The sequence below is a fragment of the Balaenoptera ricei genome, chromosome 5 (assembly GCF_028023285.1).
Source record: "Balaenoptera ricei isolate mBalRic1 chromosome 5, mBalRic1.hap2, whole genome shotgun sequence".
In the NCBI taxonomy this organism is placed as follows: Eukaryota; Metazoa; Chordata; class Mammalia; order Artiodactyla; family Balaenopteridae; genus Balaenoptera; species Balaenoptera ricei.
Genome location: NC_082643.1, coordinates 138847197 through 138974994, shown reverse-complemented (window position 1 = coordinate 138974994; position 127798 = coordinate 138847197). Strand labels below are relative to the sequence as shown.

The 127798-nt window shown below is 46.4% G+C and overlaps 1 protein-coding gene and 1 long non-coding RNA gene across 9 annotated transcripts; both read right to left on the bottom strand.

Annotated features, from left to right (window-relative positions):
• Positions 1 to 8105: 8105 nt before the first annotated feature.
• Positions 8106 to 17788, bottom strand: LOC132366683 (uncharacterized). Of its 2 annotated transcripts, none has more exons than XR_009503496.1 (2): positions 16771 to 17788; positions 8106 to 8264 (listed from the first exon to the last, which is right to left on the bottom strand). It is a non-coding gene; the product is annotated as an uncharacterized LOC132366683 (long non-coding RNA). The 2 variants fall into 2 exon arrangements; XR_009503495.1 differs by lacking the exon at positions 16771 to 17788 and adding an exon at positions 15413 to 15905.
• A 2721-nt stretch (positions 17789 to 20509) lies between these two features.
• KIAA0232 (KIAA0232 ortholog) lies at positions 20510 to 108651 on the bottom strand. 7 transcript variants are annotated; one of them, XM_059923635.1, is made up of 10 exons: positions 108514 to 108651; positions 74890 to 75388; positions 53631 to 53768; positions 42250 to 42316; positions 41019 to 41100; positions 35662 to 38944; positions 28730 to 28838; positions 24185 to 24282; positions 21985 to 22105; positions 20510 to 21763 (listed from the first exon to the last, which is right to left on the bottom strand). In XM_059923635.1, exons 2-10 carry the CDS (start codon positions 75118 to 75120, stop codon positions 21699 to 21701), a joined length of 4194 nt encoding a protein of 1397 aa, XP_059779618.1. In that variant the 5' UTR covers positions 75121 to 75388; positions 108514 to 108651; the 3' UTR covers positions 20510 to 21698. The 7 variants fall into 7 exon arrangements, with proteins under 7 accessions (XP_059779618.1, XP_059779619.1, XP_059779623.1 ...); XM_059923636.1 differs by lacking the exon at positions 108514 to 108651 and adding an exon at positions 107552 to 107858; XM_059923640.1 differs by lacking the exons at positions 74890 to 75388; positions 108514 to 108651 and adding an exon at positions 65925 to 65992.
• Between the last annotated feature and the right edge of the window lie 19147 nt (positions 108652 to 127798).

The window sequence follows — 127798 nt, the reverse complement described above, 5'->3', positions numbered from 1 at the left end:
CGAAGCGCCCCTGACTTGTTTCTCCTGCCTGGGTCATAGCTCTAATAACTCTTAGCACCTATTATGATAGCAGGAGAGATGAGAACTTTAAAAAGGAAATCTGTTAATAGAATACACTAACACCCTTCACAGTGCTTCTATTATGCTTAGGGCATAATGGAGGCTTTATAAATGCTTACATTTCTGGATGTTTTAAGGAAAACTAATACCAGGTCTCCTTCAAGCGCCCCCCACCCCACCCCCCCCCGCCACCCCCGCCCCAGTGTGCCCCCCTGAGCTTAGTTTAAGGAAGCAGGAAAGTACAGACTTGCTTCAGGCCTGACTTAATTAGCAGTTTAATACATCAGATTAATAAATCTGCCTTTACAGTGTTCTTTGCGACTCCCCAAATCCCTTCGAGCCCTCATTGTCAGTCTTAGGGTTTTAAAACCCCACAATGACAGGAACCATTGTTCTACATCCAGAACCGAGGAAGTTTGTGGTCCATGGGTTTGCATTTGGCGCCCTCTGTCTGCCTTTTCCTCACCCCTGCCCCAGCCCAGAGCTCCCCACTGGAGCCCATCTGTCACTTAACACCCTCAGTGTGATTTGACCTATTTCTTACCCCTTGTCATCAGCACCCAGGAGTGTTCTAGATAAATCCTCATTGCAACTTCAGCCTAACAAAATTAAAAAGACAGTGAACAAGACGAGCTGCGTGGCAGTGGGCACTCACAGCACCTCCCAGCCCCCGTCTCTGATACGGAGATGACAACTGTATCAGGGTGGTCAGCGCCGTGTCCCCCTCTGCTGGCTCACCACTGCCTGCCTAGGGGAAGCCATCCCGGCTCCCCTGTGCAGACCTAACCGCCAGGGTCCCAGCCTGATTCTCACCTGGTCGCTCCTTTGGGGGCTGTAAAGCTGCTGCTTGATGTAGAGAAGCACCAGGCCTGCAGCTGCCTCGCCTCAGTTCCAGGCACAGGACTGGTGGGTGGTGGCCTGGCCTGGATAAGCCCTGGAACCTTCCCTCCCTTCCCTTCCCCAACTTTCCCCACCTCAACAAGGCTCTGAGCATCTCCGCCTCCCGAACTGTGTGAGGATTAAATGTAAAACAACTGTCCGGGGATTTCCCTGGTGGTCCAGTGGTTAGGACTCCGCGCTTTCACTGCCGAGGGCCCGGGTTCAGTCCCTGGTCGGGGAACTAAGATCTCACAAGCCACACGGCAGGACCAAAAAAGAAAAGAAAAAACCCAGCTGTCTGGTTTTGTCAGTTTCTGGCATATCTGAGGGAGCTCTTCCTAGCAATATAATGTAGAGAAAGTGTGTTAGTCAACCCGCCAAGGTGAGGAGAGATGCTAAGATTCTCCAGGGATCCCTCGGAGGGACTTCTTCAAGCCTGACCTCTGAGCCTCCCCAAGCTCGCCAAGCAGGAGTGGGAAGCCCTTCCCAGGGTGACTGATTCCCACGGAAGCCAGGCCTGAGCCCACTCTGTGCCGGCGCCCTGGGCTCCGGGAACATCAGAGTGACTGACAGCCCACAGTTCCTGCACCCATGGAGCCCCTCGAGGGGCAGACAGACGTGGCACCTCGCAAATGCACTCACATCCCCTCACCAGGAAAATAGTAACTGACCAGGGGCAGACCCCAGAAGGGTCACCAGCAGGGTGTCAGAGCTGGCGGGACCCTTACGAGTCCTCAAGCCCACCCCTCTCATTATTCAGTGGGGAAAGTGAGGCCCAGAGACAGACATGGGGAGGGGCCCAAGGTCAGGTGGGGAAGGGGGTCGGTACAGGACCCTGGCCAGTAGCCTCTGCCCTGCCAAACCCCCTGTGCACCTCTTCTCGGGAGATGTGGGGATCTAGTCTCCCAAAGGCATATTTTGCCCCCGACTCTTCCCCAGCCCCAGGAATGTGAGCTCCTTAAATATTTATTGAATGCGTGAATAAACCTTTGTCATACCTGCACTTACGTGAGCCTTCCCAGGTGCCCCATGCTGTGCTGGCTGTTTCACCCCATTACCACACCTACTGGCACGTTGACTCCTGCTTTACAGGTGGGGAAACAGGCGCAGTGAGGTGAGGCCACGCAGCTTGGCTCTCACAGCTTGCCCCCCACTGTCCAAAAGCTCCTGCCCACTCGCCATCCTCCCTCCCACCCTCCTTGCCCCCAGCTTCTGTTCAGGGCCACCGGGGGCCCAGGATGTGAATGAAAGTACCAGCGGCAGTCACACTTCACTTGGGAGTCTCAGCAGGCCGTCCCCACCAGGCAGAGGCAGATTGCGCAACCATCATTTATTTCAAAAGAGCTTTCCTCTGGCCCAAGGGCTTTCAGAAATCCAGGAAAGCCTATCTTTTCTGTCTTCATTCCTTGGAATAAAAGAATTCACTGTGGAGATGGAAGTTCTCGTTTTTAGGACACAATGCCTGGAACTTGGGTTTGCCTTGTCGCTTCTGAAAATTGATCAAGATGAGGAAAAAAAACAAAGTCAAGAGTAGCCCAGGTAGCTGGAGGTAAGCCTTCCAGCAACCTCAGGCCCGGAGAAGATGGCCAGAGACACAGAGACGGAAAAGTGTCATAACAACCAGAGTCGTCACCACGAACCTCTGCAGTTTGCTGCAAAGAAGCAGCATCAGACCCTCACAACCAGACCATCAACTCGTATTTTACTCAGTTTTAACAAGGGCAGTTACCTGTTTCTTACCTGCAGAGGTTAAAATCAGTGAATTCAGGGAGGTGGAACTCCTAGAAGTATTATAGCACATTTATAAAAGGGGGAAGGCGTGGCTCCAGCAAAAGAGAAAATTATAACACTCTGAATCCTTTTCATCTAATAGTGCACTTGAAGGGAGCTGTCCTTATAAAAAAAAAAATACCCCCAAATTCAGGCAAAGACTGTTGTAAAAATATGCTCACTGAAGTGTTACTTACAACAGTGAAATGGATATGATGTGGACGTCCAACCATGGGGGAAGCTTAACTAACTGGAGAGACTTTTATGCAGCCATTTAAAAAAATCTTCAGGGCTTCCCTGGTGGCGCAGTGGTTAAGAATCCGCCTGCCAATGCAGGGAACACGGGTTCGAACCCTGGTCCGGGAAGATCCCACATGCCGCGGAGCAACGAAGGCCGTGCGCCACAACTACTGAGCCCGCGCTCTAGAGCCCGCGAGCCACAACTACTGACACCTAGGGCCGGTGCTCAACAACAAGAGAAGCCACCACAATGAGAAGCCCGCACAGCGCAAGGAAGAGTAGCCCCCGCTCGCCGCAACTAGAGGAAGCCCCCACGCAGCAACAAAGACCCAATGCAGCCAAAAATTAATTAATTAATTAATTAATTAAAATAAAATAAAAAAATCTTCAAGTAGTTTATTATAGCAAAGAGGAAATGCATAAGTTGTACGAGTGATGCTGAATTTTAAATAAAATATAATCATAGAATATGGAATGTCATCCACAGAAACAAACAGGAAGAAACACTCAGATGATATCAGAACACACATGATTACCTTCTGATTATGTATTTTGAAACTTTTAGATTTCCCCGCAATAAACGAATGCTCTATTTATAGTGGGTTTTTTTTTTGGCCACGCCACGTGGCTTGTGGAATCTTAGTTCCCTGACCAGGGATCGAACCCACCACGCCCCCTGCAGTGGAAGTGCAGAGTCCTAGCCGCTGGCCGCCAGGGAATTCCCTGTGTGCTCTATTTACAATGAGATGTGTTAAGATGCTGACTGATGGGTAACCGACAGGATTTAAGGAGCACAGTAACCTGAGGCCATCGGATGAGGGCTCTGCACCCTGGCCCTTCTCACCAAAGCAAGACAAGTCCTGTCACCATTTTGTCAGCGGGAACACTCGTGCTCCAGGGGGTTAGGTAATCAATGCACAGCCAAACACACTTGCTGTGATGGGAGTGCTGACCACAGAGCCCTGTGACTACGGTCTGTGTGTTCTACCGTCTGTAACAGCGTCTCTAGCTGCCCTAGCAGCCCCATGATGCTGTATTGTTGCCCCATTTTACTGGGGACACTTGAACCAGTGGGGTCTGGTGCCCAACTCAAAGGTCACTAATTCTCAGAGCATCCCAAGTAATTGCTTGGAGGAAGTAAGTTATAATGAAACCAACAGACCCTGCAAAGTATGGAATGCACAACCTGGCGATGGGGGGTGGGGGGGGGCGGGAGATGTGGTACAGGGGACCCCCTGTGGCTTGTGGCTCACTGATGCTTAAGAAGAGCCCAGGGCTGGAGGCCTTAAGGCTCTAGGTACTAAGAAACCACAGAAAGCACATGGGGGTGGGGCTCTGCGTTACAGCACACCACAGTGGAATTTTCCAAATAGCCTTGTTTTTTAAAAGCATCGCCCCGTTGCCTTCTGCTGCCGCCACCCTCAGAAAGCGAAACCCGATTTAGAAGCTGCAGGATCAGGTCTCACGTGGGAGCCACGTGAGATGGGTGCAGAGGGCAGAGGTGGCAGGGGATGCAGATGCTTCTCACGCCCGATCATCCGCCGTGGGAAACTCTCTCCCCCTTCCACGCGTGAGGCTCCTCGGAAGCACCTCGAACTCTCTCAAGTCCTCCCCTTTGCACCTGCTCTGCCCTCCGCCTGGACCTCCTGGGATTCCCTTCTCCTCTACTTCCTAGTCCCCTCTGGTGTGTGGCTCAGAATGGTACCCCAGGTGCTCTGACCCTCAGAACAGCATCCCCGACTCTAACCCAACTCCCACCCGAGGCCGTGCAAGGCTCCAGCAGCCCCTGGGCCACCTCCCAGATGCCTTATCGCCTTGTCTGGTCTCTGTGCAGTCCCCAGGTCCCCAGCGGGTAGCCAGGGCCCACACGGAGGAGGCGGTAAGAGCGTAGCCTGCCTGAGCCCTGCGCAGTGTGTATCTACCCTCTTCGTCCTCACAGTCGCCCATGTCGCCGAGAAGAACTGAGGCTCACGCGGGGGAACGTTCTGTGCCCAAGGCCCCATAGCTGCTAAGGACACAGGCAGGATTGGCAACCAGGCCGTCTGGCTCCAGGTAACATACAGTGTGGTGCTTGTTTGGTGGTGACAGACGGGACACCTGGGGTGAGGCCCTGCCTACGCCACACTCTCCCCACCCCTCCTTCCCCACTGCCCCTCCACAAGAGACCCCATTTTTTTCCAGCCCCTGAGAAGCAGTTGATGATAGGAGAGAACATGAGCTTTCAGGTCAGGCAGATCTGGGCTGGAATCCCAGCTCTGGTGTTTACTGTGTGACTTTGGGCAAGTTACTTAACCTCTCTGAACCTTGGTTTCCTCTTTCAGAGGAAGGGGTGGCCCACATACCTCAGGTGGGGGAGGGGTTTAATATGTGTTGTCTTTCTTCCTGGCGCATCTACCCACCCTGACCTAGTGACTTCAACCTCTCCCTTTGCTCCTCCATCCTAAGACAACCTAAGATATTGCCCGCCTTAGAGGAACCTTCTTGGACGCACCCCATGTTCCTCTTCTTGCCAAACCTCAGCCCCTATTTTCTCCTCACTCATCCACCCACCAACCAACAGCTCCTGAGACACACGTGCGCACACACACACACACACACAGAGTTGGGCTCAGCTCCCTCCTGGCTGCAGAAGTTGGCTTCCTAAATGTCCCAGCACCGAGTCCAGCCCCTGTCCTTCCTCCGTCCTGCACCTGGAGTGGAGGATGCTCCTGACCCTCACAAAAACCCCCCTGGCGGCTCCTTGCCGTTTCCCCTCCAGAGCGGCCTTGGGGAGGGAGCAGGCCTCAGCCTCCCCGCCCGGGGTCTCTGCCCTGAGGGGCCTCGCACAAGCCCCTCCTCCCCCCCACCACCAAGTGTCACCCATCAGGAGACCTCCCCTCCCGCAGCCAGTCCCCCCCCAACCCCCAGATACTGCAGGCACCCTCTCTGCACCAGGCTCCGATGCCCAGCTGATGCCCGGTGAGCGCCTGAACAAGGTCCACCTCTGCCCTTCAAGGTCACAGAAGTCTCCAGGAAAAGCCTTGAGATTCTGCCAGTCGCGCTGATTCTCTGAGCACTGGCTGCCCACTCCCTCCTACGGAGGGTGAGCTCATGGCTGGGAGACAGTTGGCTGCGAGGCTTTTGTTCTTGTTTGAATCTGGGCGGGGGGACTTCCCAAGGACAGGCCTGCAGAGGTGAAGGTGAGGGTGCGTGGGCCCGAGAGGAGCAGCGTAGCGGTAGCGGCCAGGGAGACACAGGAGACAGAGGGGGGCGGATCCACCTCCAAACTGCTGCCTCTTCACTTCCACCCACCCCCCTACAGCCACCAGCCCCGATCTCTCCAGGACCCCCTCCCAAATCCGGCCCCAGCCGAACCTTGCAGCCTCGCCGCCCCCTTCCCATCCAGACTGGCGTTTTCCAGACACGTCACAATCCTGGCTGCACAGAGCCCGCCTTTGCTTGTCCTGTTCCTTCTGCCTGGACCCCCTCCTGCCTTCTCCAACCATCACAACCCTGGTCCCCTTGGCCACGTGCCACCTCCAGCTCCCACACCCGGCAGAGCTGGCCACGCCCTCCTGAGAGGCCCGGCAGCCCCTTGCTCATCCCCGTGGCCCTCCGTACTGGACACGTGGCGCGTGAACCAGATTCTCCGAGGGGGTGGCAGCCGCAGGAGTAGGGGTCTCCCAACCCCACGCAGCCTGGCCTGGGGCGCGCTCCGTCGTCAACACCCGCCGATGGTCCCGTCCTCCTCCTGCCCTGCGGGGATGGGGCTGGGCTTGCGGGTGCGAGGAGCTGCCCCTAAGCTCTAAAATGGGCCAAGAGATGGGCCAAGAGCCACACGTGAAGTGCGCTGTCTGCAGCCGCAGGCGGAGCACGCTGGCCTCTGGTTTTCTCCCGGAGAGCCCTCTCGGGGCCCTCTTGACAGAGCCTCGGGTCCCGGTCAGTGGCCTCTAGAATTGTCTGTCCACCTGCCTCCCCGATAGGCTGTGAGCCTAACCCTGGCACACAGGAAGTGCTCAGGCCGGTTTAAGGATGGCTGTTCGAGGCATCAGGGTCCCCCCTCCAGGCATCCCCAGTCCCAGTGGGCCTAGCCCTCCAGGGAGACCCAGGCTTCACCCAACAAGCACAACCACTCCCTGGGTGGGACGTCCAGAAAAGATGGGCCTGGGGCTGCCCGGGGGCGCTGAGCAGAGCTGGGTTTGGGCTCCAGGGGCGAGAAAGAAAAAGCTGGTCACTTGGACTCCCTCAGGGTCCACCAGGCCCCGGGCGCCTTCCCTGGGGGCCTCCTCGCACCCAGGGCCAGTCCCCATTTTCCTCTCCCCAACTCCAGCTCCTCCCCTGGGCCCATGCAAGGCTCAGCTGCCTCCTGTCCCAGGAGGAGACAAACCTCTTCCGAGGCCTGCTCCCAGCTGCCGCTACCTCTTGCCAAACCTGCCCAGCTGAGCTTCCAGAAAGAGCGGTCCACACACTCGGATCCACACTGCCTCGCACCCTCTCGCTGCCCTTGACATGCAGGGCCGGGCCGCCCTGCTCTGCCCGCCTCTGCTCCCCCAGCACATGGTGGCGGCTGGAGACACCCGTCTGGCACTGGCTTGTCTTGACTTTGCCCCTCTCTGAGCCTCGGTTTCCTCATCTGTAAAATGCGGATGACCGTCGCCACCTCCCTGGGCTCTTGGGAGCCTGTGGGGAGGTGCATCCCTGGGGAGAGGCGGGGCTGGAGTGGCAGGTGGGGTTCTGCGTGTGGAAGGGGCAGGCGCAGCACCACCTAGAGGAGGTGAGCGGGGGTGTGCCAGGGAGCCCTGAGCCGGGCCCACATTCTGGGGGACACAGAGCCTCCCTCAGCGCCCCATCGAGGCTCCCAGCAGACATCTACATTGGAGACATAGGAGGGGCCCAAGAAGCCGCCCTGAGCCCCTCCAGAGGCCTATGCAGGGAGACCACGTGGGGTCAGGAAAGAGGCCCAGGCTAAGAGCCAGGAGACTGGGGTCAGCACCCCATCCCAGTGTAACGATGGGGTGGCGTCTTTAACATGCCTGAACTTCAGTCTCCTCATCTGTGAAATGGGCACATCAGGAGGTGTGCGGTTTACCCGAGGCACGGAGTGTGTGGCACAGACAGAGCTCTCATGTGTGTGTGGAGTGAGACAAGCTAGAATTTCACAAGGATGATCTTAGAAGTACAGGGATAAGCACTTGCATTTTTATGTGTTTCCATATTAGAGGAAGGGACTTCCCTGGCGGTCCAGTGGTTAAGACTCCGAGCTTCTGCTGCAGGGGGCGCGGGTTCGATCGTTCGATCCCTGGTTGTTGAGCTAAGATCCTGCATGCCATACAGTGCTGCCAGAAAAAAAAAAAAAAAAAGATATTAGAGGGAAAGGCTGGCCTTCCGTTTGCAGAAGATATAAAGCATCTTCACGGAGACCCTGAGTGGCCCTTGAAGGGGTGAGGGCCCAGGTAGTTTGGGTTCCTGCTCGTTAACTGGCTGGTGGTGTGATTTTTGCCCTAGGTACTTTTTACAGGTTAAAAAACAAGGCTCTTTTATCATTGCTAAAATATTTACCAAATTATCTCGTGCGTGCCAGGTCATGTGGTAAAAGCTTAGGACCAAGAAATGATTCAGGAACAATCTCTTCTCAGTTTATAGAGGAGACATGTGTAAAACGATATTTTATTTATTTCAAACTTTTACTTTAGCTCCGTGTGAGAGGAATACCCACCGTGGAAAATTTGGTGAATGCCGATGAGTCCCCAGAAGAAAATACACGGCGCCTGCCACCCTCCCTTCCAGAGAGAACCACTGGCAGGTGAGCCACTCAGACGTCCCCTTTGTCTTCTCTTCCTGTGGACTACCCTCTGTAACAGTCAGACAGCCCCGATGCGGTCCTTCTCTGCTGCTTACTCGGTGCAAGCCGCCTCTGTGAGCTGCACCTTCCTCATCTCTGAAACAGAGCTTAAAAAGCGTTCCCTCCCCCGTGGGACAGTGTGAAGTCGAGTGCGGCAGTGAACGTGGAGCGGTGTAGCCGGCGGGGCGGCAGGTGCTTGGAAGACAGCGGCTGCTGTGTGTCGATGAGCAGAGCGTCTGGAGGCTATTAATTTCTCTTTATCGCCAGCCGACGTCACAGCCCAACCTCTTGCTCTCCGGATGCAGAAACCGAGGCCCAGGGAGGAGAGGGTTACAGGAGCCAAGATGAGAACCCAGCCTTTTCCTCTCCTGCCTGGGACCCACCACGGCCGGGCACGGCCTTAGAACGTCTAATCCGACCCCTTCTGGGCTGTGGCCCCTGCAGTAAAAAGTGAAGTTTCTCGAAGGCGCCTGCTTCTCCACGAAGCCTGCCTGTTGGTCTGAGATAGCTGGCGAAGCATTGCTTTTGCATAAATGACAGTGGTTCTCGAGCCCCAATGGGGAGAGCCTAGGGAGGCGGGGCTGCTTCTCTGACGGAGGTTTTAGAACATCTTCCTGGTGTGAGACGATGCTTTGTGAACTTCCACGGAAAGCGCTGGGTGTAAAATCAAACCTATGGAATGATGTTGACTGTGAAACATGCCCATAGAAATTAGCCTGTGGTGGGGTTTTACCACATACACTTTATAATTTGTTAACTTTCAAAATCTCTACAGTCTTATTTTATCTTTTTCTTTCTTTTTATTTTATTTTTTTTAAGTTGCAGCATGCAGGGTCTTAGTTGCAGCACGTGGGATCTAGCTCTCTGACCAGGGATCGAACCCGGGCCCCCTGCATTGGGAGCGTGGAGTCTTAGCCACTGGACCACCAGGGAAGTCCCTTATTTTATCTTCATAATCAGAGTTTTTAAATCTTTACTAAAATAAGGTGGTGCAAGGGAGCGAGTGACAGGTCTGCAGGGAGGTTACACTACCCCCCACTGCCCCGGTTCACACATCCTCCGGGAGCGCCCATCCTGAGTGTGAGGGGCTCTTGGGGAGCAGAGGCAGGCACAGTCCCAGTATTCGTGAAGCCTGTGGTTTTAGGGGGGAGACGTGGATCAAATAGTCACACAAAGTAGAGATACGGAAACTGTGACACGTGTCACCAAAACATGTACTGGGCTTGGGGGAAGGGGGTTGGCCTGGTCCAGGAGGCTGAGACCTGAAGGCCGGTGGGAGTTAGTCGGGGAAGGTGGGGAAAGAGTGCCCAGCATAGGGACAGCATGTGCAAAGGTCCTGTGGTGGTGGCGGGAGCAACCGTGCGGAGGGTCCACCAGCACGGCGGGGGCTGAAGAGGGGGTAAATGTGAGCGGTGACGTCAGCTTTGCAGTTTGCAAAGATCGCACACTGTCTGCAGTGCCAAGGACGTCTGGGTACCTTGAAAGTACAGCTTCGAAAGGCCAGGAGGGGGGCTTCCCTGGCGGCACAGTGGTTGAGAATCTGCTTGCTAATGCAGGGGACACGGGTTGGAGCTCTGGTCTGGGAAGATCCCACATGCCGCAGAGCAACTAGGCCCGTGAGCCACAACTACTGAGCCTGCGCGTCTGGAGCCTGTGCTCCGCAACAAGAGAGGCCGCGATAGTGCAGAGGCCCGCGCACCGCGATGAAGAGTGGCCCCCGCTTGCCGCAACTAAAGCCCTGGCACAGAAACGAAGACTCAACATAGCCAAAAATAAAAATAAAAATAAAAATAAATAAATAAATAAAATATTTTAAAAAAAAAAAAGGCCAGGAGGAAGCCATCTATGAAGTTAAGCCACCCCTCCAGGGATGCAGGCAGGCAGAGGCAAATGAGAGTCCAGCGGCAAGAAGAGGTCTGCGCAGACCCGTGGAGCCCGCAAGCGCTGCTCTCCTGGCACCCAGGTGGCTGGGGGGCGGCCCAGGGTCTGAAAGGGTGGAAGGAAGGCACCCTCTTCTCCACCACATCTGCCGCCCAGCAAGGCTTGGGGCAGCCCAGGGAGGGGCTGGACACTGATTTTACACTCCATTCTCAAGCAGCAGGACTTCTGTTTAGAGTGCTGATGGGGAACCCTCCCCGGGCCAGACAGGGCGAGGCTGGGCGAGCTGTGCGTTTGCCTCTTGGGAGGCGGCGTGCCCTGCGTGCGGGGGCTGAGAACCAGCTGGACTCTTCAGAATTAGGCTCCACTGCTGACCGCTGCTCTCTCTGTCCACTTCTAACTTATTTGTTTTTTAATCTTGAGAGCCATTTTTATTGTGGAAAATTTCAAACATATATACAGTGAACCGTATAGTGATCCCCTATGTACCCGTCTCAACACTGGTTATATGCTGCTCTTCCTGTCCCCTCCCCATATTCTTGTTATGTTTAATTTTTCCTGGATTCACTTAGAGTGTATCTCAGATATATCAGAACCCATGAAAATACTTCAACTTGTTCCATGCACATCTTTAGTAGTAAGGTTTTTTTTTTTTTGAGGCATAATCACAATACCGTCAGATACCTATAAAATTAACAATAACTCCTCAATGTTTTATAATTCCCCAATTACCTCTAAAAATGTCTTCTAATAGTTTGTTCAAATCAGGTTCTGGGAAATTCCCTGGCGGTCCAGTGGTTAGAACTCTGCGCTTCCACTGCAGGGGGCACGGGTTCGATCCCTGGTCAGGGAACTAAGATTCCAAATCAGGTTCCAAAAGCAACACACTGCACTTGGTAGATGGGTCATTACGTCTCTTTTAGTCTGAAATAGTTCTCCCTTGGTTTGTTTTTCCTACGCGATATATTTGTTGATGACATTGCGTTGTCTCGTAGAACTTTCTGAATTATGGATTTAGAGGACTGTACGTTTGTGGTGGTGTTGAACAAGCCCCTCTAGCCCCAGTATTTCCTATAAACTCAGTTTCATCCCAAGCAGTGGTCCTCAATTTTGCCCCCAAGGAACATTTTGCAGTATCCTCGGAAGAGAGTCCCTTAGGAGGCACTGCGCTGGGGATGGGAGCGGGACCCGTAGAGCCGTCTGCATCTAGGGGTCACTCCCAGCATCCACGCATGTGTACTTCCTACATGTCCCATCAGGACTGGACAGCACATCCCACTCTTAGCAACATCGCCTTGGACTAGGGGGTCCCGGTGCTGTCAGCACATCACCTGATGATTCCGCAGCCATTCGTAATCATGGTCTAGATCAACCATTCGGGTTGCGGGATGGTGAGACCTATTTTTTTTTTAGTGTAATGCAATTATGACTTTAATACTTTCTCACATACCGTTTACAAAGGGCTTTCCCATCCAGGACCGAATAACCAAACTCACAGCTATGCTGGAGGCAGGTCCGATAATCTTCCTCTTTTTTTTAAATTAATTTTTATTGGAGTATAGTTAATGTACAGTGTTGTGTTAATTTCTGCTGTACAGCAAAGTGAATCAGTTATACCTATACATATATCCACTCTTGTTTAGATTCTTTTCCCATATAGGTCATTACAGAGTATTAACTAGAGTTCCCTGTGCTACACAGTAGGTTCTTTTTTTAAAAAATTAATTAATTTTTTTTTTTGTGGCTGCGTTGGGTCTTCGTTGCTGCGCACGGGCTTTCTCTAGTTGCAGCGAGCGGGGGCTACTCTTGGTTGCGGTGCGCAGGCTTCTCACTGCGGTGGCTTCTCTTGTTGCAGAGCACGGGCTCTAGGCACGTGGGCTTCAGTAGTTGTAGAATGTGGGCTCAGTAGTTGTGGCTCGCGGGTTCTAGAGCACAGGCTCAGTAGCTGTGGCGCACGGGCTTAGCTGCTCCGTGGCATGTGTGATCTTCCCGGACCAGGGCTCGAACCCATGTCCCCTGCACTGGCAGGCGGACTCTTAACCACTGCACCACCAGGGAAGCCCTATACAGTAGGTTCTTATTAGTTACCTATTTTATACATAGTAGTGTGTCTAAGTCAATCCCAGTCTCCCCACTTATCGATAATCTTCTGATAATTTTCTCCAGACAAGGAGGCTGAGATCAGAGAAGGGAAAGGGCACAAGACCCCACAGCTCAATAGGAGCAGCAGGCCAGGCCTGGGCAGGGCCGCCACCCAGAGCTCCGTTCACTGGAGTATGCTGAGCTCATGCAGCTGCAGGGAAGGCAGGAAAGGCCCTGTGATCTTCTTTTAAAAGCTACGAAAGTTCTGAAGGGTTCTCTGCTGTGCATCAGCTGTTTCTAGCATCCCTCTCCAACCTCAGAGCCCTCCGCTCACCCACAAATGGTGGCCCGGCTCACACCCCTTCAGGCCTCCTGCCGCCTCCAGGATGAGACCCAAACCCTCTCAAGCCCCTCCTACGTCTCTCTTCCCATCTTTTCCCACATCACCGTCCCCACCCCAGCCAAACCCAACTGGGACACCGAACTCGGATTCTGATACACTAACAGGAGACTTCTGCTACGGCTTGACCAGCTGATCTCAGTGGGCACTAAGGAGGGGGCTAACCCCTGTCCAGCACCCATGTGTGCAGGCACGTTATTGCTTTTAACACTGGGGAGTGGGTTTCACCTTTCCAGCTTTCACATGAGAAAACCGAGGCTAGGAGAGGGTGACCGGCTTGCCAAAGGGGGCCGGAGCTCACGAGGAGCCGGGCAGGCTGGCCTCAGCCCGGGCTTCTTCCAGGTGGCCGCAGGCAGCCACCTCCCCAGGGCTGGGAAAATGTGGGCCCCAGAAAGTGTGGCGGAGACCTCCACTCCACACGCCGTCGGAGCTCCCTGTGCCGGGCCTTGGTCTCCTGTGCTTTCCGTCATCTGCAGCGCACTGGAGAGCGGTCACTGCCAGGAAGGAAACCACGCTGTTCACGGCCAATCTGCAGAGTGACGGGGTGGAAATGGACCCCAGTATGTTTCTTCCAGATGAACCGCGTAACTCATTCCACAGGAAGGGCCGCATGCATGCCCTTGGAGTGTGTGAAATTGACGACTGCACCGCCTTCCTCCCTCTGCCCTGCCCAGGGACATCACATGGCCTTGCCAAGGCCACCCAGCTGTTCAGGGCAGAGCTGGGCCCTGCACGCTTCACCCTGCACCCCTAGCCTGCTGACTTCCGAGGCCCCTGAGTGGGGTGGGGCTAGGGGGCCTCCAGGCAGGGAAATCTGGGGGCAAGATAAGGAAGAGCCAGCCTTCTAAGGAAGGGGGCTGCCTGGGCTTGGGGGGCTTCACCGCTTTCCTTCAAACTGCTGAAAACTTCAGATGGCCAGAGCTCAGGCAGGCTGCAGAGACCCTCCGAAGTTTATCGAGGAGAGATGAAAGAGGAAATTGTGGTATCTTTATCACCAGACAGCTAGGGCTGAGGGAGGCTTACTGGCTTAGAAAAATAAAATTCATACCATTGTTATAAAGCAGAAACTAACACACCATTGTAAAGCAATTATACTCCAATAAAGATGTTAAAAAAAAAAAAATTCCTACCAGCATCAGGTTGAGGGCCTGGCACATTAGTAGGCTCTTAACATGTGTTTGTTGAATGAATGAATGTTTCCAAACCCTATTTTTGCAACCAAGGCCCAGAGACCTCCTTTTCTTCCTAATTAGTAGCTTAATGCCAACATGAAGACACGCTGGCCCCCAAAAGGCCCCAAACTGCTGTCCCTACTTCCACGTGACGGCTCAGTAAGGTCAAGGCGTAGACTCCAAGGTTCCACTGCTCGCCAACCTCGTCCAGGTAACAAAACACCCTCCCAGCGCGATGCCACCAAGCCTGGGAGAAGCGTTTCTGAGCGGGGGACCCGAGTTCAGCATGAGGACGTGACCCAGAGGCTCAGGTCTCCCCACTTCCTCCCAAGCTCAGGAAGGGGAGGCCCGGTGGGGGAGTGGGCCTGGGGAAGTGAGGAGCCCAGAAGGAGACCACCTGAGACCCTACCAACGCCTGCTGGCAGAGAGGCCAGGCTCACCCAGCACCCCCGGTAGGGCCTTACTGGGGGGAGGTGGGGCTGCCAGCGGGACTGAGTGCCAGGCAATTTTAGGCTCCCAAGGCTGGGGCATGGAGACAGGCCCAGGTGAGTGTGAGGGGTGGTGACCAGTGCAGGGCAGCGCCGCTGCTAAGAGCCAGGGCCGGCCACTGCGAGTGTGCCTCCTGAAGGGTCCCCAACCTCTCTGAGTAGTCCTGGGGTGTGCGAGCGATCGCTGCAGGCTGCAGTGGCGCCGGGGGCGCACGCGAGCCCAGAGGGGGAGCCGCTGAGGGGGCTGCGCCCTATCGCTGGCTCGCAGCTTCCGGTGTTTGGGAGGACGCCGTGGTCACACCTGACGTCTGTGACCGGCAGGAACTGGGCCCTGAGCAGGGCCACAGGAGGTGCCCCCGGGGCTGGGATGAGAAGAGCTGAGAGCCAGGCCCAGAGGGGCCAGGACGTGCTCGAGGCCCTCGGTGAGCCTGGGGCTTTTGGCACAGAGTCCAGGGCCCCTCTTCGGTAAAGGGAGGAAGCGCCCCGAAGCTGGCCTCCCGGCTGAGCCAGCCCAACACCCTGCGCTGTCGCCCTGGGGCTCGCGGCCTGCGGCCCCCAGGCCTCCGTGTGCCCTTGAGGGGACCCCAGCCCACGGTGCTGCAGTCAGCCCAGGCCTGCTTACCCCAGCTGGCGGTGCTCCTGGCCGGGCCCCCGGACTTCCCGAGCGAGGGGCTGGAGGGGCCGGGCACGTGGCAGGTCTGCTCTGGCCACGGTGGCGGGTCAGAGCAGGAGGTCCTGGCGCGGGCGGGCCTGGTCTCCTCCACCCGTCCCAGACCCGGGCGCGTCCCAGACCCGCGCACTGGCTCGGAGACAGAGAGAAGCGCATGCATGCGAGGGGAGGGGAGGGGAGGCAGCTACACCTGCCCGTCACCAGTCGGCGGAGAGAGGGACCAGCTCAGGGTCACATGGCTGGCCGAGGTCACCTCGCAGCTTCTCAGGTGGGCAACAAGAAGCGGGGAGGAAGGGGCCCTGCTCAGGTAGGCCGGCCTCTTCCTTCGAGAGGCCCAGTGGTCAGCGTGCCCTCCTCTGCCCCCTCCCCAGTCCCCCTCTGCGACCGAGGCTGGGGTTCAGGGGAGCCAGAGCCTGTTGGGATGGCAGGCCAGAGGGTGGGGCCTCCTCTGTCCCTCCCACACAGGCCTCCCCAGCTCTGGGTCCCGGGACTGTGACATGAAGTGGCCAGCCCAGTGTGAGCTGCAGCCGGCCACGTGCCTGTCCCCCAGGGAGACAAGTGTTGGCCGGGTCCCAGCTGGCGCTCTGCCGCAGGGTCAGGGCCCTCCTGCCACCCTGGCTCCGCTCCAAAGGGCACACTTGGTTCTGCTGCTGCCCCAGCCCCCGCCAGGGGGGACAGTATGATCTCGTGAGGGTGACAGGGTAGGACTGAGCAGGCCACCTGATGGCCACGTGACCGTGGTGAGCGCCCAGGGGCACAGGCCTCTGCAGGGCCTGACCCTGAGCCCAGGGCTTTGCTGCCACTGGCTGAAGGGAGGGGAGGGGAGGAAGCGAGGGGCAGCCTGCAGAAGCTGTGATCTTCCTGAGTCACAGGGCTGGGCACGGCAGCTTCCGGGAGGAGTCTTGACGCTCACTCTAGCCCGTGCGGCTGCGCTGTTTCATCTCCACAGCCAACCCTGATGAGAGGTCCTGTCGTGATCTCCACTGACAGCCGAGGACACCGGGGCGTGGACACTAGCCCAGGAGCGCACGGCCAGCGGGTGGCAGAGCCAGGACTCACCCCCCCCCCCCCGGCATCCTGACTCAGTCTGGACTCCTGGAGATGACGCCCTTACGATTACGTAGCTCACGAGGACTAGAAAGAGACGGCGGGGCAGAGGCAGCTGCTCAACATCTCCCCCCGCCCCCCCCCCCCAGCACACTTTTCATAGTGGCATTTTGGCCAGATGGAGGCTTTGGGATGGGCTCCACCGTTCACGAGGCGTGAGACCTAGGCGGGTGGTTAACTTCCCCCCGTGTATGCTTTCTCACCCGTAAAGTGGGGCAGTCGTACCTAGCCCACGGCGTTGAGAATGAACACCGAAGACCGTCTGCGAGAACGCCCGGCACGTGCTCAGCTGGTCCTGGTGACGCCGACCCCGCTCGCGTGCCAGGAGCTGCTGTCAGCTCACGGAGGGAACTGTCCCTGAGAAATGCTGTTAACTACCCGCCAGCGACGAAAGGCCAGCGGCGGGCTCCGAAGCAGAGGCTCGGGTGCTGGTCTCCGTGCTGGCAAGAGCCCAGCCTGGGAGGCCGTCCACCAGCTGCTCCCGAGAGAAGCCGGAGCGGGGCCCTCCTCCTCCTCCTCCTCCTCCTCGGCCGCTGTGCAGCCGCCAGCCTCCCAGGCCTGCTCACAGCCACTTCACCCACGGGCCCAGGGCCGCCGGGACGGCGTCTGCAGTGGCAGAAGGGGCAAGCCCGGCACCTTAGGGACACCTAAGCAGGGGCCTTCACGGCCCTTCGCTGTTCACTCGGCTGCGACGCCACAGTTCCTGGGGACAGTAACAGGCCAGGGCCCCGCCTCCAGCCGCTGTGCACAGGGCAGCCCCATTTCAGTCCAGCTCGACACCCCACCCTGCTTCTGCGGGTGAGGGCACTTGTGAAGCAGTTACGCTCGCAGGTCTTCAAAGAGCCACGACGACAGGTGGGGCCAACGGTCGGCGTGGCCACGAGGCGCACACCCGTGCAAGGAGCTGACGGACGGGAGAGGTCCTGGACGCGGCAGCGGAGGGCACACTCCTGTGACGTCTCCTGTCGCGCCCGCACACGGGGCCGCCCCGCCAGCCTCCGGTCCTGCCTCAGTGCCTCCGGCAGGGCGGCCGGCTGCCACCACACCGCCCAGCGGGGCGCCGCGGCCAGACCAAGGAAGACGGAGTTCGGCCAGTTCAGCCAGCGAGGATGCAGACGCATCCCGGGATGACGTCCACCCGCTGCTCAGCCACGAGCGAACGCTCGGGGGCTTGCTGGGCACGAGGCGCTGCTTTAAGTGCTCAGCCCTGGGGTTCCCTTTACAGATGTCACCTCCAGTCGGGTTGGGGAAGGATTTCACAGACGACGGTGTCGAGGCGGCCGCTCAGCTAGCTGGGAAAAGTGAAGCTGACTCCTTCAGCTTTGGTCTTTGTCTGCAAGATGCATGCTCCAGAGATTTGCTCTACCTAACGCGAGAGAATATTTTTTTACTCTTAAGATGGAGAAGGCATTTAAAAACGTGCCTACACATCCCAGAAACCAGAAAGAAAAAGATGGGGAGAACACAATTCGAATCCTCCTGTAGAAACCCACCTCTCCTCCGTGCTGACGAAAGGCAAGTACTCAGCTTACAGATGGTTGAGAAAAAGGATGTCTAAGCTTTCTGAGGTTGACCGCGGGTAACTGAAACCCTGGAAAGTAAAACCATGGTAAGGGTGGGCGGCGGCTGTACATGAATCTATACATGTGATAAAATGGCACAGAATTATACATACATATTTTATCAACACATATTTCCTGAGTTTGATATTGTACAGTAGTTATGGAAGATGTAGACATGGGGCAAACAGTGAAGGGTTCATGAGCCCTCTTTGTAGTATCTTTGAAATTTCCTGTGAATCCGTAATTATTTTGAAATAAACTATTTTTAAAAGTCAAAAAAAAAAGGATGTCTAAGCTCATGCACAGGTCTCAAGGACCTTGTGTCGGTGTGACGTGGGCAACACCACCGCACCGGCAGCAGGCATCCCACGGGCTGGAACTGCCCTTCCGCAGCCATCGTCCAAGGAGACCCATGTTTAAGGACGTCCACAGAAATGCTATTTAGAATACTGAACAAACACGAAAGGAACATTGTAAATGTTGATCCACGGACTTCCCTGGTGGCGCAGTGGTTAATAATCCACCTGCCAATTCAGGGGACACGGGTTCGATCCCCGGTCCGGGAAGATCCCACATGCCACGTAGCAACTAAGCCCGTGCGCCACAACTACCTGAGCCTGTGCCCTAGAGCCCACGAGCCACAACTACTGAAGCCCACGCGCTCTAGGGGCCGCGTGCCTCAACTACTGAAGCCCACATGCCTAGAGCCCGTGCTCCACAACAAGAGAAGCCACCGCAACAAGAAGCCCGCGCACTGCAACAAAGAGTAGCCCCCGCTCACCACAACTAGAGAAAAGCCCCCGCGCAGCAACGAAGACCCAGCGCAGCCAAAAAAAAAAGTTGATCCACAAGGAACCTGTTAAATTCATATAACAGAATCATACAGCTATAAAAATGACGCAGATCTATCATTACTGACATGAAAAGATGTCTGAGAAAAAAACCTATTTCTGAAGTTACAGAAGGGCAAATATATAGTACAACCCTTCAATGTAAACTTCTCTCTCTATATATCCATATATACACTCAGCTGTCTAGAATGGTGTTTTGCACAAATGTTAGAAAGCTACCCTCTCAGGGTGATGGAGGTACAGATGAATTTTCCTTTATACTTCTTTAATAATACATTGATTTCTTTCTTACAATGTACAGTGATCATGTTAATATACATACATGGAATTTTTTTTTTTTCAGAACAGAAAGATTAAGCTTTGTCTACCACCACAAGACAAAAATGGTGTGTTCTTTGCAAGGTTCAGGCAGTAGTTCCTAGGGGTGGGGATGGGGGGGGTGTGGACTCTTTTCTCAGCAGGCCCCACCCATTTTCTTCTCCAGCAAAGCAGACGCCGGCACTTTCTGCAACGCGTATAGGAAGAGCTAAATAACCTTCTTCTGGGATGATGTGACCTGGGCACACATAATTAAGAGGAGGCTGGGGTTCTTTATAAAAGAATCTTTGCTACGATAAATAAAGACAACCAACTTTTTTTTAGATCTTTTATTTGGTGTTAACTCCACAAGAAAACAAAAAACCAGTTACTCTGGTGTACGTGAAATCAGAACAATACAACCACGGGGAAAAAAATAGCCCAGGAATGGAAAACTGATACTTCAGTGCTATGGATATGCAATGCGCTTCATACCACAGTGCGTTTCAGCGTTTTGCCAACTTTTTAAAAAATGCTTTTTCTTTGTGATCATCCATTTACAAAACTGAAAACCATACTTTCAGCTCTGTCGCTGAAAGCCTCTGGGCTTCAGCCAGTTAGCTATGAAAACAAATAAATACATAATCTGTTAATCCCCTTGCCCGCTTATAATCCATTCCCATTCCCCCATGGAAGGTGCAATGTCTTCCCACTAGCGTGTAAGGAAGTCTACACCTTGACCACCTGGAGCCCTTTCGTGATAAAAAGCAGCTGTCCAAAATCAACTGAGCTAAAGGTTGTGTCTGAAATATATTTATTTGGTCTCGGCTACATAAGCAACGATCTCTAGGATGATCGTCACTGTAGTGATTTTAGGAATTTACAACTTCCAATTCTTTTTTGCCTTTGCTGTTAAATTATATTTCAGTGCAGATGCTAATCAATTTTTAGGAAGCTCTGGAAGAAAGAAAAATACATATAACCTTATAAAGTCTGTAAATAAATAACAGCAACATAAAACCTTACACGCGCACACACGCACACACACACAAACCCACTTTAAAGTGTCAAAGATGTGCTGTATAAAAACAAACCCTGACATGTGGTGAGACCAAACCCAACGGCCCATCAGGTTTCCCACAGTGAGGACAGACAGCGCCGGGGATGACTCCACAGCCCTGGATGGAGTTGTCTGTGTCATCAATTAAGAAAAAGGCAACAAAACCCAATGCTCGAAGCAAATCATGTATTTCTCAGCCAGTTCAGCTCCCAGCTAGTAAATTATGTGTTTACTGCCTGCCAAAATAGTGGTGAAGGTGTCTCACCCATATTAGACTTCCTGATGTTAGACATGCTAAATTGATGTCATACATTGTTTTTTTTTTAAAAAAAACAATGAGTTGGTTAAAAAAGAAAAACAATTTTAAACCTTTAGGTTTTGCAAATGTTGCTCCTTCTAACTTCAACCTGTTGCATGGCAGCGTGAAAGCTCAAGGAAGCGACCGTCACGAATGGACGGGACTGGATGAGAGGGACTGACCCCTGGGTTCCCAAGTGACACGGGAAAGCGGGTCCCATGAAGCAATCACACAGGTATGGGGGAAATCAGTACTCTACCCTCCGACCCGCCACACACAGAACTTGCCCAGAACATTCTCTCAAACACAAAATGAGATCTAAGCTATACTAAGTCACAGCCACAAGAGCAGCCAGCTGTAGCAGCCAAGGTCTCTTTGGGGAGCTGGGATGGCCTTTATTGCGTGCCAAACGTTTACAGTCTCAAGTTCTGGGGGCTTCGATTCAGTATCGGTCACCAGAAAAATCTCATCTGCAACTAAGGTCCTCATCGAGTACTGTAAGACTCACTGCAAATAACCCTGAGCGGTGCCTGGGGGAAATGTAACTGCAGCGTTAAGAGCAGGTCGGGGGTGCGCTCTCACCCCGCTTGGCCTCAAACGCTACCCCGTACCTCAAAGCCTTGGCTGCCTCAGGTGGCAAGAAAGTCACAAACCATGGTATTGTCCATGATACTCTAGGGGGAAAATCCTAAGAGAGAAAACACAGTATTTTGTAAGTCTCTAAAAGCACACCCTTGTGGTTCCTACTTTAAATGTACATGAGATTTTACTGAATGAAGACCGGGGATGAGTCACCCGTGCTGCCCTCTTGCCTTCAGAAAGGCACTGATCCACCGCAGGGTAAGTATTCATATCCCAGTTCTTAGAGGACAAAGCCTAAATGTTCCAAAGCTAAAGTCTCTGGATAGCGGAGGTGGTTGCTGACACTGCGACGCTAGTAAGGTGACAGTGATGTGACTGCAGCTGGGAGGAAGGCGCTGCAGTGAAGGTGCAACAGGCAGTGATGCTTCTAAGACGAGCACATGCACACCCATTCTTGGTAGGACAACACATCTAGTCTATTTCAAATAGCCAAGAATTTAACAGCTTGAAAAAAAAAAATCTTCAACAGGATAGCTGTCCTCAACTCTAAAATAAGCAAGAAGAGAAAGATAATTACTGATCTGAACCAGTTAATTGAAGAAGAAACCTTAGAAACCTAAGTTGTTGTTTTAGATGAACAGGCCTCACAAAAGGGTACTTTTCGCTCACATATCAATTTTTAAAAATAATTTGTACTACTCTGCAGGTTTAGAGATGAGTTCGAGAAAAGAGCTCCTCCTCCCTGGGCTCCACCCACGCGCCTCCACCTTCCGAGCCCGTGTCCTCCGAGGCGGAGCTGGCACTGGAGTACATCTTTCTGCGGAAGCCGTTTGATTTTGCTCCAGAATTTCTCTCTCCTGTGCACCTTGCTTCATAAACAGAAGACACCTAAGATGAAAGGAACAATTTTCAACAGGTCAAAAGCCAGATATTTTTTCAAAAGGGCTATGTGAGACACTCTATGTATGCAGAGATTCAGAAACAAATTGTTGATGTTTTCCAGTGGAGAGTTACAAAAATCTCAAGAGTTTTCCTGTTTGAAAGCAAAACAAACAAGCTTTCCTCCCTGATCTATACATGATCTCAAATCCTAATTCTCCATGTTCAGCCCCTTGGACAAAACGCTGCCGACGTCAGGGCTGGGTGGAAACGAGTCTTTGAGCGGGGGCTCCACCGGGAGGACGGCACGGCCTCGCCCTGCTGGGGCTCACGGTCCAGGGGAGAGGGCAGCAAGCAGCCCGACCCCACCAGCACAGCTTCCCGGCTTCCTGCTGCGCTGACCAGCTGGGGGTGCGGCCGACGGGGCTCTCCAGGTAGGAGCGGGGGTGGGGGGGTGGGGGGCGGTTCTTCTGAGGAGGGGCATCCTCGCCCGGAGGCCGAGAAGCCAGCTGCGCCACAGAAACAGCCGGAGCTGGCTTGGGACTTCGGGGCTGTGCTTCTGAATTGGGGGTCCATAGGTATATGGTACCTTTTGGGGATACTTCTGGCTGTGTGGGACTCTCCCCCACCCACAAGATGGTTAGCATCTCTGGCCCTCAGGACACCAAGTGCAAGTGGCAGTCCCTCCCCAGTCATAATACCTGGTGCTGCTTCCCAGCACAGTAATTAGCAACGTCACCCTCCCCGCAGCAGTGACCAGGAATTCTTCCCCCTCCCCAAAGTGACGAGCAACGCCTCCCTAGTCACCCACACTGAATAACAGTAAATAACAGTAAATCCCCCAAGTGAATCCCCACAGTGAATAACAGTAAATCCCCCAAGCACCCGCCCCCCCCCCCCCATTTCCAGATGGCAGTACTGTCCCTGCTTGAGAGCCCCGGAGGAAGGAGGACAGAAAGACCACCACACTCCTGAGGGGGGCGCAGAGGACGCGGGATCAGAGGCAGGCGAGGGCGAACACACACGGCCTGGCAGGGAGTGCGCGAGGGCGAGAGGCCATGGCGCTCGGCAGCGGGAGTCGGACTCAGGGCTGAGGGTCATGGCTCCGGTCTGCACTTAGGCTGTGGCTGTGCAGATACACGTTCTGAATCTTTACGGGCCTTTAGTTTTCTCTTCCGCAAAATAACAGCACCTACCTCCCGGGGCGGCTGTGAGACTAAACGAAGTAACCCTCGCGAGGCTGTCCTGCCTCACGGTGTGGGGAGAAGACTGGGGAGGGAAAGGTGGAAGCAGGAAGGCCAAGGCGAAGCCCACGGCAAAGCCCACGGCAGCGGTCCGCAGGGGGCGGTGATGCGGAGGAAGCGTGAACGATGGAGCCGGCTGAGAGGCGGGTGGTCAGGACGGGCACACAGACTGCGTGTGTAGGTGAGAGAAAGAGGAACGAAGAACGAGTTCTGGGCCTGGGGACTGACGCTGGGGGGTGGAACATCCACGGAGATGGAGAGACGCTGGGGGACGCCCCCAAACGTCTGCCTTGATGTGTTCGGTCTGACAGGTCCACGGACACCAAGACCACAGGGCGCTTTGGGAGCAATTTCTCACGAGACTTCAACTGACAATGACAATCACACTGAGAAGCCACAGAAGCTCCCTTCGACTCATTCACCTGCCTGCCTCCCCGGGCGAGGCACAGGCCCTGTCCCTGCCCCCGGGAGCTCACAGGCCGGTTGCGGGGCGGGCGAGCAGAAAGTGCAGTCGGCTGAGGGGCAGGAATGAGCACCGGAAGGGCTCCCTTGTGGTGACCACTTTGATGGGGAAAAGGGCGCCCACCCAAGGAGTTTAAGGGGAGTGACAGGGTCAGATCTGCATGGAGAAACTCCCTCTGGCGGCAGTGTGACGGACAGACTGTACGGAGAGAGGGAAGCCTTGGCAGTAAGTGGGAGGTGATGCAGACCAAAGGGCCACAGACGAGAAAGGCCACATCCACAGAGCTTGGTGACAGGGAAAGGCAGTCACAGGGCTCCCAGACTTTGGGGGTTGTGGTGGCCATTTGTAAGTTAATAATGAGGAGGAGGACAGTCCACTTACCCTATTAAAATCTAACAGACGCTCTTCATTACTGGGCATTTCTTTAACATCTGGATATTCTTCTATACCATTCTCTCCCTTGGCATTTGTATAACATTCTTAATCATTTTGAATGGAGAAGGGAAAAGAGGGAAAGGGGGGGAAATTTCATTAAGACACAGTTAAACGAAACATACATTCTTGTTTCATTTTTCAATGAAAAGTCAGATCAATTAGGTCTACAGCCCTTTGGAGATTTTAAGAAGTCACTAAAAGCAGACATGTTCAGCATCAGCCAGATAGGTGTGTACGAGGAAAATGTTAGGCCCATTTAAAAATTCTTCTAACAAATTGTTCATAGAGTTAAAAACAAAAACAAAAAACAAAAACACAGGCCAGCATAATCATACATTCTCGTTATCCCACCATGAGACATTCATTCAACAAATACGCACTCACACCTCTAAGTGACAGGCCCTGGGAGCACAGGATAAAAAGACCAGCCAGGTCCGAGCTCTCAAGCGCGTACGTGGTGTGGAGGGGGACAGATGATGCACCACGCGTATGTTCACAGAACAAGTGAGCAAAGGGATTTCGGACAAGAGGGGGCGCAACGGAGAAGACAAAGCAGGGCAACAGCCTCTGCTCTTCCTCAGCTCAGCAGCAAACTAAGCCACCTGTGGAACAGGGCGGAGGAAGGGGGCTAGCGTTCCGACTGGGTAAGCGGCTCTCGGAAGGGGACAGGACTGTGAGCTGGAATTGGAAGGAAGCAGGTAAATCACTTAGTCTGATGCTCCTCAACCCTGCCTTCGCATTCAAACCACCTGGGGAGCTGTAAGAAAAGTCTGGAAGCCCAGGCCTGCACCTGAGATTCTGACTGACTTGGTCTGGGTATGAGCACTTTCTGAGAAGCTCCCAGGTGAGTCTGAAGCACAGCCAGGGCTGATGCCCACCGGCCTTAACCTACACTGGCCCCCCAATCACCTTAACTCCATGGAAAGGGTGTCAGCATGCCAGCAGTTACCGCGAGGTGCTTGATGAGCTGGCACGCCACCCCACGCGTCACAGCAGCGGCAGGGCCAGCTCGATGACCATGGGCCCTCCTGCCATCATCGCGGGCGGGCAAGCCTGGGCCCTGCTTGGCCTCCCACAAAAGGCTGTACTCTCCGTGACCTTTAGTTCTGACAGCCTCAGGCCCTCAAACTTACTAGTGTAGGTTCATGAAAAAACCCAGGCTCTGGGATTAGACAGACGTCAGTTGATTCCTGATGATGCTACTTACTTCTGATGTAACTTGCAGCAAATTATTGAACCTCTTGGAGCCCCAGTTCTCTCATCTCTAAAACAGGATCACCATTTGCCCTCACAGATTTCTGTGCAAGTTCAGAGATCACCTGTGTGCAGCCTCAAGTTCGGGCTGGCACACTAACACCTTCCACAGCTGCTACTAACGAAAGCCCTGGGCTTGGGGCCGGCCCGCCGCAGGACAGCTGGGGAGGACGCCCTGCTCTCCCATGAGGCAGGGGACCCCTCACCCTCACCCTCACCCATTCTGGGCCGTCATCTTTTTCTCAGCTCGCCTACCAAGCTCTCATCATCCCCGCGCCCCACCGCGTTTGGTCACCACTCGTACGAGGTGGGGAAGGTAACCATTTCCTTGGCTCGGATGTGCCCACAGATGGAGCGGATCCCCCCCCACTATTACCTATACTGTTTCCCTGCAGGGCTCTCGCTTTAAGACTCAAATAACACAAACACTTGTCTAAGTGAGCTTTCCAAATGTTTTGAATCCAGTGTATGACCTCTGGAGACGGACGCGTGGGACAGACGCGTGGGACAGACTGTGGCACACAGTCTGCAAGGTCCTTGTGGTCGGACTCCCTGCTGCCCGCCTGACCTGCCCCTCCCCCACCAGCCCCACGTGCCAGGCACACAGGGGCCACAGCGCGTGCACTCCTGCTCCTGCCTGGACCTTGCCCCAGCCGTCAGGCGCTTGTGTCCTGATTCCCTCAGGTCCTGCTCAGAGGTGAGCTGATGAGGAGGGCAGGGACGACGGCTCTGCGTCCCCAGCCCCTAGAACAGTGCCTGGCATGAGGCAAGCGTGCACGAAATATGTGCGGAGTGGGTGTGTGTGTGGGCACACAGCAGGGCGGGGGCTGGGCCTTCGTGCCGACGGGCCCCTCGCTGCCCCTGCTCCGGGGCCACACTGCCTCCTCCTCCTTTGGGGCCTCCATCTCCTGACTCACAGGAAAAAGGGACAATCCTCCTTGCCCTCCTTCCCAGGGAGGCTGGAGCTCCCAGGTCAGACTCAGAGCTGCACAGGCTTCTCAGTAATCATCAGCGACGTCAGAGGCTTCAGGAGCGGGGACGAGCGTCGGCAGTCACGGCTGCTGAGTGGGTGAGAAGGCCGCCTGCTTCCCGGCTAAGCTTCTCCTGAGACTATGCCCCCACCCCACAGGCTGAAAGCACCACACTTCATGACGGCAACCGTGCAAGGATTCAACTCACGGTCGTGAGTTCAAGGTCATTCAAAAACCTGGTCACCACACTTATCCACTGAGAGTTTCCCTGCACGCCACTCCACAATTTATAAAAAGCTGAATGGACTGATGCCCACATACAGCACCTACAAGGCACTGTACAGATAACCACGGACCTGGAGCTGAGAGCTGAAGCGCATTCCTCACTAACAACAGAAAACCGGACGGAGGCTGCGGAGACAGCCCGCGACACAGTGACGGAGCACCACCTCAGTGTGCTCGGAAGTCACCCCACGCCGTCCCCCACCCCGGCCCTGCCTGCTCTGCCACCGCGTCCCTCCTTCCCTCTGGGTCCTTCCTGCGTGTGGGTGTCCTCTTGTTGCACTGCTCCAGGGTCCCCGGCCCTCCCCACCTGCACTCCCATTAACTGCAGTTGGGACTCACTCAGCCAGTGCACCAGACTGGACTGAGGTCAAGGTCCGGTTTGCACTCCTATCACCCTGGTGTCTCCGGGGCACCAAGTGCAGACAGCTGCTGTGGACAGCAAGCTTCTGGATTCAAGCCTGAGCTGCATGACTAGTGCCTGATTCTGGGCATTCAACCGGAGACTTAGCTTCCTCATCTGAAAACCAGGCTTTCACGGGGTTTGTATAAAAGACTGAAAGCACCTCGTAAATCATGAAGAGCAACCCAAATACTAGCTAATGATGGAGGAACAGGCCTTTAATAAATGCTGTTATATAAAAAAGATGCTGAAAATAAAGACTCTGCTCTATGCTCCCCTTATGACCCTTTGGGAAGGAGGAAGGCAGGGCTGGGGAAGCCGTTTCTTGTGCCCACAGAACAGAGAGAAGCAAACAATCCCAGCCTTCCCCCCAGTCGGCTGAGGCCAGGCTGCGAGGGCAGGCCAGCGCAGGCGTCTGGAGCCCCCAGCGTGTACAAGGCCCCGCGGGCAGTCAGGAACGTCACTGCTCCAGGTTAACTACACATGAGCTGGGGAGACGACACACACGCGAACATGCAAATACTAACAGGAGATTGACCTGCCCCCAGGGCTCTGACCGGAGAGACCGTTGATGAAGTGCTGCAGCTGACAGCCCAGGGGACCACGGCGGTCTGCACAAGCTCAGAGTCTTGAGCTGACCACTCGGTCTGCCTCCTTAGTTCTCACTTCTCCCAACATTTCAGATCAGGATCTTTTTATAGCTTCTGAGTATGTCCACCTGGGAGGCTCACACACTAAAATCATCTTCACCAAATCTGCTACTGCTCCGATGTCCCTCTCTACCCGGTCTCCCCTAACTCCCTCCTGCTGTTCACTACTCACAGAAAGTCACTCAGCAAACTCCGGCATCCTCCACAAAACCTCTCGATGCTGTTCTCTATGCCCCCACGAGTGCCTCAGTCCAGGCCTTTATCCTGTCACACCCAGATCACTGCAAGAGCCTAAGAACCCCAGCAGGGGCTCTCCAGTTTTTCAAGTCCTTCCCCCCTCCATTCTGCTGCTAGAACTGTTTTAAAAAACACACCTGACCTGATACGCTCCAACGTGAACTCCTTTAAGTGGCCCTCTCCTCCTGGCTGTTCAACTCTGCCTAACTCAGCGGAGCTCCCGAACCTCCGCGCCAACTCACCGCCCCATCCCCGCCCCCCGCCTCTCTCCAGCCTCAGCTACGACCCAGCTGGGCCCAGTGGGTCCCTGTCCCCCGGCCCGACTTGCTGCAGACCCTCGGGCTTGGCTCAGGCCGCTCCTGTCACGGGGACTACCTCTCCCCAGCCCTCCCACCGGGGCCCTTCCTGCAGGCCCCCCCGAGCTGAAGACTCCCCGCTCCACCTCGCACGGGGAGCAGGCACGGAGCCGTCAGGGCCGGTGCTGCTCCTGTGCGTTTCCACGCCCCGCCCCGCCAGGCTGTGATGGGCGTTAGAGCAGGGTCCAGTCCTCGTGCATCTCTGCGCCCCCAGTGCCTGACAAACGCTGGCCACACAGAATGTTTTTGGACTGATTTTTACAGCAAAAGGATTTACTGCTCTTAATGAATTAGAAGTCTGAGTGCATGAATGAATGACCTAATGCAGGTCTTCTTACCTTCACATTCTGAGGCAGGAAAAAGAGGAGAGTACAAGGCTTTTTCCCACCAGGTCTGTTTTTCTTGACTTCTATTTATTCCTTGTACATCAGTGTTCAATACAGGAAACTGTTTAGATTAAACCAAATATAGACAAAGTTCACAAACTTCCAAAATAAAGGGGAAAAAATTCAAGCGTTATTAACTGTGGACTACAAACCCAGGATTTCTGAACTGGTGAGGGTTTTTTTGGTTTTTTGTTTTTACCGTTCTAGACAAAGTGAATACAAAAAGCCAACGTGTTCATAGCATATAAAGGAAGTTTTTCTTAAAAAGCACTTATATTGGAAATGGAATAAAAAGTCTTTTTAAAAAACAACAAAACTCTGACAAGGCAAAAACATAAGGAAACAGCCTCAAATAAGGCAAGTTTTTAGATTCTGGAAGTACAGAGATAACGGGGTGGCTCGTGTGAGGTGCTCGAGAGAAAGTAAGGAGGACCCTCTTCTCCTTCACACACTCAGGCAGGAGGGCGTCAAAGAAGAAATGGGACAGAGGAAGTTTTATAGGCAGAGTTACCAACCTAATGTCTTTATAACAATTATCTGCTTTGATGAGAACCAGAAGGAAGTTGAGACTAAAACCAAGTAATAAAACTGACAGTAATTCAAATGCAAAACAGGAAACAGACATCGAAATGAGAGGAGGGCAGGACTCCTGAGACCAGGAGGGACCCCGTACTCCGTGCACACCCACGGCCCTGGCAGAGGGGAAGGCGCCCACGCCCACCCTCCGCCGGTGGAGCGCTCACGTCCCAGCTGGACGCGCCCACCTGCCTGGGCAGCAAGGACTAGATGCAGTGTGGCTGTCACGCGTGATCAAGGAGCGTCCTCGGGGGCGGTCGTCAGGAGGCGTGGCCCGGGCAGCCGCCCCGGGGACATCCTGGTGTGCTGGGGGTCTTCCCTGCTGCTTCCTCACTGTGCCTGACAACAGGCCCTCCCAGGGTAAGTAAGGCCTGCTTTGGGCATCTCTGCAACTCCCATCACCCATCGCAGTCTCAACAAGTGCCTGCCCGATGCATACGACCTGTAAACACTGCATACGCCTTTGTTTTAGAAGACATTTCATTACATGTTCAAGTTTAAAACCTGAACTGTTTTAGCAACTGATGATCTTCAATTCTCTAATAGGATTTTGTTACTCTCCTAAACAAAGTAAATTATTTTACTTTATCAAAAACTTTTTGATTCAGTAATGTGTGATTTTTATTACTTACTAAATGGGAAATATATTTCAAATTCTGATTTTCATTTAACTTTTCAGAAATACCCCTCAATTAGAAACTGAAGAATTTCTGCTGTCTATCCAGAGCAGTCAGTTAACCTTCACCGTTTTCTCGTGCAGAGTATTCTAACGATAAAAATTAGTAAACCTATTAGATAAACAGATACCAAGGGCAACAGCGACAACAAGGCCAGGGTTAACGCAAATGAAGCCAGCAACATGCCAGGTCTGCAGTTAATGCAAGGTTGATTCCTGCATCTGGCACATAATTCACAGCACTGTAAGACCCTTCTGGAAAGGCTCTGCCTTCTCTCCAAGGCATACCTATCTGCGAACAGATTACTTGGTGCTATCCAGGAGGAGCAAGGATGGCTCCCTGGACAGAAGTCTCCCGATCATCCCCAAGGCACTATCGAAGAGAGATGGATTTGAAGGTAACAAGTTCCTATTTGAGAAAGAAAGTGTCTGGGGCAGGCTGTGGAAGGATCAGTGTTTTATTCATGTGAGTGCAGTCAGACTACTTATCTTTAATCCTTTCTTGAGATTGTGCGAGTGAGGTGAAGAGTAAGAAAGGGGAGAGAATTCACTGGGACAGACAGGACGCGGTGGGGGAAGGCAGGCTGGAGGGGCCGAGGTGTAGCCGGGGGGCTGGGTCAGCATGAACAGGAGGAGGTGAGATACAGGCAGAACCAGACGGTGAGCGCAAGGGCAGCAAGCCCATCTTACTGATCTTCACACCTCCAGGAACAGGGCCTGGCACGAAGTAGATACTCCATGTCTGCTGGCCTCAAGAAAAGGTTCCCCCCGGCCAAAGTCCCTGATTATCTAGCACACCACTTTCTCTCTCCCTCCCCTGCTGAAATCACTGTTAGATCATGCCGTTTCTGGCACAGTTTTAGGATATTTTCTGCATTCTCCATTTGAATGTCAATTCCAACAGCAAGGACTATTTTTCCTGTTTTATGTTACACCGAATACATGGTCAATGAATATGCGTTATGACATCTTTCCACTTAGCTATTTCCAACTTCTAGGCTGCAAAAGATAACCAGGCTTTGCTTAAATAATGTCTGTTTAATGTATTAATTCAACTTCTGACTTGGTTGAGAACGAAAAGAATGAAGAAAGAATGGAAGAAATGGAAAACGGAACAGAACACAAGCTTGGATGATCCAGGCACACCTCTGCCTCAGCAGTGCTCTCCCGCTCCCTCCGGGTAGCTTCTTGGCTCACGTGCCACCTGGAAGCCTTTCTTCAGTTGTACCTTGGCAAGGAAGCCTGCCCTGACTCCGCATTTACCATGGCAAACTCCTCCAAGCACTCCCATCCCACCACATCCCTTATCCGGCTCTTCTTTTCCACAGCATTGGGATTCTAACATACTGTGTAACTTCATATTGTTGATTGAATGTACCTCCACAAACGCAGGGGTCTTTGTCTATTCCTTTATACCTAGCACCTAGAATAGCGCCCAGACATAGTAGGCTCTTAATAAATATTTAATGTATGAATGAAACAGTAAAAAAAAAAAAAAAAAAAAGAGAGAAGAACATGAACTTGATCCAGAAAGGCTTATCAGAAACGTCTTTAGCCACAGATGTAATACTCAGTAATTTTTTAGAAGGTGAAAGTTAGGTTAAGGCTCACTGCTTTAAATTCTCACTAGATAGTCCTAGTTCTGGTGAAGAGAAAGGTGAGTTCTGCTCTGGGAATAGAGCACTGAATAGTGCCCTCTGACACAGTCAGCTCTCAGTTATTTGCATCAAAGAAGGAAAAGAAAGCCTCCTGTAATAAGCCTTGTTCTTTGGAAGAGGAGAGAGGAAATGTAGATGAAGAGATACCCTGTGCAACATAGACCAGCAAGGGACGCTGCTGTCCTAAGTTTTCCTTTACTGACGGGAAGCGCCCCGTTCTGGAAGGAACTTGGGCTCTGCCCTTACACTGGGGTCTGGGGCAGGCATCCCACCCTCTGGGCCTACGTGTCCGCAGCCGCCACGGGGGGAATAAGCCCACGGCGGCAAGTCACTACGGGCATTCAGTAGGGTAATGGTGGCACAGCAGTGGGCACAGAGCTGGCACACGGGGGCTGGGCCCGAGCACCCTCCGCTCATCCGAGCATTCCGACTCCCCTGGCACACTCCTGGCGGGAGGCCTCCTCTCCGGGCCTGGACTAGGAATTCCCGGAGACAGGGCGGGGCCTTCTACTGCTTCTCTGTGCCTTAAAGTGCACAACATGGAGGCAGCAATCAAGCAAGTGACACAGACAACGCTCTTGCCACCAACTCATGCACAAATAATGGGCACCCTGGCACACTCTGCTCCTCACCTTTTCGCTCCTACTTCAGCAGCCACGACCTAAATGTTGGCAGCTCCCCTGCACACGTGAGAAACTTCAAGCCTCTCTACCTTTGTGCGCGCTGTTGCTTCTGCCTGGAGCGTCCTGCCTCCTCCTTTCTGCCCTGGATGCTCAGGTGCGTGCAAAAGCCCTCCTCAACTCTCACGGGCCGGGTCGGTTCTCCTCCGGGACCCCACGGCACCCTATGCTCACCCTCCCCAAGCCACCCAAACAGCCTAAAAGATAAGGACCTGGCTAGGCAATTTTGGTACATCCATACAATGAAATAATATGCAGAAAATAAAAAAGGAAGGGTGATTATAATAAAGTGTCATCTCAGTTAAAAAAAAAAAAAGTAGGGCTTCCCTGGTGGCGCAGTGGTTGAGAGTCTGCCTGCCAATGCAGGGGACACGGGTTCGAGCCCTGGTCTGGGAAGATCCCACATGCCGCGGAGCAACTAGGCCCATGAGCCACAATTACTGAGCCTGCGCGTCTGGAGCCTGTGCTCCGCAACGAGAGGCCGCGACAGTGAGAGGCCCGCGCACCGTGATGAAGAGTGGCCCCCGCTTGCCGCAACTAGAGAAAGCCCTCGCACAGAAACGAAGACCCAACACAGCCAAAATAAATAAATAAATAAAAAAGTAGGAGGAAACATACGTGAACAGGTATTTGCTTCTCCAAGCACACAGTATCCTCGGAGGATACGCAGCGGGCCTCACACTCACGGCTGCCGCTGGGGAAGGACCCGTGCACTGTGTACATACCCTCCTGTAACTCCTGAATTGGAACCCCGGAGTGAATTACCTACGTCAAGGAAAAGAAGTGATCTGTTTGCCAACTGGTCTTCAGGACTAGACTGAACTCTCTCTCCCAGGGCAAGGACAGTGTCTTGTTCATCCAGGTCACTTACCTTAGCGATGGGCACAGAACATGTAAATGTTTAATAAATGTTTGCTGAATTGAACTCAACTAAATTTTTGAAAAGGATCATAATTCATGTTCCTGGGTACCAATTCTATTAGAAATCCTACCTTCTAGACCACTTGCTCTGAAACAGATTGGCAGCTAGTGACTTTTTTTTTTTTTTTTTAATTATGTTTTTCTTTTGATTACATAGAACTGTAGTGTTTTGTTGTTGTTGTTTTTGGTTTTTTTTTTAAATTTATTTATTTTATTTATTTATTTATTTTTGGCTGTGTTGGGTCTTCGTTTTCTATGCAAGGGCTTCCTCTAGTTGCGGTGAGCGGGGGCCACTCCTCATCGCGGTGCGCGGGCCTCTCACTGTCCCGGCCTCTCCTGTTGCGGAGCACAGGCTCCAGACGCGCAGGCTCAGCAGTTGTGGCTCACGGGCCCAGTTGCTCCGCGGCATGTGGGATCCTCCCAGACCAGGGCTCGAACCCGTGTCCCCTGCATTGGCAGGCAGACTCTGAACCACTGCGCCACCAGGGAAGCCCCGCAGCTAGTGACTTTTAAAACAGAGCTTTGCCCTCTGTAAAGACTGCCCTCCCTCAGGAAAGGAGGGGAAGAAGACCCTGGCAGGAGCTCCCCAAGACTGACAGGCAGTGTGAGAGAGTGAAAAGGCACAGATCTGGCCCCAGCCTGTCCTTTCAGGCCACGCTCAACCTTTCTGTACCTCAGATGAACCTGTGAAGTGAGCTCCCCCCCGGCTCTGAACTGTAAGCGATGCTGCTGAGAGAGCGGGGCTGTGAGGACCGATGACAGCTAGGACATCGGACAACCCCCGTGTCCTTTGAGGACTTTACTGGCAGCCAAGACCTTTCAGGACAACGCAGAATTCTGGTAACACATAAATACATCAACATGCTAGAAAGCTAAGGAATATGGTAATGGTATGATGCGGAATCTCGCTCCTTTCCTCTTTTTCTTTCTTCCCAATCTGGAACCAGGTGAAATACAAAGTACGTAAAGGAATTTTTAAGGAAGAAAAGTGGGGCAATAAACAAACAGATAAAGCCTAACATTATTTTTTGTTGTTGTTCAGAGCAGTTCAGATTTCAGCGTTTCAGTGGGGTTCAACTCATGTCTAAACATCCCCAGGCCAGCTCATGGGAGCACTGATTCTCGAGTTGCCTGTGGGGCTACCGACCATCACATGCACTCAGGTCCACACCTCAGCACCTAGCCGACAAATGAGTAAGGCATGACCTGTATCCATAAGGAGCTTATAATCTAATGAAGAAAGTACATCAATGACTCATGAAAAAGGGCAAATGCAATTAAAAGAAGAGGCATAGAGCACATGAAAATTAAAAGAAGGGAGAAATGATTTCTGATGCAGGTGGGGATGCAGCAGGGGAGAGAAGAGGAATGAGGGATGCGTCAGTGGGGGACATGGGAGCTTGAGGGAGCCTCATGGTACCAGTGAGACTGAGCCATGTGAAGGGGGGTCAGAGTGTGCGGGGGGACAGATGGGAGGAAGGGCGACACAGCTGCTCTCCAGCCACAGGTGGCCTGACTTCTAAACACCTCCAACTGTCTTCTTAAAAGCTGCCCCTAGAAAAAGGCCAGGCACTGCTGTATCAAATAATGGCTGCAAATGGGCAGAGCACTGTGCTTTTTTTGTGAAACAGGTTATTGCCTTAAGTGTTATCTCTTGTATACTCCACTCAGTTCAGGAATAGTCAAATGGTACAATGACTCCCATTAACAAAGGTATTACTGTTAACCTCATTTGATAGGTTGCCCCATATCATTCATGTAACCTCAGGAATATGTACTTCGTATAAAGCAAAGTCCACCTGTATGGGTTCTGTAGAAGCTATTTTGTTGCATTTGGATTGTGGCTTAATTTTTACATGTACCACGATAAATTTTAGAGAATTCTATAGAGATGTAATTTATTTTACATGTAAAACGTAAGTTTCAATAAGCTAATCAGTGTTTCAGAGACAATTAGACAGGCTTCCTATGTAAAGAAACCCTTTGCTGCCACTTCTGAAGAGCAAAGGACCTTTTGAAGAGTAAACAGCGACTTCTGGATTCATCAATTTTTGAAAGCTGGAGCACTTACATGCCAGGAGGCTTTGCTTTAAGCACAGTACGTGCACATTAAGACAACACAGAAACATCTCATATCCTGATTTATTTAAAAATATCTTTGCAGAAAATGTCTACTGTCTAGTTCAAATTTATGAATATCAAATCCACGTTAAGTCCTTCTGTAAAAATCATCAGAATGCTGCTAAGTTTTAAGACATTTAAACTAAATTTCCAATAATTTAACCCTATCTTTCACTGTCTGAAATGACTGTTCTTTAGAATTAAAGTCTGATCAAATGCTTTTACCAAATACCAATACACACTGACACATACCTCTTCCAGCTGTCCTGAAGAAACTGGATTATCTTCATAAGCAGGGAACTGACAACCTGCTTTGCAACTGCAAAAATTATTAATTTCTTCTTCACATTGTGCCATTATTTTACAATTTGCTTCTGAGCTTTCTAAATCGATTTCCAGAGACTCATTCAGGCTACATTCCAAACACTGATTCTGCTTTCCTACTGGCAGAATCCCAGCTGATTCCTCCTGGGAATCCAGTGATGTTTGAGCACTCTTTTCCATTCCAGATTTTTTTAACCTGGGAAGGAATTTTCCAGACTCAAGCTCTGATTTTCCATAGTAATGGCCTTCCTTCTCTGCATCTTCTTCCAGTGGTTTGAGATCTGCCTGTGGATCTTCAAATGCATCAACTTGAGAAGGAATAGGGATATTTGCTTCATCTTTTTCAGATTCAAATTCTGACTCACTTCCTCCTCCTGGGGACAGTTCAGATGCAGAAATAGGGCGAAAGTGAGTCCTAGGAGAGATCCGAATAGCCCTGTATTGTGTTCTGTCAACGCCACATATCCTGGGGTGGAGAACTTCACTGTCTGAATCAGAGCAGAGGATTGATTTCGGTTTAAAACTAGGACTGAAAGATGCAATCCCTTCGGGTTCAAATGAACATTCTACATGAAGAACTTGTGAAAATGGATTGCTTAAGTCAAAGGAAGAGAATGAATATTCAAGTCCAGGATCTTCAACTTGAAAGTTACCACAAGCTCCTAATAAGTCTTCATGGAAGATAAAAGAAAACCCCTTATTCAATCCATTTTCCCCGCTCTTCGGCTGGTCATTCTGTTCAAATGATACGAAGGGTTTCCATAACTGCCTGTGACCAGGAGCAAAACTGTTTCCTGGGGTCATAAAGACATCTGTACCAGCTATTGTCACCACGTCAGAAGCTGCACACTGTAACAAACTTCCTTTTGTGTGACTGGGTGGTACTACTGCCCATTCCCCATCGCTATTAAAGGTTTTGAGCTCTCCATAAACTCCTCCGAGAATGAATGAGTTCTCTTTATCTTGGGCCACATCCCAAGGTTTAGAGGGGGTAGTGTAATCACCACCATCCACCTTTGATAGCTCACCAGAAACAAAAGCTCTTTTCTCTGGGTTCTCTTTCTGTCCCTCCCACAGACGATATTCGGATCTCTGCACAGCCTTATTAGGCTCCTGGAGGGGCTCCATTTTAGCTTCAGCGTCCAAACAGCAGCAGCAGTTATTTACATCTGTCGAAAACAACTCATCATCAATCCTTTCTACTTCCACCACAGCTACAGAATTTCTATCTGCCATCTTTGTCCAAATGTCTTTAATAACCCCTGAGCTGTAGCCATCTCCACGTGGGCTGCTTTCACTACATACTTGCGTAGTTTCAAAGGTTTTGTTTTCTGTTTTTTGTTCTAGCTGAATACCACAGACAGATTCTAGTTTAGATTTTTTTTGGAAAACTAATGTCGGAATTTCTCCTAAAGTTCTACTGTTTTGCTGGCAAGTTTCATCTTGCAAAAAATCTAGAAGTTCTTCATCTACATAATTTGACGAGACTCTAGGAACTACATAATTCATATCGTCTGCATTAAACTGTGTGGATTCTTCAAACTGAATGTTTAATGTCTCATTGTCTGAACGTGTTTCTTCTGAATGGGACCATGGACTACAAGTTCTTGTTGAAAGATTAGAACAGTGTTCATTTTCTTCAAAGGCACTATTTTTGGTCCATATTAGTAATCTAGACTGTGTTTTTCCAAGCACATTAGCACTAGAATCTGTATTTTCATTTCCCAAGTTGAGTGTTTCAAAAGAAAATGGTAAAACAGAATTACTGCATTGCACTTCAAACACTGAAAAACAAGAGTTTATACCAGATCCTTCATTAATATCTGAGAAGAGCTCTTGATTGCCAGCAAGCAAATGCGGATTGAGCACTGTGCTGTCTAAGATCGGGGAGAGTCTAATTGGAGAATCTCCTCCAAAACTCTCTCCGTCGGCATCGCCAGAGCTGGATGAACAACACTCCCAGAACTGAGCCAGACGGCCAAGGTCTTGCGGGAATAAGCCCTCAGCGCCCACAGAGCTGGCAGAATCTGTCCATATTGCACGCTCCCCTTGCAACTCCATTCCATCTAACACTATGCAACATTCTGCCTCAAAATCTGTTTTCTCTTTGCTTTTTTGTCGAATCATATTCAAAATCCGACTTTCTCCTTGCATTGTTTCTGAGGCACCAGGATCCAACATGGATTGGTCAATATCCACTTCATAGAAGTGCGTTAATTCTGATAGATGAATATCATCCAAGTATTTGTTGTCCTCCGGCAGAGAACAGAATGAGGTCCCAGTGAGGTCAATGTCCTCATTTATAACTGCAGGCATTTCTACAAAATGACCATCAATGAAAGTACCTGCTGCGAGGTATGTTTTATGAATATTATTGTTGCTGATACAAAGACCATGCACTGATTCAGACAATTCTTCTACTGCTTCTGAGGTCAGATCGCTTGTATCTTGCCTGTTTCGGTATGTGGTCTCTAGTTTACTTTTTCTGCTCAAAGGAACAAAATACTCAGCAATCGGTTCGGTATACCACAACGGCTCCTCTTTGTACTCTCTGTCGGTTCTGCTCTCCAGGTGCAGGTCTCTTCCTTCAGTGCTCCCGGCGTCTTTCCTGCCCATCTCCTTCAGCGGCCTTTTACCCCGCTTGCACAGCTGTTTGATGGAACCACTGCTGCTGCTGCTGCTTCCGGCATGCATGCTTCTTTCCGCCTTTTCGCCATGCTTCAGTGAAAGCCTGCTCTGCCCATTCCGCCCTTTTCTGTTTCGGATTTCTCGTGCCTTGTGTCTCACTTTCACACACTTCATGGATGCTTTTAACTCTCCCTGATTACCACTTGAGCTCGAGCCTCCTTCGCTGGAGCCGGAAGACCAGGAGCGAGGGCGCATCTTTCCTTCAGGCTTATGTCGGATTTGCTTTTTGTACAAAGCCGGCCTTTCTTCACCTGTGCCATTCCTAAATTTGTTCTCCTTCTCGTTTTGACTCTTGCTCTGGGTTTTCTCGTGCACGGTGGTGGGCATGTCGCTGCTTCTCTCCTTGATGAGCTCACCTTCGCTGTTGCAGTCCTTCGGGGAGGACGTGTCTGTGCTAGCTGGTGGGGCTGTGGACGATGAAGAAGAGCTAGGGTAAGAACAGACTGCAGACTTGTTCCACACAGTCAGGATTTCTTGCAGGCAAACTGGTTTCTCAGAAAGTGGTGGAAATGCTTCATAGTACCTGAAAAGCAAGTAGAGAATTCAAAAGTGGGCGCTCAGACGTATCAGATATAGTAAAAACAACATCACCAATCGGAGAAATGGGATATTTCATTTCAAAGAGTCAGCGTTTACGTCACCCGTGAATGAGTAACTTTTTAAAAATTAATAATACCGTAAAATATACTTTATATTTAGTTCTATGGATCAAGCACCCTTACATTCAGCAGTGAGAAAAGCACTATAGGAATATTTAGAAAATACATTAAGTTGACTTTGTTCTTTAAAATTTGGATTTTCGTAAGTCACTAGTTACAAATTAATACAGGGGAAAGAATGTAATATTTTGATACGAAATATCTGAATTTGAATCTCAGCTCAGTCATTTACTATGCTTGTGACTTTAAGCTAATCATGTAATGTCTTGGTCCCTTTCCTCACCTGTAAGATGGTGATACTATGACTTACCTCACAATGCTGCTATGAGCACTGGAAGCAGATGTAGGTGAAAAGCTGGAGAGCAAAGCAGTCGAGAGCATGAGCTCTGAGCCGCACTCCCTGAGTCTGAATCCTCACTCTGCTATTTCCTAGCTGTGTGACCTTAGGCACGATCCTTAACCTCTCTGTGGCCTAGAAAACGGAGTAATTATAGTATCTATCTCACAGAGTTGTGAGGAGTAAAGGAATTAACATGCGAAATGAGTCAGAACGACACCTTCAGTGACTGTTGTTATCGAATCTTTTCTCAGGAGGCAAGTGCAATGCCCAGCATTAAGCAGACCCTCAGAAATGGCAGGTTTCTTGGAATTCAAGTGTTCAGAAAAGGGGATGCTGGTGAGGCCTAGAACAATCAGACAAAGCGGACCACAGCTGAGCCTTGACGTGCCAAATGCGCAGCGGTCTGGTGAGTATAACTGTGAGGCATGGGAACCTGTGTGAGGACACGAAGATGCGGTGCCTCATTAGACCAGCAACCATTGGGAACCCAGGGCCGGAAAACCAGGGAGGCTGGCTTCAGAGGGCTTGAAAACAGGAAAGAAGGGTTTTCAGTTTGCTAGGAAACTGGTAGCCACTGAAGATTTCAGAGCAAGACAGACTGACAAAGGAAGACTTGAGAGTCAGGATGGCTACCAAAGTGGGGACTGTCATTCTGGAGGCAAGTCAAGGTCACACATGAAGTGATAAAAGGCCGGGTGTTCAAAGGGCCTATACTTGACTCTCCTTTTCAGTCTAGACCAGAGCTGTCCAACAGAAATATATTATGAGCTTCATAAGTACTTTTTAATGTTCTAGGAATCCCATTAAATGCGAAAGAAGAAAGTGAAATTAATTCCAATAATATATTTTACGTAACCAAATATATCCACATTATCATTTCACATGTAATCAACAGTAAAAACTATCAATATAGTGTTTTACATTCTTTTTAAATTAAGTCTTTGAACGCTGATGGGTATGACACACACGGCACCTCTCAACCTGAAACAGCCATGTCGCAAACGGCCAACAGCCGCACACGGCTACGGCTACCGTGCTGGACAGCACAGCAACACAACCAACTAAGTACTCTTTTTCCCTTCAGATTTAGAAGTTGAGAAGATTCAAATAAAATGTATAATAAGGAAGTCTCCTTACAATGCAGTCAATTTAAATACGAACCATCTACAAAGAAAGACAGAAAAGCATCTTTAGGAAACAAGTCCAACAAGGTCAATGACTTGCCCAGTTCCCTCTGTAATCAGCAATGGGAACTTGGCTTCCTTGTGTATAAAACAAGGACAAGCCTAATTGCTTACAGCTGTCTCAAAGGACTGGCGTGAATTTCAAAAGTCCTATATGAATGGACCATTAAATGGCCTTGTTTTTGTCATTCGTGAATTTCACAAATATTGATTCAATATGCGTGAAAAAGATAAGACCTCTTATTCACCTTTGAATTCTCAGCATCAAGCACACAGTAAGTGCTCAATAAATTCCTGAGTTATAAAATATCAAACTAAATAGAATATGACAAACAAAAAACTGTAAACCATGTAGCAGTTATTAGTCTGATTTTAACAAATGCACGCTTTATTACTGAATACAATCTTACATACATTTCCACTTGATCCTTTGCTGTAGGGGATAATTCTGCCTCTGGAGAGGGAGACCCCTCTAACTTTTTGTGAATCTTCTCTTCTGTTATGAAACAAAAATTCAGAAAGATTTGTCTTATATTTAGTTAATAAATGCTCCTGTTTTTTTCTTAAGTAAATTTAATCAGAAATTACATAGGCTTTTGTGGCTTTAAAAGAACGCTACACCAGTTTATCTTTTTAATAAAAATCTATTTCTTCAGTGTGCCAGAGGGAACTCTCTGGCTAAACCACATTAACGTTGGGCTGAGAACGGAGAGAAGTTCACCTCATCACTGACAGAGGCTCTAGAGGCACTTAATTAAGAGACTGAAATTCCCTGGGTACTTACTAATTACACCAGAAGGAGAGAACACCTGTTTAGATTCCAAAAATATTTTCTCACAAAACTCTGCACTCACCGACTTCATACTGCCTCATCTTGACTAACACTAATCTGTAAAGAAAGTTATTACAGTTAGCTCTCTGTTACTTAACATCTAGGTGAGGGCTGGGTTTCAACTAAAATAGAAGCAGAGGGCTCTACTCTTAGCTTAGCTCATGATACTGCCCTCAGATTAGAACAAATAAATTGTGCCCTTATTAAAAAGAACGCTCAAGGCTTGGTGGGCAGCAAAATGACCATGAAGAGGACATGTAAAATAAAGATCCTTAACTTTAATAGGTCACTCTTATTCTAGGGGCTTGCAGGAAAGTTGAGAAAAGAAGCTCTGAGGGTTCACGAATCAAAATGACTTAATGAGCTTGTCAAGCCTGCCTTTCCAAGAATTTCAAGAGTCAAGGCAAAAGTTCCTTCCAAACCTAAAATAATTAGTTGACACCTTTGCAGGCCTTGATGTCAACAGGCAAATATTAACTTGGGGGGTGGGGGGGAGGAGAAGGATGGGAAAGATAAGAGATTATTGCTCCAGATCCCTGAGCTTCAGTTTGAAGACAAACACAATGAAACGTCTCCTTTCCACGAGGGCACTTGTGGATTAAGTCATCCCTTTGAGGGCAGGGATCTATCGACCAGTGATGGCTATGGAATGACCCAGAAGCCACTCACAGCTAAAGACAGAGCGTGACACTGGCCTGGTGACACACTGAATACAAAGACATTGCTCCTGTTGCCTTTCTTTTCTGATCAATTCTAAGATCTGGTGACTCCACCCCCCTGTGCATGGATAGCCCTTGGAGGCGGCACTCTCACCTTGCTGGCTCTGCAGGTCCTTCAGCCTGGAGCAGAGCTCCTCCACTAAAGTCTCGATACCAGAGCTCTGCGTGGGAACAGAAATGCACATAGTTTACTGCCAGGTATGTAAGAGTCAGGTATTTGTATACTTTTGTCTTAATATAAAAGCTTTACAAATCTTCCACGTTTCAAAAGAAACACATGATCAATATTTAAATGAACATAAGAGTTTAAAAACTATAGGTTTCTAGATTCAATTTAGTATACATATTTTACTAATAAAGTATATTCACCGGCACTTACTGATAAAATGTGAAAATACTAATGTACCTCCCAGAGAGGCTTCTGTCTTCCCAGGGATACAGCATCTTGCTCACGGGGGAGCCTAAGGACCTAAATGCCCATCTTACGGTTAAAAGTCAGTCACTGTCAAAACTATTATTCAATATCTGTACGAGCAAGGGCTTGTACGAGACTCAATACAAATTAAAATCACAAAAATCTCCTCGTGGTCCTCTGGGAGTACATGGTCTAAAGAAAACAGGTGACTTTTTTTTTTCTCTTAAAGTGAACACTCATGACTGGAACAAACAGAGCAGGTGGAAAACATACGTCATTACTGCAAGCGAATGTGAAAGCTTTACTTTAAGGGTCATGAATAGGGTATTAGCCTCTGTACAGAACTGGGGTAAAATTTAAGGAGAGTGCATGGAAGAGTCTGAAATTGGGAGGAAAAGAATAAGAGCCAAACTCTAAAGAAAAATGAATGATGGAAACAGGCAAAAGCAAATCTTTTACTATGTAGACTTTTAAACTTTTAAAATTCTCTATTTCTCACAGGAGGAAAGAAAAACCTTTTACAAGGTACAAAAAAAGTGACCGTGTTATTTCCTAGGAACTTTTTACTTATTCAGTGGCAGAAAGCCCTATTTAAATTGGAATCGAGTCTCTCTAGGTGGTCACAACCCGAACAGACGCACAGGACTCTGCCTCCTGTCGTCCTCACAGGGCCTTGAGGGGCTAAAAATAGACGCTACCCCATTCACTTCACCCAAAATGACTCAGCAAAGTATTACAGATATCCTCAACAAGAAACCGCAGTTACACAGTTTGAGCAGCAAGAAAGATTACAATGAAAACAGCTAATTGTAAACATTGATAGTTACAGTCTATCCACATCATATCACAGCTTTTAACAGGAGACAGGACAAAAGAAGAAAGGGAAATGGGCCAGAGGAGAGCTGTCCTTTCCTTAAAAACTCCTAAAAAACATGGCAGATATTAGTCATAAGCACAACTCTGACTACACAATTCCATCGGAAAGACTCTGCTTACCATAATGTTCAAGGTGTGATGAGTATGGCTGTTTTATTCCACTTCCTCCAGACCATGAACCTAACACCGGTGTCAGCTGACTCGCGGCTGCACGCTGGTCTGTACAGCAAGCCTGTGTCACTGTTTCTAAAGCCGGTGCCAGTCTCCAGGGCAGAACACCAAGCCCTAGGGATTGCTTATTCGACTCCGCTCGATCCTCTGCAACGGCGGGCCACCTACCATTCTCCATAAAGCGCTCATTACAATAGTCAGCAGATGTTACTTTTTACGCTTTGTCTTGGAAATCACTTCCAAGCAACTGTAAAATTTAGCTGTTCCGGATAGTTATGCCGCTTAGAAGTATATACATTTGCTCTCATATATAAATGGAAAATAGACAACACGCTTAGTCCTTAACCCTGCACACAAGAGCAAGCTCTACCGACCCCGCTTCTGTCTTCCTTCCTTGATTCCTGCAGCATCATAATTGTATTTTTTCAAAAAAATCGTTAGACCACACTGGGTTATCATAATAGTAAACTGAGCAACAAAAAGGGGTGTCAGAAGCAGCACTGGACCCTGTCATCTCCTGGCAGGCATTCTGAAGTGTCGATTTGGTGCTGTTAATGAGAAATTTTATCCACTTTCCCAACTATGATATTAAGTACTAGATAATTTTATTAATCATATTTTAACAGTATACCATATCCACAAGGGCATTCAAGAATACTGAGAGCCTGCAGTACATTATACTCATATTTTAGTGACAACCTAAGGGGAAACAATGCCGTAAGTGAAAAAACACTGACATTCTACCGCTTAACTCATGAACTGCTTTTCTCAGCTGTAAGATGGGTAATACCCACTTACCTCCCAATACCAAACCAACATGAGAAGCTGCTCTGCAAACCACAGGAGCACTCTAAAATTCAAGTTATGGTATCCAAATCTGAACACCGGGGGGCGCACACACGGAGCCGGGCACTTTTCAGGAGACGTTCAATAAGCGGTCCTCCAGACACACGACCATTCCACTCGTGTACTTCTCACTCACTCACTCACTCACTCAGCAAATGGGCAGGGCCCCCATGGCCAGGCAGGACACCCGCAGAGATGAGCTCCCTACCCTCAGGGAGTTTACTCTCGAATAACTGTCACTTCTCACAGTTGGGAGATGGCCGGGGGCAATGTATCTGGGCCCGCACTCCTGCCTTGCCCATACTCACTGGGCAGTGGGGTGCAGCGCCGCTCCTGGTCCCTGAACACCTCCCTCTCAAGATTCCCGAGGGTAAACTAAGGTGATGTGCGTGTGAGGCGCCTCTCAGAGTGCCTGTCACATGAGTCACCTGAATACTGGTGCCCCCTCTAGACTGTCAATACGTTTCTCACTTCCCAGAGTCTCATTTTTGGATTCACTGCTTTTAAAATGCCTTGAGTTTTTGCTCTGATTTGAGTTTGAGGGTGGAGGAGCAGGAAGGGTAACTAACCTGATCCAGATACCGCAAAGTCCTCTGGATTCTGCCGGGACTCCACGGTGCCGGCACCGCTGCCTTCCCTCTCCTAGGCTACAGCGTGGAGCCAGACGCTTTCGTGATGATGCGGCCCAGGTCAAACACTGCAGCTACTGCCCCACTGCTTCTGGGAAAGATTTTTTATTTGTTCCCTGATAAACTTCTATCATTTCCCATACCACAGCGTTTCCAATGCTTCTCCCCCCTCTCTGTGCTTCCCATCTTTCTCAACTACTGACCTTAATCATCAGCATCAAGGAAACAAAGGCAATCTGACTCATTCTGCCTCATTCTGTCTCCTCTCCGGAGTCAAAGGCTTCTGTAGCTATGTTAATCATCTCAAAGGTTAATCTTTTATGGAGAACCCTTCGGGACTGGATAGTGCCTAAACGCGTGACAGGCAGCTCCACACCAACCCTGTGATCGTTAACCAATGTGGTACTCAGGGGCCGGTACTCAACCGCCTGGTCCGTGCCGCTGGGAGTCAAAGAGACGTGGGTTTGAACTTCACCTCAGGGTTAGCCACATGACCCCCCTTAAGCCAGTCACCTAGCAAAGCCTTACTTTTCACAGCTGGAAAATGGGAGCATACCAATGACACTTCCTAATAGCTGGGTTTTGAACTTCTTGTATTGGTCCCCTAATTTTTTTTTTCTTTCCTATTTACCATTTCTTCGTTTTTTGGTTTTACTTCCTGGGAGATTTCCTCAGCTATACCTTCCAACCCTTCTGTTGAGTTCTTTCATTCCTATTATCATGTTTAGAATTTTCAAGAGATCATCTTGTCCCTTGGATTGTTTCTTCTTTGCAGCAACCTTTTCCTCAGAGAGAAATTCCCCAATCTTCAGAGTTCTGGCAGACAGGGAGAAGAAAGGGATGGGGATTCAACAATTTGCCAACTTTCATTTAGTCCCCAGTTTTCATTATGGTATCTCATGCTTTCCCTCAGAGGTGCCTGGTGTCCCAAGCCTGTCTGGTTTCCATCTGTCACGAAAGTACCTGTCAGGACGGGGAAAGCCTGGTACCCTCAGTGAGCCACGACTCCTGGCACTCACCCCTAGTGTAGGCCCCTCCCCCAAATGTGCTAGGATTCCTCAGTGAGACACTAGCAATTGTGACGCATGCCCTCTCGGAATGCTAACTCCCGGGCTCCATCTGCCGTAGACAGAAGCCTAAGCTAGCCACGCGGAGAAGGCCACAGCTCCTAGCTATCCCTCCTGAGGTGCCAGACAAGCTAAGAGAGCAATCTTGGATGTTCCGGTCCCAGCTGCCAATGACTGCAACGGTATGAGACCGCAAACAAGACCAGCGGGGGCTTCCCTGGAGGCGCAGTGGTTAAGAATCCGCCTGCCAATGCAGGGGACACGGGTTCGATCCCTGGCCCGGGAAGACCCCACATGCCACGGAGCAAATAAGCCCGTGCACCACAACTACTGAGCCTGCACCACTACTGAAGCCCACGTGCCTAGAGCCTGTGTTCTGCAACAAGAGAAGCCATGACAATGAGAAGCCCGCGCACCGCAACGAAGAGTGGCCCCCGCTAGCTGCAGCTAGAGAAAGCCCGCGCACAGCAATGAAGACCCAACACAGCCAAAAATTAAAACAAATAATTTATTTAAAAAACAAACAAACAAGACCAGGGGGACTTCCCTAGAGGTCCAGTCGCTAAGACTCCGTGCTCCCAATGCAGGGGGGCCGGGTTCGATCCCTGGTCAGGGAACTAGATCCCACACGCCACAACTAAGAGCCCGCATGCCGCAACTAAAAGATCCCGCGTGCAGCAATGAAGATCCCACACGCGCCAACTAAGACCCAGCACAGCCAAATAAATAAATATTAAAATACATATATATCAAGTTAAAAAAAAAAAAAAACCAGACCAGCAAAAGAACCTCCCAGCTGAGCCCTACCCAACCCACAGACTTGTTAAGTCAATAAACAAAAGAGCACCAGTAAGACAACTGAGAATATATACCAGGGTTCATAAACTCATGTCTTCAGTGGCCAGGGAAGTAATACAAACATGTGACACCCAGGTATAATGCAATAGGAAGCAGTGGGGCACGTGGCTACGTGGATGGAATAAACATCCATGGCCTACAGCCATTTAAGGATAATTTTTAAACAAAAAATCCAAACAAACAAAAGGCTGTCTCTGCCAAGGCACCTGCATGAGGGCTGTGATTCCCATCGTTAAACACAGGAGGATCTACAAAAATCTACCCAATGGCTTGCCTCCAGCTCTTATTTATATTCCCTCTCTAGAATGTGGTATAGAGGAGGAGGGAAGTATGCAATGGATAAATATTACTGCACCCCTACTACAGGCCAAGGAGGCATATTAGAAAAGATAATCTTTCTGGTTAGGTCCATAGCTTTCATCAGATACGCAAGCCTGTGATGCTAAAATGGTGAAAAAAACAACTGACTTTAATGTAGCAGTCTGATGCCTAAGTATATACTCTAGAAAAGGCACTGTACATATGCACAAGGGTGGGAGCACAATAACGGTCCTTGCTGTGTTCTTTATAACAATCAAAACTGGGAAACAACTGAAAGGTCCATTACCAGAAGAATAAATAGCTTTACAGTGTTACAATGGACATTTAGCAGTGAAGAGAAATTATAAGATCATACTAGTAACATAGATAAATCTTTCCAAATGTTAACTAAAAGAAGCAAGTTACAAAATACATAGAGTATGATACCATTCATATAAAGCTAACAGGCAAAATAGTCACACATTTGTGTATCCCCTCGAACAACATTTAGTAGAAGTGTAAAGATGTGCACAGGAGAGAGGAAAACCAAGTTCAGAGCACTGGTAACCTCGGAGAGTGATGGAGAGAAGTGCCACGAGGAAAGGGCACTTGCGGGGCTCAAGCTGTTTGCATAATTACGTGTTTCTCAAGCCACGTGCACAGGTGTGCACTGTTCTGGTCTCTGTCCCTCCCCGCGTCTGCCTTCCCGCCCTCACGCGCTCGGTCTGTCACACCCCACTCCATAACCCCCACGTATGCCTCTTTTTATGTCCTTTTGCTCACCTCACCCTCAGATTTTTAGAGCAGTCCCTCCCACTCGTTTCCTTTTCCACACCCTCACTTTCAGCATTTAATACTGTAGGAAACTTCCGATAAAAATCCCAACTTTCTACCTTTTCTAAAAAGAGAGAAGACCTGGCACCACCGGGACGGTGTTTCCCACAGTCCAACCCGCTCCCCATCGCCTCATTCATTTAGCGTCCTACTCAGCCCCTGGAGACACGCCAGACGGCAAGCTCTGGCCAAACAAGCAAGTAAGTGGTCTATTGTTCAATCTCCTCACCCAAACCACCCAGCCCATCAACCCCAGACACGCATATCCAACTGCGTTTTCAAAACCGCCACCGGCTCTCTCTCACAGGCATCTCACGTTCAAATCCTAACTCATACCCATCCACCCACAAATTAGTGTTTCTTCCCCAATTTTTTTCCTCAGTAAATGAAGATTCCTTTCTTGCAGTTGCTCAGCCCAAAAACCTTGGCTATCTTCGCTGACTCTGCCCTCTTCCTCCACCCTACATCCAATCTCGTCAGCTCTACCTTCAAAATACATTTAGAAACTAACAAGGTCTCGCCCTCATCGGCCTTCTGGACTAATACTAAGGCAACAGCTGGACTGATAAGGCAATAGCTCCTTACCTGCTTTCTCTGCATCTGCCTCTGCCCCTCCATCTACCCTGCCTCGCCCCAACCCATCTACTCTTGAAGGCAGCAGCCAGCAGCACCTTATCAGCATTTAAGTCAAGCTACATCGGCCCTCTGCTCCAAACTCTCCAACTTTCAAGGCTTCTCAGAGGAAAAGCCAAAGCCCTCATAACGGCCTACAGGCTTCCTTGAATGCCCAGCTCTATCTATGCCCAAGGAGATAAGGCCTAGGCTTCCTCAGGCAGGGTTGGCTGTGACAACACAGCAATTGTGAGCATTCTTGGCTTTAATAACCACTGGCTTCTCAGGGGTCTGGCCTGTAGAGGGAGCACAGCATCACCTCTTACAACGTAGACAGCGCACCCAGACGGGTACTGCACACATTTAAGGGCTCAGTAAATATTAGTTATCACTGTCTTGATGCTCATTATCCAGAATGGGTAAGTTCAAACGTCAGCATGCAAAGAAACAATGTATATGGTCAAAATTAACCTTGAAAGTAAATTGCCATAAATGACTTCACATGTTTTTTTATATACAACCCTGTACAGCATATAAACAATACATACGCAAAATATTGAGATGTACTATGTACTTTTACTGGCAAAAAGAATTTTACTGGTGAACTTAGCTGAATGTGAAAATATGAGCAGTTGCAATAAGACTTCACTGTACCGAGGACATAAATCCTCTACAGGACTCTTTAAATAACCACAGATCAAGTCAGTTACCCAGGGTAAGTTGCAGTGCTGTTACTTTCAAGACTAACTTAATTGAAATAAGTTATCATTGCCTCCTAACTTTATTCCCCAAACAGGGCCTTGTTGAGTTTCTAATATTCTAGCCATTCCCAAAATGGGAGATGAAATACTAGCTCTGATTCAGTTTTAAGGAGCTCAATAAAAATAAAACAGAAATATAACTAATTATTAAAAACAAAAACAAAGCAATATGAAAAGCTCCAACTCTGGGGAAAGAGAAAACAGAACCAAGTAAACTTGAGGATTCAAAACACAACAGTTGGCACAGTTCCACTTTTTATGTTTTTAAAAGGGAGAAAGGGAGGTGTGGATATATGTAACCACATCAGGCATGTGCCATGTCCACTGGTAACAGAAACAGAACAACTTAGGATAACATCACGTAACTATAAAATGCCCACCTGGGGGAGGTCTGAGTGACCTATCGCTGAGTCACAGCACCGTTCTTATTTACAGACCCCATTACTAACTGCACTCAAAGCAAATGCAAAATGTTATAGCAAAAAATGAGTACCAGAGAATTCCATGTTATTTGCACGTTTAAACGAAGAGTATTAGCAAAGGCAGTTTCAGCTGGGACTTAACAAACAGCAAAGCCCATTAAAGGTCATGGTCCCCAACAGGAATAAACAATGGCTCACAGATGTTCACGGGTGTTGCCAAACTATCATCAATGTATAAAATTAAATTCGGACATAACTGAGTTTCCTTATGGTTTTGGTGACGTTTCTCAGATAAATATTGGGCTGAGCGGGTTCAGAGACGTGCTGAAATGTGGGTACAACTTGATGCAAGGATTAAGTGGAGGCACAGCATCACACCACAGGGATGTAGAACTGCAGTCAGAGAAGTCAACCATTCTATTTAAACCATGGCGCAGCGAAGAGTCTGATAACAGCTAATATTGTAGCTGTAACAGTCACACATGCACACACGAAAGTAACGAGAAAAGAATTCATCTCACATGTAACGCAAAACATCACCTCTACCTACCTACCTAATACAGTGAAAGCATCACCTATGTTATTGTCTTGTGATTATGTCATTAACATTTTAAGCAATTAGACTGTAAACCTGTTAGTGGCTTTTGACTCTGATCAGTTAGTAGTGACTACACAGAGCTGCACAAAGAAGGGGTCTAAGTTGGCATTAGAACTGGGTGGGAAAGCAAAGCACAGAATCGCGAACGTTACCATCCTCAGTATTTAGGGAATGAACAACACGCCCATGTGCAAACATTCACTGTGGCAAAAATATAAGATAAAATAGAACTCTGCATTATAATTTCCTACATAGGGCCTTCTTTGCTCTCTTCTTTTCACTGAAGCCACCAGGCAGATTCTAGAAAAAAAAAAACAGCCTACAGTTTCATAAGTGACCACAGTGAATCCTTTCCATTGTTACAGGCCATAGTTAGAGAGGGTTCTTTTCAACTTCTTTCCACTGGCTCCCAAGAGCCAGGTGAGCTGTCTTAAGGGGGCTGTGCGCTGATGCACACACAGCAGGCGGCTCGGGGTCTTGAGGACTTCCTACTTCCTTTTCACTCTGTCCCCAGGCACTCGGCTGAGCTCCTGGTGTATGTATGGCACATTCACTTCCTCAGCCGACTTTAATTTGGTAAGATTAAAAAAACAATCCTTATTAGGAAAAAGAACGCAATAATTTTTAATGAAATGAGAAAGAAAGAGTTAGGACAAATATGCTTCATTGGGTTTGAAAACAAAAATCCTGCCTTTGCCAGGCAAAGGAAAGCGTTTTCTAAAGCAACAACTTAAAGAATCAAAGATCTGTGCAAGCCACTCTCCTCCCCTGCACTGTTTCTACCTGACACCAAGTTCTTTGTTGGCACACATCATGCTCAGCTAGGATGAATTACACACACTCCAAAAGCTGTCGGAGGAGCAGGGTCTTGCACTGCACACAACAAGGTGCCTGTGCTCCCCCTTCGCCCACAGTTGATTTCAGCTGTCCTTGTTTTTCAGTCCACTTCACCATGAGTCGAAGGCTAGAGTCATTTCTCAGCAACTTTGGTCCAAAGCAGAAATAAGATCCTTTCCCAGATTGAAACTCCCTACTCATATTTTCCTCCCAACCATGACTCAGCAGTAGCTTTTTTGGATTTTGCTCAAAGAATTTACCTGAACTAACCTCTCACTTTTAAAAACCATCTCCATTTTCAATTCCTTTAAAAGCTCTGAATTCCTTTACCAATCTATTAGCCCCTTCAGTGTCACACAGAAAACACCTTTTGGGTACCTGTCCAACCACCCCCTTTTCTCTGAGGACTGCCCATCACTCAGCCCCTGCTGAAGGAGTGGACCTGCAGGCGACTCTGTCCCCTTGCCACAGCTTATCAAAGCACAGGTGGACAACTGGCCCAAGCCTAGCAAATCAGATTCTCCCTCAACTGAATGGGGTTGGGTACCAGACTTCAGCAGTCATGCTGGGCTGGGGCTAGAATGGTCATTTTTTCACCATGCGTGTGCCGAAGCAGAGAAAGCCAGACTTCAGGTAGAGAGGGAACGACCCAGAAACACAGAGAGAAGCAAATGAGAGACTGTGGGTCATTAGAGAAAATGACTTCGGCTGCCAATCATTTGGTTCCCAGTTCAGGTCACTCCCCAGGCTGCTGCATTTCCAGCACTGGGTTTCAGTGAGATATCCCTGTAACCTTTATGTATATTTCCATTTTTTCTTAAACTAGGTTAATTATGTTCCTTCTCTTTGTAACAAAAAGGTACCTAAGATAACCACATGAGTGGTAACTTCCAAATTCCTATCCCACAGTCTATGAGGCAGCAGCTTCAAGAAATCAGAAGTTAAAAAAAAATCCAAGGGGTGAGGGAGAGGAAAACAGTGGGAAGGGGAAAAAGAAGGACTGGATGAAAGTGGAAGACTCTTTGGAAACTGAGGTTCAACTCAATTCAAGAGAAATGCAGGACCTTCTACACGACAGGCACTCACTCCGCTAGGCACCAGGAGATGCAAATATGGGGAACTCACAGTCCTGGCGTCCAAGGAGCACAGTCGTGAAGGGAAGACAGAAATGCACAACTGCATTTAGGATGTGAGGGTATGCACCAGGTGCCATGGGCACAGGCCAGGGAGTCGGGCTCCCACAGACAACTCTGAGCAGGATGAGAACACACAGCTGGGAAGCACTGAACAAGCTGTCAAGGGCATGTGTGGTACGTGGGAGACAAAACAGAACTTCTGCAGATTATCAAATGGAGCAAAGCTGGTTACCCCCAACATCAGACCGCCTGATAACTTAATTTAGGAAGGAAGTTTCTGCAGGTCGGAAGCTTCTCTACACACCTGGTATGAATCTTCTCAATTTAACTTTGAATTGTAAAGGTGCTTAAAGCACACTATCTCAAATAGCATGGTAAAAGCAAAATAATTTTCTAAGTAGTTATGATCTCAGAGATTATATTGTATAGTGAGTAACAAAGAATCAGAGTATTAATTTAAATAGGCGATTATGTTCTAAAACTATGTTGTTATTTCAGGATGCTGAAGGACATAAGAAATATTTTACATGAAACGTTAAAAGGTCACTAAAACAATCTTATAATATTTTCCTTAAAAACAAACAAAAAATTATGAATCAAGCAAACATAGTGTTCTTAAATGTTAGAACTGCTTTCCCACTTCCAGCAATGTATCCAAAATATATAGATATACCATGGGAAAAGCCACGCATGAATATATTCTAGACAGCATAACAAAAAATCAAGAGCAATCTAAATATCCAGTAATAAAGAATATATTAGGTGGCTATTAGAATATTATTTGATGAAATATAACTTAGCCACTAAAAAGAATAAAGATAATGTATCAATAATAACAAAATGAAATATATGTTAAATGGGGAAAAAATATATAAAATTTTATGTATTCTCCAATTATAATAGTACATAAAAAAGAATATATTATATAAAACTCAATATATATAGAAAAATGCTATAAAGGAAAAAATGACAATGTTTACGTAACACTGGTGAGATAATGAGTACTTTACTTTTCTAAGGTTTTTTTGGTCAAGATGTATTATCGGTAAACTTTTAAGAAACACCGCCTCCTTTTTTTCTCCCCTAAGTATTAGAAATCAAATGTAAACTTACTTCATCAGAAGCAGATCGAAGACACTGGACAGCAGCCTGTTTTTTCATTTCTTCTAGAGTTAGATCTGAGCACTTTTTCTTACTCTTTCCCCATTTCTTATAAGCTCCTTTTTCCCAGCCCAGGAAGATGTCATTCTCCTAAAATAAGATTGGACGAGTTTCAATGATCAATGCTGAATCACAAGTTTCAAACACTTATTATTTCCCACATACTTACACATATATTCCCCTACCAAATTATTTTCATTCACAAATTGGTACACACTAATAAATTAAGAGACCACAGGACACTGTCAATCAGAACACTTCAGAATAATCCATTGTTTTGATATCTGTTCCTGAAGTAATTATTATTTAGGATTTATGATCTCAATAAATCTGACCCATTTATATTTATAGAAAATGCTAATAAACTCATTCACATGTAAATTCAAGTGTTATCATTTAAATTTCAGTATAAATTCTAAACTATACACACAATTAAATGTCCTCTTTTCTGTACTTCCCACTCGTCAATAATGACTGTTCATGTTACCAGCAGATTTTTTTTTCCCCCGGCCGCACCACACGGCATACAGGATCCTAGCTCCCAGACCAGGAATTGAACCCGTGCCCCCTGCGGTTGAAGGGCAAAGTCCTAACCACTGGACCGCCAGGGAAGTCCCTTACTAGCAGATCTTAACATTTAACAGGTGAATGGTTCATTCCTATATCTTGCAGTCTAAAAAACAACAGATATAAAATATTTTATGTATTTTAAGCTTATTTTCCCCTTGATTATATATGCCCGTTATAAAAACTAAGGAAAATTGGAAAAGCAGGAAGAAAGCAAATCATCCACGATCCTACCACCCAGAGAAAATTATAACAATTTGGTCTGCTTCATTTGGTCTTTTTCACATGCTTTAAAAAAAACACGATTGAATTCACACTATTTGTACAATTTTGTACTTAACTTATATTGTAAACATTACCCCCATGTTACTACAAATTCTTTGGTTATACAATATTCCAAGATGTAGGTTTACTTTACCTCCCTAAACTGGGACTTGAGTATTTTTAATTGCTTTGCCACTTCATTTTGCCCTTCATTTGGTAAATTATTATTAAAACCAGTGAACAGACAGGCGGCGGGGGGTGGGGGGGGGAAGATTAGAAAGAAAGACAAAGGCAAAATTAAGAAAACTCCTTAGAAGAATATTTGGCCTACAGTGGGGCCTCAGGAAATAGATATGAATTAATGAATGAGATGGAAGAAAGGAAAAGCACAATAATAATAAATTCAAAAGATCTCTTGGATCAAATCATATACCATAAACTGTGTAGGCAATCTTTACTTTGATCAAATACATAAAATTACTTTCATGCCACCAGATAAGAGTGGGAGGACCCCTCCCCTCTATACTCATCATAATTAACATACATTTTATTTAATTTCTTGGGCATGTTTGCAGATCTCGTGAACCCGAAAAACATATTTGCTGGCTGAGTGGTGTCAATTCCATTTGCCAAGGGAAAATGTGCTTGATGGCCAAGTAAGAACTCTCAGTATATTTCCATTTATCTAATGTGTTTGGCTGGACAACACCTGAAACCTGACATTCCTTATCAGCGATATCTTCTGGAGACAGAGCTTGTCCTTTCACAGGAGCAGAAACAGAACCATAACAACGCAGATTTGAAGCTTCTGAAGACAGAGGAAAATGTTATAATTTTCCTCTATTGTTCACAGCGTATAAAACAAAGAAGGTAGAAAAGTTCTGTGTAATTACTGAAAACAGGACTCCTTTCTGTTTGAGTTGCTGAGACTGGCTTTCTCTTTACTCAGCATTATAAACATGTTTCTCTACTGAAACTACATATATATATATATTTTTTAAAAAAATATTTATTTATTTATTTATTTTTATTTTGGCTGCGCCAGGTCTTAGTTACGGCATGCGAGATCTTTTAGTTGCAGCATGCAGGATCTAGTTCCCCAACCAGGGATTGAACCCCGGCCCCCCACGTTGGGAGCATGGAGTCCTACCCACTGGACCACCAGGGAAGTCCACTGGTGGTCCAGTGGTGGAAGTCCACTACTGGAGCTATATTAAAGCTCAGCAGGGTTAATAACACATTCAAAGGTCCAAATAAAGTTTTATTATACAGACAGAAGGGACTTTCAAAATTCACATGGACACACACTCCTTCTGGAGGGCAGTTTGAGAATACATATCAAGTATCTTAAACATGCATATGTACTTTTGATCAATAATTCTACTTACAGGAATTTAGCCTAAGGAAAAAAAATCACCAAAGTGTGCATAGATTTAGCTACAGTGATGTTGATTATATAGCTGTCAATAACAGCAAACGTGTAGAAACAACCAAATGTCAAATAAGGAGGACTTGGTTAATAAGTTATAATTCATCCAGGCAATTAGATATTACAGCCATTAAAGAGATTATGAAGTGTATTTACTGACATGGGAAGCTACTCACAATATATATAAGAGAAGTAGTTTATACAACAGTATGATCTCATTTTTGGTTAAAATACACATGCACACCTATTAATGTGCATTAAAATGTCTGAGAGAAATGTACTAAGAGGCCACCAAGAAGCTTGTCTCTTGGTGAGCAGGAATAGGAATCTATAACTTTTCTTGTAACTAGGTCATACTCCTTTAACAGTGGAAAGTTGTTTTTAGTTTTTCGTTTTTTAAATGGAATACTCGTAAGTCAAGAATAGAGAAATGAGAAGAGTTCCTGTAGCTCTTCACCTAGAACACGTGTCTGGCACTCGCTTTATTTGTCACATACCATAGAATTTGCTTTTTAAATATACAATTCAGTGGTTTTTAGTATAATTCACAGGGTTGTGCAACAATCACCATTACCTTATTTTTTTTTAATTAATTTATTTTTGGCTGCATTGGGTCTTTGTTGCCGCACGCAGGCTTTCTCTAGTTGCGGCGAGCGGGGGCTACTCTTTGTTGCTGTGCGCGGGCTTCTCATTGCGGTGGCTTCTCTTGTTTCAGAGTTCGGGCGCTAGGCGCACGGGCCTCAGTAGTTGTGGCTTGCGGGCTCTAGAGCACAGGCTCAATAGTTGTGGCGCACAGGCTTAGTTGCTCTGCGGCATGTGGGATCTTCCTGGACTAGGGATCGAACCCATGTCCCCTGCATTGGCAGGCGGATTCTTAACCACTGCGCCACCAGGGAAGTCCCGCCATTACCTTATTTTGAAACATTTTCCATCACCCCAAAAATAAGCCCTGTACCCACTAGCAGTTACTTCCCATTCCTCTCTCTCCCAAGTCACTGGTAACTACTAATCTGTTGTCTCTATAGATTTTCCTACGCTAGACATTTCATATAAATGGAATTATACAATCCACATCCTTTCCTGCCTGGCTTCTTTTGTTTAGTGTAACATTTTAAAGGCTCATTCATGTTGTGGCATGTATCAGTACTTCATTCCCTTTTATGACTAAATAATATTTCACTGCATGGATGTACCACATTTTGTTTATCCATTCATCCACTGATGGACATCTGGATTGATCTCACCTTTCGGCTACTGTGAATAATACTGCTATGAACATTCATATACAAGTTTTTGTATGCACACATATTTTCAATCTTGTTGGGGATATACCTAGGAGTGGAATTGCTGAGTCACATGGTAACTCTATATTCAACCTTTTGAAGAGCTGCCAGACTATTCTTCAAAGCAGCTATACCATTTTACAATCACACCAGAAGTATATGAGGATTCTAATTTCTCTACATCCTCACCAACATTTGTTATCGTCTGTGTTTTTTATTTTAGCCATCCTAGTGAGGATGAAGTGGTATCTCATCATTTTCCCTAATGACCAATGAAGTTAAGCACCTTTTAATGTGCTTATTGGCCATTTGTGTATCTTCTTTGGACAGATGTCTATTCAAATCTTTTGCCCATTTTTAAATTATCTATTCGAATACACATCCCTTATCAGATATAAATGATTTGCAAATATTTTATCTAATTCATTTTTTAAATATTTATTTTCTTTATTATTATTATTTTTTTGGCTGCGTCGGGTCTTAGTTGTGGTACACGGGATCTTCGCTGAGGCATGCAGGATCTTTTGTTGCGGCGCGGGCTTCTTTCTAGTTGTGGCGTGCGGGTTTTCTCTCTCTAGTTGTGGCACGCAGGCTCTCTAGTTGAGGCGCGCAGGCTTAGTTGCCCCGCAGCACGTGGGATCTTAGTTCTATGACCAGGGATCAAACCCGAGTCCCCTGCAATGGAAGGCGGATTTCTTACCACTGGACCACCAGGGAAGTCCCTATTTTATCTAATTCTATGGGTTGTCTTTTCACTTTCTTGATGATGTCCTTTGAAGTATAAAAGTTTTTCACTGTGATGAAGTTAATACATTGATATCTTCTTTGGCTGCTTGTGCTTTGGTATCTAAGAAACCATTGCCTAATCCAAGTCATGAAGATTTACTCTTATGTTTTCTCCTAAGTTTTATACTTTTAGCTCTTACATTTAGGTCTATAATCCATCTTGAGTTAATATTTGTATGTGGTATGAGATAGGAGTCCAACTTCATTCTTTTACACGTGGTTATCCCGTTGTCCCAGCACCTTTTGTTGAAGACTATTCTTTCCCCCATTGAATGGTCTTGTTGGAAACTACAAAGGTTTATTTCTGAATTCTCAGTTCCATTACATACGGCCAGCCATATACATGCCAGGATCAAACCATCTTGCTTACAGGAGCCTTGCAGTAAGTTTTAAAACTGGCAAGTGTTAGTCCTCCAACTTCGTTCTGCTTTTACAAATTGTTTTGGCTATTCTGGGTCCCTTGCATTTCCGTATGAATTTTAGGATCAGCTTGCCAATTTCTGCAACAAAGGCAGCTGGGATTCTGATAGGGATTGCCTTGAATCTGTAGATCAGTTTGGGGAGCATTGCTATGTTAACAATATTAAGTCTTCTGATCATGAACATGGAATGCTTTTCCATTTATTAGGTCTCTTTGATTTCTGTCAATGATGTTTTATAATTTTTAGTGTGCAAGTCTTACACTTCTTTTGTTAAATTTATTCCTACATATTTTATTCTTTTTCATACTATTGTAAATGGAATTTTCTTAATTTCATTCCTTAGGATTTTCTATACACAACACCATGTCATATGTCAATAGAGATAGTTTCCGTTCTTCCTTTCCAATCTAGATGTCTTTTTTGGTTCTTACCTAACTACCCTGTTAATGCTGATTTTTAAGATTTTATGAATTTCATCTTTGAAAATGTCTTTATTGACATTAATCCACAGGCATGGGTTCAATGGAACAGATGAATTGCTTAGAAGGAATTTATAAAATTCTGTTAGCTTCTTCCCTTGATACGTGCCTTTTAGCATGTCATCATATTGCAATCAATCACTCCCAAGTGAAAGTTAGGTGGGAGCTTCTCACTGAAGTTAAATAGATTCTGAGATACAGACATTTCCTTTGCACTGTGTCAAGGTGTGAAAAATGCTGCTAGAACTGCAGTTTGACCTTGGACAACATATCCAGTGCAAATTTGTGTGGGAATGGAGATTTTGTTTCTTGTTTTAACTTTTGACATAATGAAAATGCATAAAGCAACTTGACATTATTTGTGATTCAAACAACGTTAGCTGTTAGAAAGACTTCACCACATTACAAATTTTGCTTATACGTGCTGCTTTGCCTTGCAATTTTAGGCTGAATTCATTAAGAAACACCATCAAGTCTATAGCAAAAGCTATACCAACACTAGTATACTAGATATATTTTTATGCATCCTGCTCTTGCCACTTACTGTATTTGAGAGCTCCCTTATTCTATTTTTTTCTGCCTTCATGTACTGTGTGAATGTATTATGACTTATTCATTTCCCATTAGCACTGAACTAATAATTAGACCTTAAAAGAACACAGTATAAAAAAGCTCAAGATATTTCTTTTTTACTTGCTATATTTTCTGTACTATACTAATTAAAAGTCCACTTAGACATAAACATAGAATATTACGCATGTGTCAAATATTTACTAGGTAAACTCAGCAAATCAACTATGATTCTTCAAAGTCATAATCTTAAAGACAGAACACAATTATCAAGCACCAAAAGAAGATGTGGCTAAAGGACTTCTCAGGCCGAGAATCTATTGTCAGGCGCTTTTCCAGACACTACTGTGAGGTAACATAAGGCTAGAGTTTTGATTGACTTTGTCTTGCCGTCTTCTACCAAAAAGGAAACTGAGAACTGGAGGAAGGAAAAGACCACGGCATTGTGAAATGCAGCTGGGATCAACGACGTCTGCTGTTCGCTGCGCGGCACCCGCCTCCCACAGCTTCCTGTTAACAAGAGTCCTGAGAAACCAAACCACCAAGTGTCTGAATGGGACTAATGCCACTCCCATCTGGGGCCTTCATCCCTCCGGCCACAAAGACTGGCGCAGAGAGAGGCATGTGACCAATCAGAAATGAGCACTAGAAAATGGGCCCTCCACACAAGATTCCTGCTAGGAGCGCAGGGAACACACCCTCCGCACAGTGTGAGAGCAGGATGGCAGGACGCTGGAAACGTGCTCACTGCCATTTGCCCTCCAGTCCCCGGCAGTGGCTGCAAAACCAAGCTGGTGCTGGGAGGCGGGCGGACGCCCTAATGACACTGTGAGCTCTGAGCTGAGCCAGGCAGGGCCAGTCCTCATTCTGGACTTGCAGCTGTACGAGACTTTCTTTTTTCCAATTAAGGCGATTTACGCCAAATTTTTGGTTGCTTGTGAATGAAAGATATAGCTAGAATCTGAGGAAAGGCCTCAGTAATAAATTCACTTCTCACTGCTCTAAGGAACTGTAAACTGCCTCTAAAAAATGAGTAGCACCAATTATATGAGGATAACTTCAGGTTAAGTACATCCTTTTTTTTCCCTGCTAGGTCTTCAGCCAACAAGTTCCTCATTGGTCTCCCTGTTTTCAGTTGCCCAACCCGATCACCCATTACCATGCTTGCCATTTGGTACTGCTGACTAAATATAGCAATGGTTCTTTTTGTCTCCAGGACTAAAATATAAACCCTCCAGCAGAGCACATCAGGTTCTTTGAAATCAGCTTCCTGCTAGCCTCTCTCGGTCTAATCTCCTCCCACTCCCTCCCTATCCTCCTCTGGCCTCCCAGTATCAGGCCCCTTCCTGCTCCTGTGACCTCGTATGCACCCGCCTTTTCTTCTTCCTTCAAGGCTGTTCAACCGTGATCTTTCCTGTGGTTCCCGCCGCCGCTGCCACCCAGGCACACGTCCCGGACTGTGCACAACCAGAGCACATCACAGACCCTAACCTGATGGCCGTCTCCCAGAGCCCCCCCCCCCAATCATCTCTGCAGTCCTGGTGCCCGCCGGTGTCTAGCACGTCATGGCCATTCGTGTGGTGAGTAAAAACCCAGGCATTAAATGCAGTGCTGATATTCAAAACATCTTCTCTATTCCATGAAAAGATTTTACCAAAAAAAACCCCCACCCCTTTCACTATGTATCTGAGGGAGTCTGTGGACATGAATTTGTGCACCCACCATTAGTACTAACTCCTACTCTAAATTTTTTTTCATACTCCTTATGTGTAAAGTTAATTTAAATTAATGTCTATTGAGTGAATGATTGTTGAAATATAGTATATGCAGCAAGACACCTGAGGAACCCAGGATGGGTACACTGTTATTGTTAAAGATTATAGTAATCTGTAAAGGAGAACACTGCAAATGCCAGCTTTTCCAAGCAGTGAAATGCTACAATAATGGGGATATACTGTAAAGTAGGTTACAAGTGGGCTGAAAGAACAAACAAGTTTTGTTGAATACAGAAATGATCCAACTCAACTAGCAATCAGTACGAGGATTATTCTTATTTAACCTGTGGGTAAACCAGAAAGTGCAATAACCCAGCTACATTTCTAGAATGATGGACTCTGAGGTAGAAGATACAATTAATTAGGGATTTAAAAGAAACTGCAACAAAGCTACAAAAGTCAAGACAGTGAGGTACTGGCATAAAGATAGGCATATAGACAAACGACTAGAACAGAGAGCCCAGTAATAGACCCTCGCATATATGCTCAAATTATTTTCAACAAGTGTGTCAAGAGCATTCAATGAGGAAAGGACAGTCTCTTCAACAAATGGTGCTGGGAAAACTAGACACCCACATGCAGAAGAATGGAATTTGAGTCTTACCACATACCAAATATAAAAGTTAACTCAAAATGGATCAAAGACCTATATGTAAAAGCTAAAACTATAAAACTCTTGGAAGAAAGATAGGGCAAAGCTTCTCAGCATTGGATTTGGCAAAGATTTCTTGGATGTGACACCAGAGACACAGGTAACAAAAGAAAAAATAGACAAACTGGGCTCCGTGAAAATTTTTAAATTTCGTGCACTGAAAGAACTATGAACAGAGTGAAAAGGCAAAACCCCACAGAAGGGGAGGAAATATTTGCAAATCATGTATCTGATAAGGGGTTAATATCCAGAACCTATAGAGAACTTATAAACTCAACAACAACAAAACAACCAGATCAAAAATGGGAAAAGGACTTGAAAGTCTCCAAAGAATATATGCAAACAGACAATAAACACAAGAAAGATGCTCAACGTCATTAATCATCAGGGAAAATGTAAATCAAAACTACAGTGAGGTACCCCTCATACCAATTAGAATGGCTACTATGTAAAAAAAAAAAAAAAAAAAAACAACACAGGAAATAACAAATGTTGGTGAGGATATGTAGAAATGGAACCCTGTGCACTATTGGTGAGAATGTAAAACGGTGGAGCTAGTGTCACTTCCTCAAAAGATTAAAAACAGAATTATCGCATGATCCAGCGATTCCACTTCTGGATATATACCCCCCAAAGCTGAAATCAGGGTCTCGATGAGATATTTGTACACTCATGTTCATAGCAGCACTGTTCACAGTAGCTAAAACGTGGAAGAAACCCAAGTGTCCACTGATAGATGGATGGATAAGCAAAATGTGGCATATCCATATGATGGAATATTATTCAGCCTTAAAAAGGAAGGAAATTCTGACACCTGCTACAACATGGATGAACCCTGAAGACATTATGCTCAGTGAAATAAGCCAGTCACAAAAGGACAAACACTATGATTCCACTGATACGAGGTACTTAAGAGCAGTCAAAATCATACAGACAAAAAGTATAGGGCTTCCCTTGTGGCACAATGGTTAAGAATCCGCCTGCCAATGCAGCAGACACGGGTTTGAGCCCTGGTCCAGGAAGACCCCACATGTGGCGGAGCAACTAAGCCTGTGCGCCACAACTACTGAGCCTGTGCTCTAGAGCCCGTGTGCCACAACTACTGAAGCCCGCATGCCTAGAGCCCGTGCTCCACAACAAGAGAAGACACCACAATGAGAAGCCCGTGCACTGCAATGAAGAGTAGCCCCCGCTGGCCACAACTAGAGAAAGCCACGCACAACAACAAAGAACCAAAGCAGCCAAAAGTAAATAAATTAAATAAATAAATTTATTTTAAAAAAAAAAAGTAGGGCTTCCCTGGTGGTGCAGTGGTTAAGAATCCGCTTGCCAATGCAGGGGACACGGGTTCAAGCCCTGCTCAGGGAAGATCCCACATGCCGCGAAGCAACTAAGCCCGTGCACCCCAACTACTGAGCCTGCACTCTAGAGCCCGTGAGCCACAACTACTGAAGCCCGTGCGCCTAGAGACTGTGCTCCACAACAAGAGAAGCCACCCAACGAGAAGCCCGCACACCGCAACGAAGAGTAGCCCCCGCTCGCCGCAACTAGAGAAAAGCCCGCGCACAGCAACAAAGACCTAACACAGCCAAAAATAAAAATAAATAAATAAATTTATTAAAAAAAAAAAAAAGTATAATGGTGGTTGCCAGGGGCTGTGGGGAGACGGGAATTATTAAGTTTTCATTTTACAAATGAAAAGAGTTCTGGAGATGGATGGTGGTGATGGCTGCACATTATGAATGCATTTAATACCACTGAACTGTACACTTAAAAATGGGAAAGGTGGTGGTGGTGATGAGGGAAGAAGCTACAGTAACTTATCTGAAGGGCAGGCAGGCCCCAGTGTGTACCTATGACACCTGCACTCACATCCATCATGTTTCCCCCTCCACAAACAAGTCATACACCTGAGAAAGAAGCACACATCTATTCATTTCTTTAATAAATCTCTGAGCATCTTCTACATCCCATGAATTGCTTTAAGGGCTGGGAATACAGCAGAAAACATGGCAGACAAGGTCCCTAACTTCATGAATTGTATATTCCAGCAGAGGAGACATAATAAACATAAAATATCACAAATAATCATACAATTCCAGGTAGCAACAAGTGTTGTGAAGAAAAATTAAGTAGAAAAGAGGACTGAGAATGGAAGGTTTCTTTTTAAATATGGTGGTCAAAGAAAGACTGAGGACAAGATAAGCAAAATAAACACCAAACTAAACAAGAAAACAAATGAATACCCTCTTTTAAAAAGTAACTGGTGGACAATCCATGAAAGAGAAAATGGGTAAGTTGGACTTCATTAAAATATAAACTGCTCTGTGAAAAACAGTGTCAAGAGAATTAGAAGACAAGCCACAGACAGGAAGAAATGTTTGCAAAAGACACACCTGATAAAGGACTGCTACACAAATTCACAAAAAACTCTTAAAACTCAATAATAAGAAAACAAACAACCTGATTAAAAGATAGGCCAAAGACCTCAACTGACACCTCATCAAAGGAGATATACAGATAGCAAGTAAGCAGATGAAAACATGCTCCACATAATGTCATCAGGCAAATGCAAATTAAACAACAGTGAGATACCACTACACACCTTTAGAATGGCCAAAAACTAGAACACTGACAACACCAAATGCCGGCGAGAACGTGGAGCAACAGTAACTCTCGCTGCTGCTGGTGGGCAGGCAAAACGGGGCAGCCACGCTGGAAGGCAGTTTGGCAGTCTCTTACAAAACTAAACTTACTCTTACCATTCCATCCAGCAATCAGGCTTCCTTGGTATTCACCCAAAGGAGCTGAAAACTTACGTCCACACAAAAACGTGCACACGTATGCTTACAGCAGCTTTATTCAGAATTGCCAAAACTTGGAAGCAACCAGTATGTCCTTCAGTAGGTGAAGGGATAAATAAACTGTGGTCCATCCAGACAGTGACTGTCACTCGGCACTAAAATGAGATGAGCCAGCCAGGCGCTGAAAGCCATGGAGGAACCTTAAACGCATATCACTAAGTGAAAGAAGCCAATCTGAAAAGGCTGCGTACTGTATGATCCTGATGATATGACATTCTGGAAAAGATAAAACTATGGAGACAGTAAAAAGATCAGCAGTCACCGGGGGTTAGTGGAGAGGGAGGGATGACGAGGCGGAGCAAAGGGATTTTTAGGGCTGTGCAGCTACTCCGTCTGATCCTATAATGGTGGATACATGTCATGACACACTTGTCCAAACCCACGGAACGTACAACAGCAAGAGTGAACCCTCACGTAAACTATGGACTTTAGGTAACAGCGATGTCGATGCAGGTCTGCTGACTGTAACAAAGGTACCACTCTGGCGAGGGATGCTGATGGTGCGGGAAGCTGTGCATACGTGGAGGCACGGGCGATATGGGATCTCTACACTTTCCTCTCAACTGTACTATGAATCTAAAAGTGCTCTAAAAAAACTGCCTTAAAAAAAAAAACAAACAAAAAAACCAAAAAACTGGCAGCAGATCAACTCTCCTGCCCAGACTAACCAGAAAAGCCAGATAACATACCAAACCAAACCAAACATCCAACACCCGTGTTAAGTCATTAGTGACCTATTGAGGCACCCAGGCCTTGAGAAAAGCAGGAAGGACAACCGTTCCAGGGAGGGACAGCTAAGGCTGCTTTCTCCCTTGGGAAATGTACCCATTCCAGGCCCAGGACAAAAGGCTGAGAAAAAGGTAGCCTTTAAGAGGCAATAAACCAGTGGAGCTGGGGGTGGTCTCTCAGAGCTGGAGAGAAAAAACTAGAGATGTAGGCATCACAATCCCAGAAAAAGGAAGGAGTGGAAAACAGAAGCCACAGTTTGCTGGATTCCCCTCCGGACACGTGAGGAATTCTAAAACTGTGTGGGGAGGGGGTGGCGGCGGCTTCTGTGTCAATGGAATGTTCTATTTATTTTTCTGGGAGTAATTACATAGATACAAGCTTTGTGAAAATTCACTAATTTGTACCCTTTCTGTATGCATTTTATACCTCAATTAAAAGTTTAATTCTTGTACAGAATCCAGAGTTGCTCCATATCTGCAACAGTTAATGAAGTTCTTGGGAGTCTTGGGACCTAAAAAAAAAAATCTAGCATCGTAAGAACATCTAAAGCAGTCACACAGGTTGAGGGTCTATCATGAAAGGACAATTTCAGAGGAGGTCTGCAAAGATAAAACTCCTAGAAGCAGCAGAGAGAACAAAATCATGAAGAGAGTGGATAACGTTAGCAAGTGGTTTGCGGCCCAAATCTTAGAATGTAGTACAATCAGGGAATATTTCCCTGAAATATTTAAATTTATAATAAGAAAGCGTGACTTTGCACACAGGCATTTAGAGAGCGCTTCTTTTTCGTGGGTCAGCACCCTCATCATTCCAGATTTCCTTGGGAGCCCACCCTCTCCAATTCTTAGTCCTCATGGTTCCAAGTGCTTGCAGCCCTGGCACCAAAGTCCCCTCATCCTAGCAGCTGGGTCAGGTCATGCACGGATGAAGGTGGGAGTCTGGGCTTACAGTGAGGAGGGGAGCAGGGAAGCTCGAGAATAACAGCAACAGAGAAGGCAAACTTCAAGATGAGGCACTGATTCTTTGAAGGCCTCTCAAGCTGCCGCTGAGGCCAGCCCTACCCCATGGACATTTCAAGTTTTAAAACCAATAAATGCTCCAATGTTTACTAGCTGTGTGATGCTGGGCAAGTTACTTAGCCACTGTGTCTAAGTACCACCACCTATGAAATGGGGACAGCAGGGTGGCTGTCAGGGTTAAATGAGTTGCCGTGTGTTGGAAGTGAGCGCTCCAGCTTGAGGCTCACATGCAGTACATGATGCACATGGGCTTGTTTTTTACCATTACTTCTGTTTAAGACAGATCAAGCTGGGTTTTCTGTCATAATCACGGACTCCAGACAAACAAAGCTTTCATGACGCTGAGAACACTAAAATATAAAGACATAAGAAATGTTTTAATAAACTCTTGGATGGTGGTTTTAATGTAATTGGCTATATAGGAAAACTAAGACTGCCTGGGGTTGTATAAGAATGATGTAGTGAAAGGCAGTTCCATCTTCCTAAAATAATTCTTCCTACTCATGACAGGTTATGGGGAACTTGCTGTTGACCATGATCCTCAAGACAAAAAAAGCTACCTCCCACCTTTAAATTACAGTTTTACTATAGCTTTCCTTTCAGCCATTTTTAATAAGACTATGAAATATTTTGGAACAAGGTAACACAGTCTGTTTTAAGAGTTGCAGGAGCCAGGCTAATGCTCTGAGCCTCCTAGCAATGCACACCACTGTCTGCCGCTCACTTCTGCTCCATGGGCACTCAACTCATAGTTCAACTGTGAGCTGAGAAGACAAACCAATCTTTCCCCACCTCTAAAGCCCACAGTGCATAAAAAAAACAGTAAACCAATTCCACATAGTTTCTAAAACTTGCCTTTACCGTAGAGTGTTTTAATGTTATTCATTCAACAATTATTTGTTACATACGAAAGCCAACAAAAACAAAACTCTGACATAACAAATGGGCACGGGATTTGGCTGCCAGACATGAGTTTAAATCCTGACTCATTACTAACCACCTGGCCTTAGGCATGTCACCTAACCCCTCCGAACATATATTTCCAGGTGAGTAAAAGCAGGGAAAATACCACTTAGCTTCAAGTTGTGGCAGGAAATGGCGGCACTGCACTTGGCCTATGGTAGTGTTCTCTACACAACAAGAAGACGAATTTTAAAAAGATGAAGGCACTGCAGCACAACGCCAATGACTAAATGTACAAGGGATAACCGAGTTAGAAAAAAGATCATCATTTAGCGACCATCACAGTAATAATTAATTCAGGTGGGAGTCATCTATGGACGACAAACTCAAAGTCTCCTCTGGACAGGTGACCCGAAAACTACACAGAGAAGTGTTCAGCTTTACGGTGCAGAAACCTGGCGGCCACCATCTGAAGCACAGGAGCACCTCAATACATAAGGCAACTGCTAACAGCTATAAATGAGGAAATTGACAGTAACACAATAATAGCGGGGGACTTTAACCCCTCACTTACACCAATGGACAGATCATCCAGACAGAAAATTAATAAGGAAACACAAGCTTTAAATGACACAATAGACCAGATAGATTTAATTGATATTTATAGGACATTCCACCCAAAACCAGCAGATTACACTTTCTTCTCAAGTGCACACGTAACATTGTCCAGGACAGATCACATCTTGGGTCACAAATCAAGCCTCAGTAAATTTGAGAAAACTGAAATCATATCAAGCATCTTTTCTGACCACAACGCTATGAGATTAGAAATCAATTACAGGGGAAAAAAAGTAAAAAACACAAACACATGGAGGCTAAATAGTACATTACTAAATAACCAAGAGATCACTGAAGAAATCAAAGAGGAAATCAAAAAATACCTAGAGACAAATGACAATGAAAACACGATGATCCAAAACCTATGGGATGCAGTAAAAGCAGTTCTAAGAGGGAAGTTTATAGCAATACAAGCCTACCTCAAGAAACAAGAAAAATCTCAAATAAACAATCTAACCTTATACCTAAGGGAACTAGAGAAAGAAGAACAAACAAAACCCAAAGCTAGTAGAAGGAAAGAAATCATAAAGATCAGAGCAGAAATAAATGAAATAGAAACAAAGAAAACAATACCAAAGATCAATAAAACTAAAAGCTGGTTCTTTGAGAAGATAAACAAAATTGATAAACCATTAGCCAGACTCATCAAGAAAAAGAGGGAGAGGACGCAGATCAATAAAATTAGAAATGAAAAAGGAGAAGTTACAACAGACATGGCAGAAATACAAAGCATCCTAAGAGACTACTACAAGCAACTCTAGGCCAATAAATTGGACAACCTGGAAGAAATGGACAAACTCAGTGAAAGACTGAACCAGGAAGAAATAGAAAATATGGACAGACCAATCACAAGTAATGAAATTGAAACTGTAATTAAAAATCTTCCAACAAACAGAAGTCCAGGACCAGATGGCTTCCCAGGTGAATTCCATCCAACATTTAGAGAAGAGCTAACACCCATCCTTCTCAAACTCTTCCCAAAAATTGCAGAGGAAGGAACACTCCCAAACTCATTCTATGAGGTCAACAACATCACCCTGATACCAAAACCAGACAAAGATACTACAAAAAAAGAAAATTACAGACCAATATCACTGATGAATATAGATGCAAAAATCCTCAACAAAATATGAGCAAACAGAATCCAACAACACATTAGAAGGATCATACACCATGATCAAGTGGGATTTATCCCAGGGATGCAAGGATTCTTCAATATACGCAAATCAATCAATGTGATACACCATATTAACAAATTGAAGAATAAAAACCATATGATCATCTCAATAGATACAGAAAAAGCTTTTGACAAAATTCAACAGCCACTTATGATAAAAACTCTCCAGAAAGTGGGCACAGAGGGAACCTACCTCAACATAATAAAGGCCATATATGACAAACCCACAGCAAACATCATTCTCAATGGTGAAAAACTGAAAGCATTTCCTCTAAGATCAGGAACAAGACAAGGATGTCCACTCTCACCTCTATTATTCAACATAGTTTTGGAAGTCCTAGCCACGGCAATCAGAGAAGAAAAAGAAATAAAAGGAATACAAATGGGAAAAGAAGTAAAACTGTCACTGTTTGCAGATGACATGATGCTATACATAGAGAATCCTAAAGATTCCACCAGAAAACTACTAGAGCTAATCAATGAATTTGGTAAAGCTGCAGGATACAAAATGAATGCACAGGAATCTCTTGCATTCCTATATACTAATGATGAAAAATCTGAAAGAGAAATTAAGGAAACACTCCCATTTACCACTGCAACAAAAAGAGTAAAATACCTAGGAATAAACCTACCTAGGGAGACAAAAGACCTGTATGCAGAAAACTATAAGACACGGATGAAAGAAATTAAAGACAATACAAACAGATGGAGAGATATACCATGTTCTTGGGTTGGAAGAATCAATATTGTGAAAATGACTATACGACCCAAGGCAATCTACAGATTCAATGCAATCCCTATCAAATTACCAATGGCATTTTTTACAGAACTAGAACAAAAAACCTTAAAATTTGTATGGAGACAGAAAAGACCCCAAATAGCCAAAGCAGTCTTGAGGGAAAAAAAACGGAGCTGGAGGAATTAGACTCCCTGACTTCAGACTATACTACAAAGCTACAGTAACCAAGACAGTATGGTACTGGCACAAAAACAGAAATATAGATCAATGGAACAGGTTAGAAAGCCCAGAGATAAACCCACGCACCTATGGTCAACTAATCTATGACAAAGGAAGCAAGGATATACAATGGAGAAAAGACAGTCTCTTCAATAACTGGTGTTGGGAAAACTGGACAGCTACATGTAGAAGAATGAAATTAGAACACTCCCTAACACCATACACAAAAATAAACTCAAAATGGATTAGAGACCTAAAGGTAAGACAAGACACTATAAAACTCTCAGAGGAAAACATAGGAAGAACATTCTGACATAAATCACAGCAAGATCTTTTTTGATCCACCTCCTAGAGTAATGGAAATAAAAACAAAAATAAACAAATGGGACCTAATGAAACTTAAAAGCTTTTGCAAAGCAAAGGAAACTACAAACAAAACGAAAAGACAGGGCTTCCCTGGTGGCGCAGTGGTTGAGAATCTGCCTGCCAATGCAGGGGACGCGGGTTCGAGCCCTGGTCTGGGAAGATCCCACATGCCGCGGAGCAACTCGGCCCGTGAGCCACAATTACTGAGCCTGCGCGTCTGGAGCCTGTGCTCGGCAACGAGAGGCCGCGATAGTGAGAGGCCCGCGCACCGCGATGAAGAGTGGCCCCCGCTTGCCACAACTAGAGAAAGCCCTCGCACAGAAACGAAGACCCAACACAGCCATACCATACATACATACATACATAAATAAAAAGAATGTAAGCAGACAAGAATAGCATTTAAAAAAAAAATAAAAAATAATTAAAAAAAAAAAAAACGAAAAGACAACCCTCAGAATGGGAGAAAATATTTGCAAACGAATCAACAGACAAAGGATTAATCTCCAAAATATATAAACAGCTCATGCAGCTCAATATTAAAAAAACAAACAACCCAATGTAAAAATGGGCAGAAGGCCTAAATAGACATTTCTCCAAAGAAGACATACAGATGGCCAAGAAGCACATGAAAAGCTGCTCAACATGACTAATTATTAGAGAAATGCAAATCAAAACTACAATGAGGTATCACCTCACACCAGTTAGAATGGGCATCATCAGAAAATCTACAAACAACAAATGCTGGAGAGGGTGTGGAGAAAAGGGAACCCTCTTGCACTGTTGATGGGAATGTAAATTGATACAGCCACTATGGAGAACAGTATGGAGGTTCCTTAAAAAACTAAAAATAGAATTACCATATGACCCAGCAATCCCACTACTGGGCATATACCCAGAGAAAACGGTAATTCAAAAAGACACATGCACCCGAATGTTCACTGCAGCACTATTTACAATAGCCAGGTCATGGAAGCAACCTAAATGCCCATCGACAGACGAATGGATAAAGAAGATGTGGTACATATATACAATGGAATATTACTCAGCCATAAAAAGGAACGAAATTGGGTTATCTGTAGAGACATGGATGGATCTAGAGACTGTCACAGAGAGTTAAGTAAGTCAGAAAAACAAATATCGTATATTAACGCATATATGTGGAACCTAGAAAAATGGTACAGATGAACCGGTTTGCAGGGCAGAAATTGAGACACAGATGTAGAGAACAAACATATGGACACCAAGGGGGGAAAGTGGTGGGTGGTGGGTGGGGGGTGGGGGTGGAATGAATTGGGAGATTGGGATTGACATATACACACTAATATGTATAAAATGGATAACTAATAAGAACCTGCTGTATAAAAAGATAAATAAAATTCAAAAACTCAAAAATATATAAATAAATAAAATAATATGCTGATTTATGTAGGCTAAACGGGCATAAAAAGGAAGAGAGAAATAAAGCAAAAGTGGGAAAATGTTAGCAACTGGGGCTGACTGAAGTTCTCTGTCGTACACTTCCATTCCTTCTGATGTTTGAAATTATTTCAAAAAGTAAGTTTAAAAAAATTTTTAAGATGAATATATGATTTCTGCCATTTAGCATCTTATAAACTACCAGGAAAGATAATACATTCTAATAACTATAATTAAGAGTTCTATAGTAGAAATATGGTCAAGTTTGGAAGAAGAAGACATTGTTTTCATCAGGAATTATCAGAAGTGGATTCACAGAGAAAGGTGACCTGGACCTTGAACGATGGGTTAGAAAAGTAGTTTATATTTACATCTAAAAATGATGTATAGTGAATTCCTGATTTATCTAAGCATACATTTATCAGAATATGGTAATCTTGACAAAAAGAAAAAAAAAAAGAATTTGTGTAAATAAAATTACTATGATCCACCTATAATATCTACGTATTAGAAGGCAGTTGTTCTCCAGAGCTATGCAGTACACAGCTGATGCCACAACTGTATTTACAAACGTGCCCAAATCAGAGGTTTACATGTAACTCTGTTTGTTAGTCAGCCTCAACCAAGACCAGGGCCTGATCAGCTGTACTTCCTACCCAATCACCAGGGGCTGCTGAGACAAGTACAAAATCTGTTTCTCAGAACTCAAGAGCTCTTTGTGTGTTTCTTTTAGCCAAAACTGTGAAAAGCCATGAATTCAACATGACAAATAAGGCCAGTAGTTGAAGCAATGGCCTTAAAACTAGCCATTTTCAAGTCAAGGTTAGACTAATTCAAGGACTGAGCGGTGAGAAAAGATGCAAGGAAACAAACACCCCAAAGTGGAGTCACTTGGCCTCCAAATGAGGGGTGAGCCCACCCTCAGTGTGACCCAGGGATCAGGAGAGTGGCATGCTTGCTCGCCCACAGCAGGCTGGTGAGCATGCCCATTAGCTGGAGTCTGAATCACAGAAGGTCAGCTCAGGCCCTTCCCTCGGCTCTATGCCCTGACTCTCTCTGGGGGGATACTCAGTGAGCATATCCTCCTCGAGTCATGGAAAAGTTACGGGTCATCTCCTATGAAAGGTCATTTTCAATTTGACCTTCCCCATCAGCATGGGACTTGGCACTGTGCTAGCCAGGGCTGAGCAGAAAAGGATTTTAGGGCCCTTTTAGTTCCCTGTGGATTCTCCTTGTAATTCCAGACATGCTCTGTTTTCACTAACCTTTATCTGTCCTGTGTCCTAAAAATGAACCAGAACAGGGAGGATCAACACAGTAGGACCCTGACAGCTGCCAAGCACCACCCCCCGCCACGCCCTACAACGAACACAGAGACCAGAGGGATTCACAAACAGGTCTCATCACGGAAGTGTTCATTATAATCTTAATAGCAGACCTATGTTTTACCCCTTTTTCCATGTACTATAGCACCTAACACATAAATACTTTGTGCTAATAAATTTATTGGTGTTGATACTGTTAATACACAATTTTAAGAAGTGAGAAGTCTTATTAAACTCCTACTAAAAAACGATTTGTTTCCTATGAGTACATATTTACCACTGAAGTACATGATTTTTGAGTTAAGAGAAATATCTGCCTCATTTCTGGAAATAAAAATTCTTCTATGTTGGTAGATTTAACATTTTACTTGCCCTTAAAGTACATTTACTGGAAAGATGATGGAAAATAATAGAGCTTTGGTAAGAAAATTATACAAAATACTGACCACCAAAATAACACATTTTCTGATTATTAGGTTTTAAGTCAACCCCCTCAAAGCCTTACTTGACCTAATAATCACCAGCCAGGGCAGTAAGCAACCTGGAAGCAGGGGAAATGTAGTTGTGTCCAGCTAGAAAGGATGGGGAACACCAGCAGTGGAAAATACTCTGCACAACTGACATGTGACAGAATGTTAGGCATGCTGTGAAACCCCCTGTATGTACAGGACTCTGAAACTGCTCTGTGGTTTGGAAGGTCAAAGCCAGATTCTTCCATCAATGAAAGTTTGTCCCTGCTTTCAGTGTTAGTAACAACGGTTTAAAACAACAACAAATACTGCCCACAAAACACTCCCCTTTTTAAAAAGTTTTTATCTTTTAGCCGTGACACAAGGCATGTGGGACCTTAGTTCCCCAACCAGGGATCGAACCTGTGCAATGGAAGTGCGGAGTGCTAACCACTAGACCGCCAGGGAATTCCCAAAACACTCCCTTTTACATGAAATTTGTACCCAGAAGTCACCCCGAGCTCATTCGTTCAGTGCTGATGACTCTGCTTCCCTTTCAGCAAGCCTCACATTCCGGAGCTTCTCTTGGAGAGTGAGACTGAAGTTGAGATTTTTTTCAAGAACATAGATTTGGTTGCTTTCTTCACTTTAAGCACCTAAGTCAAGTAAAATGTATATTGGCCACTTTAAGGTTATATGCTTTACCAAAATTTTAAGTCTACTGATTCAAAACACACACTTTGATTAATAAGCAGTTTATCATCGTTCTTGGAGATAAAATGAGATATTAAACTTTGGAATGTTAAGAAGTATAACAGACCCAACGATTAAAACGTCTAATCACAATGTGTGATTTTCCTAAATAGTAGAAACCAACACTCTGGAGCAGTGCTAACTCAAAGGCAGCGGGTCATCAAACTATTACCATCTGTGACAAGATCCAGAGTCTGTGCCAGAATGCAATCAACATCAAGAAAATCTCAGAGAAAATGACTGAACCAAACAGTGTGTTTGGTAACGCGGCTCATCTATATTCACTGACAGCTTAAAAGTTTGTGGACCCCAGCCGTCTAACTTGTGCTAGAATACGGAAGTGCTCTTTGAAGGAAAATGTAGACACAATCATAAATTTTCACAAGACATTTACAACATGTAAATACCTGTTCCTGCAGGTCGTAGTCATAGCTGTCATGCAGCAGAAGACTGAGGACGTATCGAGTATAAATCATGGCATCAATGCCACATTTCTCTAGCTCTTGTCCCAGCCAGGTCTGCACTGGACCCAAAGCATGAAGCAGAGACATTTCAGAGACAGATACAGGGCCTGGATAAGAGCTTGAGGAGCTTTCAGATGGTAAACCATCCACAACAACTGTACAGATAGGGCGCATGAATTTAGGTTGCTGACATCCTTAAAATGCGGAGCATTTTCTGCAGTGATGTTCTGTTGGTATCTGGAGGGGATTTTCACTCCAGTAAAAAGGAGAGATGCTTGACATCTAGGGTAAGCATTTATTTTTGCTGGCAGTCAGCCATCTAGAACTGAATTTCCCTCTTCAGGCATGACCAATGAATCAACATCCTGATAGCAACATACATGTAGATGTGATTTTCTACTTTAATTTCACATTGAGGCCAAATGTAAGTCTCCAGCAGAACCTACAAAAATAAGAGAGAAAAAAGGTATGTGTTATGTATAGATATAAATTACATTACTGATCTTTTGAAAAAAATCCAAATGAACCATTCCTCTTTATTAAAATACCTTCGGTATCTTAGAACATTATTTTTTTTTTTTTACTGTAATCGTTGACATTTTAAACTAAGTGACATTTTAAACTTTTAAAAGCTTCATATCATTTAAAAGTAAGGAAAACTCAGAAATTTGTATTTTTGTACTCATGCTCAATTATACTCATGTTTATTTTGCTATGTCTCAAGAGACTGGACTTGTAAAATTTTGCTATGCTGAAAGAACTTACCTCGTAACAAATCACTAGCTCATTTTAAAGTAAAACAGAAACAAGCAGTTGAACGGTAATTTCATTGAAACACTGGTAAAAAAAATTAGTCCCATAAATTTAAGTTTCACATAGGTAATCAATTTTTGTATGGCTAAAAACTTTGGACTGCTCATCACTTATTTCATAAAAATTAAGATGAAACACACATTTGTCTTATAGCCCTGCCAGGCTATACTGTTATATCTATTTTAACTTTTCTTCTTATATACCTAGGTTGACTTTCTGATTACTTGTGATAGACGCCACTCTTTTCCACTAAATTAACATACTTTCAATACGTCATACTAATCTAACAATGGCTTTATTAAGTCATAATATTCTTTATGCTAGAGTTCTGATTAATTTATGCCACTAGAAAATGAAAACTAACATAGTGATAGGTAAATCTCATTGGATCAGCTTTTGCATGAATTTTAGCAGATAATAAGAGGGTTACAAAAATGACTTTTTAAAAAGTATTAATAATTATTTTTAGTAAGAGCATCAAGTCAGAAAGACAGACACTCTTCACCAAAGATTTAATGCTCAGTTTCTTGCACTTCATCTAGAACTACACACTAAATGTTACAAACATTAAACATAAAGAAAAGATGTTTAAATCCACCACAGGATGAAGTTACTAGATTAATGTATCACTAATATGTATTCTGCTACTTTCTAAGATCTTCTCTATAATTCTTTTCTGAATTATAAAAACTAGATAAATTAAAGCAAAGATTTTCTATAATGTTTACTTGCTGAAATTTTCCAGCTGACTCTCAAAATTAAAACATTTTCCATAAATTGTTTAATACGTGTGGATCTCAGGATGCCAGACAGATCATCGATTAAACAATACATTCACTTCTGGGGACATCACCTGAAGCAAGTGGATAGCCAATACTCATTCAATGAAGGTTGCACCAAGACAATGAGGAGACATGAAGCGGTGGCTGAAGGAAGTAGGTCAGAGAATCTAAGGCAGCTGGAGATCACAGGAAAAGTACTGAGAGGAGAGAGCTGTGCAGAGGAAAACACCAGATATCTGCAAAGGGTCGCTCCTAAGCCTTCAACAGAGTGTTAATCGGGGCATGCATGTGAGGACCCAGCCACGGCACAGGAAAGGGTCATCATAAAGGAAAGGAGGAAACAGTCCCTAAGGCTCAGCGTGGCTGGGGATGGTGCCTGTTTCCTACCAGCCAGACTGGAAAACCTCATAATTCAGGGCACACTAGGTAGAGTGCTCAGAAGGGTCTCGACTTAGTAATGGGGAATAATTAGCCCTACACTAAACACTGCTCTGGACCTGCCTAACTAATCTTAAAATCAAGACCCAAAAGACCAAACTGTTTCCAACTATTTTCACTGTGGCCCCAGAACAAAGCTCAAGGGATACAAAATATCCACCACCCAAGAAGATAAAATTTACAATGTTTGGCATCCAATCAAAAATTAGCATGCATGTGAGAATTCCCCAGTGGTCCAATGGTTAGGACTCCGATCTCAATGTCGAGGGCCTGGGTTCAATCCCTGGTAGGGGAACTAAGATGCCACAAGACCCATGGTGCAGCCTAAATAAATAAATAAATAAATAAACAATGAGCAGGCATGCAAAGAAATGGGACACAAAGGGAATGCAAATGAGGAGAAAAATTAACTGAAACCAATCCAGAATCAACACAAAAGTTAGAATTAGCAGAAAAAGCCTTTAAAACAGTTATTATGACTATATTCCATATGTTTGAAAAGACATAAAATTCAAATATCTAAAGATGAAAACTACAATGTCTGAGATTAAAAATATAGGACGGGACTAATGGCAGATCAGACATTTGAGAAGAAAAGATTACTGAATCTTAAACCACACACATACACAAAACTATACAAAATGAAATATGGAGAGAAAAAGAAGTTCAAAAAATTAACAGCGCTTCAGTGAGCTGGGTGATAACTTTAAGAAATCTAACATACATGTAATTGGGAGAGAGAGAGAAGGACAGAAAAAAATATTTGAATAATGGCCAAAATTTTTCCAAAACTAATGAAAACCAAAACACACATATCCAAGAAGTTCAATGAACTCTAAGCACAAGAAACATGTAGAAATCAACACATAATAAAACTATTCAAACCAGTAATAAAGTCACCAGAGAAAAAAAGAAACATTAGGTAGAACAAAGATATGGATGACATCAGATTTCTTGATGAAAACTATGCAAATGAGAAGATAATGGGGCAAAAACACTTTAAAGTATTGAAAGAAAAAAAAACTGTCAACTGAGAATCCTGTACTCATCAAAAGTATATTTCAAAAAAAAAAAAAGTATATTTCAAAACAAAGGTGAAACAAACACTTTTTCAGACATGGAAAAGCTGAAAGAATTCATCACCAGCAATCCTGCCCTAAATGAAATGTCAAAGGAAGTCCTTTAGGCAGAAGGAAAATGATAGGACAAAATGTCCTACCCACACAAAGGAACAAAGAGCACCAGAAACATTAACTAAAATTTTCTTGTTATTTAAGTATCTTTAAAAGATAACTGAGGGACTTCCCTGGCAGTCCAGTGGTTAGGACGCCGCACTTCCAATGCAGGGGACGTGGGTTCTATCCCTGGTCAGGGAACTAAAATCCTACATGCCTTGCTGCATGGCCAAAGATTTAAAAAAAAAAAAAAAAAAAGAAAGAAAGAACATAGATAACTGACTGTTGAAACAAAAACAACAACGTATTGTGAGGTTTATAACATATGTATAAATAAAATGTATGACAACAACAGCATAAAGACCAGGAGTGGGAAACTGGAACACTATTATAAGGTTCTTATACATCACATGAAATGGTATGATAACTCTTGAAGACTGTGATAAGATAGCTGTTAATAATCATAATAAATTTAAATGGCTTAAACAACCAATTAAAAGGCAGAGATGGGTCTTAAAACAACAAGTCCCAATTACAATATAGTAAAAATTCTACAATAAATGTAAACTCACAAATAGGTTAAAAGTAAAAGGATGGGACTTCCCTTGTGGTCCAGCGGTTAGGAATCCGCCTGCCAGTGCAGGGGACACGGGTTTGAGCCCTGGTCCGGGAAGATCCCACACGCTGCGGAGCAGCTAAGCCCGTGACCCACAACTGCTGAGCCCGCGTGCCACAGCTACTGAAGCCCGAGTGCCTAGAGCCCGTGCTCTGCAACAAGAGAAGCCACCCCGATGAGAAGCCCACGCATCACAGCGAAGAGTAGCCCCCGCTCTCCACAACTAGAGAAAGCCCGCACGCAGTAAGAAAGACCCAATGCAGCCAAAATTTTTTTTAAAAAGTTAAAAAGAACATATTTCTACATAACCAATAGGGCAAAGAAGAAATCAAAGGAGAAATTAGAAAGTATTTTGAATTGAATGAAAATAAAAACACAACGTATCAATATTTTTAGGTTGTCACTAAAGCAGTATTTAGGGGAAAATTCACAGCACAAAGAGAGCCTATATTAGAAAAGGTCTCAAATCAGTGACCTCAGTTTTCATCTTAAGAAACTAGAAAAAGAAGAGCAAATGAAACCTAAGCTAAGCAGAAGAGGGAAATAAAAGATGAGAGCAGAAATCAATGAAATAGAAAATGGAAAAACAATGAAACCAAAAGCTGGTTCTTTTAGACAACAAGATGGACCTCTAGTCAGACTGTTCAGGAAAGAGAGAAGACAAATTACCAATATCAAGAATGAAAGAGGTGAGACTACAGATTCTACAGATATAAAAAAAGACAATAAGGGGATATTAGAAAAATTTACACCAATAAAATAAACTTAGATGAAATGGACAAATTCCTTGAAAACACAAACTACCAAAGTTCACTCAAGAATAAATAGAATTAATAGCCCTGTTCCTATAAAAGGAATTGGGTTTACAGTTTACAACGTTCCCACAGGGGCTTCCCTGGTGGTGCCATGGTTGGGAATCTGCCTGCCAATGCAGGGGGCATGGGTTAGAGCCCTGGTCTGGGAAGATTCCACATGCCGCAGAGCGACTAGGCCCACGTGCCGCAACTACTGAGCCTGCACTCTAGAGCCCGCGAGCCACAACTACTGAAGCCTGCGTGCTGCAACTACTGAAGCCCGTGCGCCTGGAGCCTGTTCTCTGCAACAAGTGAAGCCACCACAGTGAGAGGCCCGTGCACCGCAGCGAGGGGTGGCCCCCACTCGCCGCAGCTGGAGAAAACCTGCACGCACCAAACGAAGACCCAACGCAGCCAAAATAAATAAACAAACAAACAAAAACTTTCCCACGAAGAAATTTCCAGGCCCAGTTGGCTTAAAGGTGAATTCTACCAGATATTTAAGGAAAGTATAATGCCAATTCTATACAAACTCTTCTCAAAAATTGAAGAGGAGGGAATATTTCCCAAATCATGTTAAGAGGCCAGCATTATCCTAACATAAAAACCAGACTAAGATATTATAAGAAAACTACAGACCAATATGGCTCATGAACACAGATGCAAAAAATCTAAACAAAATTTTAGGGAATTGAATCCAACAATATACATCAGATCCAGAGAGTACAGAGGTATCAGAAGAATGTCATTAATGAAATGTATATAATTGTCTTTGCCAGAGAACTTCTAAAAATTAGTTTCGCTGTGAACAACTTAGTATAAGGTTTTTTTCCATTATTTAAATGCATAAAGGCCTTAAAAATTCACATATGACAGACCTGGTTCACTGTTAAGACTGATAAAGAAAAACTGTTTCAGTTTACTATGTTTACTTTAAAACATGGTATCAACCCAACCATGGGATTCTCTCTGTTGTCAAAGAGATTTAGACAAGTGAAAGGATTCAAGAAGTAGGTGAGATGCAAAAAAAAAAAGCAAAACACATTGAATGCCCATGATCTCATCAAAGCCAGTTAAGACCTTCCCTTGCATCATAGCCCTAACAGAACTCCTGCTGTGACTAGTTCAATAGCTGATGCCATATAATTTTTAAATTGTCCATATGCCTAGAGTCATTAGTGACTATAGTTTGTTTTTATTCTCTACACAGAACAGACTCAAGAGGACTGAGGAAAAGAGAGGAAAGGCTGTTAAGTCTGGGAGCGTCAGCCTATGTAGTCACCTGGGCAGCACCTGTAAACTGGACACCAATAACAAGGGTCTGAGACAGAAGCACCCCAAGCTGGCTTCCTCCTGTACCGTGATGACAGGTCTAAATGTTCCTGGAGCTCAAGAGTGTCCATTCTCCTTACTGTGAACCTAAACTGTTAACAGATGGCCCAGGTATAAATATTGGGTCATAACTAAGCTTCCCCTCCCCTAAGCTGCAAGCCTTTGGTAGCAGAGGGAACATCTGACCAAATGAGAGACTCTATTTCTAGTTCTGAACTGAAAATTATCTGTTTAACTTACTTCAGGTGTGATCCACCGCGTGGCCAAAACAATGGACGGATCTCACAAGCACATGCAAAACCCACTTAACATCCACCTGGCAAGTTCAAGAACATGGCTGGCAAACACCCAAATGTCAAACTCTGTCTATTCACCTTCATACTCATTCCAAATGTGAAGTTTAGTCAGTATGAAGTTAAACTGCATTTTAGTTTAACTTCTCTAAAAGTTTTAAAGAAAAAGCACCACCATATACACTCAAAGGTTCTTCGTTTTGTTTCGTTTTTTCAACTTTTCCTTCTACAAAGGTTTACGCTGAGAAAAAAGGACCTTCAAATTGTCTTGAGCATCTTTCTCCCACGTAAAATTAACGCAAATCATCCTGAAGACTGGGCTGTATAAATGATAATTTTAAAGGTCCAACAATAATACACTTATTTTAGAATTTCTCTTGTCTTTTTTACTTTAAATTTTAAACGGTTTCTATTAAGGATACCAAAAAATATATATAGCTGATTAATGCCCATGGAAGCATGCGTCTTCTGTAATTCAGGAGCGCAGGACGGAAGAGTGTAAAGTGCACCAGCCCAGTGGTCCATAACATGTAGGTTTTTGTAGTCAGTATCACTTCCACTACTGAATAGCTGCGTTTTCTGCCCATAACTCATCTGTAAAGGAGAATAATAAATACTTGCTCTCCCTGCCTCTCAACTTCTCACAAGGTTGTTTCAATGAGCAAGTGGGAAATGCATCCAAGTATTGATATCTGTGGCCTTTGTATCTCACAAAATGTCACACCAATGGAAGGTGGTGTTATTACAAACTACCCCCCTCAAATTGTTTATACTTGCTTACTCTAACAGGGTTCTTCACTAATATGATTATCTGAAGAACAGTAATTATGTAAAATACATTAGGCTTCTAGTACAAAAAATAATTTCCTCGCTATCCTTAAAAAAAAAAAACAACTATGAAATCACCTTCATTTACAATAAAAATCTAGTTTTAGTCATACCAAAGCCTTTCCTCTTTTTAAGTAAGTTTGGTCTCTACTACAAATTCCAGTGCGACACTGCTAAGAACTCCAGGTGGTGAAGTGCAGAGGATGAACACAGAAATACCATGCCTGCTGTTTCCTGTCTTTTGGAATGTGCACATCTGCAGGGCAACCTCTGCATTTAAGCCACACTATCCCCAAACAGTACAGACTCAGAAACTTAGCCCACACCGCTTTCCTTCTGTGGCCTAGTGTGCAATTTCTAGACATTTTAAGGACTCTAGAATTAAACATAGCCTTGCTGGTGAATGAAAATCACCCCCCAGAGACTTGGGGATGGATGAAAGCCTCCAAGCCTAGTATTAATGTGAGCCTGGAAGTGAAAGTGGAGGAGTGAGGGGGGAACATCCGTCAAGCCCCGTCCACGCCCATGACACCCCTCCACACACACACACCCCTCCACCCCCGCAAGAAACCCCATGTCACCCTCAGTCTCCAGGAGTGAGGGCCCTGGGGCCTGTGGTGCTTATGATCAGACCTGGAACTAGAATAACAAACTGAATTCTAAAACCGAAAGCATTTAATTCTTTATCTAGTCCGCATGTTTTCAGAGTGATAATTAGTCACAAATGATTTGTCTATTAAGGAGAAAAAACAGATCTAGGCACTGAGGTTATTACCTAAGTACTTTTTCAACAATAGCCAGACAAACATAGTAACGCCACAATCTTCAAATGAGTAATTTAATAATGAAGTGGGATTTTTGGGGGTGGGGGTGGGGGCAGGGTGCTGAGGGGTGGTTTTTTTTTTTTTTTTAATAAATTTATTTATTTTGGGCTGCATTGGGCCTTCGTTGCTGTGCATGGGCTTTCTCTAGTTGCGGAGAGCAGGGGCTACTCTTTGTTGTGGTGCGCGGGCTTCCCAACACGGTGGCTTCCCTTGTTGTGCAGGAGGGGCTCCAGGCGTGCGGGCTTCAGTAGTTGTACCACGTGGGCTCAGTAGTTGTGGCTCGCAGGCTCTAGAGCGCAGGCTCAGTAGTTGTGGCACACGGGCTTAGCTGCTCCGTGGCATGTGGGATCCTCCCGGAACAGGGCTTGAACCCGTGTCCCCTGCATTGGCAGGCGGATTCTTAACCACTGCACCACCAGGGAAGCCCCTGAGGGGTGGTTTTGAAGCAGCTCATTGATCTTCCAAAATCTCATCCCCTATGTAACAATGTGCTAAGAAATGTAGTGCCATCTTTTTATACTCTTTGTAACACCACATACGTTACTGAAAATAATTCAAGTTACAGCTCCCATGAGTGCCTTTAAACAGCTGTAAGAGACATACACTCAATCTATAGCTCAGTTTCCTTAGTGCTCAAGTAGAGCAGACATGTGGCAGACATATTAAGGTACTTTCCTTCATTTTTGGTAATATAATGTACATAATTTTAGGTTTGCTCAAAGCTCATAAAAATTATTTCAAAAAGCATAATGTCTTTCTGACACGGTACATACAATATTATTTGTGGATTGCTTTCTCAATTTACTTGTGTTACCAGCACAACTGATCATAAAGAGCACCAGACAGTAAACAGTTGTAAATCTGGCTTCTTCAGGCAAAATGTACTGAATAAAATGTAGATCTTGTGAAGAATTACCTGTGCAGCTCTGTTCAAGCAATATATTCACTTGCTGAAGCATTCTTTTAGTCTCAGAGCACTTTTTCTTTCTGCTCATATATACTTTTATTATAAAAGTTTTTTTTTTTTTAAAGTATTTTTAAACTATGAAAACAGAAGGGCACCCATACACATTTCTCTACCCTAATACAATTCACTGTTAGTATTCTGGTGTGATTATCAGTGTTTTTTCCTTTGCAAAGAACTTAAAATTTTTCATTATTTCAACATGTTAAAAACGAATATATACTTTTGTATCCTGCATTTTTCACCTAGCATTATGTCATCCCAGTGATGTTCTAGGGTCTTACTACATTGTCAGACACAGTAGTCACTAGTCACATGTGGCTACTTAAATTTAAATTAAAAATCAGTTCCTCAGCCACACCAGCCACATTTCAAGTGCTCAACAGCCACACATGGCTGGCGGCTTCTGTGCAAATATAAAGTACAGGACATTTCCATCATCACAGTTCTACTGGACAATGCTGGCAATGATTATGTTGGGCTAAACCAAGAACCGTTAGCTCTTTTCAAGAGTTCACATGTCCCTCCTCATGTGCCTATAGACTGTACGAGACACTCTTCCTTATACCCGGAAGGTAGGGTACCAACCCCAGCTATTTTGAGATAACACCGTGCCCCAGAGGAATCGTGTGAGGGAACTGGAAAAGATTTACCTTTATGTTTGAGAGGCCTCAAATGTCAACAAGTCAAATTTCGTTACGGTAGAACGCAATCATGGAAGGTTTAATGATGAAGCCAGACTATACAGAACGGCAAGAAGAGAGAAGCTTATCAACAGAGCAAAAAGAAAACTGAGAATAAACAGAATAGAGGGCCAACGGACAAAACTGGGAGGAAAGGTTATTTAGTCCAAAGAGGGTAGATGTGCTGCAGAAACAACTCCCAAATCGCCGCAGCTGAACACAAAGGTCTGCTATCCCGCTCGTGCTACGCGGCCACCCCGGGCTGGCAGGGGTACTCGGCACAGTCACTCGGCAGAATCACCCTGGGACACAGGATGACTACGGCTGCCAGTCTTGAACCCTGCTAGTCCAGGAATGAGAGAAAAAGAAGATCTGCACCCAAGTGTGTACCAGTGCTCTGAAAGCTTCCTCCTGGACGTGAGTCACGCACACCTCATCAGTCAAACCGAGTCTCATGGCCTCACTTCACTTACACAAGGTGGGGAGACGCACTCCTCTCACAGGCTGGGCAGGAGAGGGAAGAGCAGGAACAGGTGTGTCAGTGGCCCTAATGACTGCTTCAAGGGGCAAAAAATATGGGACTCTTCATAGGAAACAACCCTAAAGTCTAACATTGTTGAAACCAGCCGTCTGGTAAACTTAGATGGAATATTCAAAGGCACAGATCAACTAAAACACTGCACAAGAAAAATAATCCATACAAAAGAGACTAGACTAACACGCTCAGAAAGGTTTCGGAAGGCATGAACACCGCTGAGACATTAACACCTAAGTGGCAGTGGAGTCGGGTCCTGCCCCATCTCCTCTAAGAAGCCTTCTCTAGGTAAGGCCAGGCCGCACCGCTCTCTCCCTGCGACACTGAGGGCTCTTGCTGTCCTCATCACCCTCGCCTTCCAATGACCTCCATTCACACGATTCTCCAACTGCCTCCCTGTGTGTGGGTCCCCTCAAATGAGGCTGAAAGGTCTTTCAGGGCCAAACTGTGACATACTCCAGGTACTATTTAGCAGAATGCTTAGGCCCTGGCAGGTGATCAAAACTGTGTCTAGCCAAATACTTTCCAAATCTAATGGGGGGAATGAACTCTGAAGGAGAAAGTTTGGGAAATAAAACAATATTCATAACACCAGCACAGGGCGGGGAGGGTTGGGGAGGGACTCAACTCTAGTCAAGTTCTAAACCCCCCGGAAGGGAGTAACCCTCTAACCCAGGGCTCTCACTCATTCTCTCACCACCCACACACCTACTGGAGGCTTACTGTGTACCAGGCAGTGTGCACGGTGTTAGTGACACACAGACAGCGACCCTCGGGGTTTTTCCTTCGGTGTCACCACCCTGAATTAGTGGGCTTTGGTCTTCATCCTTAGGTAACCAATTTGGACTTCCCACTGAAACCCACTGCCCTCCCTTTGACCTGGTATGGTACTTCTGCAAATTATGCTTTCACTCTATTTTTAACTGGCCCTTTTTCACTACAAATTTCATCAAAAAATGGTTAAAATGCTCAGTATTCATCAAAGGCCTACATTACCTGCAACTATCTTTTCATAATTCTTCAATTTGGGTGTCCACAGGATTTTCACATAAAGACAAGCCTTTGAAGGGGAAAGGTAAAGGGTATAAGATAGAAATAGAAAAAAGATCATAGAAAAGAAAATAGATGTCTGAAATAGTAAGACTCTGGCTTTTATATTCTACTACTCTCACAAATTTCCTAAATAATATTTGCCAAGCAAACCAGAGTGTGCACTCATACAATGAGATAGTTATACACACAATCTTTGCCTGTTAGTTTCAGATCTCAGTGCATCAATTTGGAACACAAGGCATTGCTTTTCTCTTTAAGTAGGTGGCCTGGCTCCAGAGCCAATTTACGGCCAGAAGAGAAAATCCACAGAGAATCTATAACCTAACCTACAGCCCTATCACTGAAGACAGGACCAAGGGCTAAAAGCTGGTCGTGTACACCTGTTTAGCCACGTAACTGGAAAACTATATGGAAATGGACAATCAGACCTACAGTCTCTTCCCCATCTAGAAGTGTGTCAAGTCCTAGGAAATGAATAAGGCTCCATTTTAAAATAACGTAATCAATAAATCTAGTGTGGGACATGAGTTCCTTCTGTGCAAATAGGAAGAATTGAATAACAGATTAAGAAATTCCATTTTTACTACAGGTTATCAGAAATGAACTGGTAAGTGTATATTCCCCAGTGACAAATAAAATGAATTTTTTTCATAAATGTGGGATTGTTCTTATAGGTAAGACTACTACTTGATAGTAACAGGAACTAGCAGGTGTCTTAATAAATTGCAGGCATGTAACAGACCTGGGTCAATATCTATGTTTAAAAGATAAGGAAGAAAAAAGGAAGAACCAACTATATGAAGATAAAGTATAGGTGAAAGCACTCAGTTCTACATAAGAATCAGAAGTACTAAACAGACTTCCATTAAAGCAAAACAAATGAGATGTAGATCAAGCGTGTAATGAGAATGAATAAAAGGGAAGAGCTTTCCATCCAGCTTGGATGAATTCCCCTCTACTGACCGTGCTGTTGTCAAATGCTTACAGAAATGAAAGTTTGGATCAGCCTCTATGTTCTTATAGTTTTAACTGGGCTGAATATTAAGGAGATGAACTGCTTATGTAAAGTAACGTTGCTTTATTTCTAACTTTCACTTGACTGGCAGTTATTTGCTGATTCATACTCATCTGTTAATATTTCTGGTTTGAAAAGCTGAACTGCTTTTCAAAGGTTATAATTTCTTTGCAGGTTATCACAGTACAGTAACCAATGGGGTGTTTAGTTCAGGATCTATTAGATGTCAGAATTCTTTAGCAGGGCTACAAAATGATAGTTTTTATGCCTTCAAAAAAGTTCTATGGAGATTTTTAAAAATGCCCTTTTTCCCTAAAAGGGGAAGACTTCACGTCACACAGTTTACAGGATAAAAAAACACGCATGAAGCCATTTGGGTCAAAAGGGAGGGGGAAACGTATACACTTACATCTGAAATAAAGAAACAGTGTAAAAGATTACAAACCAGCTACCAAACAAAATCCCAAAATCAAAATATAGTTCACTATTATGAAATTCTAGAAAGCTTTTAGAAAAATTGTTGGAAAAGTGATGGAACAACTAAATTTTAGAAACCTAAAAACTTCAATTAGGAGAAACTTAAATTGACCTTCACTCTAAGAAATGCAAATATTCACAAGCCCAAAGCAAGTTTATTTGGAAACAAAAAATTAAAACAAGTAGATTTTTAGAATTGTTGAAAATGCAAAAAGCTCTAACATGATGAAACCCATTTCATCAAGGATGAAACATTTTATCAAGTAAAATACTAGATCATTGTGTACTAAAATAATTTTTCAAAGTGATACTGTTGCTTGTCAAAATGTCTGTGCACAAAAATTTTACAGCTTTCAACTTCTCATCTCAAAACTACAAAGTGATCTATCTTCTGAGTTTCAATGAGTGGGGGAAAAAAATGGCCTGAAATTCTACAACTCACTGGTAAGACAATGGGTCAATTCTTTTTTGTAGTTACTATTAAAAGCCATAATCTAAGTAATACATATTACAATTCTCTAAAACGAACTTAGGTAATAAGCAATTGGTGATGTTTTAGTATCTGTTAATAAGAGATATCTAATTCAGTATAAAAATTTTATATGGATTATCTGACTCATATCCAACTAGTTATAAATTTTAAAGAATCAGAATAAAATTCTCTTTGATTTTGCAAAAAGATATATATTTGAGAACTCAAAATATGTTCAAAGTACATATTTTCATTTTACATCCATTATTCATTCAATACATGCTTCAAAGATTAAATCAAGTTTTTAGATGTGACTTTTTTTTAGCTTTAAAAATGATCTTTTTTTTAAACTTTTTATTTTATATTGGAGTATAGCCGATTAACAATGTTGTGATAGTTTCAGGTGCACAGCAAAGGGACTCAGCCACACATATACACGTATCCATTCTCCCCCAGACTCCCCTCCCCTCCAGGCTGCAGAGTTGAGCAGAGTTCCCCGTGCTCTACAGTAGGTCCTCGCTGGTTATCCATTTTAAATACAGCAGCGCGTACCTGTTGATCCCAAACTCCCTGACTATCCCTCCCCTATCCTCCCCCACCCCCAACCTTAAGTTCCTTCTCTAAGTCTGTGAGTCTGTTTTGTAAATAGCTCTACTTGTAACATTTCTTTTTAGATTCCCCATTATCGTACCGTATTTCTCCTTCTCTGTCTGACTTACTTCACTCAGTATGACAATCTCTAGGTCCATCCATGTTGCTGCAAATGGCATTATTTCACTCTTTTTAATGGCTGAGTAATATTTCATTGTGTTTATACACCACTAGGTGTGACTCTTAACATAACAATATCATAGCCCCTAGGAAGCTATTTAAATGAACAGTGTCATCATTTAAAAGATAACCTGCTACAGTTTCCCCAAGGTGTACTCCAGGTGATATAAAAATATATTACTTTTGTTATAGAACTTCTCCTTTTTGCATAAATTCGGGAAATACCAGAGCTGAAACAAAAGGTTTGTTTATTTTAGGACATCTTGAAACTTTTAATATGGTAATGTGCCTGTGGAACCTCCCTGAAGGAAACAAAGTAGACAGCATTTTCCATACTTGTTAAGGATCCTTTCTGTGTTCCTCAGAATACGCTTTGGTAAACATAATCTTCTAACCAGAAAGAATTAACATTTTCTCTAAGGCCCACATTATAAGCAAGACATAGATCACCTAGGGTCCTTACAGTCTCAATTTCCCAGGGTTGAAAAGTTAAACTGAAAATATAATTTTAGGAATTATAGATCATTAAGTACATCCTTCTCCTTTTCTTTAAATAATCTGCATAAATTGTACTGTTCTATACAGTAAAATCAATCAGTACTCCATTTTTTAATAGTATCAGAAACTTCCAGAACCTCCCTTTTCCCCTGGGCATGCCTCATCCTCATTTACTACCTTTGACTACATACACCTGGAGGCTCTTGACTCCTCAATGCGTTCTCTGCCGCACTGCAAGGGCAGGGTCCACTGTGACCCACCTACCTACGTGACACGCGCAGCAGGCAAGGGAGGCACCCGAGTATTATGCGGGTGCCTACAGCCACTGAAATGGTCTTGGGTTGTTCCTATTTCACAGAACGACCAAGCTATTTTGTAGTGGATCAAGACAGACATCTGACAACAGGATGTTCATAGCAGAGCCACCACCAAGAGTGAATCCAACTGACCAGTGGATCTACAATGGAGGAAAGAGGATGGCGCTCAGAGGGCACACTCCTGGGGCTGGTGGAGACACAAGCTAAACGTGAAATACCTGTATTTAACAAACTTTTGCTGGATGTCAGGCACAGTTGCTAAAAAATTTAGAAATACAACCAAATTTAAGTGTACTTTGAGGCATTCCTGAATCGGAAACATGCTGAGAAGCCCTACTACACTTGGAGCCCAAGTGACTACTTATGTATGGAATTCTCCCTAGATCAATGAAATAGACATACTCTTCGAACCTAAAATGTAAGTACTTTAAAGACAGGTTAGGGCTTCCCTGGTGGCGCAGTGGTTAAGAATCCGCCTACCAATGCAGGGGACATGGGTTTGAGCCCTGGTTGGGGAAGATCCCACATGCTGCGGAGCAACTAAGCCCGTGCGCCACAACTACTGAGCCTGCGCACTATAGCCTGTGAGCTGCAACTACTGAAGCCCGTGTGCCTAGAGCCCATGCTCTGCAACAAGAGAAGCTGCGCACCGCAACGAAGAGTAGCCCCCCTTGCCGCAACCGGAGAAAGCCACGCACAACAACAAAGAACCAAAGCAGCCAACAGTAAATTAAAAAAAAAAAAAAAAAAAAAAGACAGGTTAACAATGCAACATTCCTGAAAAATATATTTAAAATACTGTACTCAGCAAAGTATGACACTCAACAAAGGTGATACATTTGAGATTGGAATTTTACACTAATTAAAACTCTTCCCCTCAAAAAACAGACTAAAATGACTATCTGTAGAGCCCAATACAGGTCAAAACTCTTTAAAACTTCACAGATATGTTCAAATCATAAGTATTACGTCACAAAGGTGAATGTAAAGGAAGGAAAAAATTAGCAGAAATATTACGCAGCATGTTTCAGAAAGGCATATAAACAAAGATGCAAGAAAAATAGTTAACTATCCAAACACTAAACAAAAACATCAACTTTCAAACAACTCATGTCAAATATGAAATTGATTATTCCTTTCTTATAGATTCTGGTCAAGTTTTCTGTCATGTGAACTAGCTGATTTGGGGGTTAGTAATGAGTATTCTACTCAGATGAATATAAAATTAAACAACTAATAAAAAGAAAGAGATTATCATCCCTTGAAATATTTAATAAATTAGAGTAATCTTATTCAAATGCATCTTTCAGGTGTTACCTAAGTACCAGTAATTGTAACTACTGGAGTGACTTTTACCTAGAGTTGTGTTATAGACCCTATGAACATTTATGTTTCAACTATTCGATGACAATGTTAAAGATCTGTGTAACTTATGCAAATATCACCACCTACAAATCAATTCTCCTACTTTGACCTCTCAGTCTAATATTTCCAACTACCCAGAGGATATTTCCATTTGAACGTAAGTTAGCCAGACCTCAATTTGTACAAGAATTGCACATACATGCAACTCATATTTTTTTTTAAGATTTTTTTTTTTTTATGTGGACCATTTTTTTTAAGTCTTTATTGAATGTGTTAAAATATCGCTTCTGTTTTATGTTTTGCTTTTTGGCCAGGAGGCATGTGGGATCTTAGCTCCCCGACCAGGGATCGAACCCGCATCCCCTGCACTGGAAGGCCAAGTCTTAACCACTGGACCGCCACGCACTCATGTTTAACTGTTATCCTTCCTTCAATGTTCTGTCATTCTTTCCCTGAGATAATCTCACATCTATCAATTTCATTCTTCTGCGCCTCCTACATCACCAACCTACTTCGCCTTGCTCTATACCTGAATCACCACTGTGTACCCTATTATGTTCCAGACAAATCCCCTCTGTGTCCTCACGCCCTTGGGGGAGGGATGAAGAGGAAGCACAGCAGAGCCAACAGCACCCAGGCCTCCTACGGAGCGAGCTAACCAGTGCTCCGGCATGATGGTTGCTCAGGATCATGAAACTCCGAGAAAGCGTGAACTGAAATAGAAGGATGCCTCCCCAGGGATCTGTGATCTTTACTAGAAGAGCAACTGCGGTTAGGAAGGGAGACAGTCACTATGACGGTGAATTTTAGGTGTCAACTTGACTGGGCCACGGGTGCCCAGATATTTGGTAAACGTGTTTCTGGGCTGTGTCTGTGAGGGTGTTTTCTAGGTGAGATTAGCATTTGAATCAGTAGAGTAAGTAAAACAGCCCTCCCCAACGTGGGTGAGCCTCACCCAGTCCACTGAAGGCCGGAGTAGAACGGGAAGTCTGAGTAAGAAAGAATTCTCTTTCTCTCTGCCCGTCTTTGAACTGGAATACCGGTCTTCTCCCGCCTTCAGACTGAACTGGAGGTACCCCATCAGCTCTCCGGGGTCTGGACTTCTCCGGCTCCACAATCACATGAAACAGTTTCTTCTCTCCCCACCCTCCACCCCACCCCTATCCTGTTGGTTCTGCTTCTCTGGAGGACCCTGACTAACACAATCACTTAAGACAGAGTAGGCCTGTCTCTTTCATCTGTCTTCTAGAACGGAGCCTACTAGTGGTATTAACGTTTGCTTTTATTACAGGTAAAACATCTATGCACATAACGCTTTCCAGTTATAAAACACAAAAAGGTAGTAAGTACCACCCAGCCTAGAACACATTACCATTTATTTGTCCACCTCCCCACCCCGTCCCACCCCATCCCACTGCCTCCCCATCCAACAGTGGCTACTAACCTGTGTCATTTCTTTGATTGTTTTAAAAGAGAAAACTTGTCACAAATGCAGATTTGTTTAAACAATATATATTTCAGTTGTATTTATTCTTGAGCTCTGTAAAAATGGTATTACGATGTATATAATCTCCTGGGACTTCCTTTTTTTACTCAGCATATGTTTCCAAAATTCACTCATGTTGTATGCAGAAGTTTATTCACTTTTACTATTTTATAATACTCCATTGTATAAATACCATATTTCATTCAATCTCCTGTCAATGAACATTTGAGTTGTTTCCAATTGCTATTATAAACACAACAGCTATGAACAGTCTGGTATACGGCTTTTGGTACACATTTTCCTGAGGATATATACCCAAAAGTGGGACTGTCAAGTTACAGGATATACAAATGCTGAACTTTGCAACATAAAGTAAAATTATTTCCCAAAGAGGTCATACCAGTACTGCACTCCAATCAGCAATGTATGTAAGTTATCCCTTAATCTACATCCTCTCTAATACATGGTACTCAGAGACATGAATTTTTGTCACTGTAGTGAATGTAAAAAAAGAAAAATACCTCATGGAGATTTAATTTGCATTTCCCTTATCATTAGTGACAAGCAGCTTTTCATATACTTATTGGCTATGATTCCTCTTATCTGAACTACTTGTGCACAGTTTTTACTCATTTTTCTGTTGAACTGTTCCTTTTTTGTGGCCTTCTAGAAGTTCTTCATATAATGGACACTAATCCCTCACCAGTTATATATGCCAGAAGTATTTTTCCCAGTGTGTGGCTCATCATTTCCTTTACGCTATCCTTTGATAAAAAATTCTAACTTTAATACGCTGAGTTTATCAACCTTCCCTTTTTTATGGCTGGCACTGTTCGTGCCTTAAAGACTTTGCTACTCAAAGAGTGGTGCAAAAAAAAAAAAAAAAAAAGAGTGGTGCATGCACCAGCTGCATCAGCATTCCCTGGGAGCTTGTTAGAGATGCAGACTCTGGGACTTCCCTGATGGCGCAGTGGACTGCGCTCCCAATGCAGGGGGCCCGGGTTCGATCCCTGGTCAGGGAACTAGATCCCACGTGCATGCCGCAACTAAGAGTTCACGTGCCACGACTAAGGAGCCCACCTGCCTCAACTAAGACCCGGTGCAACCAAATAAATAAAGAAAAAGATTAAAAAAAAGAAATGCAGACTCCAAGACGTCACTCCAGATCCACTGCATCAGAATCTGCATTTTACCACGTCCCCCAGATAACACATATACTTTAAAGTTTAAAAACACTGTCTTCAGATATCCTACCTTACCTCAAGATCGGAAAGATACTTGTCTGCATTTTCTTCTGAAGTATTCAAGTTTCTCTTCTCACATTTGTGGCAGACTGCAATACTATTGTTCCCAACTATCCTTTTCCTTCCCTTATCCATCCCTTTACCCAGCAGGTCTCTACTGTCACCACGGGACAGACCGGCAGTACCTCCCTGAAGCCTCAGTACATGCCCCTGCACCGCTCCCTGTGACTGGTCAGACATAACATACACCAGGTCCAAAAAGATGCTTTAAAAGTGATCATGGGATTCAGCCTGGCCTCTTCTGGTATCACAGAACAGCATGGGCCCCAGAATGAGAAGACACCTAATACAGAGCCACAGCAGCCAATTCACAGCAGCCAGTATGTGATGTGAACCAGGAAGAAATGTTTGATGTTTAAGTCACTGAGATTTGGGGTTTTGGTCATCAAAGTACAACCTTGTAAAATCTAATAGAATATTCAAGTCCTTAACCCATCCACAAGTTACCTATATCTAGAATTAGTGAAGTGAAATTGTGAAGAAGGCAGCTAATTTCATTTTTTCTACAAGGAAAAGCAACTACCCAGCATCACTTACGGATCAGCCCTCCACCCCAATCTGCAGCACCGCTTCTCTCCTGGATCAAAGTTCCACATAATCACAGGTCTTGTGCTCAGTATACTCATCCCACGCCAACACCATGCTGTCTTCATCACTAGACCTTTCCATGAAGTTGCGAGATTTTTCTCCAGAGGTGTCTTCCCAATCTTGGCCCTTCGCTCTTTCTTATAATTTTAGAATCAGCCATCACATTCTATGAGAAACCCTACTGGGATTTTAATTGGAAATGCATTACATATACAGGTCAATCTGAGGAGAACTGACTGCTTTACAGTACTGAGCAAGGCCCATTTCTCCATTGAACTGGATCTCCTTTTATGTCCTTCAAATAAGTTTTAATTTTCAACACGCAGACCGTGGCTATTAGATTTATTCCCAGATACTAGGTTACAGATTCTCTTAGGTCTTCTACACAATCACTGTCTGCGTATGACGACAGCTTTGTGTTCCCAGCATTCCAATCCCATTAACGCTGTTCTCTCTGTGTGTGGGCTGGTGCTCAGGAGCACGATGAAGAGAAGTATCAGTGGGGCATCCTCTGTCTTCTATGAGATTATACAGGAAATGTTTCCACACTTCCTCACTAAGACGGATGTCTCTCTAAGTTTTCTGTAGACATTCTTTATTAGTTAAGAACGTTTCCTTCTACTTGACATTTGCTAAGATCACAAATACAGCTCAGTCACCTATATCTAGAATTAGTGAACAAAGACACTTTCTTCCTTTTAAGCGTGGTTTTCTTCCAGCAACAGCAGAAGCAGCTTACGTTTACTGAATCCTTACTATCTACGTGTTCCCTTTTTACAAATGATGAAACTGAAACTTAGGAAATTAATTTCCCCAAACAGCAAGAAAAGAGGAAGAGTTCGGATTTGAAAGCAGACTGAGCTAACGCCAGGGTCAAGCTCTTCACCACCACAGACCATCTGATAACAACTCGCAACAACCCAGAAGGATCCTTCTGGCCCCAAAGGGGATGACTTTAGCAGCAATGGTCTCATCTAACTCTGGCTTTCCAGGAATTACACTTTGCTCTAATGGAGTCCAATACGACCACGGATTCTGTAAAGGGTCCTTCAAATCATCAAAGCAGGACAAATCAACAGGGGAAAGAGAGCAGTAGCATAAAATGAGATGAGAATTTAAATTCACATTAAATAGGTTTCACATTTTTGAGAATGAGCTATTGCTCTGAGAACCTCAATGTCACTGACAAATACTTGAAAACAGGCAGACAGATGGCTAAAGAAAACCAAGGAAGTCTCAACCACACCAAGAAAATAGCAGGTTAGCATCGATACCACGTGAAATAATGTAAGTTTAAGGAAACCAGTGTGTCTAACCTGGGACAGGAAAGCTTACTGTGCACTCTGACCCCGTTCACCGCGCGAGCCCACCCCTGCCACACATACATACATATTACACACACAGTGGGGGGGTGAGGGGAGTCACAGACACAGGGCACAGACTTATCCCGTATTTCTCCAGAAGCCTAACCAATGAATCAAATCAAATCAATCAAAACTTTTCTAAGAAAACTACTGTCCACCTGTGGCAGACACTGTGACGTACCAGCCAGACCCGCAACTGAAGGACACGTTGCCAGCCGCTGGGAGTGCTGTGCCAGCTCCTCAGGGACTGCCTCGGCGGCAGGGAGCTGTCCCTTCCAGCGTCCTGACCCTTCCCAGGACTGCCCCACATCTGATGACTGACTGTCAGGAGTACACAGGTCCAACCTGGAGCAACTCTGAAGGGCTGTTCTACCTCCACAGCTCCCCATGGGGGGCGCCAAGGCTGTGACTGGGCCTGCAAAGCAGCCCCGCTTCTCCCTTCCTTCTGCAGGTTCTGCAGGTGTGGCCCCCAGGCGTACTTCTCTTTTTTTTCTTTTTTTAATATCTACTTATTTATTTGGCTGCGCCGGGTCTTAGTTGCAGCACACGGATCTTCGACCTTCACTGCGGCATTTGGGTTCTTTAGTTGCGGCGTGCGGGATCATTTAGTTGCGGCATGCGGGATCTAGTTCCCTGACCAGGGATCAAACCCAGGCCCCCTGCGTTGGCAGCACAGAACCTTAGCCACTGGACCACCAGGGAAGTCCCTCCCAGGGGTACTTCCTAATCAACATTCTGCATGCTAAACTGTATGCAGCTGCTTTCCAGAGAACCCACCTACCAAAGAACTCATAAAGGAACCAACTGCCCCATCAGATTCACGACCCCCTTAATCATAGTTAAATATCAGAAACAACCACCATTTGGTGTATGTTTACTTTGTGCAAGACGCAGTGGGGGACACAAGGCAGCTTAACCTGGAAGGTAATGGTGGCGTGTTGTCTAGTAATTTTAAAGCTAAGAGAATGTGATTTCAGCACATGCACGAAATGATCATACTCACACATCATTTGCTCTGCAGAAAAACCAGAATCCAGCATTCCACTCTATGGAAACTCTACGTTTTGTGTTTAAGAACATGAATATGCTTATCAAAGCTCTAGACAACGTAATCACTTTCAATTAGTAACTCTTCTTCATTCTCTTACAAGCACTATTCATTTTCAATCTACCTCTGTTCAGGCCCTAATCCAATGACTGATGTCGTTATGAGAAGAAAATGTGGACAAAGACACACAGAGACTGTCACACGAAAACAAAGGCAAAGACTGGACTGCTGTGCCTACAAACCAAGAAATGCCAAAGACCGCCAGTAACCACCAGAAGTTAGGAGACGGACACAGAGCAGGTCCCCCCTCAGAACCTCCAGAAGGAACCAACCTTGCTGACAACATCTGGACTGCAGACTTCTGGCCTCCAGAACTGAGAAAGAATGTCTGTTGTTCTAAGCCACCTAGTTTGTGGCACTTCATTACAGCTGCGCTAGGAAACAATACAGCACCTCTGCAGCACTTCCTACCCTACCTATGATTGAAACTGCATTTATTCTCCCACAACTTTTTTTTTTTAATTTATTTATTTATTTATTTTTGGCTGTGTTGGGTCTTCGTTTCTGCGCGAGGGCTTTCTCTAGTTGTGGTGAGCGGGGGCCACTCCTCATCGCGGTGCGCGGGCCTCCCACCATCCCGGCCCCTCCCGTTGCGGAGCACAGGCTCCAGACGCGCAGGCTCAGTAGTTGTGGTTCACGGGCCCAGCCGCTCCGCAGCATGCGGGATCCTCCCAGACCAGGGCCCGAACCCGCGTCCCCCGCATTGGCGGGCAGACTCTCAACCACCGCGCCACCAGGGAAGCCCTATTCTCACACAACTTTTATCTTGGTAAAAAGTATATAGGGATGTGACAGTGGGGCGCATCGGAAGCATGCCACCTTCACGTTCAGAGACAGGTCTGCTAATCTAGTGTTGTGCAAACATTTCTCAAAGTAGCAGAACCCAGTACCATATCTGAGACAGGCTGAAGGGGCACAGGTGAGGGGAGGGGGGGCCTGGCCAAACACGCCTCCCCGTCGCCCCACCGTCTGCCTCATGCCCTAAGTACCTGGGCTCTCTAGAATTCTTTTATTCATCCGTTCATTCAATAAATCTTTGAGCACCTACTTTGTGCAGACACTGCTCTCACAGCATGAACAAACACTGAGCTAAACCAAACCTCCTCATCTTACGGATTAAGAAACTTAAACGTGTATTCGGGGTCCCAGGTGAGTGAAGCCCAGGGCCGCTGTGGGCCTAGGTCCGAAACTGGTGCCCTTTCCATCACACCATCCGCCCCTCACCTAACCTGCAGCCTTGCCATCATGTAATTGTACAGAATCAAAGCCACGCCTTTTTGCTTTGCACTTAGCAGATCCTTTTAATCAGCCCCTGGCTTGGCCATTACTGCTCGCTGTCCCCACAGGCCCGGAGGCCTCTTGAGAAGCTGACAGACCTGACTCCCGAGCCAGAGAGAGAGGGAGGCCAGCCCTGCCGCGACGCAGCCAGTGCAGACCGCAGGGCACTACCGGAGCCTTCCCAAGGTGGTCGCCAGCCTGCCCTGGCAAGGCCCACGCAAGTTCCACTCAGAGGAGCTGCGGGTTCCATGACAGCTCCTATCGCATGGCTAGTGAAAAAACTTGCAAACACTGTTCTTAGATGTGCAAGTGTGTTTTTGGAAACAGGAGAATGAAATGCAGGGGGAAAAAGTATAAGATCTAAGGGCAAAAACATGTGCCTGACACACATACCAACACAGTAAAAAGAAGCCCCTGAGCGGCACCGGAAGGTCCTCAGACGGCCTGTTGCCAGTGAAGGGCCAAGCCTGTTCCTCAGCTCTGGAGCCCTGTGCGCTGATCAGGCCAGAAGTGGACTGGGGCCGGGGGCGGGCAGGGAGGGGACGCGTGCCAAATCATCTGACTACCACAACAGAACAAGCTGCGTGTCAACCAGAAAACCCAATTACAGGCCTAGATAATGGACGGCCACTCCAGTGACTAGGTCCACTCCCCGGCTTAGAACTGGGAAAAGGAAGGTAAGAAATTCTCACAGTCGTTTCATCTAGGGAAGGTTGCAAGATGAAAGCAAGCCCTGAGAGCGAGGCTTTGAAGGTCACAGCCACTTGCCTGCATTAACTGCGTCCAATCTTCTAAATGTGTGCTTCTTCCTACTGTGTGGCTGCATCCACAGAGAGGCTACATTATAACTCTGGTTGAAAAGGCTGCATTCTTGTCCTGATGAGACTCACTTAAAAAACAAAAACAAAACAGTATAGGGAAAGATCCCACTCTACAGACCACCTCCAAGACTTGTTGACTCCTAAAGCCACGGCCGTCGGTCACACGGTGGCAGGCCTAGTTGCTCTCTGGTACTTTTCTTTCGCTCAAGCTCTAGAGACCACAACTGTTACCACCCTCACTGTGCCGCCCTCTCAGCCCTTCCTCTGCGGGGCCCTCCTCTTCCCCAGCTCTCCGCCCAGGCCTCACACTTCTCTGTTTACATTCACTTCCTCCTTTGAAGCCATCCAATAGCAAAACCTGAGTCATGCCAATGTAATTTAAAAGTTTCTAGCAGCCATGTTAAAAAAGAAAAACAGATGAAATTAATTTTCATAATATACTTTAACTCAATAGACCCAAAATATTATCACTCCAAATATAATCAAGGTAAAAGATCATTAATGAGCTATTTTACATTCTTTTTTCCCATACTAAGTCTTTGAAATATGGTGTGTATGTGACACTTACAGAACATCTCGAGTCAAACTAGCCTCATCTCACATGCTCAGAAGCCGCACGTGGCTCATGGCTACCTTACTGAACAGCACAGGCTTAGCTGATCTCCACTCCCATGATTGTAATCTCTACATCTGCGTAGAGATTACTCCAAACTTTCTCTCACCTCCGTTTCTCTCTCATGAACCCAAAACTTACAGAGCCATCAAGCTACTAGACGGTGTCTGAGTGGCATCTCAACTTACAACATCTCTTAAAAAACACAAACGAAAACCCACAAATTCTTACCACCACCATCCTTGCCATGACCTTCCCAGTGTCAGTCAAGGGCAACTCTGTGCTTCCACTGCTCAAGTCAAAAGCTCTGGCACCATCCTTGACTCCTCCTGTTTCTCTCACATTCCGTATCCAACCCTTCAGCGAATCCTCTCCGTTCCACCTTCATAACGATGCACGATCGGGGTCTTCCACTTGCTCTGCCCTCGCCCTGAATAATGCTCTGCTCCTCAGACAGCCCCACACCTTTCTCCCTATTCCCCTCAGGTCTCAGCTCAAGTATCGTCTTACCAGAGAGCCCTTTCCTGCCCACCCTAAACACACAACATCCCTCTGGCCTACTTCATTTTCCCTCTTAGCACGCATTTGCACTTGATCCGTGTACCCATCTGCTTGCTTCCCCCCCACCCGCCCCAGCACTGAATGGTGTGGTGGCCACAGGCAGCCCCTCGAGACAGCCTGCCGTGGGGAGCCCAGCTGACTGAGAGCCTCCAGTTGCTACACGGTCACCACGGCAAAGACATCAGGCCACGTGTCCCTCAGGCTGCTCCCAGCAATGCTGACCAGCAGGGGGTATAGACCTGACCTGCCGAGCAGCCAGCAGCCTGGCCAAGACTGTCTCCAAACTGCCCTGGCCTGAGGCTGCTCTGGCCTGCCCTCCCCCATCTCTCCTCCCACAGGATCACACCTGCACGGAAGGGAAGCCGATGGCTCTTCCCAGCACTCCTGCTCCCTCCCTCCCCGTGTAAGTCTCCGGCATGCCTAACCATCTTGGCATCTAGGCATAGGACACTGTGAGCAGACAAGCGCCGTGTGAACCAATGAATCTCTAGGAAGAGCCGGGCAGTGGAAGTTGCAAAGATAGAAGTTGGGGCTCCTGCTCTGCCATGTATTACGTGTAACCTTAGGGAAGTTTCTTGAGACCTCTGAGCTGCAGCTTCATCATCTGTAAAATGGAGATAATACCTCCTCTCTCAAGAGCTGTCAGAAGGATTAAAGGAAACAGTTTACCTAAGGTCCCTAACAAAAGGCCTCACATGTAGGAAGTGCTTTAACAAGTGTGAGCTCATTCTCCTCCTTACCCGTGTTCTAATAGCTACTTCTAAGAACCCCTTACCTTTCCCCTTCACCACAAACTGACCACTTTTAAACTAAATAACGCCCCAAATAACCCTAAATACCCGCAGGACTACTTCAGAAAAGAAAATACCCAGCCTAATGTCTAAAATTATAAAAACTAATAAAGCTGCCAAGAAAATTTTCCATATGATCAATGATAATTTAGAGAAGTTAGAAACCTGTTCATCAGTTTTTGTTTTGTTTTGTTTTAGGCTGCCTAGGTTAAGGAGGTTTCTCACAAAAGTTCACCAAAACATTATGTATAAAAATGTTGGGCTTCCCTGGTGGCGCAGTGGTTGAGAGTCTGCCCGCCAATGCAGGGGACACGGGTTCAAGCCCTGGTCTGGGAGGATCCCGCATGCCGCGGAGCGACTGGGCCCGTGAGCCACAACTACTGAGCCTGCGCGTCTGGAGCCTGTGCTCCGCGACAAGAGAGGCCGCGATAGTGAGAGGCCCGCGCACCGCGATGAAGAGTGGCCCCCGCTTGCCACAACTGGAGAGGGCCCTCGCACAGAAACGAAGATCCAACACAGCCATAAATAAATAAATAAATAAATTAAAAAAAAAAATGTTTACTTTGTTACAATAACAACATGGACACCCACTCCATCAACTAATCAAATAAATTCTAGTGCATTCATACCACAGAATACTGGGCACATTAAAAAAAAAACACAGTGAAGTAGATCTGTACACGAGGTAGGTCTGTACATGCTGATATGGAAAGCGCTCCAAGATACAAAGTTTAGTGTGTGTTTAAACGAAGAACACTCTCTACCGTGACTCCATTTTTTAGAAGTACAGGCATAATTTTTTTTCTATGACATCCGAGAAGCTTATCAGTGATTTTTCAAAATGAGTACAGGATGGGAAGGGGAGTGAAAGAGAAGACTTAATATTCATCTTAAAACTTACTGCTTTTTTAGATTTAACATGGACTTTTTAAAAAATAAATAGACTTTATAAAAGTTACTTATATTCAAAACAATGTTTTGGTAAATCATACAAAATATATTTTGATAGTTTTAAATTAAGCTTTACATCTTACAAAAACAAGAAACTGCTTCGATGGCACCAGCAAAAAACTATTAACAATACAATCAGTAATAATTATCTATGGTGGTAATCAAAGGAAGCAGTGGCAAAAACAACAACAACCAAAAAAAGGACCAAAAATGTGTCTATTCAATTTCAGCTTTTTCGTGGTGATCATTTTGTAATGCATAAAAATAACTGAATCACTATGTTGTGTAGCAAAACTCATATAATATCGTAAGTCAATTATACTTCGATAAAAAAATTTTTTTCAACTTTCTCACCATTAAAATCTTCAGGGAAGCTGCTAACAAGGAGCTAGATGTTAATCAGACACCCAAGAAAAAGCTAGTTACTGAAGAAAAGAAGTAAAGAGCTCGAATAAATCCCCAAACTGGGTAAACAATTTTGAAATAGTTATGTACTGGCTATTAAGATTCCACAGGTACTCTGGAAAACGTAATTGAGCTAGAAACAAACTCCTGGCTGAAAGGGAAAATAAATCCCTCCCCACTTTCTACCTCCTCCTGTTATTGAGGTAACAACCACATTACCAAAAGAGAAATTTGAAAACGTGCTGAGGCCCATTTCTTTACACTTATTTATCTCCATGTGTGACTGACTCATTTGACATCAGTGTGTGCTGAGTGACCACTCCCTGCGCCAGGCACCATAAAGACTATAGACACACGGTGCCTAGGCTCGCTTCCCGTCACCAGAGAACCACATACATGTACAGACGTGTACACACACACACAACCTGCATTCACAGAACTCACATTCCTTCATCACTCTAGCTAGGAACACACACACAAAGCAACACATTCTCAAGCATTTTTGCAATCATTAATCTTCTAACTGTCCTACTGCTTTTATTTCTAATTGATACTAATTCATCCACTGGGATAGGCCTATCATCCCCAATTCTTTGGGGCAGCTTTTAAGAGAGATTTATTAGGAATATAATAATTCCTAATAATAGGAATATAATATTTCCAATGATTTTTTAAAAGCTCATAATCATCAATATAGTCAACGTAAGTTAAACAGCAATTAATACATATTCTTATGTTGCTGCAAGTAGCGAATTCCATATTATGTTACAACCAGAGATACCACTTTTTAAGGTTTCTGGATACAACCTGTCCATCAGTAACACATATAAACTTAAAAACAGTACCTAAATATTTAATTAAAAGTTTCAAAATGATAGCTGTTTTCCTCCCCTAGCTTCTCCCTGTCTAGCCACAGGGCAAGACTGCTGAGCAGACAAAGGAAAAGATAGAGAACTAACGGAGAAAGCCTAGTGGCAAGAAAAAGCTTTGGAGATGACTTCAAAAACAAAATTTCAACAGTCATTCCAAACACTAAATAAGAAGATTCTACTGCTTAATATATAATTACAAGATGTAAGATTAAAACGAAAGCATGTGCTTTACCGAAAAATAACGTATAGTATAACAACTGACAATCCATTTTCCACTTTCTTAAGCCACTGCAAAAAACCTGGCTCACTTACAGAAAGGTTTCCCTTCTTCAGAATAATTTAGGACCACCATCATGAATCTGCTTATGCAAAAGCTCCCTCCAACCAAATACTCCCTTTTCTGCTAATTCCCAAAACTAACGAAAGAGTGAAGATGGAGAGACCAGATGATTTTTTTTCCTTTACACAGAAGCCAGAAATAAATCTGTGAACACTGTTACAGTAACCAGCATATACAATCAATCTACATACCCTGCTAACACATATATATGGAATCTAAAAAAAAAAAAAAAAAAAAAGGTTCTGAAGAACCTAGGGGCAGGACAGGAATAAAGACGCAGACGTAGAGAATGAACTTGAGGACATGGGGAGGGGGAAGGGTAAGCTGGGACGAAGTGAGAGTGGCATGGACATATATACACTACCAAATGTAAAACAGATAGCTAGTGGGAAGCAGCCACATAGCACAGGGAGATCAGCTCAATGCTTTGTGACCACCTAGAGGGGTGGGACAGGGAGGGTGGGAGGGAAACGCAAGAGGGAGGAAATATGACAATATATGTATAGCTGATTCACTTTGTTATAAAGCAGAAACGAACACACCATTGTAAAGCAATTATACTCCATAAAGATGTTTAAAAAAAAAAAAATCAACATACCCAACCACTACACCTGCTCCAACTAACAGCTAAAAGCTGCCACTTACTGGGCACTTATTACGTACTGGGGCCCTGTTCTGAGTATGTCGTGTGGATTCATGAAGCTCTCACATAAAGCCATTCCAACCCCACTCCCCCTCTGCTAAATTCAGAGAATGTAGAGTGATTGAGTTAACTCAATCAAGGATTTAAATCAACAAGTACTACGTGAAAGACTACATTACACACTAGAGGGAATCAGCAATGGATAAGATTTTCCTCTCTTCCCTTAACGAGTCTGTAATCCATGTAAAGAATAAACTAAAAAGTCAAAAAGAAAAAATAGCTGAGTGGAAGTATCATCAAGCCCTGTGTAGGAGAATAATGAAGAGTTAATTCTGAAAATCAGGGGAAGCTTCTTTCATAGAAGTAGAAGCATTTAAGCCAAGCCTTCATTCAGTATTAAGGATTTTGATAAGAAGAAAAAGGCAGAAAGGACATTCAAGAGTAAAGAAGTCAGACCAACAACCATGAACGTGGCCAGAGGTCTAGTGCTGAAATACCAGGTAACAAGAGAGATGCAGTAAAATATGAAGCTAAAAGTCAGAATGAGGCCAGATGGCACAGGTCTTAGAATGCTTTCCTAACCCCTTAACACTAATTCTCAACCGGCCAGGGGGTGATGCCGCCGAGGTGAGAATCTTTGTAGGAGTAAGCCTATGGACAGCACTAGGTCATAACCCCAGGCGTGACGGAATAGGGGGAAATGTCAAGAACCGCTGGTACATACCTGGGGGGCAGGGCATGATACGATTTGATTTACATATTGAATAATTCTGGGAACAGAACACAGGAGGACTAGAGAGACTAGATACAGGGAGGCCAGTCAGCAGGCCTACAGGAACAACCCCCATAAGAACTGACAAGAGCCAGGGAGGGCAGGGGCAGGGGAACTGTGGAGAAAAACAAAAAGGTTGACTGAAAAGACACATGGAGGCAGACCTGGTAAAAATCTGGTCAAGAAAAGGAAGCCTCGAAAAGTTTCCAGCCTGAGTGACAAGGAAGACGAATGTGCCGTGAAGTAGTATCATCTTATTACCTTTATCTGAACAAGGGCATGCAGTACACAAAGAATAGCCACTCTAAGTGACACCGCAAAGCAAAAATAGTACAGACAAGACTGTTCTCATTTCACAAAATAAAGAATCTGAAGTTCCAGAGAGATTTCACCGACTTGCCCATGGTGACCCAGGGGTGAGGAGATGAGCCAACACACAAACCTGAGTCTCTCGAATCCAGGTCTAATGCACTTAAAATAAGCGCCCTCAAAAGCAGTTTACTTTTTGAGTATAATAAATCTCCAAAAAAGTTTCAAACAAAAAGCGTGTAATCTGCTGAGAGTGCAATTACATTTTAAAGGTAAGGAATATTTTAAAACGTATGCTCTGATCCCCTCTCCCAAGAGACAGGGTGCAGTGACTTCAGTCAGCATTGCTGGTTCATGGACCCTGAAAGTTTCCACACACATGGTTGTTTGTATTTTGTGTAAAAATACCACTTGGTATTTTGTGAGAGATTAAAAATAATTGAAAAGAAATATGCTAAGTATTACCCATCTTCAATATAATAAAACCTCATTCCCAGTGCTGTGGTTGGTACTGTTATTAAAACCGTTTATAATAATAATAATGTCCTCCATAAGGTGGATTACAGACTTTGACTTTATTTAGCAAACATCTGAACATTTTCATGGTTAAACCCTTGAGCAAGGTGTTGGGGATAAAATAATCACATGGTCACCACAGCCAGAGTATTACATACACAACACGTGATATAGGCAATAACGAAAGTAAAAATAGAAGATTATGACTGCAGAAATGAATAATTCACTTTGACAGGATTTCCAAAGGGCTCCAGAGAGGACATAAAATCAGATGTGGACTTTTAAAAAGTGGAGTGGGTGGAAGTGAGATGGGGTATTCCAGCCAGAGAGGAAGGTATAAGGGAAGAAGGGATGAAGCAGCCTGGCCTGTTCAGAGAACCAAGAGTCGTCTCATTTGGCGGGACAGTGTGGAAAGGGAACCAAGAAGACAGGTACAGTTCAGAGATGACCAGGGCCAGACTGTGAGGGGCCTTGAATGTGATGCTGCTGAGTCTGGATTCTGGCCTCCAAACAACAGGCGGTCGGTCAGTCCTTAGAAGCCTTCTGAGCCAGAGACTGACAGGATCCAATCTGGATTTAGGAAAGATGACCTGACAGCCAGGCAAAGTGCAGATAGGAAGGGATGGGGAGGAGCCTAAAAAAGCTTTAAGCCAAGAGAGGAATCTGAAGCTTTGACACACTAGCACTACCTAATATTTTCAAAGGGACTGAATGTTGGCGTAACAATTTCACATCTCCCCTCACTTGATCATTCCAACCATCCCACGAGACAGTTACCATCACTCTTCCCATTTTAGAGACGAGAAAACTGGCCCAGAGGCCATGAACTGCTCCAAGTCAAACGCTGCTGAAACAGGGAGAACCACCCAGGCTCAGTACTTTCCACACAATGCAAAATAAAAACAACCCTACTGCTTTTGAAAAGTGCTACTATAAAATAAAGCACAGAGTGATCTATGGTATCATTAAAGAAGTGCTAAAAATCCATTTAATTTTCTTAAATGTTTGCAACATGTAACAAATAAGCTAATGACCCTTAAAACTGTTACAGATTTGCCTTATATTGATGCCATGGTAAAGACTGGTACTTTTCTTTAAAAACAAAACATTTGTACCTCTAATTCTACTTTCTACAAAATTAAATATTTAAGAGTCATATTCTCTCCTTCCTTCAATGTTTCAGTGGCCAAACTGGCATTTCATTGATGACACAGGCTTATGTAAAAACCGTAATATGTGTGCCCAAACTGAAGCAGTAAATATTTTTTGAATTATTAAAAATTCATTATTTATCAAGTACAGCAACTGAATATAGAACATTGCAAGACGCTTACCTACAGGTATGCAAAGGCACGATTTCAGAAATAATTTTTGTCACAAAGAAATGTCATAAAGATCCTGGGAACCATTTATGAGTGGATCAATCCGAAATAACCGATGAGAGAATATTTGACCTTCAGGCTGCAAAGTGACAGATTCCCCCCCCCCCCCCCAACTCCCCCGACCACCGCCACGTCGGATTCGAAGTCTATGAAATGGTCAAGGTGCTCTGGCCCCGGTCTTACTGCACAGGAGAAACCTACCTTAGGGATTAGGGATTTGATTGTATAGTTAGTTTTATCCACGGCATCACCTATTATCAAAACTGCTTGCCCCGACCTCTTCACCAATCTCCTACCACTGTTTTTTTTAAACAAGCAAAGACCCAGACATGTAAAGCTCAATCTTAGGAACCTGGCCGAAGTAGCCGACCTAGATATCCAAGAATCCAACCCAGATATTTATTAGCAGAAACCACATTTAGTTAAACCATTCCAAAGAACCACATGTCCCCCTACCCGCTTAATCTCCTGCACTTTGTACTAGGTGAGGTCTCCATTGCTTGTCTATGGAGGGCAAAAAGTGAAAGGTGGCGAAAGTGAAATCAAAACCGCTTCTGCCAGGATTTGGGGGGGTCCGCCACCAGCAGCTGGGCAGGCCCGTTCAACTGCGCACCGCCCGCTAAATCCTGGGGCTGCAGGCATTTCCCTCGCGACCAGCAGTTCCTCGGACGCGGAGGGGCGGAGAGCTCCGAGGGGCTGCCGGGGACGCGTGTGCTTGGAGCCGGCCCGAGCCGGCTGAGGCCCTCCCGCGCTGCGGCCGCGGGTGACTTTGCGGGCCCGTCCCTCCCGCGGGCGGCCGTAACCTTCGCCGAACCTTGCGCCTCAGGGCCCGCCCCGCCGGCAGGGCCCGCCCCGCGCGCGCAGCGCCACAGGCCCGCGCGCCCGTCCGTCCGCGCCGCCCCGCCCCGCCCCGCCCCTCCCCCGCCCCTCCCCCGCCGGCGGCTTCCCTTCCCGGGCCCCTAAAGGACAATGCAGGAGGGGAGGGGGCGGAGGAACGCAGCTGGGCGAGGGCAGCGCCGCGAGCGCCCACCCGCCGGCCGGCCGGCCGCTCCGGGTGTCCCGCGGCCGCCGCACTCTGGGCGCCGCACCCCGGCCGCACGTTCTCTCCCCGCCTCGCCGCGCCTCCCCCCAGAGAACCGCTCCCAGCGCGGCGACACCCGCCCATTGTGCGGACTCATCGTCCGCCCCGTGCGCCGGCGCCCGGCTCCCGGCTCCCCAGGCCCGGGGTCCCCGGGCCGGCAGCCCACCGCACGCCCGGGGCCCGGCCGGGGTCCTCGCGGAGCCCGCGGCCCGGCGGGGCGGCGGGGCGGCCCGGCCTCCCTCAGCCCGGTCCTGGAGACCCTCGGCCGCGGTGGCGGCCCGCCCCAGCCGCCCGAGGGGCCGCGGCCCGCTCAGCCCGCCCAGCCCACCCGCGGTACCTGCCGAGCGGCCGGGCGTCGCGGCGGCTGGCGGGGGCGCCTCCTCGCTCCGAGGGCTCCGAGCGGCTGCCGAGTGCCGGGCAGCCCTGGCCTGCGCCTTACGTAAAGCGGCGGCGGCTCCGGCGCCACTCGGCGGAGGGCAGGAGGCGGCGCACCGCGGCCGCTCCGCTCCGTTACCCGGCAACTGGCCTCAGCGCCCAGCCAACCGGGCGCGCTCCATATCCTTCCGCCCAGGAGCCGGGATTACATCAGCGCCACCGCCCCGCCCCGGCCCCGCCCCTCCGGCCGGCGCTGGGCTTCTCGGCGCGGGCTGGCGGAGGGGCCTGGAGCCTGGAGGTGGCCTGCTGCTGTCGGTGGGTTCTGGGAGTCGCCGGGAGGTTGGAGGACTAGAGGCGGGAGCCCACCCTGTGTGCGGGGCGTAGGAGCGGAGACGCCCCCTGCGGAGGGGCGAGTGGGGCTCCTGAACTCCGCCGCCGCCCATACCCGCCTCCGGGCCGCCTCGGTCCCCGCCTTCCCGGCATACGCTCCACCTGTCTGCGGCCCCCTCCTCGCCGCGTCCTGGGATGGCTGGAGTGGGCGGTTTAAAATACAGGCTTAAAAAAAAATTTTTTTTTTAACCCAGAAGACAAGCTAAAGAAATGTGACATGGCTCTTTTTATTAAGTAGGCAAAAATAAATTCTGGAAGATTCGGAAGTGGGAACCAAAAATGTGCACTAACCTTTTAATCAAAGTCTCTTCACACCCACCCACTTTTCCTAAATGTGATTCGTAGGTCTGTCCTTAAAAAGGCAAATAAGTATCACAGGCACCAGAGAGAAAGGAGCCTTGGAGATTGCCTATTTACTTAAGAGGGAGCGTGACCTGCCTGGGGGTCATTCTTCATTGATTTATTTGTTGAGTACCTACTACGTGCCAGGCACTGAGCTTTCCTTTCAGAACTTGCGAAGCAAGGTTCCCGCACCAGCTCCCCGGCGCAGGAGAAGCTGACGTACAGGCTGGGAAGGGGCAAACTGGATACTACGGCCTGGGTGGGTGCTGGAGGGATGGACCACGAACTGTTTGCACACTATCTACAAAGTGCTTTTCTGTACACCTGTGTTTTGTTCTTAAGAAGAATCCAGGGTCAAGGCATTATCACCCCCATCTCACAGGAGAGAAACCCGAGGCTCAGAGAAAGTAAATAATTTCACCTAAGCTTTCCTGCTCCGGAAGAGGTGAGGTCTTCTGACTTCCCCAGACCACACTGCCCCTTGCAGGATTTGAACCCAGGCTCCTGGCTATGAGGTCTGGGGTCTTCTCCTTTACACAGCTCTCTGCCTTCATCAGTTTGCTCCCAATTTTACTCTGTGAGGTTCATCTCAGCTGAACGTGTCTCATCATGAATCACAGTGCATTCAATCAATGTCTTCTGAGCACCTGTTCTGGGCCTTGCTGGACGCCAGGCAGGGGTGGCCCTGCCCTCTTGGAGATCAAACTCTGAAAAGAGGGAGAGGATGAAAGGGTGTGGGAAATCCAGAGTGACCTGGGTGCAAAGAAGGGGCAAGTAATGGAGCTTCGGAGTGTAGTTCCCAGGTGCCCTCAGACCTGGGATTCACAGACCAACCAGTGAAATTCCACCCCCCCCCCCCATATAGGGGATTTGCAAAGAGTGGTCAACTTTTAATTTTTGCCGCGTTAACTTTGTCGTCATCTACACTCATCATTTAGTGAAAAGGACTTATTAACAGTGAAAAATAAAAATACAGTCAGCCCTCTGTACCCATGGGTCTGCATCCGTGGACTCAAACAACCATGGATCAAAAATACTTGAGAAAAAAATTCCGGGAAGTTCCAAAAAGCAAATTTTGACTTCGCCACAACTATTTACATAACATTTACATTGTATTTATAACTATTTACATTGCATTAGGTGTTATAAATAATCTAGAGATGATTTAAAGTATGAAGGAGGGGAATGTGCATAGGTTATATGCAAATACTGTGCCATTTTATGTAAGGGACTTGAGTATCCTCCAATTTTGGTAGCGAAAGGGTCCTGAAACCAATCCCGGCTGAACGGAGGGATGATTGTAGTAACAATATATCTCAGATATTCTCAGAGAAAGGTAACACGGTTGGCAACTTTTTAGCCACACACACACACACACACACACACACACACACACGGGTTTTCTGACATTTTTCTCATTTTGCCACAGACCAGTTTTTATAAACCATGAACTAGTGGGACCAGAAGGCTTGTTGGAGGAAGAGGTATTTAAACTGAGTAGGAATTAACTAGAATTAGTATGATTTTGAGGTGGTGGGGGAAGATTACAGGTTAGAAAATGAAAATATCTTGTTTACTTTGCTTCCTTAACAAAACAGCCCCCTTGGGAATTCCCTGGCGCTCCAATGGTTAGGACTCTGTGCTCTCACTGCTGAGGGCCCAAGTTCAATCCCTGTGGTGCGGCCAAAACAAAACAAAAGCAAACAAACAAAAAATCCAGCCCCCTTGCCTTCAGATTATTTGGTTTTTTGGTTTTTTCCCATTTATTTATTTATTTATTTATTTATTTATTTATGGCTGCGTTGGGTCTTTGTTGCTGCGTGTGGGCTTTCTCTAATTGCGTTGAGCGGAGGCTACTCTTCGCTGGCTGCGGTGCGCGGGTTTCTTATTGCGATGGCTTCTCTTGTTGCAGAGCACGGGCTCTAGGCACGCAGGCTTCAGTAGTTGCGGCGCACGGGCTCAGTAGTCGTGGCTCACGGGCTCTAGAGCGCAGGCTCAGCAGTTGTGGCGCACAGGCTTAGTTTCTCCGCGGCATGTGGGATCTTCCTGGACCAGGGCTCGAACCCGTGTCCCCTGCATTGGCAGGTGGATTCTTAACCACTGCGACACCAGGAAAGTCCCAGATTATTTGTTTTGATGAAAGTCCTAGAAGGCTTGGCTGACTCCAGCCTCAGGGCTTTTGCACTTGCTGATTTCTCTTCACAGAACCTTCTCTCCCCAGATGTTTGCATAGCTGGCTCCTCCTTGTTCAAGGCTCAGCTACAACGTCACCTGCTAAGAGACACCTTCCGTGATCCCCACTTTAAAGTAGCCAGCCTTCCCAGTCATGATGCCCCCATCCCGTTTAGTTTTGGTTTTTATCCATAGCTCTTACCAGTATCTGAAATTATCTTGGTTGTATGTTTGTTTACTCTTTAAGCTCAGCCTCCCTTGCACCGGGGACCTGAATCCCAGGAGAGCAGTCATCTTGTCCATGGTGTTCACCGACCCACCACAGGGCCTACGAGTTTGTATATGAATGACTGAAAGGTCATCTGTAATGTAGTCCAAGTAGATACACGTGAGAAAACAACCCTGTGTTCATGGGAGCCGTCGGGAACTGGGTTCTCAAGCATGAGCCCACACTCTTTTTCTTTAATTAATTAATTTATTTATACTTTATTTTTGGCTGCATTGGGTCTTCATTGCTGCGCGCGGGCTTTCTCTAGTTGCGGCGAGCAGGGGCTACTCTTCGTTGTGGTGCGTGGGCTTCTCACTGAGGTGGCTTCTCTTGTTGCAGAGCACGGGCTCTAGGTGCACGGGCTTCAGTAGTTGTGGCATGCGGGCTCAGTAGTTGCGGCTCACGGGCTTCAGAGAGAGCCACGAGCTTCCAAAACTTTAAGGAATGTCAAAGGCAGGGTGGTACACTAAAGAGTGTGGGTTCAGACTTCCCTGGTGGCGCAGTGGTTGAGAATCCGCCTGCCAATGCAGGGGACATGGGTTGGAGCCCTGGTCCGGGAAGATCCCACATGCCGCGGAGCAACTAAGCCCATGCACCACAACTACTGAGCCTGCGCTCTGGAGCCCCACTTCAGGATTTTGTAAAGAGAAACCATCTTGGCCTCTGTGTATGTCTGTGATCGTTCATTTCTCCAGTCTGAGAACCACCTGTCTCGGCTCTTTAAACCCTGCACGAGGACAAGGCAATGAGAGGGGGAATGTGACAACTTCCAGTGCCCTCTGACTTTGATGTTCTGGATTCCAGCAAGGATTTCGGTGGATGCCAGCTGGGGCAGTAGTTTTGTAACCCCATGTACGCGTGGTGAACAGCGGGACGAGGCTGAGTCCAGGATGCTTGGTGAGGCTGTGCAACCCACACTGACTGATAGAAAGCAGGGGTCAGGCCTCCTTGGCTCTGTGACCTTGGGTATGTAATCTCCCTCTCTGGGCCTCAGTTTCCCCTTCTACACAGCAAGGGACTTAGGCAGGAAGGTTTCAAAAGTCTCCTTTTTGTTTTTTTTCTTTTTCCTGTGAACGTTGGAAACAAAATTTCAATGAAGCTACACTTTAATACAAGTGGGAGGCTAGGGAGGGAGGGGTAGGAGGCATATGGGAAATTTCTGTCCTTTCTGCTCCATTTTGCTATGAAGCTTAAGTTGCTCTAGAAAATAAAGCCTGATCTTAAAAATCAAAGAATGTGTACAGACCTCAGTTGTGTCCAACACTGACAATAGCAGCCCATTTACTGAGCCCCCAGCTGTGTGCCCGCTGCTTTACTCACGCCATACTGATCCCGCACATCAGCCAGCAGTGGGGAGGTTACCCCTATGGGCAGTTAGAGACGCCGGGGGCTCTGGAGGGGTTAGGTGGCCTGCCCAGGCCGTGCTGCTGCTGTGTGGCAAGCACCGGGATTTGACTGTAGCCCTGTGCCCCGCGGTGCCCTGAGAGTCCATCCCGAGCCAGCTTTTCAGTGAATGATCCCCCGACCAGAGAAGCTCCCCATTGACTCCCCTTGGGACCCATCCCCTCCTTTAGGATTCTAACGTTCACCTCAGCTTGAACGTTGTCACTCAAGGCGGCCAGCTGGACCTACAGCCCCTCCTGACCGACCGCCCCTCCTCTCAGCGGCGCTGCATTCCTCTTGGGGGTGCCAGATACCCTTCCAGCATCTGGAGAGTTGAGGTCAAGCCTCTGACACAGCCTCACAGTATGACCTTGAGGAGCCCACTGACCTTCACAGGGCTTCCATTTCCATGAGAAGACGGAGGGGTAATAGGCCTACCCTGCTTGGCTGTTAGCTGTGTTCAAGGCCAAACAAAATCAGAGGCGCGGTCTTGCCATTATTCTTCCAAATTTGTTCCGATGGCTGCTGGCTTTTTCCTCATTCCTACCCCTTCACCCCAATCCACGGAGAACTCAACAGTGGCGCCAGCGACGGGCCAATCTAGAGGTCGGGTAAGTACGGTGGTTAAGCCCACTGGGTTGAAGCAGAGCTCCACCACTTATTAGCTTGCTGACGTGGGTAAGCTATTTAGCCTCTCAGTTTCCTCATCTGCAAAATGCTGTAATAATAATAGTATCCACCTGGGACTTCCCTGGTGTTCCAGTGGATAAGACTCCAAGCTCCCAATGCAGGTGGCCTGGGTTAGATCCCTGGTCAGGGAACTAGATCCCGCACGCACGCTGCAACTAAGACCCGGTTCAGCCAAAATAAATAAATAAAAATTAATTAATTAATTAATTAATTAAAAAAAATAATAATAATAGTATCCACCTGAGAGGGTTGTTGTGAGGGGGATACGTGAATCCATGTAGAGGGTCAGAATAGTGCCCAGTGCACAGGAAACACTCCGTAAACGCCGGCCCCAGCTCCGGTCCCTTCTTCCTCTGTCCCCCTTCACTCCACCGCTTCACCCCATCACTCAGCAGCCTCCTGGGGAAGTTTCATCTGCTCCACAGCTTGAACTAACATGGAGATGAGGGACACGTATATCTCTCTCCTCACCCTGACCTTTCTCTGAGGCCCCAGACTTGCCTCCTGCACTTGTCACCTTGCTGGTGGGGACCCGCACTGCAGCATGTCCACAGCTAACTCATTGCCTTCCCCAAATAATCAGTGCCCTCTCCCCAGCCGCTGAGCTAAAGCCCTCATGCTCTGCCCTATGAAATTTGCTCCAGAAATGACCTTGCATTCGGGCTCTGAGGTCCGGCCGACCAGGGTGGGAGTCCAATGCTGCCGCTCGGCAGCTGTGCAACCTTGAGCAAGTTACTTCCTCTCTCTGAGCTGGCTTCCAAACCTCGAAAATAGAAACAACCAGAGCACCCTCCAGGAGCAAACACCAGTCTCTTGACTGCCCAGGATATGAAGCCCCTTCCTGCGATTGGGGAAACCGCCTCCCCCTTGTGAGTCTGGGTGGGAAGCAAGGCTGACGTCCCTCTGCTGGAGCCTGAAGGCTAGACATTGACCACACCTCCCGACCTCCTGGCCTCAGCACTGATGGTTTGTTATTATTAGTAACAGAGGCTTCCTCTGCACTGGTTTGCCCTTCTACGCCCAAGAGGACCCTGCATCTGGGCGACTGACATGCAAAGGGCTTGGAGGTGATTTTTAATCAAGGTATTAAACTGTGAGCATAGCCTACCGGCAGCTTGTCAGACACCAGGCCTTCTATAGGAGAGGATGCTCCATCCAGGTGATATCTAAAAGCCCAGAGCAGGTGAGCTGGAAGGTAGTCATCCCCTCTCCTCCATCAGAAGGGGCTCCCCTGCTACCATACCAGGAGGAGGGGCCGGGAAGGCATAAGAGGGAATGCCTTTCAGGAAAGCAGGTCCCACCACTGGGAAGCCTGGGCAGACCGAGATCCTCTCCATTTACCTCCACGTCTTGGGCCAGACCAGTTCTCGCACCATTCTTGTCAGTGCACAGTGTGGGGCAGTTCCCAGCCAGGCAAGGACGACAGGAAATCGGCCCTTGTCTTCCAAGCGCTAAGGGCACAGGGCCCTTACGAGGGCACTGATGTGCTCGACTCCCACCTCCTGCACTCTCAGACCAGGTCTGTGCTATGTGGATCAGACGTGGACACTTTGAGGACTGCACCGTCTCTCCAGGGACTACGTGTACATAACAGAACGTGATAGAGCAAAAATGAAGGAAGGCACGCTGACCTGACATTTGTTCAGTGCCTACTGTATCCATTTCCTAGCGCTGCTGTAAAAAGTGCAACAGAAATTTGTTGTCTCATAGCAATAGAAGCTGGAAGTCTGAAATCAAGGCGTCAGCAGGGCTATGTCCCTCTGAAGGCTCTAGGGAAGAATTCTTTCTTGTCTCTTCTAGATTCTGTTTTTTGTTTTGTTTTGTTTTGTTTTGGCTGCGTTGGGTCTTCACTGCTGCACGCAGGCTTTCTCTAGTTGCAGTGAGTGGGGTCTACTCTTCCTTGCAGTGCACCGGCTTCTCATTGCGGTGGCTTATCTTAGGCGTGCGGGCTTCAGTAGTTGTGGCATGCAGGCTCAGTAGTTGTGGCTCGTGGGCTCTAGAGCACGGGATCAGTAGTTGTGGCACACAGGCTTAGTTGCTCCGCAGCATGTGGGATCTTCCCAGACCAGGGCTCAAATCCGTGTGCCCTGCATTGGCAGGTGGATTCTTAACCACTGCGCCACCAGGGAAGTCCCTAGCTTCTGTTGTTTTCCAGCCATCCTTGGCATTCCATGGCTTGTAGATGCATTACTCCAATCTCTGCTTTGGTTGTCACATGGCCATCTTTCCTCTGTCTCTCTCGCTTCTTATGAGGATGCCAATCATATTGGAGCAGGGGCCCACCCTACTCAATATGACCTCATCTTTACTAATTACATCTGCAAAGACTATTTCCAAATAAGGTCACTGAGGTACTGGGGATTAGGATTTCAACATATCTTTTGGGGGGAACACAGTTCAACCCATAACACCTTCTATGTTCTTGGTCTTGTGTATTACACACACTATCTCATTTAATTCTCACAAGAAGGGAGGGACTATTATTATCTTTGTTTTACAGAGGGGGAAACTGAGGCTCAGGGAATTGAAGTAATTTTCACAAGTTTACAGTTCAGCTGGTTCACAGATTCAGGACTGGGAAACAGCCAGGTCCCTGTCAATCCCAAATCTGTTTTCTTCCCTCCCATCTTTCTGTCCATTGATTCAACAAATTTGGCAGACACTGTGCTAGACTCCTGGTACACATTGGTAAGTAAAGCGAACATGGCTCCGTGGAACTTACAATCTAAGTGTGGAAACCAACTATAAAAAAAATAGAAATATGTCATTACTAACCTGTTAAATGCTCTAAGAAGAAACAAACAGGGGGAATCTACTTAATTATCTACTTAGACTTTTATCAGCAAGAGGCTTCTCTGAGGAAGTGATATTCAGCTTGAGGTTTGGAAAATGAAAAGGACCCAGGTCTTTGTGATCAGTACCGGAAGGTAGGTTGAAGGGTTGAAGGGAGTATTCCAGGCAGAGGAATAGCACATACAAAGGTCCTGAGGCAGGGGAGGTCATAGTGCACTGAGAAAATGAAAGCAGTTTGGCATGGCTGGAGGATTCCAGGTGACATTGGAGAGGTGGGATGTGTGTGTGTGTGTGTGTGTGTGTGAACAGAGTGCAGATCAAGCCTGGCCTTGTAGGCTATGGCAAGGAGTTTGGAATTTATTCATAGTGTAGGTGGGAGCCGTGAATCTATGGTGAGTGCTATGGAATAATTCATTTACCTATTCAACACATTTGGATTGAGCACTTATGATACGCTTCATGTTCTGGAGGTGTTTGCATGGCGCGGGGAGTCTCAGGTCTTCCGGGTGCCAGATCAAATCTCAGTTCAAAAATGTCCCCAAGGCAAGGCCACCATTCAGGAGCCGTGTGCCGGAAGAAGGAGCCAGGCTTCGGCTCTCACTTGCTGGTGATCCTGGGCAAGTTACGCCCTTTCTTAGGGCTCCTGCTTCCTCCCTTGCAAAGTTGTCAGTGCCATGTGTGCGCCTGCAAAGGAGTGAGAAAAAGGAAGTTCCTCTTGGTGACCCTCTGCCCTTGACTTCTAACCATATCTCAGACTCATGGGAAGTGGCAAGTTTGTATAGTGCCAAGAGCCAGACTGTGGCCAAAGCTGTCTGACTTTGGGTGACCACTGAGCCTCAGTTTCTTTATCTGTGAGAGAGGGTTAATAATACATACCTGGGGGACTTCCCTGGTGGCCCAGTGGTTAAGAATCCACCTTCCAATGCAGGGGACGTGGGTTCGATCCCTGGTCAGGGAACTAAGATCCCACATGCCACAGTGTAACTAAGCCCACACGCTCTGGAGCCCGAACGCCACAACTAGAGAGAAGCCCACGCGCTGCAACGAAGATCCCACGTGCCACAGCTAAGAGCTGACGTAGCCAAATAAATAAATAAATAATTTTTAAAAAAACATACCTGGTGCAGGGAATGAGCATTCAGAACTCTTCCTGTACCTGGAATTGCCTGCAGGAAGGTTGTACATATTTGGACTGTGAGCAATGGATGCTTTTACTGAGCACCTACTATGTACATACTCTGTGCAAAGAACTCTCACCTATACTATTTCCTTTCAACCTCATCCACCGTCCCACGAGTCCCCATTTAACAGGTGAGGACGCTGAGGCTCAGAGGGCTGAAGTGACTTGTCCAGGTGACTGGACCCAGCATTGGAAACCGACTCTCCCTTCTGGTGCTCTGTCCACTTTAAACAGCCATGGGTGTCCCAAGATGGGACTGACCTTCTCAGGAGTGGTGAGAAACTTGTAAATGGAGTATGTGTGTGTGGCCTGATCACTTAGCTGAGATCTTGCAAGAGATATTGAAGCACTTACTACGGTCTAGACAGGCTGAGCTCCAAGGACCTCTCCAACCCTGCAAGTTTGGGACAATAGCATTGAAGGCTGGCTAAAGAGAGCACCTATTTTAATTTTTTTTTTCACAAATGCGTTTTTTTATATATATATAAATTTATTTTTTTTTGCTACATTGGGTCTTCGTTGGTATGCACAGGCTTTCTCTAGTTGTGGCGAACGGGGGCTGCTCTTTGTTGTGGTGCGCAGGCTTCTCATTGCGGTGGCTTCTCTTGTTGCAGAGCATGGACTCCAGGCTCATGGGCTTCAGTAGTTGTGGCGCACGGGCTCAGTAGTTGTGACACATGGGCTCAGTAGTCGTGGCTCACGGGCTTAGCTGCTCCACGGCATGTGGGATCTTCCTGGACCAGGGCTCGAATCTGTGTCCCCTGCATTGGCAGGCAGATTCTTAACCACTGCACCATCAGGGAAGTCCCAAGAGAGCATCTATTAAGCCACAACCTGAGGAGGAAGCAGGGAGGGTGGTGGTTACAGCTGGAGTCTGGAGGCCTGAGTCCCGATCAGCTGGGATATACCCAGAGGCCTGGAAACTCCTGGTACCAGATAGGCCACTGTTGAGTCTCCTGGCTGCACTTGGTCACTTCCAAGGCCACTGTGAAAACCCAGTGAAAAGGGTGGCTGGTGGATACCTTTGCCAGTTCACACCCATGCAAATACATATGGACACTTCCCCAACCTCAGTCCAATTGAAGTTACATTGACTTTAACGCCCAAGTTCAAGGGACTGACTCCTCCACTTGTCAGTTGCATAGCCTTGGGCCCAGTCCCTGCCCCTCCTGGGCCTTAGCTTTCTTATCTGTAAAATGGGTATGAGGATAATCGTGTCCATCTCCTAGGTTGTTGTGAGTTTAGAGGGAGACAGATAATCTATGTAACATGCTTGCTCACTGTCTGGCACCAAATCTGAACCATAAGCAGATAACATTGACAATGATAATCGGAAAGTCTGGAATCATTTCCCGGGGTTTTCAGGAGGCTTTGTTTGGCTATAAGAGACTTTGCCTGGAGAGAGAGAGAACCAGTAGCTTCTATGGGAAATGCGTTCAGAAGGGAACTGAGGTGTTTAAAGGGAACAGAGGGTAGCATTTGCTGGGTGCTGTGCCATGCAACTGACCCTTCTATTTTCCCATCGAACCTTCCCTAAAACATGAGAACTTAATGATGCTTTTGGAATTGGATTTGACTCGGGGGTCATGTCAAGTGGGCTTCCACCCCCACCCCTCAGTCTACTCTCATCTCAGCTGCCAGAGTGGTCTGATTATAAATCACATCAGGTCATGTTACCCTCCTATCCCAACACCCCCAGTGGTTTCCCACATCATTCAGAGTAAATGTCAAAGTTCTTTTCCCACAAGGTCCTCACCTACCAGGCTGCTTCTGACCTGCTCTCGCATCCCCCCACCCACCCGGCTGTAGCCATATTGGCTTTTTGCTATTCCCTAATTCTGCACAGTCAGCCTCAGGGCCTTTGCACTTGCTATTCCCTTGACCTGTAATGTTTTGCTCCCACACACCTGCGTGATTACTTCCTCACCGTGTTCAAGCTTCAGTCAGAAATTACGTGTATGCGTTTCCTGTGTCTGCTGTAACAGATGGCCGCCAACTGGGTGGCTTGAAACAACAGAGATCGATGTTCTCACAGTTCCAGAAGCCAGAAGTCCAAAATCAAGGTGTCATCAAGGGCCATGCTCCCTCTCAGGGCTCTCAGGGAGAATCCTTTGTCTCTTCCAGCTTCTGATGTTTCCAGGCATTCCATGACCTGTGGCCACATCATTCCAGTCTCTGCCTCTGTGGTCACATTGGGCCTTCACGTGACCTTCTCTGTGTATCTCTGTCTTCTCTTCTTCTTATAGGGACACTTGTCATTAGCTTTAGGGCCCGCCTGGGTAATCCAGGATGAACCCATCTCGAGACCTGTAATTTAATTACACTGGCAAAAACCCTTTTTCCAAATACGGTCACATTCACAGGTTCTGGGTGGACATATTTTTGGGGGAGTGCACCATTCAACCCACTACATTATGGCCCTAAAAATCTTCTATGGTCACAAAATAGCACAACCACTTGTCCTTCCAGCTGTGTTATCTGGTTTTGTTCTTCACAGCACTAATCATCACGTGCTTTCTTGCATATGTATTTGTCTCTGGCACTTCTCTCTGCTCTAACTGTAAGCTTCAGGAGGGCAGGCAGGGCTCTGTCTACCTTTTTTTTTTTTTTTTTTTTTTTTTAAATTTTGTGGCCGCACCACATGGCCTGTGGGGATCTTAGTTCCCTGACCAGGGATCAAACCCGTGCCGCCTGCAGTGGAAGCGCGGAGCCCTAACCACTGGACCTCCAGGGAAGTCCCTAGGGCTCTGTCTACTTTGAGCACTGCTGCATTCCCAGCCCCTAGCGCAGGACCTCACACACAGCAGGTGCTCAAAATAAATACTGGTTGAATGAATAAATAAAGATCAGAGAATGCCAAAGATTTACAGTCTGATTTGGATCATTCCTAAGAGACAGGATTATTACTAACAGCTCATGATACTGTGGTGCTTACAGGGGGGAATAGATATAGTGGATGCCTATTAAAATGGATTTTATATGTGTGTTTATGTGCCATAATTACGTCACAGTCTGATGACAATGCTTAAGTATCCTTAACAGGAAGCTGACATCTTCCAGGAAGAGGTGACCTTAGGCGAGAAGACACGTCAGGTAAAGCTCATGGCACAGAGCGTGCCACAGAGCAAGCCGCCAGGGGCAGGTGGTTTACTTCTCAGAGCCTCTGTTTCCCACATGGAAAAGTGGGACTGGTGGCGGATCCCTAAAGCCCCTTCAGCTCAGACTGGGAGACCTCGGTGGCAGGAACGTCCGCCTGCCCTGCCTGTCCTGACCCAAAGCCTGGGTGCACTTCTCAGCTCTGATTAACATATTCAGCCTCCAAAGTCCTGCTCGTGTGCCCTTCTGTCCAGGAAAATCTCCTGTGAGGTGGTCTGCCGCCCCGCTCTCTCCTGCCCCGTAGTTATATGCGATGTGTTTGCTGCCGTGTCTGTCTTCCCCACAAGACTGGACCCCCAAGTTCTTTACCTCTCGTACCTCTGGTTGGCTGGGACAAAGGTCGGGGACCCAAATGCCACCTTCTCCAGGGTGCCTTCCTGGGCCCCAACCAGAGGGCTGCCTTCCCTCCCCGGGAACATTGGCCCCGCCAATGAAAAAAACCCTACCATAGTATTCATGTTTCTTTCTTCATAGGCTCTATTTCTGTTTATTTTCTTGTCTATTGCCTGTCCTCCCCAGTAGGACATCAGCCCCAGGGCGGAGACCTGGCCCAGAATAGAGCTTGGTACACGGTAGGTACCCAAGTGAGAAGGCAGTTCCCAGCACCCCGCAAGGATCTTCAGGTGGCAGAGGGCACTCAGGCCTGTTGGCGCTGTCAGCATGTATCTGGGCATCTCATCTCGGCCCTCCCTAGACCTTAGAGCTGGAAGGATCTGGATGCCCTCCTGACCTAACCCTCATATAGCAGGCCAGAGAGGGTGAGTGGTGTGCCCAAGCTCACACAGCAGAAGTTGCCTGACACCCCATCCTCCTGACTTCCTGCCCACTGATTGCTCCTCTCTCCTGGGTCACCTTTCGTGTTTTCCCTCAGTAAAGTATTCAGCTCTCTTTCTGAGCGCCACGCTCTTCCCCTGAATTGTACCCATTGAACAGACATATGGCAGGGAGGTTTGTGTTGGGGAACCACTGGCTGGGAGGGGTGTCACTTTGTCCTGAGTCTGAATCCTGCCTCTCACGCTTCCCAGCAGAAGGACCTGGGCAAGTTGGGTCATTTCTTTTTCCTTCTGAAAAATTTTTAATTGCCATAAAATACATGTAACATAAAATATACTATCTTAACCATTTCTAAGTATACAGTTCAGCGGTACCGTTCAGTGGTACAGTTCAGTGGTATTAAATACATTCACAGTGTTGTGCAACCTTCACCACCATCCATCTCCATAATCTTCATCTTGCAAAACTGAAACTGTGCACATTAAACAATAACTTCCATTCCCCACGCCTGCTGCCCACCCCCAGCCCTTGGCAACCATTCCGCTTTCTGTTTCTATGAGTTTTTGACTACTCTAGGGACCCTGTTAAGTGAAATCATACAGGGTTTGTCTTTGGGGGACTGGATTATTTCACTTAGCATAATGTCCTCGAGGTCCATCCACATAGAAAGTGCCAGAATTTCCCTCCTTTTTAAGGCTCAATAGCATTCCATCGTATGGATCCACTTTGTTTATCGATGGACACGTGGGTTGCTTCCACCTTTTGGCTACCGTGAATAGTGCTGCCATGGTGCATTTCTTTTTAAGCCTCATTCCTCATTTGCAAAACGGTGTCCCTGTCCTGATATTTTAGGTGAATTAATTTCCCTGCCATTTGCTTAACTAGCCACGGAGGCCTCGTAAGCAGGCCTGGTATTTGCTGAGTACTCTCTGAGTGCTGGGTGCCCTACTGGACTTTACATGTGTTGACGCGTCAAATCCGCACAATCCTGCGAGGCAGGTGCCGTTGCTATCCCATTTTACGGAAGCAGAGAGAAGTAGCAACCTTGCCCACGGTCGAACAGCCGGGAAGTGGCTGAGCTGGGACGGGACTCAGTGGCTCCAAAGCCTGGTCTCCCTCAGTCACGTATTTTCCCACGTGACTGGGCTTCTCCCATCCATGGTGCTGGGGGCAGTGTGTTCACAAATTCCCTGGTGACCGTTCCTATGACCCCCCCCTAACCCTGCTGCTGAGTCCCTGGCTTGTCCCAAGCATTCCTGGTGGCAGGAAGTAAGCCACCGAGGGGGTCGGTCCTGGTTGCCCTGGGGAAGAAGATGGAGAAAAACACTAGAAGTCTCTGCAGACAATCTAGTTGGCAGAAAGTTACCCAGCTGTTCCTGCAAAGTAGATGTTCCTTCAACCCAGCTTTTGAAAAACAAAACAACAACGAAACCCACTCAGGAATCATGTGGAGATTCCTATTTCATCCATCTCTTTTGAACAAAAGGCTAAAAGAAAACCACATTCCATCCAATTGACATGATCAAGGGGAATATCTAACAATATTCACACGGAACAGCACATTAATTTAATGCCAAAAAACATCAAAATCCATCACCTAACTTATTTCCACCATCAAATGGAAAGAAGAGTACATATGGTTCCATGGAAGACTTACCTGAAGGGGAAAGTTGCTATAAAATCAGATACCCTTCCCATGTGTGGCTTGATTTATAGCATTTCAAGGAGGTTTAGAATTTCTACCTCAAGACCATCGGGCCTAATTACCCTGGTGGCTGGCCCAGGGCCCACTTTTGAAGTAAAGGTGCTTGTGGGTCCTCTGAAGAGCCCCCTCCTTCTCCTATGCTACCCCAACATTTCAGCTACCTTCCGGAAGGCATCAGCGTTGTCTGGGATAATTGTCAGTTGCACCAGGCTTGGAGAAATCAGCTGGTTCTTTGCATCCAGGAAACAAACAAACTTCTTCGGCCCCTAATCAGATTGGCAGTTCAGGGTGGTAGCAAAGCACTTATTTATTTATCATTAATATTTTCTATAAAAAAGATGGTACCCACCTAGGGCTAGAGCCACCTGGTCCCTGACAACAGCTCTTGTTTCCCGAGAGCCTACTGTGCGCCAGGCACTTCCCACCATCAACTCTCTAACCTGCTTAGTCACCCCTTGCGGCCCCTCACACCTTTGTCAGGTTAGAACACCAAGGCTCTGAAAGGACCAGTGAGTCTCCGGAGGCCACAGAGCAAGGAAGTTGCGGAGGCAGGATTTGAACCCAGCTCTGGCAGTGACCGAAGCTGTGTCCTTTTCTCCATCCCAAGTGTTGCTCCAATCCTCTGCCTGGCTTTTTACCTCAATTGCCCTGGCCTAAGAGAGACTCCAAGAGCTGTGGGCAAGGCCTTGGTCAGGGGGTGTGGACTTGGAGGAGGTAATTCAGGGTGCAAGTTCAGCAAGACCCAATGTCTGTTGGAGGCTGAACTGCCAAGACTCCCAGAGAAGGGGGAGCAATGTCGACCAGAGCTGGGGCACGTGGAGGGGAGCGAGGGGCCCAGGATTAAGGTTTGAGGTTCTTAGTTTGAGGCCCCTATCAGACCTTGGGGCAAGGATTCAGTGCAAATGGGTTATCTTAGAGGTGAGGTCTGCAGAATAACGACTCCCAAAGTGGTCCGCTTGCTAATCCCAGGAACCTGTGAATCTGTTACATTACACGGCAAAAGGAACTTTGCAGACGTGAATAAGGTTACAGACCACAGATGGGGAGATTATCCTGGATTATCTGGCCAGTAATCTAATCACATGAGTCCTTAAAAGTGGAAGAGGCGAGGGACAGAGGAATGGATCAGAGAGATGCGATGTGAGAAGAACTTGACCTGCTGGCTTTGAGGATGGAGGAAGGGGCCACGAGACAAGGAATGCAGGAAGCCTCTAGAAGCTGGAAAAGGCAGGGAAAAGATTCTCCCCTAGAGGCTCCAGAAAGGAACGCAATCGTGCAGACACCTTGATTTAGGGACATCTGTGCCAGACTTCTGATCCCCAGAACTATAAAATAATAAGTGTGTGTTGGACTTCCCTGGTGGCGCAGTGGTAAAGAATCTGCCTGCCAATGCAGGGGACATGGGTTTGAGCCCTGGTCCGGGAAGGTCCCACATGCTGCAGAGCAACTAAGCCTGTGAGCCACAACTACTGAGCCCATGCACCGCAACTACTGAAGCCCATCCGCCTAGAGCCCGTGCTTGGCGACAAGAGAAGCCACCTCAATGAGAGGCCCGCGGACCGCAACGAAGAGTAGCCCCCGCTCACCGCAACTAGAGAAAGCCTGCACGCAGCAACGAAGACCCAACGCAGCCAAAGATAAATAAATTTTCTAAAAAAATAAAATAAGTGTGTGTTGTTTCAGCTGCTATGTTCGGGGTCATTTGTTATAGCAATGACAGGCAACTAGCACAGTATGTGACCCTAGGAAAGGCTGGCAGGAGAAAAGGGAAGCAAGACGGGCGAGAAGGCAGCCAGTTCAGGTGCATCACCGAACCGGTGGCCAGGGAGCACCTGGCCCTCAGTCACCCCACCTGAGGCGCCAGGGCTCCTGGTGGGAGTGAAAGGAGGTGGGGAGGGGGCATGCATCCCGGCAGCCAGAGAGAGCTCTCAGGAAAAGAGCTGCAGGTGCCGGATACTGGAGGAGGCCTCCATAGCGCCTGTGGCAGGAACACGCGGGGAACGGACGGTGGAGTCTCAGCCTCGGGGTGACCGTCTCATTGAGTTCAGGAACCCGTAGTCTTTCTAAGATGCTGATCCGACATCTCACCCCTGCTCCACATCCTCCCTTGGCTCCCCATTGGTCCACAGCCCCATCTTGCCCTTACCATGGGGCCTGCCTTCTTCCCCAGCCAGACCCTCCTCCTCCTCTCACAGGCACCCCACCCCCCAGATGCCCGGCTACTTGCCCTTCCTGATGGGTCACACTTGTCATACCTCTGCCTTTGCTGATGCTGTTCCCACTGCCTGGCACGTGCCCCCATACACACACCTCTTCTTAATTCCTGCATTCACCCATGTGACTTATTTCCGGAAGCCTTCCCTGCCCCACCCCTGTGACTGGGTGAGAGGTCTCTCTGGCACGTCTACTGCACCTGGCCAGTGCTAGCCCCTCCCAGGCCCCGCACCCCACGGTGCTGCCCGGGACGTGTCCCGCCCCAGGCAGCTGTGCCTGACTCAGCGCTGCCTCCCGGGTGCCCGGCCCAGGGCCCGGCACACAGGAGGGCTCCGGGAAGTCCTCTGCTCTGCAGGACCCAAGTCATGGGAAAGGCGTGCCTTGCTGCCCACAGTGCAGCCGCTGGCCGCTCGGCCCGGCTATTTTTACTTCTTCCCCCTGCAGAGCTGAGGCCTGTGGGGCAGGTTCTCACACCGAGCCAGTGAGGCCTGCCAGATGGAGCGAAGACACTTGCGGTGCTGCCCCAGCCAGAGGCCGGCAGGAGTGGCCGTGTGGGCTTGTCCTCTGGGCAGAGCACAGCCCCTTGACCGCAGCCGGGGAGCTGTAGGCTCAGAGCCACCAACCTGATGCCCCGGGACAGTCCCGTAAGACGGAGCTGGGTTCAGGGCCCATCTTTCCCACGTTTTCCCTGAGTCACCTTGAGCAAGTCATGTCACCTCGTCTGCCAGGTGGGCAGGCGTCTAGCTCTCTCTTGCAGGTCATCCTGAGGATAGAATGATCAATATGATAAATAGATATGTCTAATTTGAATGAGATCTTAAATAGGCAAAACAATCACATGATTCGAAACTCAAAATGTAGGGACTTCCCTGGTGGCACAGTGGTTAAGACTCCGCGTTCCCAATGCAGGGGGCCCAGGTTCGATCCCTGGTCAGGGAACTAGATCCCACATGCATGCCACACTAAGAGTTCCCATGCCACAACTAAGGAGCCCACCTGCCGCAACTAAGACCCAGGGCAACCAAATAAATAAATAATTAATTTTTTTAAAAAAAGAAACTTAAAATATAGAAAGGGGTATTTACTCAGTGCCAGTCCAGACCTTATCCCCAGACAGACAGCTACCCTCCCTGAAGTCACAAATGTGGCTGTTCTCTCTCTCTCCCCTTCTTCCTTCCCTACCTCCCTCCCTCTCGCCTTTTCTCTCTCTCTGTCTCTCTATGGATATACAGATATAGTTACATAGATAGATAAATAAAGATAGGTAGATAGATAGATAGATAGGGACAGAGAGAGTGAGCCAGAGGTTATAAGAATGTACATGTTTGCATTTATATTTATACACATGCACGTACACCCCATTATGGAGTAGCTATCCTGAGCTATATGCTTTGGCACATAGTTGTGTTCATAAATGTTAGCTTTGATGTCTCACCCTCTGTCATCACCACCTTCATAATTGTCAGTGTCAACTACTGTTCATTGACTGCTCAGCTACCAGGCTCTGTGCTAGGTTCCCTGCAAATATTATTCCCATTTTATAGATGAGGAAACTGAGGCTCAGAGAGGCTGGGTGACTTGGCCAAGTTCACACAGCTGGCTAGTGGCAGAGCCAGGAATCAAACCCTGGTTTTGGACCCCAAAGCCTGTGCTCAGAGTCACTTGGCTTCTGATGACCTGGCCCCAGGCAAGTGTCCCAGGTTCCAGGAGTGGCAGGCACACCCAGGCTGTCCCCGTGAGGGCTCCACATCTCTGGACAAGCATTAGGGAGGAATGTGTCTGCCCCGCCTCCAACACATCCGGAGCCCCACCTTCTTCCTGGTGTCAGCAGTGTCAGGCTGGAGGACCCTGTGCCAGGCGGCCCACACCCTCGTGGTGCCCTAATGTCCACAGACGGCAGGGCCTTGCCCCAAGTGACACAGCAAGGGAGTGACGGGCCCAGAACCAGAATGCAGGGCCAGTCCCGTCCTGCCCTGTCATATGGGAAGTGTTTAATAAATGCCAGTGTGGAAAGAGTGCTCACCCGTAACTTGTTGGGGCACCTCAAAGCATCACTGGGATTCCGGTTCCCATCTGAGCTGCCCTCACTAAACCCTGAGCTTCTGGATGGCAGGGCCACCTACAGCTCATTCATCTCCAGGGGCCCATCTCCACCATGGCCCCCACCCAGGGCTCTTGGG

What these genes read in the sequence shown, in the direction of transcription:
- KIAA0232 (XM_059923635.1), bottom strand. Translation starts at nt 75,120, where the DNA reads ATGCGCCCTATCTGTACAGTTGTTGTGGATGGTTTACCATCTGAAAGC. An exon ending in ACTACGACCTGCAGGAACAG is followed by an intron (nt 53,769 to 74,889) that starts GTATTTACATGT and finishes ATCTTATTTTAG; the next exon opens with GAGAATGACATCTTCCTGGG. An exon ending in CTTCAGGACAGCTGGAAGAG is followed by an intron (nt 28,839 to 35,661) that starts GTATGTGTCAGT and finishes TAATCTAAACAG; the next exon opens with TTTCCTGTATTGAACACTGA.